The 117,525-nt window shown below is 49.5% G+C and overlaps 5 protein-coding genes and 2 long non-coding RNA genes across 14 annotated transcripts; 3 read left to right on the forward strand and 4 right to left on the reverse strand.

Annotated features, from left to right (window-relative positions):
• Positions 1-941: 941 nt before the first annotated feature.
• RHOF (ras homolog family member F, filopodia associated) lies at positions 942-11,520 on the reverse strand. Of its 2 annotated transcripts, none has more exons than XM_086761105.1 (5): positions 11,285-11,520; positions 11,066-11,153; positions 4,210-4,319; positions 3,333-3,467; positions 942-1,178 (listed from the first exon to the last, which is right to left on the reverse strand). In XM_086761105.1, the coding sequence occupies exons 1-5, from the start codon at positions 11,447-11,449 to the stop codon at positions 1,014-1,016; spliced, it is 663 nt and encodes a 220-aa protein (XP_086617231.1). In that variant the 5' UTR covers positions 11,450-11,520; the 3' UTR covers positions 942-1,013. The 2 variants fall into 2 exon arrangements, with proteins under 2 accessions (XP_086617231.1, XP_086617232.1); XM_086761106.1 differs by lacking the exon at positions 942-1,178 and adding an exon at positions 1,807-2,127.
• Positions 11,521-21,262: 9,742 nt separating this feature from the next.
• On the reverse strand, positions 21,263-24,016 carry LOC147598533 (uncharacterized). Of its 3 annotated transcripts, XR_015260381.1 has the most exons (3): positions 22,769-24,016; positions 22,371-22,596; positions 21,263-22,114 (listed from the first exon to the last, which is right to left on the reverse strand). It is a non-coding gene; the product is annotated as an uncharacterized LOC147598533 (long non-coding RNA). The 3 variants fall into 3 exon arrangements; XR_015260380.1 differs by having other exon boundaries at positions 21,263-22,111; positions 22,371-24,016; XR_015260379.1 differs by having other exon boundaries at positions 22,371-24,016.
• A 900-nt stretch (positions 24,017-24,916) lies between these two features.
• On the reverse strand, positions 24,917-28,256 carry LOC147598534 (uncharacterized). Its single transcript, XR_015260382.1, has 3 exons — positions 28,129-28,256; positions 26,984-27,610; positions 24,917-25,571 (listed from the first exon to the last, which is right to left on the reverse strand). It is a non-coding gene; the product is annotated as an uncharacterized LOC147598534 (long non-coding RNA).
• Positions 28,257-29,458: 1,202 nt separating this feature from the next.
• Positions 29,459-81,849, forward strand: SETD1B (SET domain containing 1B, histone lysine methyltransferase). Of its 5 annotated transcripts, XR_015260377.1 has the most exons (20): positions 29,459-29,588; positions 29,906-30,060; positions 30,500-30,598; positions 31,101-31,371; positions 34,503-34,615; positions 37,327-38,502; positions 60,822-61,592; positions 66,047-66,217; positions 67,184-67,271; positions 68,156-68,373; positions 68,627-68,771; positions 69,257-69,727; positions 71,520-73,076; positions 75,420-75,586; positions 75,874-76,005; positions 76,605-76,724; positions 77,071-77,208; positions 77,959-78,433; positions 78,586-78,695; positions 78,847-81,849. XR_015260377.1 is itself a non-coding variant. In XM_086761102.1 (18 exons), exons 1-18 carry the CDS (start codon positions 29,516-29,518, stop codon positions 78,130-78,132), a joined length of 6,039 nt encoding a protein of 2,012 aa, XP_086617228.1. In that variant the 5' UTR covers positions 29,459-29,515; the 3' UTR covers positions 78,133-81,849. The 5 variants fall into 5 exon arrangements, 1 of the variants encoding a protein (XP_086617228.1); XR_015260375.1 differs by having other exon boundaries at positions 77,959-78,695; XR_015260376.1 differs by having other exon boundaries at positions 78,586-81,849.
• A 2,315-nt stretch (positions 81,850-84,164) lies between these two features.
• HPD (4-hydroxyphenylpyruvate dioxygenase) lies at positions 84,165-90,087 on the reverse strand. The gene is made up of 14 exons (XM_086761103.1): positions 90,029-90,087; positions 89,792-89,818; positions 88,866-88,928; positions 87,952-88,056; positions 87,740-87,782; positions 87,556-87,638; positions 87,336-87,425; positions 87,106-87,209; positions 86,889-86,966; positions 86,561-86,723; positions 86,144-86,215; positions 85,467-85,589; positions 85,216-85,332; positions 84,165-85,059 (listed from the first exon to the last, which is right to left on the reverse strand). Exons 1-14 carry the CDS (start codon positions 90,029-90,031, stop codon positions 84,949-84,951), a joined length of 1,182 nt encoding a protein of 393 aa, XP_086617229.1. The 5' UTR covers positions 90,032-90,087; the 3' UTR covers positions 84,165-84,948.
• A 905-nt stretch (positions 90,088-90,992) lies between these two features.
• Positions 90,993-94,882, forward strand: PSMD9 (proteasome 26S subunit, non-ATPase 9). Its single transcript, XM_086761804.1, has 6 exons — positions 90,993-91,175; positions 91,250-91,352; positions 92,064-92,257; positions 92,805-92,906; positions 93,420-93,508; positions 93,864-94,882. Exons 1-6 carry the CDS (start codon positions 91,062-91,064, stop codon positions 93,889-93,891), a joined length of 630 nt encoding a protein of 209 aa, XP_086617930.1. The 5' UTR covers positions 90,993-91,061; the 3' UTR covers positions 93,892-94,882.
• Positions 94,883-99,486: 4,604 nt separating this feature from the next.
• On the forward strand, positions 99,487-116,596 carry CFAP251 (cilia and flagella associated protein 251). The gene is made up of 20 exons (XM_086761438.1): positions 99,487-99,656; positions 99,803-99,943; positions 100,125-100,234; positions 100,687-100,795; positions 101,229-101,309; positions 101,752-101,829; positions 102,220-102,264; positions 102,593-102,810; positions 103,232-103,426; positions 105,194-105,441; positions 105,534-105,682; positions 106,446-106,619; positions 106,907-107,091; positions 107,594-107,708; positions 107,901-108,064; positions 110,789-110,879; positions 111,117-111,260; positions 113,895-114,123; positions 115,313-115,414; positions 116,348-116,596. Exons 1-20 carry the CDS (start codon positions 99,615-99,617, stop codon positions 116,467-116,469), a joined length of 2,742 nt encoding a protein of 913 aa, XP_086617564.1. The 5' UTR covers positions 99,487-99,614; the 3' UTR covers positions 116,470-116,596.
• Positions 116,597-117,525: the final 929 nt, after the last annotated feature.

The following is a 117,525-nucleotide window of genomic DNA, read 5'->3' on the forward strand; positions in this document are numbered from 1 at the left end:
GCTGAAGGTAAACGCAGTAACTTCCTGCACATTGATGTTTCAGTTTCCTACTGGGTAAGGTGATGGGTGGTTCTGTGTCTTTTAATGACAAATGTCTTCTCACAGAGAAAGGGTTGCACAATTCTTCAGCATTTTTCTGTAGTGAAAGTTGTGCACAAACCTGTAATTTTTTTTTTTTTAATTTTTCCATTTTAAGCGTATAGGGATTCACAAACCTTAATTAAATCAAAACAAGTTGGGGAAAGAAAGAAAAGAAAAATTGGTATCTCAACAGAGTTTTTGACCAGCTGGTCATGTACCCAGCAGAGGATAAAGTTGCATGAAATCTGTGGGATGGACAGTTACCAGGCTCTATGTGCAATGTTTGTCTAATAGTAGACTCCTGGCATGCACCGCCTAAACTTTTTGGCAAAAGGTTGTGTCTTGTTACCGTTACATAAGTCCTATGGATTCTCCCTTAGGACGGGCTGTAGTTTGCCTTACACAGAAAGCTTTCAGCAGGACCTGTACTGCAGAAACCTCCTTCCCCCTCATGGGTTTGGTTTAGACGATGGCTAGTGATCGCTCCTGAAATGCGAGATCTCGCTGCATGAGGTGTGCAAAACAACTAGGAGAGCTGAGGCACGTGTACTAGGTTATGCAGCGCATCCCTCGTCCTTAAACAGACAACTGACACCTTCAGCACAAAAGGGAAAACTTTAATTTATAGCAGTAGAGATGGTTTCATTCATGGCTGAAATTTAAGTAATGACTCCAAGACCTGACTGGTGGTTTGCAGTCAGGAGCAAAAGCCAGGTGGACAAAGGCATGCAGCATCAGTCAACCCTGATAAAGAGCTTTGAAAACTGAGACCAGTGGAACAAAAGTGCAAAAGTACTAAAAATAATTAAAATTTTAAAATAAAAATTGTTCTAGGAATACAAACATGTAATGAAAAAGTCTTTGAAGTTACACTGTTTTTAAAAACTGAATCACTTGGCTGTCGTGCAGTCGATGCTCTCTGGCAGTCCAGATCATAACACTGAGCACACTGTCCGTTTCTTTTGGCGCCTGGCTTTTTTCATGGCATTCAGTGCAATGGTTGTTGCTTCCTTAAAAACATTTTCTATATTTTCACGACACTTTGCTGAGCACTCCAGATAAACTTGTGCATTAATCTGCTGACAAGCTGCTTCACCCTGGAAAGAACAAAAGGTAGCTATGATGGGATGTAAACCCAATGTATGAGAGAAGGAAGGCGAGATGGGAAAGACGGAATTATTTTGTACATTTTCGTCTCATGAGGTCAGGAAGAAAGAAGCTGCCTCTGAGTGTAAGTGACACTGGTAGTAAACTGAGGCACTGTTAAGCTATTTTTCCCCTTTGTTGATCTAAAGCCTGGCCTTAGAGACTAGCCTGCATTAGAGACTTAAGATGCAGACTGCTGATGGTGTAAAAATATTCTCAGTAATAAATTTATTTAAAAGAAATGCTGAGGTAGATGCTTAAGTGAGGATAAGATGTCTACAAAATGATATTTTTTTCAGGCATGACCTTAACTATTATGTGATGTCAGCTTTAGTAACACGTCACATGCAAGAGCAGAATCTGGACCAAAGTCTTCCCTTGTTTTGCTGGAGCACATGCAGGAACCCTGACTCTTGCTTTGGAGCATGACAAGGGCTCAGCCAAAATCCGCACATATGGGTGCCTGCATTTCTCAGCCTCACCCAAATGCATGCAAAGGGAACACAGGAACATCTAAAACGTCTGCATGCAATCCCAGCTGCGTGAAATCACTACAGACAACACACACTGATTTCTTACTTTGCTTGTGATCCTGATCCTTTTATTGTCATTGCAGAGTCAGCCCCCAGCTCTGAATGCTTGTGAGCCTTGGACTGTAAATTCCAGATTTGCAACCCACAGCTCACAAACTCTGCGTTTATTCATTATAAGCCCTGGGAGTGGGGGTCACCTGAGCACTCAGGCTCCTATAGGGGAATTTTTCTTCAGCACATTTAAGTGAAGTTTGTCTCCTTCCAGCTGATTGCAAGCTGCAGTGCTGGCAGATACTGTTCAGCTCCTCTGTGCCCGGCACCAGAAGCATCATGTCGCGTGACTCAAGATGCCATCAGCTGTAAAAGACTGAGGTAGTGTATATTTAAGGGGAGAAAACCAAGTGGGGGGGCTCACACAGGAGAGAAAGTTTGTACATCATGTGGGCCCTGGAGTTTAATGCTTGAGGCCTCAGCAGACTTGCTAAAAGTGTCTGTTCCTTGCCCTGAACCTGACAAGTGAGGGTGATGACGGGAGTTATCAATGCAAATGAAGGACAATCTGCAGCTGTTCACCCAGAGACAGGATGAGCATCTCATCTTGTGCACAAGGAACACAAGCTAAAAGTCCCAGCTTGGTTTAGTGGTGATGCAGTTGCAGTTTCTTTTCATGCTGTTTAGAAAAAGGAGTGATTCATTCAAGGTCTTGGTGCACTTAACCTTGTTCCCTGGACTTGTGTCTCAGACAGTTCGAAAGCTGCTGTTCTTGCTCTGAGATGAGAGGAGAAGGACGGCTTTGTATTTAAAAAAAGAAAAAAAAAAAAAGTGGGAGACCAGAGCAGAAAGGTCGTGTGACATGGCACAAGCTGTTCCACCACTGATTGTTCCTCCTGTACCTAGGACAGCTATACCAGTTGTAAGTCTCGCTGCTTTGTAATACTTAAATTGAAAACATTTGGTAATATGTAGATTTTTTTTTTAAGATTAGAGACTTCAAACAAAAATCTCTTATGTTAGAGAAGGCTTACAGATGTTTTTGCTATTGTCCTTGAAAGGATTTATTTTTAAACAGGGTTTGCAAAACACTTTATTTTCCAGAACAGTATTTTTAATCTGGTAGTGTGTATCCTAGCATCTCCAGTCTTTCTCACAATCCTGATCAAAGTACCAGTGATGGGAGCAATGTAACCTAATACAAATTACGAAGGAAGTCCAACAAACTTGTCAAAGCTTACAAATTTGTCACAGTATAACCCAGCTGTGAAAGGAAACAATGAGATGTAATGAGCCTAGAAGGCATAGCTAGTAGTTTCCTTTCAGATGCCCGAGATAGGCAAAACGCTCTTCAAATTTCTCTTTACTTTGGTACTGAAAACGGGTGGTGATTTGGCTGCTTCCAAAAAGGACTTACAGAAACCCCTGTCAGTGCTGACTGTCCATAATTTATTTATGTGGGCACTGTGATCACCTCATTTCGGAGTATCTGTGATTGCACTTGTGAGCAATGACCCCACTGAAGTAAGTGGGCTTTATCTCTTGCAAAGAGGACACCGCTTTAAATGCACCTGTACTTACCTGGTTGTACGTAATGGGCTCCTGCTTAGAAGCTCTGAGCTGGCGCAGCTGTTCTTTGTCTTTCCGAAGGTCTGTCTTGCAGCCGATCAGTACGAGCGGAACACCGCGGCAGAAGTGATTCACTTCAGGATACCACTGATGGTAGAAAAACAAAACTTTTACGTATGGCTTTATTTTTTTCTGAAATCAAAACAATAAAGCCAAGGAATAGAATGAGCATTTAATATATGTTGCAGTTTCAGAGTTTTGAAGGTTATTAATCTAGTGGTAAGGGCCCAATGAGCACTACTGACATTACAGAAACATTTACAAGTCCTACTCAAAGTCTGGAACTTCATAAAAACACAGCTGGCAGCTGTCGCTATGCCAAAATGCTTATTTAACATCTGTTTGAATTCAGAAGGGCTCCTCTGAAGTCGTATTTAAGAGCAGAATTGGGACCAAATTTTGCTTTGTTTTGCTCGTGCTACGTAAAGAATGCTAACTTCTGCCTCGGAGCGTTACAGAATTCCTGGGACAGAGAGGTGGTTGCTTACCTCTCTCCCCTCTAGCTAAATATGCGTGTGATGGAAGTGGCTTGAATCTGAAATGGTTGTGTGACGTTGCTACAGATAAAGCTGCGATTTCACAGCTGGCTTGTGATCTTTTTGGTGTACTGCAGAGTCAGCCCCAGTTCTGAGCACCTGCGTACGGTGGAGAGGGGAGCTCCGGGTCTAAGTTCTGCGAGCCGCAGCTCAGCGCGCAATGAGCGATGCGTGCATCTACACGCCCGGGGTACAGGACACTAACAGCATCGTCTGTTTAACCCCACATCTTGTCACACATCAGCCGTATGTAATCCATTTAAAGGGTTGAAGCAATTACAGAAGCCTTTTACCTTAGCTGCTATGTTATCATAGCTAGTGGGGTTCATGACATCGTAACAAATCAACACGACGTTTGTGTTCTGGTAAGAAAGTGGTCGTAGCCGATCATAGTCCTCCTGACCTGAAACACAGAGAATGTTTTGGATAAAAGGAATCTGTCCTTACCAATCGGTGTGATGGGAATATGTGAGGATACATACTTGGGATCAAGAACACCTGTACTATACTTGCATAGACTGAAAGTTTTCCATACTTGTAAAATTCCTTCCCTTAAATGCAGGAGATTCCTCTTCGCTGACAAAACTGATGCTTTAGAATATAGAATGTGTCCTCAGCAGGTTTTAATAAAAAGCCTGCTGTGTCCAACTGCTAAGTACTTAGAAGCAGTTCTGATCGCTGATTGCCAAGTTGCTGCCCACAAGCAAAATCAGCAAGAGGAACTGACAGTTACTGATTAAAACATTTGCAATTTGGTAGTGGCTCCGTTCTCCCAAATACGTTTGCACGTGTGATGCTGTGAGGAGAAACACCGCTGTATTTGCTAGATTCGAATGCTAAAGTAAAAATTATAGTGGCAAACTTGCTTTTCCCAGCCCAGTGAGCTGCGGAAGCAGTGATCAGCACACTGCCTTCAGCACCGCTGCTCGCTGTAGCAGCACGCGCGTGATTTTACAAGACGTGCTGCAACGTTAGCCAGGCTTAAGTGGTCTTTGAAGCAGGACTACACAGCAGATCCTAGGGATGCTGCTGAATTCTGGAGAAGCAGGGGATTTGTCATACTTCTGATGAGGGATATTCTAGCACATGATCTGACAAGAGGAAGCTGATTTGCTTCAGACCGGTACTCTTCCCCTTGCTGTACATGTGACTTAGCAGTAATCACCGTGCTGGGGTTTGAAAGTGTCTTGCTTTGAGAGATTAAGTTCAAGAAAGCAGTACTTACCAGATGTAGTTGGCAGCTTGGGGAAAAAAACCCAGTCTTTCTCATTTGAGATTCTTTTCAGAGACTTAATAAGGAAGAAACTATGATTTAAGCAGCCTGTAGAAGACCTATTTGCCACCTGAGTGCTGCCCTGGAATCAGGTATGTCTCTGTGATGTACTGAATTTCCGAAACGAGAACTGGGAATGCCACTCCTTCCCACAATCACCACAATGTACACACAGCCCAAAAACTGCCCCACAGGGACGTTACACACCTCAAATCTTTGTATTGATACTGTACATTGATGCTGAAAACTTCAGTGTGCTCCAACTTTATACCAGTTATTCCTGCCCTGGCACGTGGCTCAGTCCCAAGTCACATACTCATCACTCCAGCCAACGCGCGTCTCTCCAGCTGCAGTCTGAAGAACTGCAGATACCAGAAGGTCAATAATTCTACAACACTTTGCCCCCTCCTTAATTTAAACAATGGATGGAGATACAGGTTACTACCAGCAATCCCTACTGGGTAAGCCGTTATTCGCTTTGCCCGAGATATTTGTAAAACGGGAGTCTTAGATTTGGACCACTCTCTGTGTTTGAGGTCCCACAAGAGCAGCATGCAAGTTGCAGAACAAAGAAGGATTGATCCTTCAGTGTTTAATCCAGAAATAATAGACAATTGACAAAGTTATGCATGTTGTATAAACATTCAGAGCAAAGAGTGTACTGCTTAGCCCTTCTTACTCTCCCAAATCCACCTACTTGTTTGCAGCCGATTTACCATTTTGTTCCTGAGATAATCCTCTAAATGCACTAATCACATCAGGTACCAAACTTTTTTTTTTTCCTTCTCCTAACTTCCTCTAGTGTTATGTGCTGTGTATGATTTTCCCTGTTCAAGTTCAGGAGCCTCTGCCAACATAGCTTGTAAAATCAAAAGGTCCTCCAAGTTATTGCTGGTAATTTGTGAGATGGACAGGACTGTCCCCCTGCAAGAAACACATTAGTTTGTTTGGAATTGGAACATACAGCTAAAACCATACTCTCCTGGATGGGATAACAGAAGAGGTGTCTTCAGTGATGTGACGCAAATATGCTGTATTGCAAGTCAAAACCTATCAATGTGCCCCAGTGAACTGCACCTTCCTCTTCAACACCACCTGTACACTTGTGGATTTTTAAGCAACATGAGAAAATGCTGCTGTGTAAAACGCATATTTGGAATTTCAAACACAAACACAGAACAAGGTGTAATGCAAGACCACAGGGGGAAGGTTAGATGGCAATTGCTTAACTTGTATTCTGGTCGGATGATTGCAGCGCTTGGAAGAGGAGGAAGCTATTCTTTCAGAGCTCAGATGCAGTCTTTCAGTTGCTAAGGGTGTAACAGGACCCAGACCAAGATGTAAGTGTCTAAACATTGACTTCCCTCTCACTGAAAACAATTCCCTTCACTGCCTGTCCTTAAGTGCTTCTGATGAAATGCAAGAAAAGGGCCTGGGAGACTTTTTCTCTGTAAAGCTGCTCAGTCTGTGGTCAGAGCTCATTTGGCACAGATTTAGGTCTTCTAGTAGAAGAGTGTTTAAATGAAGGAACAGGGCTGAACCTAAGCACTGACTGAATGTACATGCAAAGCCTCTGTGTGCTTCCTCGAGCACAGGCAGCTGTGGAAGAATCGGTGAAATGTACACCTACAACTGAGCACATCTGTGACTCCTGCCTTCCTCAGTTCATTGTAGCATCAGAAACTGGGTTTTTTTAAAGAAAAAACTCCATCCAGCTGAATTCACCTAAAATTTGCTAACTCTTTGCAAAATCCCACTCCTGCATGCCTCTGAGATGTGCTGCGTAACACCCCTCTCTGCAGTCGGGCCCTACGGCGAGGTGGGACCTCAGGTGATGGTTGAGGGTGAGGGGGGGGAAATGAAACCACAGGTCTCGGTCTCACATACACATTCACTTGTCTGCTCTTCCTCGCCCGTTGCCAGTTCACCACCGATGAAGCGCCAGCCCGTGCGTTGCTCAGTCCATAAAGGAGCTCAGCACCTTTAGAGTCAAGGCTTGCCAGCCTAGGAGGCTACCAGTATGTGCTGCCCTAACGTTCAGCGGCACTGTCCATCGCCACCAACGGGCAGGGAAGAAAGTAATATCCTGACACCCACTCCAGACCAGCCAACCACTTCCTACGCACGGTCACGTTGTCTGTAATACTCCACCGTTGTGGTTTGGGATCGACATGCAACCGCGCCATGGTGAGCCCTCACAGGGGCACAGAAATGCACCCAGTTCTCTTTGATTTGTTATTCTGCAGGCTCCATGGCAATACCATGGTTATTAGCTTGGCAGCTATATTTTTTTACCACTCAGTTTAAAAAAAAAAAAGTGGGAAACAGGCATTCTCGGCAGGAATAAAGCCAGTGGAAGAGGACACTTTGGCAGGAGGGGCATACTTCAGTTAAAAAGTTGGGGGGTTTTGTCTTCCTCGGGCACGCCCTCCCTTTCCAAGCTGTGAAAAACTACTCTTGCATATACTAGCTTTTAAAATTTCTCTTACTCTAATTTCTTAGATGGCCGTGCATCTGTCATTACAGACCTGAAAAGCCCCACTGCAGGCTTGGTGTGTGCTTCCTGCCAGTCAGAGTGAGCCCGCAAGGATGAGGCGTTACATTACTTCCTCCCCAGCCCAGCAGAGCTCTTGTCTTCGGTCTGAGAAAGCCCCGCACAGAACAGCATCAGAAACTGAACCTCGTGTCTGAACTGCAGCTGAAGCGTCAACGCTGTTCCCTTCGTATGTAAAAAAAATAAGAGTTAATTTACTTGTCAATGCCTTTGCCTCTATCAAGCACAGCCAGAAATGGAAACTTTTGAGTAAGTAGCTGCAAAGCCTGTTTGCAGACAAAACAAGTGATATTACAAAGCCTTTACACATTGCGTATGTATACCACCAACTTCCTGCAGCAGCAAGAGGTATCTCTGGTGAGGGAGATAGAGTAGCGTAGTGCAAAAGTCTCACAAAAAAATGTCCCTCTAACGTATTTTAGACTAACTTGTTAGCTCCATTTGTTACTAAAATTCTTGTCAAGAGAAAAAACACCTGTTGTAGCTTGAAATGTTTGATTCTTAGGCACTTTGTTTGTGTCCTCCTTCACTAAGTCAGAGAAGCTCAAAGTCTCAAGCTGCACAGGATTTCACAATACAAAGAATCCTTCTAACTTTGAACAGCCCACAGAGCTGAACCTGTCCTTTACCTGCCCATGATGCTGAAGTATGTGCAGCTCTACTTAGTGTTGCTCTTAGCAAGATCCTAAAAATATCGAAGTCCTTTCTGCAGTGGGTGCCTCATGAAGATGCAGTGACACTTCTGAGAACAGCTTTGCCTTCTCCTCCCCTACCCTGCTGTGTGGCACTTAGCTGAAGCCCTTCACCTCAGAAACGGTTTTACATCCCTCTCATCCCTTTTAAATCATTCTGTGATAATCTGAATCATTTGGGAACCTTTCGGACTGAGAAGCAAAACAAAAGCGTAAAGCTGGCTTAGGATTTTAGAGGAGAGCAAGACCAAACTCAAGCAGTTCAGTCAGAACACCCACCCCAGAGCAACATCACCCAGCTGAGAGAGGAATCTAATGAGGAGCTGCTGCTGCACGACATAACAGAAGCAAGTGAACATAGTGACACACCGATTCCAAAACTGCCTCTCTCACGCTGCATTCACATGGCAGAGGGACAGAAGCTCTCATCTCCTGAACTGGACACTGCTCTTGCTCTTCTCTTACTGTAGTATGGGAACTTCCAGGACAGGACACAACCCTGAGTTCTAGTCTAAACCTTAAGGAAGCCAACATCGGTTGTGTATTATAAAAACAGGATGGGATTAAAATGTGTGCTCAAGTGAGTCCTTCCTCTAGCATAACTTCCAGCTTCAGAAACAGGATGAAAAGCTGCTTGAATTACAGATCTGTAACCTAAAACTATATAAGCAGCTTTGAAATAGAAGCAAAACTCGAGTCTTTCCCCTCCCAAGCAAATGCCTTAACCAAGGTAGCAATGTCCCCCCCTTTTTTTGCACCTAATAATCTTGATGTGCCTCCTGCAAAGCAAAAAGAAATTTAACAGGAAGGCAGGAGACAAGTGTCAGCAGCCTCTAGCGACTCGTAGCTTGGTGGCCACGACACTATTTTGGGAGGTGAAACATGCTGGATTTCAAGGTTTCCAGATGAGAGATGGAAAGCAATTGCTCTTTCATGGCAAAGAGCTCTGGCTGCTAGGCAACAATGGCATCTCTGCTTCCCGAAGCGTCTAATGAAACACAAAATACGCCAACTCTGCTCTTCAACGGGGCGCTGCTTTGGTCCAAGATAGTGTTTATAGCTGTGAACTAAATGTGGAAGGGTAGAGGCATTCTGCCTAAACAAGGAAAGAGGGTAAGACAAGCCACCAGCACCGTGTTCAGTGTTCTCCTGGCTGCTGGTGGCTGTAAGTCCTGTGCAGAGGTGACGCAAGGAGCTGGGCACTTACGTCACGCTTGCGAGAGTTTAGTGCTGCAATACTGAGCTTGCCCTACCTACCGCCGTTTCTGGATCCAGCCCGTGTTCCTTAAAGCCTGGAGGAGACTCCAAAGGTAAAGACTGGAAGCTGCGGCTTGATTTTAAATGAGTCAGTCAAGTATCAGGAACTGTGTGACAGGTAAAAATTCCACACTGACAGCAAACAAACATAAAAACTTAACAAGTTCACTGTGGCAAGTTCTCCGTGCCAACACACTGAGTTAAGGAAATCCCTCTTTCGCATGAGATTTCAGCCCTGCTCTTTTCCTTTGAGACTTAACACAAAAGCCTCGCCATTCAGTAGAAGCTACGTTATCCAAATCGCTGGACTCAAGAACAGTAACACTGACACAAGAAATAGATTAGCAAATTGGGTGTTTAGGATCTTACTATACTGCAGTGAAGACTAGCAATAAAATTCACTTTTAGATTAAAAACCTTTAAAATTATCTATTCTGATATCATGTACAGTAAGCAAGAAGGTAAGCATGTTTTACTAGGATTAAAAATTAATATGGAGTGCATTTGGTTCTTGTTTGTCTTGGTGTAAATTTGGAACAACTCCACAGGCTTGAACTGAAACAGATGATTTACACTGAGCTGAAACAGAGCACATTTTAGGGTTTGTTTAGGAACGCAGCTGGATAACAGCATCTAGGAACTTTGAATTAAGTTGAACACAAACCATTTCACAAATTCCTGAAATGAACCTGAACAAACTACCATCATTTTCAAATAACTTTTACTGCTATGGCCTTTTGATTTTGAACACCAACCAGCCCTTTTCTCCTTCACTGTTCAATCACACATGGCAGCAGATTAAAATATTTTCCTGGTTGACTGTATTATACTTTGCATCTGGGAACGGAGTTTTAATACCTCTAGATATGTTAGCTATTTGATGTGATTTTCTTAATAAACTGAATTGTTAACATAATGAACAAGCCTACAGCTAGAACTGCGATTACATGAGTGACTTTTTTTTCTGGAAGGCACATTTATGCATGCAACAGGTGACAGTCGTTGTTTTGTTTGTACTTTAATCTCTAGCAGTCCTAGCTGCGATATTAGGCTAAAAGTACGTTAGGAGAAAAGCAATCTGAAAGGACGTCCAGCTTTACAGTCTTCAAGTATCAGTCAGGTTTAAGTTGACACAGCAAGAGCTGCTGGAACAGAAATGTGGGCACCTTCACAGAAGCAGCATTTTACACCGGCAAAAGCAGTTTCTGCTTATTTTGTCTGAAATTCCGAAAACCCAGGGGCTGGGTTTGGGCTCAGTCCCAGGCTGGTGCCCCAGCACCGGTGTCAGCACACAAACCGCCTCTCGCAGCCTGATACTGTTGGGATTGGGAAAGTCGAAAACATGATGTGGAAAAAAAACCCCAAACCCTTACCTGCAGTATCGTACAAATTCAGGATCACCTCCTTTTTGCCCACCGTAACGCTGGTAGTATATTTCTCGAAGACGGACGGGGCGTATTGCTGGAAAGGGAAGAGAAGCAGGTTTGGGGAGGGACAAGCAGCCCACAGCCCGCACCAGCCGCTCTGCCGGGCAGCCCCCAGCCCCTTCCCGCCCAGGGAGGCCGGGCCCGGCGGCGGGACAGCGGGCTCACCTCGGGGAAGGAGCCCTTGGCGTACACCATCAGCAGCGAGGTCTTCCCGCAGCCGCCGTCCCCCACGATCACCACCTTCACCTCCTTCTTGCGCGACGGGGCGGCCGCGCTGCCGCGGGAACCCCTGGCCGTGCCCTCGGGCAGGGCCCCGTTGGCCGCCTCCATGGTGCGGAGCGGGGCCGGGCGAGGCGCGGCGCAGCCGGAACCCAACTTCCCCTCCGCCGCCGCCACCGCACTCCGCGCTCCCCGGGGCGGGCAGGCACCGCCCGCGCCCCGCCGGGGATTGGCCGCGCCGCGGGCGCCGGCGCCTCAGGTGCCTGAGGGCCCCGCCCGGGGCCACGCCGCCGCCTCACCCCGCGTAACCCCCGGGGCGGCGGGAAGTGCCGCTCCCCGAAGCCATCACGGGCCCGGGACGTCCGCGGCGTCGGCTCCTCATCCGCGGGGCCCCGGCGCTGAGGTGGAGGCAGCCCCGTGGGCACGGCAGGAACCGCTTCTGCAGGCCTTCTCCCCCCAGAATCCCCGGGGGCTGCGCACCCTGCCCTACCGCTGAGCCTCCATGGCCTCCAACGGCTGGGGCCGTTGGGCTCGCTCCCCTTTGCTCTTCCCGTCGGCCCGCCATGTTGCCCGCGCTCGGGTGGCTCATCCCCGTCCAGCAACTGTGGCCCCAGCGTTCTCAGGGAGCCCCGTTGGGCCTCCAGCGCCATGTTGGTTCCGCTGAGGTCGCAGGCGGCGGAGGGGATGGTTTCCAGTTCAACCTCAGTGTCTGTACCGATGGATCCCAGTCCCGGCGGCCGAGGGGAGAGTGTACAGCGGGTGCAGTGTTAGCCATGACGAGGGGGAGGCAGAGACCCCTGAGGTACCCCCCAAAACGTGTCTTGTTGCCCGCACTGGGAGCGGCGGTGACTTGCTGCTTGTTCTCTACTGTGTTTACCACTCGAGTAAGAACCACCAGCTCTACTCGCTGCTCATCCACCCCGTCCCAGCCATCCAAGGTGAGCTGCGATTAAAATATTCCGGAATTTTACATTTTAATTGCAGAGATGTGATACCTGGCATTGTTTTGTACTGTGGAAGGCAGGGGATGGCAGCAGCCCGATGTTTGTCCACGATAGACAGGTCAGGGGAGCGACCTGTGACAGACCTGCCTGGCTGCCAATCTGCCACCGTTCTGCACAAAAAATTGTGGTTTTTTTCTTAGCAGGGATTAACAGTGTGCTCCATCTCAAATAAACCCCATCAGTTCTTAAGAAATCAAAACTGACTCTAAAATTTTTTGAAATGCCACTTGTGGGAATAGAAACAAACCCCCGAGGGCATGCTTGAGTGTAGCAAGATCATTTCATTCAACTAAGGAAAAAAAAAAAAAAAAATCACGACTCAAACAGGGTTTTGCATTTTCTGCTGCACGGTTGTGTCACTAGATGGCCTTCCAGACCGAAGGCAAACACCACTGCACTTCTGTGCAAGGAAAACCCTGCTTTGTGCAGAGGGCAGACAAAAAGCTAGAAAAGGATAATTCGGCGATAGGGAGGAGGAAGGACATGTAAATACCCCAAAAATGTCATGTAATTCAAATAATAATAATAATAAAGCAGGCAAATTCACACCAATTTAAAGCTAACCATTTTACTGAGGAAAAAGTTGATGCAAGCACAGAGAATACACAGGCTGTCATAAAGATGCTTTACGAACTGCAATCTTACATCTCATATCTGGAACGCAGTAAAAGCCATCCACTCCTGTCAGCTGTGATGGCTGAGGGCATTCCAGTATCGCACGGCAATGAATGGTCCAGGAAAGAATTGTTTTACCCTGAAACAACTTATTTGGACCTGGCTCAAAACCAGCATCATGCTGTGTGTGATAGGACCAGCAGATAGGCTTAGTAGTCTTCCTGTAACTGCGTACTGTAATTCCTTTTTTTTTTTTTTCAAGTCAATTATTGCCATATAAGTTTTCTGGGGGCTAAAAGCATTTTGTGGGTCATGGTTAGGTTGGGTTTTTTTTTTTTACTATTTTTGCTTTTCTTGCAAGTCTCGTGAAACAATCTTTAAATTTCTCACAGCTTTGTCTCCTTTTACATTTTATAGTTAAGGAAACTTTTTAGATTTGTACATCTTTGGATTTGGGATGAAATAACAGAAAATAAGTGGATGATAAAATCAGCTGTAAACACTCCAAAGACTGTTTTTAAGTCATGGATGTTCTATTTGTAGTGAGTCAACTTAGTCTTGACGAAATACAGCATTTCAGTGTCTCAGTTAGTTATTTTTAATTAACGGGTCCGCAGTGCTTTAGGCATAGAAAGCCTTATGCAAAAGCTAAGTGTATTTTGCTGACTCCAAAAAAAAGTAAAATCTAATACAGAATTCTGCAATGATTTAAATGGAAGAAGATTCAACCCTCTATTAGTAAAATTCAAATCTAAGAATTATTAATTGCAACTGTCCTTCTCCTATTCTGTTTTGGCCTGTATATTGATTTTGGCACAAGTTCTGTTTCATCAAAAGCTGCTGCAGCTCAAGAGTCGATATGTGCATAGAGATTTACAGTGAGTGTGCCAAAATCAGGACTTTATTGGGGTATGGTAAATGTCTGTGTTCCAATAATGTTACCAGTTTGTCACTTTGTGATTGCCAAGGAAAATAGTAGAAAGGAGTGAAAGGTTAGCAGACTGCCTAGGAAAACTGCTGGAAGCGTACGATTTTTAAAAGATACTTTAACGCTTTAGAAGTTAGTGATGGGTGATTCAGGTTAGTTATCAGGACACCCCAAAAAGACTCACAGATTAGGTTTATTACTGAAGCGATGGCCTTTTTACAATACAAGGTGATTAAATACGCTGATATTCCCATTTCTCAAAATACCAAGGAAAAGTGCTTGCAAGCTCTGAACAGTTCTGGTACAAGGGAAGAACCTGAAGACACATCCTTAGACTGACCTCCTGAGGAAACAACACCAACATGCGTGCTGCCTCTCTGTGCCCTGTGATGTGCTTGGAAAAGACAAGGAAACTGAGATTTAACAATATTAAAAGCCCATGAGTTTTGTGACTATAGACAGTTAAGTGGGGAAGAGAAGCATAATTGTAATTTTTTCTGCTAAGAAAATACAGTTTTAAATAGTAAATATAGCAACAGATTTGACAAAATATTCTGGTCAGCTATGTTCTTCCATTTGGAGGAACTCTGAATGCTGGCAAAGTTTTATGTTTCCAGTCACTTAAGCTCTATCACAGTGCATGCCCTTAGGCTAACAAGCATGGCTTGCAATAATATTTCTAATGGAAAATACAACTATTTTAGCTAACCAGCAAGGGCTCAGACTCCTGGCACTTCCTCGCAGCCACAACTGCAGAGAGGAGTAACAGCACACACCATCTGCTGCATACTCCTGTTATTAGTCTATGTGGTAATAGAGACCAGACAAGGATGGGGATATGTTATTCCTAAATGTGTTTAGAACTACATTTTTGAAATACACTTAAGAATTTCCTTCCGGATAACACAGACCCCAGCTTTACAAAGACTTAAACATAAAATAAGTAAGAACAAGTAGCCCCATGTATGTCAAAGAAAGTTCTCATAAACGTAGTTGAATGTGCGTAACAAGACAGAGCCTTAAATATTTATTTTTGAACATTACCAGTGATATTAATTATTTGTGTTTTCAGCCATGAATTCCCACTACAGCATGTACGTACAGAGCAAGAGACAACGCCCTGAAGAGTTTACAATAGGAAGGACCGAGCCTAAAGAACGGGACAGAACGGGACTTACCGTGTAAGTAGAGGGAATTTCCGATAAATTTCAGATGTGACACAAAGGCGACAATTGTTTGTCATGCGCACAGACCCTTACTGAAGAACGATCTCTGCCCCATGGAATTTACTGTGAGCTGACAGGGCAGACAGGGAAGGGGAAACGGTAACATAGGAGAGCTGAACATACCCTGCACACACAGGGAAGTTATGGATGACGATCTCAGTGTAAGAGGAGAGGCCTGTGACAAAGCTAGCTATACGCTCAAGGTAATTCAATTTATTTACAGAACTACTGTACCATTTTCTTTTTGCAGTTTTGTTTTTGCTCACAATCCCAAGCCTCTTTCAGCCCTCGCTCAACCCTGGAAATATCTTTTTGCAAAATGAAAGCTCGGTCTCCTTGACTCTCAGCTGCTTCTCAGGACCCGTTTCTGTAGTGTTTCTTGCTGTTTCTCTTGCACATGCAGGGCTCCACCATCTGGTCCTCATGGCCTGATATTTTACACACATGCCCCCACCCCTAAAAATCCCTTGGGCCACATGATTCACCGTCTATTCAGACCTTGCCATGTGCCTGTTTTTTTGTGTCGTAGCCCCTACTGATGTAAATCCCTTGTTTCATAAGGGCTCTCAATTGCCTTTTTCACCGAAGGCAAGGTGGCTGTGACACCTGCCAGTTTCCAAGACATTTAACGCAACCTAAAACATTATTACATTGTTGTTTGGCTGAGTAGGAACTGTATTTTTGTTTCCCAGTGAGAAGTGCTGCCAAAAAGGTATAAACTTTCTAGACTATTAAGTAATGTGGAAAAATTATATTTCAATAAGAAAATTTCCTTTCTGCCTTTTCATGCCTTAGGAATACAGTTCCTGTTTCACTTGGCTCAAGTAGCCCACGCACTAAATCAGTGCAAAAATCTTTCAATAAGCTCTACAGAAAAATCTGTCCAAATGCTACCATGGAGTTCAGAGGGCTGTGAAAGAAAACAGGACAACACTCTGCAACAGGAGGTGTTAGCCCAATCTGACACACAACTCAGCAAAACCAGGCAGTGAACTTTGATGTCGTTTGGACAGATTATGTCCATAAACCACACACTGACTACTACCTAGAGAGCAGCTATTTATAGGGAACACATACTGTTTCTTGGGTTATTTTCTCTGGTGTGTTTTAAATCAGAGGTGCCAACTACGTGGGCCAAAATGGCCTACCTGATGGATGCATGGCCAACGTGCTGTATTTTGAATCTCACCTTTCATTAGAAACATGTTCTTGGCTTTGCAGTTGTGGGGGTAAAAAAAGCCCTCTACTTTACAAATTTAAGAGTGTGTAAATCAACACGGTAACATCTCAGCCCGATACAGTAGGTGTTTACGGGCAGTTTCAAGTTTCTGGTCCTCGCTGAGGTGTGAATTCTCAAGCCAAGTTCTGTTGTAAAAAATGGGTAACACAAAGTTAAGATCATCCTATGCTTTTCTGGAACATCAAACACAATGACTGATCTCTGAAAAGCATGAAATGATCAAGCAGGTGTCTGCCAACACCGCCGTAACTCTGCTCCCACGGATCTGGGCGATATGTGCGTCCCCCAGATGTGCTGGCACGGCTTCACTGAGCGCTGGGGAGGAATTTGTCAACGCAGGCTGGCAGAGCTGTCACAGCAATACTGGATCTCATCCTCTGCCTCGGTGCTGAGAAGTGAATCTGGAGGTTCACGGGAGAGGGAGAGATTCAAAATGCCTTGCTTCAGGCGAGATCTGCAGGTTGTATTTGCGCTGGGGGCTGTAGTTGTCTTTACCATGGGAACAGTCAGAAGCAGTGGGTTCAGCAGCAATGCACAGGCTTGCTCATGGCTGAGCGAGAGCACAGGGCTCTGCTACAGAACTGCATGGAATTAAACAGTATCAGATACTTTTCTGTGTCCAGATCTGCAGCAGAGAATAAATCCCATCAGGAAGCAGTTCTGGGAAATTTAGGGAAAGGGGCTGTAGTTTTCCTTGTAACACAATGTGTTTTTACCCAATATCCAACTCCTCTCTTCAGCATACACCCCTAAAATCTCTCTGGCTTATGCCTTCCTGTCTTTTCATTACCCAACACTCCACCTGACCCAGCAAGCGTAGAGATGTTGTTATTTTCAAAATCAGAGCACTCTGATTTTGAAAATAACAACATGTAAGAAAGCATCTGCTTTCTTACATTACTTTTCCCTTCTTCTCCCATTCCCTACATATCAGTATGTAATTCCTGACAGAGAGATTTTCTTTTAATGTACTTGCTGGTTTAGAGACATGGGAGGACTGAAACCAACAGGAGTGTCTGTTAATTAGGATGAGCACAGCACCAGAGCAGGAGTTGCATTCAGCTTCTTTACTTTACGCAGCTGGGATAAGTACGGAGTAGGTGAGCCCACTGTGGATGGCCAAATCTGTGTCACGCTCCCCAAAAGCTGGGTGGTAGATTCCACCAAACTTGAAAGGTGTGGAGTTGTACTTTTTTCGTGATGCTTTTGAGAACCTCAAGTTTAAACGATCCCAAGTTTGGCTTGCGGAATATGCTTTCCATTGTGTGAGCTACAAGGCAGCCTGAACAGGCGTGTGTTTTTCAGAGCCGTTAGAAGAGCCAGGCTTTGATCAACACTTCATTGCTGCCTTGGCTCTGCAATAGTCGTCACTCTTGCACCTGGCCCAGGCAGGAAGCTCTCAAACCTTTTGGACAAGAATGTGGGGAAATTGGGAGAGTTTCTCTTCCTCTCACAGGAGGAGGAAAAAAAAGATGGCAAAGTAGGGTATAAGAGAACTGTGGATGAAATAGGGACAGGCTTTTGCTGAGTAACGTATGGCACCGACATTAAAGGGCAGTTAATGTGTGAAGTTTGCGTCCTCCCCTCTGATATTTGTGCAGACTTCCTACAGGAAGTCAGCAACTGCAGACTGAAGAGATGATAAAATCCCATTTATATCCCTGCAGGAGACTCCATAATTTCTGCCTGCTTTCTGTTGAGTACTTGATGTACAGGGAGAGCTAAGCAGGAAGCACTTGCTCTGTCATTGTCTGGCTGGGAAGAAGCTTATCCATAGGGATGGAGGTTTGGCAAGAGCTAAAGAGGTTTGTGGCTCGTCAGAGCATCGCTAGACATAGGGACAGGCCCAGACTGAGTTCATCTCAGACCTGAGAATAGCCATTAGCCCGGCCAGAGCAAACCCTGCAAAGAAACAGCGACGCTCAGAGCAGGCTAATTAATAACTTGAGGCACCGGGAATAAACCCAGTTGTAATCGTCTCGTGTTTGCTTTAGAGCTGTGACTTTTGGCCTGTGCCACGCTTGTGGGAGCTGGACGGGCTGACGGTGCAGGGTGGCCTGGCTAGAGGTCCTCGCTTGTGAGCCACCCGAGCAGGCTGGGAAGGCGTTTGAGCAATCGCGGCGGTGGCGTGGTCTGGGGTGCGCAGGCACGTAGAGAGCAGCAACCTGCCAGCGCTGCTGCAGCCCATGGGTTATCGCCAAACTGGGACTGGCGCGGTGCCCTGTGTGAGCTCGACACCGCTGTCCTTGATCGCATGTTTCCTGTGCGTTTCTCCCTTCCTACACACGTTTCACCCTTCCTGACTCTTGTTGTAACAACAGGCGTGCTGTCAAGTTCCCAGTTGCTTACTGGGATTAACGTAGTAGCTCTGAATTCTTAAGGCGGGGAGATTTCCTGGTTAAAACCATTCTAATTAAACTTACAGCTCTCATAATGCTAAAAATGCCCCTGTGTGAAAGGCAGCCGAAGCTCCTTGTAAAAGGTCAGTGCCCCTAGAACTTTAATGGTCTTAGGAGTCTAACAGTGGTACAGACAGTGCCTGTTCAAAGGCACAGGACTCCAGACAAATGGAAGAATGAAGCAAACATAACAGCTTGCTGAATCAGACATCTCAGACAAAAGTCTTCCAAGCACAAAACACATCTGGCAGCATATTTGTCAAGTTTTTTTTTATTGGCTTTAAATACAGACACACACAGAGCCCATAGTAAATCCTTTCCACTGTAGATCTGGGTAGGTACCTCTCGTTTTCCTTTTAGGACTCAGTCTTGGGCCTGGGGAAAAGTGTTCTCAGCCACCAGGCCTCCAAGCAAGCCAGGGCTGGCCACAAAGGGCAACAGCTGCGCGAGCTTTAATTCCTCTCCCCACCCTCCCGTACAAACATGCCCCTCAATCCTCCGACTGGAGGAGCCAGAGGGAGGAACGTATCGTTCCCCCGCTTCCCTGCCAGCTCTCCTGGCATTTCCTCTTACGCAGCCAATTGCACATTAGGCGCTGGGACCATAAAGTATTTTTTCATGTGGGCAGCTGAGCAGCGGTGGAACTAGAATCTTTCGGTCACAACCCCCTCGCAGATGTTTGTGACACTTCTTTACCCTCCCTTATGCAACACATCAGGCGTTTGTGATAATTTACTGCGACAGGAACCACTTCCTGCACACTGCTAGCAGCAAGTCTTCCCAGACTGCTGGCAGGCATTACATGAGGAAAAAGAAAGACAACGTGCAGGGGAAGGTCTTGGGAGGTAAAGAGAACCCTGTTCTCCATCAGCAACTCCCGAAAGAGAGAGGGGGAGAAAACCAGCGATGGCTTTGCAGATTTAGTGGAAGCCAACTTCAGTTAGGAATTGGCAATGGCCTGCCCACTTGAAGCTGAAAACAATCAAAGTATCTGGAAAAGGTATTTTAATTTAAGACTTACCTCAAAAAATAATAATAAAAAAAAGCTAAAGCAAGTAGGAAAATAAATTAGCAAAGATAAGAACAGAGCCTGCAGGAATCAAGTCTAAACAAAAGGCAGAGGCTATGCAGTGAGAAAACCACAAATGGCAGAGGTTGAAATGCAAAACCTACAGCTCACTGCGAAACATGAAAGATGCTGTTGTACTCCACACCTCCTCTTCCCGGGTGTAGCCGTCTCCACAAGGTGAAGGGCAGTAATGAATCAAGCTCCTTCCCTCTCTTCCTGTATTTTCTATTCCATTATTTGCAGGCTGTGCAAGTTCTGCTTTATTTCCCCTCTCCATATGCCGCACTCTCCTCCTGGGGTTTTTTTTTATTCTGAACTGTGCATTTGGCCTCTCTCCCATTTCTTTCTCCTCGGTGCGTGCCCCCTGCTCTGCTAAGATCTGCTGTCTTTGTAACCTTCGCTGTGCACATATGCTGGCTCTCCCTCTCCCCTCCTGCCACCCCCTGCCTCTGGGCCATCAAGTGTCCCTTCCCTTCACTCCAGCATTTTTGCCGGGGGGCCCAGCGGCCAGCCAGAAAAGGAACAATTCTGCCATGGCCACTGCTCCCGTTTTCATGCTGTCGGCTCCTCTCCACCGATCAAGGGGAACCCATGTTGCTCCCCTAGTACAGCCGATTGGTAGTGAAGGCAAAGACGGCTCTGCAGCTGCTTAGCAACTGGGAGCTGCTGTTATGCGGCAGCGTAGAAAGGCAAGGGATGGCACAGCATTCGATAATCCTGCGTGTTCTGGCCCACTCGGCTGAAAACTGTGGCTCGGTGGAGCAGCTGGGGCACTCCCAACTGTCCTGTCGGAAAATAAATCAGGATGGGGATCCTTAACTGCAGATTTGCGAGCAACGGTGACAACGTCAAGGGCAAAACTGCCTTGGTCTTGTGTTGTATGTGCAATCACACCAGTTAGAAGAAACGGCTCCAATTTCTAAGCTAAACTCACTCCATTTGATCTTGTTACCACTTTTCTGGCTGCAGCATTTTATACACCATTACTTATATTCACAATGTTCCCTGTATGCGCTACATTTGTTAAAAAGGCTCGCAGGTCGCCAGCTCCCGTGGCATCTAGCCTGTTTAATGATGGGTGTCCAGATACACGAGTGTTTTAAGGCATAAATATCCCGTTAGATTACTTATCTGTATCTTCATTTCCTTTTGATGCAAGCTCTGTGAGTGCCCAAATTCTTTAAAGGGTACATTCTTTTCATTCGTTATTTTTTTTTGTAAAACTGTACTGTTTAGGCCATGAAGCACTGAACGGAAATGTTGAGTAATCTGATGGCTTTAGAATGTTCATTACAATTGCCAACCTTCTTATTTCATTTAATTATTTTTATAAGCTCTAAAGTATTCTAGAAAAATAACCAGTTGTACATTCTGGTGGGATCATAGCACTTCAATAGCAGCTGCATTTCAACAGAAAAGAAACACCACAAAACATTCTGCAAATCAGGTGCTGAAACAGCTTCTTTATTCCTTTATAGCTCAAGGATGATTAGATCTCTGAAAGCACTCACTGCCTATCTCACAGAGGAGGCTTTGTCGTAATACTAGCAGAAATAAAATGAACAGATACAGTAAAAAGAAACCAAAAACCCCAGCCCTGGCAAATATCCAACACAACCATCACAACTTGTATGGATCTTAAACAAAATAAATGTTTGTTCCACTATTGGGTATCACCACACATCTCTCTGCACCCAGGCAGCCAAAGAGCAGAGCAGACCAGCGATTCCCTGTCATTGTTCAGTGCTGACATCCCATGCATCCTCAGAGCACGCTGGGACACAGGTGGAACCTGTCAGGAGGCTGCTTGTTTTGGCTGAGAAATTCCCTAGACAGATCATCTGCTCTTCTGAGGAAGAAATGAAAAATTTCATTGCAAAAAGCTGAACAGGCAAATACCCAGTCCATATTCCCGCTCAGTATTCCTTTGGTATTCTTAGCCTGGTTTCCTAAAAATAAAACAGTCTAATGTGACTGTGTTGTTCCATGTCATTTTTCCTCTCTTTCCTCCAATCTCAGTCAAATTTGGCAGTGGGGAGTAAGCTGCAAATGTATTTAGGTCTTGAATGAACGGCTGAGTAGTAAAGGCACCACCTTGGCCTCCGGGAAAGGCAGGCAGCCCTCAGCCCTTGCCCACAGCAAGGGGCAGCACCGCCGCCCTCGGAGCTCCCAGCCAGCACAGGTCCCCCTCCTCAGCCAAACAGGGCAAGCAAGATTGGGAAAAACCTGGAAGACTTGTCAGGGGACATTTCTGAACACAAATCCATGGGAGACAAAGCTTCAGGAGTTTAGCTGCTGAGAGAGAAAGTGTTTTAAGAAACTGTAAGGTTCGGTGGTAAACGGTAACAGCACTAGTAGGATATCTGCAAGAAGGCCGATGTGCCATAGTTCAACCCCTGTGAGGCGTTTACGTGATTACGAGTAGGAGAATGTAAGAGCAAGAAGGCAAAATCAAATGGATCAGAATCCATCTAACAGGAAGGTCTCAAAATGCAGTTGTAACCCCTGGGTTCTAGAGCTGGCACTTTTCTTCTATGGGTCCTGCAATTACCTGGTTTGCGCCCGCATTATTTAATGGCACCAGAGCAGGCAAATGCTGCAGTGTGCCTCCTGGCTCCCTTCCACCTCTTAAACTGGGCTCTCTTCCCATGAAACTGGGGTGTGGCAAGAGGATGGTGTACATCCAGACCTCCTCCTGAAACAATATTGACGCGGCCGAGGCGCACACGCACCCGGAACCAGGAAATGCTACAGTGGAGACAGAAGCAGTTGTTTATCTGGAAGAAAATATAAAAATCATTACCAATCAAGATTGCAGGTGACACTCCACAGTAACAGGAAGGGGGTATTAAAAAAAAAAGGCCACTGCAAGCAACAATGCTCTCTACGGACTGTCCTTTTCAAGAGCGCCAAGCGTAAAGGCATATATGCAGAACAAAAAGTACAAACCAACGGGACAGGGATGCCGTCCCAAAAAGGAGCAGATCTGAGCGTATTTTAGGAGCCGTGCTGGGAAACCAGCTGAGCATGGGCTGCTGTAATCCCTGGATGCCTAACAGAGACTCTCAGCCGGGAAGGCTGCTGGCACAGGTATCATCACTGCTGATTGCTCTGTCCTGTTCTGCCCGGATCAAAATGGTGAAAAACTGGAGTGTTCACAGAACTACGCGAGAGGAACGGTTACAGGATTAGTAAAGATGGACCCGAGGGGGAGCTCCGCAAGTCTGCAACGCGAGTGTTAAATGCTCCGTTGATCAGCCTGTACACAGCTACAGGGGGATGGAAACCTGGTAATGGAGCATTCCTCGGTCAAGCAAACCAAGATACAGCAACATCCAGAAACTGAAAGCACAAACCAGACAAGTTTAAAAAGGTATTTTGATTTCTAGTGTCAGGTAGAGTTTGATGGAAACAGTTTACTCTCTCTCACAGCCCGTTTTAGAATTAAAATCTGATGTTTTTCTAAGGTGCAGGTAGGCTGTAGTTAAAATTTTTCAAACAAGAAAAAGCAAACAATACTGCATAATGCAGGAAGCCAAACCAGATGAACCTAGGTCTCTTTTGTCCTTTATAATCTATTAGCCTAGTTTCCTTGCACAAGCAGTGGATTGTGACATGAAAACCTTCAATATAAAGGATTCTGTGTACTAGCCAGTCTAAAACAAAATGTTGTAAACAGTCATGATCATTGTTTGGCAGAACAGCTGCATATTTTTATTTCACTTTGCCTCTCAATCTAATTTGCTGTTGTTGCAACACTTTGCCAAAGAAATTAAATCAGTTCTTATTGATAACAGACAGTGAAATAATTAGCATAAGAGTTTTCCACTCAACAACACAGGGAAGGGACGCCGTGGGCAAGAACAAACCCCTTTGCTTAAAGAATGTGTGTAGAGTCACCACAAGCCGTTCAGAGAAAAAAAAAAAAAACAACTTGTTTCCTTTCCCCTGAAAGATCTCTTTCTTTCTCTGAAGAGCCTCATGCAGTAAACCAGGGTCAATCTAACTCAAGAATGAAAGTCTGGTTTGACCTTTCTGGGATTTAAACACCCTGTACCAGAGCTTTTCAGATACGAGGTTCAGCCTGAAACCACCCACTCCGAGAGTACAACCGGTCTTAACTGCCTTGGTGACTTTTAAACTACACTGAACACCACAGTCATTTAGAAACTCTAAAAACAGAAAGAAATGTTCAGCTCAGACTTACAAAAACAATTTCCAGAAGTGCTGAGGACCCACACAATTCACTGGGTCCGTGCGGCGGGCTCGCTGTACAACGCCTGCTGCCCCAGCAGTTTCTGGCCCTGGTTCGCACGTACGCAGCGCCAGGCACACGCGGTAGGACCTCTCCCAGCTGGAGCAGCAGTTCATGGATCCTACCATCGGGGACGGCCATCCTGAGCAATGATTAATTGCAGACAAAGATCATAGTCCTGGAAAAATGCGCAGAGAGGTGCAAGTACAGACAAAGCTGTCTAAGCTCCCACAGTATTATGGTCTGGCTGAACCGTTTCAAAGCCTGGGCTGTGTTAGGCAGAGCTAGTTTGCTTCAGGGTTAAACAGACCAATGTTAAGGTTTAAATGCAGATACTGCTAATATCCAATTATCTATTTAAACATAAATTTAAAATCCTGGGAAAGTTAATAGCCGATGCTATTTAAATCGGCTCTTTTTTTAAATTGCTTTGCATGCTGATTTAACTCATCGTGATGCAAGCTGCAGAAACGTTTTCATTACAGTTCAGAAAACCCCTGCAAGACCAACAACAGATCCATACCGTACTTTGATCTGCACGTCCCCGTTTCGGCCATTTCGTCCTATTCCAGGAAGCTACAATGCTTTTCACCTCTTGAGAAACAGCAGAGGAGCACTTTAATGGTGTTTAGCTAAGAATAACGTCACAGTTTCTTCCAAGTTTGCTAGCAGATTATTATTTAAAGCAATTGTAAACCAAGAAGTGTTGCAGTACTGGCACGAGCAAGGGCCAGGGTTTTAAAGATGGTCTGTCCGGACAAGACGCGTCTCGCAGGGAAAGAGCAGAGGGTCAGGCGGCCCCGGACCACCATGGCTCCAAGCGCCACAGCCCCAGAGCGCAGAGGTAGCGTTTTAAAGCCAGCCTGGCAGTGCGGAGACATTTTTTTTTTTAATCCCCTCCATGGAAACGTGTTATGTTTTGTGCGGACGGTTTTGTCGCTTGTTCTCGACAGAGCCTGACCCATGGAGGACCGAGGAGGGGGAAACAAGAAACGAAGAGATGAGCACAAGCCCTCGCGTCGTTGCGAAAGGCGCAGGCTGCGGTGCCTCCTTCGCGGCAGCACCCTGCTCCCTCGCAGGAACGCAGCCCTGAGCCTCGGCACGTACCGCAGCGCAGGTTTTACAAACCCACGGAGCGGCTGGTGCTGAGCCGCAGGAACTGGCGGGCAGGGCGCTCCCAGCCCGGCACATGCCGCTCCCGCGGGCAGCCTCTGCCAAGCAGCCACTTACCTTCTCCCTCCCACAGGGTCCGCAGGACGGTCCTGCTCTAGCCTTACCAGGGAGGCCACCTCTCTACCAGTGTTTGCTTTTCCTCCCTGTCCTGCCCTCTGAAGTGGTTGCTCAAGCCAGGCTTTTTTTTTTTTTTTTTCCCCCCTAGCTCACCTAATTTGTGTCTGCAGTGGAGCACAAGGTGCAACTCCCCGCAGAGAACAGCCCGGCTTTGTGAAGCTCCGAGACAACCCCCACGCCTCCACCCAAAGCGAGCTGCAGGAAAATCTGCTCGGGGAAAAAAAAAATAAAAAAAAATAAAAAAAAAAAGGAAGAAGAAGAAGAAAAGAAAAGAAAAAAAAAAAAAACACATGTAACACCTCGGGCGGCCATGGCGGCTCGCACTGCAGCACGGCAGCCGGCTCCGCGCCAGCCCAGCCCCGGCTGCGGGCCCGGGGAGCTCGGCGCTGCAGGCCGGCCTGGCCGGGCCGGGCCATCCCACCCCGGCTGCGGGCGGGAGGAGGCAGGGCACCGGCTGCCCCGGCGGAGCGGCTGGGCAATGGCGGAGCTGTAGCGGGGGGGGCCGAAAGCCCAGGAGGGGCAGAAGGAAAACAACAAAGAGCCATGTGACGAGCGGCGGCCCGCTCCAGGCGGGGAGGCTGGCGACGCCGCCCTGCTCCTCCCGCGGCCAGCGCTGCCTGCTCATTTGCCTGGCTTCCCCCCCCGCCGTCCTCCCCCAACCGCCTGGGTTTTTTTTTTTGGACGGGGAGGGGGGCTGTTGTTTGTTCCTCTTAATTTTTTTTTTTTCCTCTCCTCTGCATTAGGCTACTTTTATCTTCTGGTATTTATAAAAGCAAGCGAGCGGGAGGCTGCAGCTGGGGGAAGGGAGGAAGGCGAGGGGAGGGCGGTGTGTGTTATTTATAGGCACCCAGGCTGCGCCTGCATTATGCGAGCTGCCTTTGTCCTCCCTGCCCGGCTGCCCCCCCGTCCCCGGGCCAGGCTGGAGCCCCGCCAGCCCCGCCGCCTGCTGCTGCTGCCGCAGGGCGCTTCCCGGCGCGGCCATGTTGTGAGCGGCAGCCACGGGGAGAAAAAGCCGCCAGGCGCCCCGCTCCCTCCTCAGCTTCGCCTTCCACAAGCCCTGACAAAGCGGTGGGGGAAGGGGGGGCGGGAAAGGGGAGAGAGGGGGAGGAAAAAAAAAAAAGACAAAAAAAAAAGAAAGGCCATTTCCCTCCAGTGATCGGGACGCGAAGCGCCGCCAGGCAGTGGGGGAGAGCCCGCCTCGCCGCCGCCCCAGCCCTGAGGAGAACGCGGCGCCGAAGGAGAAGCCATGATGGCGGCTACCCTCACACAACATGGAGCGCGACCGGCAGCGCCCTGCCCGCCGCCAGCCGCCCTTCCCGGCGCCCGGGACACGGTGCTTCCGCAGGCTTTCACATAATAAAACTACCAGACTTCGGCGGGGAGGCCATTTCATGGGCTGGGTGGCTGCACTAAAGCACAACCGCTGTGAATTATCAACTGCGTCACGGCTCTCCAACTGTAAAACTCAGGCTGCAAAGGGTCCCTCACTTGGAAAGAAACTCCCTCATTTTGGATTTACTTCCAGACCTCCTTTTTTACCCCCTCTCTCCAAGTCACTACCTCTCGGTATGAAGGATTTTACAGTGCTTTTTAGTGAGACATCCGCCATTAAGACTCACCGTCTTGAAAAACAGCCCCTCCATTTTGTTGCTTTTTTTTGGTCGAGCTTCTGTAATTAGACGGATAAAACACATAAGGGATCCCTACCACCACCATCACCGCCGCCTTTTTGCCTTTTTAAAAATCAACAGTAACATCTTACTGTTTGCAGGCAGATTATTTTTTTTTTTTTTTGCGTTCAACTTAACAGCCACGTAATGCCTGCAATGGATTCACGGCGTCTCTCCGCAAAAAAAAAAAAAAAAAAAATCAACCAAGGCTGTGGACAACCAAGCGCTTTGTGCAGAAAGAGAAATCCCTCCCTGAAAATAGACGTTTCAGAGACGCTGTTAGATGTATCTGAGGAGAAGGAGATCGCCACCGCTTCTGAGGACGACCATTAGGATCTTTCCGCCCAGGACAATAACATTAGCCACACAGGCCTGGTCTATATGTTTCTCTGCAAGGGCAAAAGGGTTTACTTACCCACGCACCATAGTTGAATGCAGCTCTGAAGGTGAAGTTGTTATGCTTTTTAAAAATAACGGCTATAAATATATATCATCTGGTATCACCACTTCTCTCGTAAGTTTGCAAGTCAAAGCGGATCTTGTTAAGATAGTTACGGATCTTTGTATGGCAGTGGTCTAGCACCAGAAAAAAAAAAAAAAGGGAAAAAAGTCTATAGAAAAAGTTGTCCAGCTATGTTGGCTGACTACGCAGCGAGGACTCCTACTCGAGGCTTAAATCTACCTTCCTGTTGCAGATTTACTCTGTACATAAAAAGGACATTCAGTGTTTTTCCACAGAGCACGCAGACACTAAAAATGTTCTCCTAAATAGTTTTAGGCTGCACATGTTAGTATGAAAACACCTGATTAACATGTACTGTATCTCTTAGCCAGATATTTTGCTTTATAACTAAAGTATTTTAAAAAGCATAAATTGTTTTAGATAAACAGACAAAAGACATGCAAATGAAGGCTTAGCAATAAGGACCACTTCAGTAACATTAACATGAAAACTACACTTAGCAGCAAGGACAGAATGGATTGGGTACTTACAACATAAGAGGAAAGAAAGAAAAAAGCTTAGCATAGTAAAAAGCTTTTTTTTTTTTTTTTGCCAGAATTCACTATTCCTATGCCTATATTTAAAACATTACCTTTTAAGCACCAAAGGAGTTAATAAAAATGGCCAGGAATCAAGTGTTTAATACATGAAGTACTCTCTAGAATGTATTGTTCGGTCATCAGAGAGCTCTGTAAAGCTTAAAAACCCCCAAAACAACAAAATAATTGAAAAATAATGTATTTACTCTTTCTTTTTTGGCATTCGAAATTGTTAACTGCTGACATAGGGTGTGCCATGACCTAGTTACACAAGACAAAGATGGATTCCGAATCATAAGGGAAAAAAAAAATCCGCTTTTTTGTTATTTTTTTTTTTAAATCTTCCTTCTTCAGTGAGTCCTCTAGCATGGTGCCAAGACATTAACACCACCCCGAGCGCTCCCCGCAAAGTGGACGGTGTGGATTCACATGGCGGATCCCCCTTTATGGAACAAAGAAAAAGCCCAGTTGGCCATTTCGCTCCATTGCAGAAAAATGGCTGCCTGATCTGTTGGCCTCTCCTTAGCTGTCTGCTGAAGGATGTTTTTACACCGCCGTCTAATAACTCAAGCCCCATGGAAGCTGCTCGCCCATTGGCTGCGGCCGCCCCGCTGCCTTTAACCAGCCAATTGCCCGGCCGCGGCCGAGCCGCCGCGGCCCCGGGGCCCCCGCTGAGCCGCGCCATCAGCCCGCCGCGCTCCGCCCGGCTCTGCGCCCCGGCGAGCGGCGGGGGGACCGCGCCGCCCGGCCTTTAATACCTAAAACAAAATGGAAGCTCCCCGCTGATTGGCTGCCGCCGGCTCCGGACCTTTAATAAGCAAAACTGCTCCCTGCTCTCAGCTCCCCCCCTCTCCGGCCGGGTGTTGCTAACGGCGACACCCCCCCACCTCCCGCCGCTTCAGCCCCCCCCGTCGCAGCAGGGCGGCGGGCTCTGCGCTCCGCCCGGTCCGGGCTCGCCGAAGTCTTCCCTTGAAAAAAAAAAAAAAAAAAAAAAAAAATCCAACTTGTCCCACCTATAGGTCCATCTTGTTTAGAAACAGTTTGCGCTAAGGTAAATGCAGCGGGCAGATTCCACTCGCCCCCCCGCATGCCGTTAACCCCGGGGCGGGGAGAGAAAAAAAAAAAATCCAACCCCCCCCGGCGGCGGCCCATGCGGCGGCGCTCGGCGGCGGCGGGGCGGCGGCGGGCGGCCGCGGGCCGGGGGCTGCGCGGCGCGGCCGCCGTGAATGTGCAGGCGGCGGAGGGCGGTTAGGCGTTCGCGGCGCTCGCAGCGGTGTATTGTGGGAGGCCGCCGCCGCCAGCAGCGAGCACACACACAATATGTGGTGGCTCGCAAAAACGGGAGGCAGGAGCCTGGCGGCCAGCCCGCGCCGGTAACCGGCCCCATGTGAGACGGGAGCTCGCCTTTCGCCGCCCGGAGACGATCGGCTGCCGAGCGCGATGTCTTTCCGAGAGATCAAGGCGGGGGAAAAAGCCAAGCACCCTGAAGATCATGGCAAAAAGCAGAGTTCAAGTGAGATTGGGTCTTTTTTTTTTTTTTCCTCCTCTTCTCCTCCTCCTCCCTCTCTGCCTCTTGTCTGGCTGGGGTGGAGGGGGGACCCGGCTGGCAATTCCCCCATTTTAGGGCTCGGTTCGCGGTGGATTTCCTCCCTTGCCTGGGTGTGTAGAGCGGGCGGCTCGTTTGAAAAAAAAAAAAAAAAAAACCAACCAGAAAACAAAAACCGAAGAGGTCTTTGTTGAATATTTTTTTTAACTTTATGGTTTTCCGTGTGGTTTTTTTTTTTTTTTCCCTTTCTCCTTCCCCCTTCCTTCCCCCCTCTCTCGGTCCAGGTTGGATCAACGGAATGGAGAACAGCACGCAAGCCAGCACTTCTGTCGAGAAAAGGAATCACCATTGGAGAAGTTACAAGTTGATTATTGACCCGGCTCTGAAAAAAGGACAGCACAAACTCTACCGTTACGATGGGCAACATTTCAGCATGCCTGTGAGTGGGGGGGTCGTGGGTTTACCCCTTTGTGTTGTGCCCCCCCCCCCTCCTCCGTGTCTTACCGGCGTTTTAGGGGCTGGGGGTCCCTCCGGGTCGGGGTAATCCCCACCGTAGTGCATGTGGGTGGGAGGGGGGTCTAGGGGGGACACAGACAGCCACCGAAGTTACTGCCACCTGACACTGTGTATTCAACTGTCAGGAGCCTGAGAAGGAGCCCAAACCTGCGGCTTTATTTCTATATTTCCAATCTGTGTGCATTTCCCAGCAGTATTGCAATCTGACACGTGTGTGTATGTGTGTGTGTGTGCGCTTTCCTCTTCCCTTAAGACAGCTCATGCTTCCTTGGGGTTTATTTTTTCTTTTATTTGTATCTTAAATTTCAAGCCATGTTATTGCTGGTTTTGTCTTTTTCTCCTTCTCCTCCTCCTCTTCCCAGAACTCGGGAATTGCTCCTGTGGATTGTGTCAGGGATCCCAGAATAGGGCGAATATGGACCAAAACTAAGGAGTTGGAGCTGTCTGTCCCCAAATTCAAGGTACTGCCCCTGACTTTTGGGTTTAGCTCTGTATTCTTGTTTATCCGGGAGTGAAGCTTCACTTCCAAGTAGTTTAATGGACTGTTTAAATGACGGTCATATTCCTGTTAACATTATTATTTGGCAAACTGTTTAACAATAATCCTCTTCTGTAAAGATAATGAGAAATCAATGCATCTGTCTAACGAGATCACTTGAAGGTTCTGGAGCTGTGTCTTTGGGGCTCCTCGGGTGGGGGGCGGCTGAGGGGGGCTCTCTGCTGACAATACTGCTCAAAATGCATATTTGTAGCCCGGAAAGGAACCGGTTTCAATGAATGGCTGCAGCGGCAGAGGTTCTGCTCGGCTCCGGGGTTCACCCCAGACCCTCTGAGGCAGTTTTCTTTCCCCAGAGTTTGCTGAATGCTTTAACCCTCTCCTTCCCGTGCCATCCTTATGCCCTACCCCGCAGTCATTAACGATGGTGATTATTTTATCACCCCTTGCCTTGTCCCCGTTTCCAGATTGATGAATTTTACGTGGGGCCAGTGCCTCCCAAGCAGGTCACCTTTGCCAAGCTGAACGACAACATCCGTGAAAACTTTTTGACCGACATGTGCAAGAAATACGGCGAAGTGGAAGAGGTGGAGATTCTCTACAACCCCAAGAACAAGAAGCACCTGGGCATTGCCAAAGTGATCTTTGCCACTGTCAAGGGTGCCCGGGAGGCCGTCCAGCACCTTCACAACACCTCCGTCATGGGCAACATCATCCACGTGGAGCTGGATACGAAAGGTGAGCGGGCACGTTCCAGCCTCACGGGTTTGTGGTTGTGCCTGTCCCTCTCCTCAAACGAGAGGCTGTTGCAGAGCGCAAAGGCCCCGGCGATTAAAAAATATGAAGGCAGTGCTCCTGTCCCCCTGCGAGCGGGACTGGTTTCTGGGGCCTTTGCGAGTCACGTGGAGCCAAATGTGTTGTCTGTTGCTAGGAGACAGCCCTGTAATTTGCAAAATGCTGCCATCCTGCCCCTCCCCTGCCTGTCCTCTGCCCCATCCCCTGCCCTCGGAGGCCTCCGGTGCCCCCCATCTCCGTGTCCCAGGCTGGGACCCCGCTCGGCCACCTCCCGGGGCTGCCGGAGCCCCTGGCACCCGGCTTCTGCAAACTGGGGCCAAACCTTGGGGCTTGCTGGGACCCAAACCTCTGGGATTCTGGCGGCGGCAGCGGGGCTGGGTGCTGTCCTCTGCGTGCCTGGCATTTCATTGATATTTAGCGGCAAAGCGGAGGCTGGCAGCAAAAGACTGCACACGCAGCACTTGTCGGTGTGTGCGAGTGTGTAAGTGTGAGACCGTCTCTTAAAGCGACAGGAGCCCCCAGTCCTGGAGGGACCCGACTCGCAGCCCCTGGGGAGCCCAGTAAAGTTTCTGGAAGTATGAAAGCATTGCATTTCACCGCTTTGTCTTTTCTCTTTCCTCCAAGCGTGTTAGTGAAGGGCTTTGCTAAAATGTGCTCGAATTTTAGAAAATGTCTAAAGCTGAGGAGGTGTAGATCAGCTGCCACTTGTACTTCTTGGTTCCAAACGTGGCATTTCGAGTTTAAAACTGACTTCTTGCACTCTTTCTTGGGAAAAGGACATGGTTAACACTGTTTTCTTAAAAATGGTATTTTTGTTCTGTGTTGGAATGTTTCAACAATGTAGTGCACAACCTGTACAGCAGTTGGTGTGCCACACGTGGTGAGAGAGCGTAGTAGGACATTTGTTGACATACTGATCACTGTTAGAAGAAAAGTCACAGTAGTGGTATAATATTTTCTGTTGTGGGCTAAGCTTGACCTTACATATTTATACTATCGTATTCTGGCATAATTATTTTTTACAGATAGGCTCCTTCCCCTGCTTAGTTTGAAATTTGAAGGTAAAAATTACATTTAAGAACAAATTAGCCATTTGTCGATTTAATAATGTAAGGTAAAGCAGGCTCATAAGTGGTGGACGTCTTAATGAGGGGCATTTTGAACAGGCTGATTGTGCTGCATTCCTCCTTGTTCTCTTCTGTTTATAAACTGCTCTGCAAGTCTTGAACAGACAGCTGTTCAAGAAAGTTAGCTGCGCGTCAGGGAAATGAGGAGGTTTTATGCTTTTGTTTCTTGGGAGAAAACATTGAAGTCTTAGTCTCAGATTGCATTTTTTGCTTTGTTTGCCAGCTGTATGCTTCTAATGTATTTTTTTCCTACAATTGCATCTCTTTAATTCTAAAAGAGTAATAAGACTGTTGATGTGCTATAGTCTGTCAGAATCAAGTAAAAATGTCTTTTCTAAAATAGCATTAGCAGGTTAGGACATTCTTAAAATACATATGTATAGTTTTCAACATTTCTTTCTAGTATTCAGCTTTTCAAGAGAATGGTAGTTAATGTGTTTTTCATAGTCTAGCAAAATACATATTAGGAGCAAAAGTGTCGTCTTATCTGTCTGGCCAGAGCACAGGCCTGGGAATCTGGAACGAATAAATACAGCCCCCTTGTCTAAGACAGGGTAGTTTAAAGCAACTTCTCTGCCTCAGTTTAACCAGAGTGGACACACTTAATAATTACCTGTCCTTAGAGAAATAGATAGGAATCATTTCACATTTGTAAAACTCTTTGAAAATGAAATTGGAACTTTTATTGCATTACATTGGAGATCTAGGAGAATTATGAAACTTTCTAACAATTACTTTGTATTTATTTAAATACAAGTTTGTGCCTAACACTTCCACATGCGTGGTGTTGCAGTCTTGTGCAGGGGACTGTGTGTGTTAATATTTCAAGCATAATATTTCAGACATCTCTTCAAGCCCTTGTCTTGAAGAGATCTATTTTGTCCGGACTTTAGTTGAACTAAAGCAGTTTGCAGAGTGGAGGATGTGGCTCAAGACTTTGTGAAATGAGATTTGATATCCAAATAACCTCATCTGCAGCATTTATTCCAGATAAATGAGTCTTTTCCAGTATGCAGAATCATGTTAAAGGGTGCTTTGCTTTCAAGTTGCATGACGCACGGGGAGTTTGGGGTTTGATCCTTCAGGACTTCCTCATGAAAGCAGTCCTGTTCCAGGGGAGATCTTGCTTGAATTAATTTTCTCAGCTCAGGTTCTGGGTCTGTCCATTTTTCTATGTATTCTTTATCTTTCAGAACAAAATTCAGAAAGTTTCGGGATCTGATTCTATTGTCTTTGAAGCTGATGACAGATTTCTTACAGGCTGCAAAATAAGTAGGATTGGGTTTCTGTAGTAATGAAAAATCCAATATTAAGAAACGAGGTCTTTGTAGAATTTAGGAATGAAAAGGCTCAATGACATTATATGGACAGTTTACTTCTGTGGCTTTTATTCTTGGAAGGATACCACTGAACGATCTTAAACTAGGGGGGGATAAAAAAAAAGCATTAGTCGATGTCTTTTTGGAAAAGCAGAGTTAACGGTTTTGTCCTCAGCATTCCCATGCATCATATTTGCGTTAATAACAGCCAGTTTCTGCTAGCAAGGTGTGCTGGGAGAGCTTTCTGAAGTGGCTCTGGGTGTTGGCAGAGGCTTGTCCCTTGGGTGAGAACTTCACTTCTTAAATCTGCGAGCTATTTGCTTGGCACTTTGGAGAGGAGGGAAACTGCTGCTCTCCAGAACATGTAGTAAAGAGCAGAGCTGCCAAGCAGGCTGAGAAGAGGAAAAAGGATTTAGAAACCTCCTTGTCTTGGCTGCTGAAGGGAGTGTCTGACTTCACTTGCCCAGCATATGATTTAAAAATGATCCCTGCGAGCCTCAGAGGTGATAGCTGCTCCTCTGTTGCGTGGATGCAGCGGGTTGGGAGTCGTAGCAGAGTCAAGAATATGTATTTTTACGTAGGCTGTGTTATTTCTGTTTAATCAACTCTTCCGTTGTGGTCTGTGCAGGTGAAACCCGCATGCGATTCTATGAACTGCTCGTTAATGGTCTCTACACTCCTCAGACCCTTCCCGTAGGCACCGAACAGGATGCATCGCCGACTGTGAATGAAAACCTCCAGGTATGTTTGCTTGGCTTTTTTTTTTTGAGATTAACTTTCTAGAGAATTCCAAACAAATGTATCATTAATGTTAGTTTTTTAACACTTTAGCTTCTTTTTTTTTGTCTTGCTTCAGTGGATGTTACTAATTCACATTTAAATATAACTTGCTTGCAATTGCCGCTGCAAATGCAGTGCATGTGGCTCATCTGTATGCCGGTGTCTGCATAGTGTGGTACGTGCTTTTTGTCTTTCGGCATGAAAAATACCTACTGAACTGACAGTATGTGCCCTATTAACATTAGAAATTCCTGCAGTTAAGAGGGCTGGATCGGATCTGTCCCTGAGATGAGATTATTCCCTTGAAGTCAGGGGGAATGATTTACAATGGTACATTTGCCCTAGCGTCGGCAGTGTGTAATCCTTAGCGCGTACATTCTTCAGCCTTGCTTAAAGGCTAGAAGATGGAAGGTGTCGGATCTTGAATAGTGGCATAAATTTTCCAGAATCTTAATTAGCCGCTGGAATCAGTTGTTAATGAAAGCAGTGGACAGAATTCCTGAGGCTTCCAGAGGTCACTCGGTATTTAGAGTACGATTCTCTAAATAACTTTGTACACTTACCTGCCCCGCTGCGAACCCCACTGGGATGAGGGGAAGTGAAGCCTGTTTGTGTGAAGTCGTCAGTCCCCTTGGCTTTTCTGAAGGTACGTTGGCTCCTGGTTGTGGCTTAGGAACCCACTTTAAGGCATCAAACTTGAAAGAGATTTGGCAGAGTTTCGTTTTGCTTTTTTTTTCTGCTCTCTACTTCTCTGCACTCTTATGGTGTCTTAAAATGCCATAATTTCATTAATTCTGTGATCAGATGTTTTCAGGACAGGGAAGAGCTGTCACATTGAACGTGAAAATCCTGTTGATCTGAAAAAATGAAATTTTCCCACCAACCACCCCAAGAGCAACAAGGGAAAACCCCAGCATCCTCTTAAAAAAATCATAAAGAGGCTGATTCTTCCTTACTTCCCAGCAAGCTGTCTTTAAAGGCAGGAGGGAGGCAAATAATGATTTTGCTGGGAATCTGCTATGAGCAGCACCTGGCTTTTAATTTCTGCTGGTAAGAGCAGTCTCAAATAAAAATGAACAGATTTGTTCTTACTCTTTTCTCAGGGTTAACAGCAAAACACTTAATTGATGGTATCCCCCAAAGTAGTCTCTGCTGTAATTATCTTTAAGATTGTTTCTCTCAATATTGCGTTCATGTGTTATATTATTATCCTGAATTGATTTTTTTTTCCCAATTGCCACCAAAATTCTTGCTTTATGGGTAACTTTAACTGTTTGTGTCATGTTCTTGTCACTAGAATCTGCCAGCAAGCTTGTTTGCTGTTGTAGTTTAGTAAAATACTGACATTTGCTTTCCCCCTTATGCAGAGCAGCAAAGACCTGACAGTTCTGCGAGCCACAATCCCTGCCTCCAGGCCATATCCAAACCCCACTGGAAAACAATCCACATCTCATCTGCACCAGAGGTGCAGAGATGTGGATTTTAGCAGGAAGCACGTGGCTGGTTCCTGACCCTTTCTGTAGGTTTTAGGACAGATGAGGAAGAAACTTTCCTGATGCCCATGTGGTCATGGTCTCTAGGGGGTCACAGCAAGAGCAAGTCCACACTGTTGAGTAGGTGAGGTGTGTGTGAGTGTAGCAGACAGGTGAGAAATGAGCTTGAGTTTGATGGTGCTGGCGTGTTACAAACAGTTAATTTTAAGGGTCTCTACCTACCTGTGCTTGGGAGAGGAGCAGCCAGCCTGTAGTTTCACCGGTTCGCTTCCTGATGTGCTTTTGGGGAGCTGGAGCCTCTTTAGCTACCAGGAGGATTCTCACTGAGCTCCTGGTTTGCGTTATGGAAAATTGATTCTGGCGCTGATGATTAGCGTGACGCTGCTATGACTCAGCAGAGTCGAAGTTGGAGCAGGGTTGCTCCTAGAAACCCCCTGAAAGTACCTGTGAAGTGAGTTGGAGAGCAGTTACTTGGCTGCTCTGTAGGCTTATAGGGTTTCAGTTTCAAATGCTGTAATCTGTCGTGCTCTACCTGAGCATTTGTCTTTGGGGAGGGGGATTAAAATGTGTTTGTAGCAGTTGAGAACTTTTTGTGTCTTTTACACCTGTAGCCTTCTCCCTTGTTAGACAGATGAGCGTTGCATAGAGCGGGTGGAGGGTCAGCTCCCTCGGTTGGAGAAACACAAAGCCCTGCTGCGTAGGTTTGGTTGCAGGCTGGCAGTTTGCTGATTTGTATGTTTTGATTTGTTCACAAAAAAAGTTAAATTGATAATTCATGTCTCAGAATTTTCTTACTTATCTTTCCTATTTGTAATTTAGACAAGCCTTACATAGTTGATAGAAATTGAAACTCTGTTAGTAAACGGTATGGTGCAAGTCTCCCGTTCACCTAATGCTCTTGGGTGTAGCTTAGAAGGAACACTGTTGTGTCTGCTTTCTTCTTCCTCTTCTTACAGACAAGTTCCTCTTTGCTTGCCTTTTTCTTTCAAATCAAAGGGAACACGGATAACAGTTTGTGTTTTCAGGGATGCTGTAACCTTTTTTTTTTTTCCTTTTTTTTTTTCTGTGGAAATCAGTGCAAACTCCTGGGTACTAAACTCCTCTGAAAACCAAATGGACTGGGCAAATATATTTTTTAAAGTGTGTGTTTAGGTGCTTTTCCCTCTTCTGTTTTTATAGTTGGCGGATTCCCTGAAGCGCCTGAAAGACAGTAACCTTTCTTCTGCGGGATCATCTGTTACCCCAAACAGTAGCACACCGTTTTCCCATGACACAGCCTACTCCAGCTGTCGGCAAGACACCCCAAACTCCTACAGCCAATTTACCCCGCAGTCCCAAGGAACACCTCACACCCCGCGATTAGGGACGCCATTTTCCCAGGATTCCACTTATTCTAGTCGTCAGACAACACCTGTGTACCATTTTGGGCAGGACAGTGCGTACAAATCCAGGAGACATGAAACAAAATTTACAGATGCCTACAACCGTCGACCGGGACATCACTATGTTCATAACTCGGCTGGTGTTTTCCGAGGGACGGAGCATCAATTCAGTGCATACAAATCCCATCAGCAGGAGCCAGTTCAGTTCTCTCACACTCCTCCCCTGAGCCACTCTAGTTCTTCGAGCTACAAATCTGCCTTCTCTCCCTACCAAGCACCAGCTGTATTTCCCCAGTCCGATGAGCAGCAGTTCCCCCAAACTTCCAGGGAAACAGAGTACCGAAGACCTGCGCCACCTCCCACCGAGATGGTTGTGGAAAGCAGTGCTGCCACTAACGTTGATTTTGTCCCCGTGAAGGAGAAACAGGAGGAGCCTCCGCCCTTGCCCGATTCAAACTCTGTTCCTGAACCGAGCACAGCATCCTTCTCTCAGACTCCAGAGAGAAGTGAGACCCCTGGCACCCCCACCATGGAGTCAGAAATGCAGCATAATAGTTTAGACTCAAGGATTGAGATGCTCTTAAAAGAGCAGAGAACAAAGTTACCCTTTCTTAATGAGCATGACTCAGATAACGAGATCCGAATGGAAGGTAGCCCTATTTCCTCTTCTTCTTCCCAGCTTTCTCCCATCCCAATGTACGGTTCGAACTCCCAGCCTGGTTACAGAGGTCAGACGCCTTCCTCGCGGCCTTCCAGCACAGGCTTGGAGGACATCAGCCCAACACCGTTACCTGACTCTGACGACGACGAGCCCATCCCTGGGACGGCTTCTCTGAGTCAGAATTCCCGGGGGACATCAGAGGCCAGCATGACTCCCATCGATCAGCTGAGCAGGACCTCCAAAGTTGAGACTTCGGAGGCTAAAGAGATGGTGCCTGGTGACCAGACTCCAACGTCAGAAAAAATGGACGAGGTAAGTGAGCTGGGACTGAGTTGCGAAGCTCCGTGTGTATCTCCAGAGCTGGACAGAGCAGGGAGTCGCTCTTTGCTTTTAGTGTTGTTAGAGCATAGGGTTTCTGGTGGCTTTTTCTTTTATTCAGGGCAGCTGGAAGTGAGCTAGATGTGACACAAAGTGATGGTCTTAATCAACTTGCCAGTTTCCAGCTTTCCTTTTTTATAATAGCAGCCTGCTGCAATTTATAGCTTCGGGAGAGCTCAAGGACTGCACAAGCCACGGAAGTTTGGCCAGTGCTTACGCAGCGTGACTGTCCTGAGTGTCGACAGACACTTAAGCCACTAGAGGAGTTAATCGAGCACTTTCCGCCATCGCTTTGGTCCCTGAGCGTGGGGGTGTGTGTGTGCACACACTTGCTTAACGGGGCTTTCATGTTACGCTGAAGTATTGGATGTATACTTTGTTTGATAGCTCTCCAGCTATTTATGCCATCTGGTTTGAATGGGAGACAGTTGCTGGGTTTCATACTCGCTTTGCTCAGTTGCAAGGGGGAGGTAGTTGGCTTGTGGGGGCTGTGCTCCACCGAGTCTTCCAATAATAGAGCGGAGCTTGCTGCCGCTGCTGGGGCATTTGTGGCTGAAGAGAGAGCCAGAGCTTAACAGCGTGGAAAGGTGCCAGCAGACAGAGAAATTACGTTGCGTGGCATGTCTGTTTGGGAGGTCTGTTGCAACAAATGCGAGTATCGCTGCAGTGGACGTGTCGGTCCTGTTCTGCTGTGTCAAGGAATGGTCAAAATACAGATCTTTGCAAATGCCAGAGCCTTTCTTCTCAGTGTTTACAACAGTCATGCAAGCAAACAAAATTGCTGTCCCTGGTGTGCGAGAACTCTGCGGTAAGGCCACCTCAGTGGTCTGAGAGGGCTGGTCTTGTGTAAATATCCCGAGTGTGGTAGATTAATTTATTTCACTCATGAGAGTTTGCTGGGCTTAAGCTGACAGGGAACTCCCATGGTCTGCAGTTGTGAGTTTTTCACCTGAGAAGTGTCTGCATTTCAGGAGAAGAGGAGCTGCTCCCTTAGGTACAGGCTTTGCAGAGCGCTGAACTGGAGGAAAAGTGCTGCAGCAGTAACGTAGCGCAGTTCTCAGTGCTAAATAAAAAAAAAATGGTAACTGTACTGGATATTTTGTTTCTTGTACATGCCTTTCCAGACCTTCCTGTCCTTGCGGTTGCCAGTTTAGCCTTTGAAACAATTCAGCTGCTTGAGGTCTCTCATTCATCGTCTAGGCTGGCCCAGGCTCCCCTCTCGGGAGGCAAGTCCCTGGCCGGTGGGACCTGATGAGGTCCTAATTAGGAATGGAGTTTTGATTCCTTGAGCTCGGTCTGGCCGGCTTAAGAGGGGATGCTCTTAGTTTGTTTAAAAAAAAAAAACTGAGGAAGGGATCCCTCATCTCCTTGCTGTTCTGGGTTTGTGTCTGCTGTCCTTGCTCTGGTGCAAGTGGGTTGCAGCCAATTTTGAGCACATTTAGGAAGACGGATGAAGGCCAGCATGGTATGTGCGGTCAGACACTTTCTGTGGCTGAGATCAGTGTTGGGGGACTGGCTGGGGTGTTGTGTTTGTAGGTTGTGACACGGGGCAGCAGCATGCTGACGCTAAAGCCTGTGCTAAGTCTTTGTCTCCCTTTAATGAGATGCTGGTGTCAGACGTTCACGTTGATGGTTCTGTGATACAAAATAATAAAAATGCCTCGGTCTTCTGCAGAAGGCAGAAAGGTGGTAGCAGGATCTCCATGCAGGGCATTGCTGCCTTAATTGTGTCCTCCTCCCCCAAAAAGTTTTGATGTTTGTTCTTAGAGCTGTTGATTCAACCTTCCTCTTGGTTACAAATCACACTAAGCTATTCTGGCTTGTTTGAAAAGTTGCCTGTGCCTTTCGTTGCTCCTTCTGATGCACAAAAAAAAACGATCTCCATGTGTTTTTGCTTCCTTCCTCCTGTCTTTCTCCTCCCCCAGTTTTTTTTTGCTTTAGAAGAAGGCTCTCCTGGCTTCCCTCTCTTTTGCTGAAGGAGTGGAGCTGAACAGTGACTTAACATAGGCTGAAATTTGAGCTGCCGCTTTCCAACTGAGTTAGAGAGGGGCATTGAGTCTGTCTGAGGGCTGGAAAGCTGAACCTCTGGCTTCAGCCTATTGTGATACCGCTATTCAACTTCCAGTCCTTCAGAGGATCCTCCAGCGAAACAGAGGGAAGGCAGACCCGAATATTTCTAGTGACTGTGTGGTATGGGAAGCAGAAATGATACATTAGCGTAGGGAGGGCTCATTAAGTATCATAAGGAAGCAATAAAAGAGTTTGAACTTGTTGTTTACTTCATGTTTGGCTCTTCAAGGGTCGGAGCAGCCCCAGGCCCGTTCTCTTTGGGCGGGTGCTCTAGCTGGGAAACTCTCAGGATTCATAAGGATGCCAACAAAGTTGCAGGGAAGTTCTTCCTGAGACAATAGGTGCTTTTCAAGGACCTACTCCTGTTTCCCATCAAAATAAGCACGATTTTTGTCAATGATTGCTAATATGGTGACATTTGTTCTATAGGTGAAGCGCTGTCAATCGTCAGGCAAGTTAACCACCTCAAATTTGCCATATGTAAAGAAGGTACAACCAAGCCCTGGCAGTTGCTCTGATTTATCATGCAAGACCCTGGAGTTTGATTTCAAGATCCAGTACGATACTCCTAAGCCAGAGCTTGGCAGGCAGTTTGGGTGTGGGAGAGGAAGGGCTGTGCGTCTGTCTGTGACACCTAACTCCAACTGATCTCAGAGTAGTGATTATGGTCTGCAGAGAAAGTCCTGCTAAGCTTAGCTGAGGGACGCGCGCTGAGAAGTGAACGGAGCAGGATGTGGGCAGTACAAGGTAAGAGGAGAAAAGAGATCCTTTACAAAGAGCACAACCTGCCATCCAGAAAGACAAGGCAGATAAGGGTTTTTAAAGAAACTAGAAGATGGCAAGGAAAGAAAACAGCTGAGCTGCATTGTTATTTTAGGAAAATTTTTGAGGGTAGCAATGTACAAACTTTGCTTCCTATGTTCCTGAGAGATAACAAGGAAAGAATTGTCATAATTTCTTCTTCACAGGATCTTTGCTGTTTCAGAAGTGGAAAGGTTAAATAAGTACAGTTTGCTGTTTTGACATGCCATCTAAGCCAGGTCTTTTTTTTCACTTGGCTTGTACAGGAAGAGGCCCTGCCTGTGTGTCCTGGGGAGGGTGACAGGATTATAACGAGTGACTTTGTCGTATATTGCTGATGCCTTTCATGTTTCAGCTTATGAACGTATTCGTTCGTGTGCATAGCCAATGTGTAATAGGAAGTCCATCTGATTGACAATGGTATTTTTCCAGATTTATAAGTACAAAAGCACTTTTTAACTGAGGGATCAACAGACTCCTGTCTTCCTGGTAGTTTGGCTAAGCACCTTGTTACTGTTACAGAAGGGGTGCCTTAAAAATGCCAAAGATAATAATGAAAATAAAGATCCTGAAACATGAATGAGGTGAGAGCAGCTCTCCTGCTGCTTGCTCTGAATTTTAGCAAATGATTTGGGAAGCAAACTGAAAGTCACACAGTGCACAGCAGCCCTAGAGACCCCGAAAGCCACCACAGCCACCAGCACCCCTCAGTGCCTCAATCGGCTGTTGTGTAGTGCCGTACTGGATGCTGAGGTACCTCTTACAGGTCAGCATCGACATCCCTGTGACAAGCTGTGTGTATGGGCAGATCCTCTCACAGTTACCCGGGGAGAATTTCTGAGCTGCGCTTACACACAGATGAGGTGGGTCAGGCACAGCCCTACAGTGAGCACGGCTGAAGTCCCTGAGGTTACATCTGGGCTGAATTTGCGCTTTGCATTGAAGTATCTTCGGGTTCTTGTGTGGTCGCAGCCAGAACTGGAAGAAATTTATGTTGAAGTGTCACATTGCCCCTCTGGAGCCTTTGCAGGATGTGATGACATTCTCCTCAAGACACTGCATCGTGTCTTGCGCTGCTCTGCGCTGCTGCAACCCCATCCAGACCGGGCTGTGTTTCAGTAGCTGGTGAATGATTCCCCTTTCCTACAGAGCCAAGTTCAACCTTTAGTTGTCACTAGGACATCTGAGAGCGAGCAGTGCCCCGATGCTGTCCAGGCAGCGAGAGGAGCTGCAGGGGCTTTCCCTGCTGGCAGTACCTGCAGCAGTTGCTCCAGGGATGCTCGGTGCCCGTTGGAGCTGTGCTGTGCAGGAGTGAATCGGTCTCTGCCTGCAGAAGGATGCTCTCTCCTCGTGTACCCTGCTCCCATCCGCGGGCCGTGCAGGGTCGGAGGCAGCGCTGTGTTCCTGGGATGGTGACCGCGGGTTAGATGGAGCCAAACGCAGTCTGCTGGGAGATGTTTCTGGGCTGGAGAGCGCAGAAGTGATTTATTCAAGGTAAATGCACATTAAGGTTGAGAAGGTAGAGTCTTAAGAGCTGGGAAATTTGATACCTTGGTTTCCACAGTAACTGTGCAAGAGCCCTTATGCCCATAAGTAGCTGTTATGTATGTATAATATATATGGGTACACCTGGGATCCAATTTACAGCTAGAGTGGGATTCATCATTTCTGGAGGGAGATGGGGGGAGTAGATGTAGGGAATGGCTGCTCTGAATGTATTTTTTTAATTGAAGAAGGGAGAAAAACCTGAGAGCTGTGATTTATACCCAATCTCATTTCAAATTTTCCTGCCTCCTGAGCTCTTGCAAATGCGATCATGCCTGACAGAACCGGTTCCTAATGGAAACTCGAAAAATAGGTATATGTTATGACCACGAATTTCCAGAAATGCAGCCAGCCAATGCCCAGGCAGCAAAGCTTTGGATGACTGCTGTGGTATTACATGTGAATTACACTAGCCGTGCTAAACCTGTGAAATTAAAATGAGAGCAAGCTGCTTAAACTGTGGATTCAGTCCTGCCCTTCCTGACCCAGGCACAGCGGCAGCGAGAAGCCACAGGGACTTGAGGGGATCTTGCAGAGCTTGAGCTTGTTCAGAAAAGAAAAGCAGCACACAAATCCCTCAGAAGGTGATTTATGTGTAATGCTACACCGGACACTTTTGAGACCTTGGAGATCTGTTTGGTCTGTGTGCCCGGAGGAGGGAGCGTGCTGGGGCAGGACTGCAGCCCTGCATCCTCCCAGGGGTGTTGGGGGCTGGGGATCCGGGCAAGGATGCCCTGGCTCCCGAAGCAGTGCACGTGCAGGTACCGTTATCTTCTTTTTCAGAGCTGATACTGGAAGACCACAGGCAGGGACTGTTTCCTTGTACATCTGATTAATTTACCACGTGACAACCTGCTGCTCCTACAAGAGTTAATACAAAGTAGAGAAGTCTGTTCGTATTTGCTGAGTTTTGTTTCACTTTTGACTTTTTGTATTTGGCTCCAGTTTGATTCTTGGAGTGCTTGCAAGGCTGGCGGTTAGCAGAGCAGAGGGCTTGACCAGCCAGATGTGTTCAATAGAGGAAGCAGCGAGAGGTAACAAGCCCAGTGTGAGGTTTTATACTTTTTCAGAGCAGAATTGTGTAGGATTCACCTGGTGTTCCTGGAAATGCACCCCCTCATACCTGTATGCTCACGAGAGGGGGAAAAACTAAATGGAGAAATACTTGACTGTTCATGGTTTGGGTTTTTTTGGATAGCTAAAAACTTCAGTAGAACGAGAGAACACGTCTCTTATTGGTAAAAGAGCTAAAAATGGTGAAATGCTCTGGAGTGTAGCTGAAAATTAGAAAGCAGGCTGTGGTTGGGAGGCTGAGTGGTTCTTTCACTCTCTCATGCCAGGCCAAGACTTTGAGGCTTTTTCATTTTGCATACCTGATAGAAATGACATCGCCATCTCTTTTTATAAATCGCTGTCGCTGTTTATGCTCCTGCCACTCGCTCAGTTCAGTCTCTGTTTTGCCACCAGTGACTTTCTGTAGATCTTCAGTTCCTGGTGGACTGGGTATGTATAGTTGAATTGCTTGTTAATAGGGAGAGCACTGCTCATTGAGTGTGTCTGTAACCTGCAGATGCTCTGCTGCGCTGGAGACTGAGATCCAAACTACAATGTTGAACCGTAGCCTATAGCTTATGGCGGAATAATATTTGCAAGCTTGAGCTCTGCAGACCATTTACAGTTAGCGAGCCCTTGGCACCTTCCTTTCACTGCGTACAGAGTTCTTCCCATTCTTTTCAACACTCAGGTTTCAGCAGTGGCAATATTGAATGTTCAGATGTTGTAAACGCGGGCTGGGAAGCCTCACGTTGAAGTGACACATCTTCCTTGCGGTTTCTCCAACCCATTCCCATTCTAGGTGCGTTTCCAATCTGATTGTTGTGAGAAGTGACCAAGGGAATGCAGACAAGTTACTGGATGGCAGTGTGGGTTGCAACATGCAGTGACACTCAGAAAACATGCTAGCGTGTTAGGTAATCAGTAGAAATATTGAGACAATAATTGCTGTTAACATATTGTGCTGGCAGCCGCCGGAACAGCACTAATTTCTGGGTCTGATTTTGAAGAAGATGGAGCAGCCGCTGTGTTCTGTATGTGTCTGTGTCTGACACAGAGCAGTGAACAGACAAGCGCTTATTCAAATTTCTGCTGGCTGTTGCCTTTTCTGGAGTCCTCTAAATAGATACAGTTCATCAGTAGAACGTTTTTTCCGTTTGCATCGATTTTGAGTCCCCTGGCTTTGCCACCTCCCTTCTATTAGTTTTAATTTTCAGTTTGGGGTACTTGTTTGTGCCTAGTGAAGACGAAGCAAAATTCAAAATGAAACCCGTGAGTTCGTTAACTCTGCGTGTCACATACCTGCCCACGAGATCTCCTTTGACCCAGACGTGTTATTGCTGCCTCAGGATTTGTTATGAAAGTGCGGTGGTTGCTTTTGGAAATGCCCAATCATCATGAAAAAAAAGATTGCTCAAGTTTTTCGGCTCCTAAAAACAAAATATTAAAAAAAAAAAAGATAAGAAATAAAATGGAAAAAAAAAGTCTTCTAAAATGTTTTCTAATTTGCTTAGTGCTAAAATAAAGCCAGTGGCTGCTTTCACAAGTTTCCGGCGGTGCAGGCAGGCCAGATGAGTTCGAGATGTGTATAAAATAACGAGACGGCAGATTGGGGTTTCTAATTTGTGCCTGGGTTGGAATAGGTTCTCTCCTCCGGGTGTTGCAGAAGTGTTGCTTCAGGAGCAGTTTGAGTAAAGGAAGTTGTTCGCGGCTTGGGCTTCGGCAATCGCTCTTTGCGTAGAGGGCACTGTGAGCACTGCGCAGGCGGGGCGCGGGGAGGAAGCGAAACTGCTGCGTGAACTTGAAGCTGGCAGCAGTTCTTAGGGTTTGGAGGTTTGGTTGCAAAAGGGTCAGGCAGCTGTAGCAGAGCTTCCAGTTCTCACTCAGGACTGGGGTGTTTGGACTTGGGCACTTTTTGGCGGTATTTGGATTTGCTGGCTGCTCCAAATATGTGTCTTGTGGAGTATGTATTTGTGCGGAGTTGGTAACTGTGTACTAAGGGCAATTTATCGCACACCTTTGACCAGCTTGCCTGTGTTTTGCCCAATCTCTGTCTCTCTCTCCGTATCGGGCAGTCAGGGAGATCATTAGGAAAAATGCTCTGAGGATGGTGAGGAGGGGAGGAAGAAAAGAAGCAGAGACGATCTTACGAGGGTCCAGTCCTTCCCATCTTTTCTCCTTGCCTGCTGTCCTGGTTTTGGCTGAGATAGGGATAATTTTCTTCCTAGTAGCTGGTGTTGTGCTGTGTTTTGGGTTTAGGATAAGAATAGTGTTGATAACACACTGGTGTTTTAATTGTTGCTGAGCAGTGCTTACACCAAGTCAAGGACTTCTCAGCTTCCTGTACTGCCCTGCCAGCGAGGAGGCTTGGAGGGGCACAAGCAGCTGGGAGGGGACACAGCCAGGACAGGTGACCCAAACTGGTCAAAGGGATATTCCATACCATATCATGTCCTGCTGGACATACAAACTGGGGGGAGTTGCCTGGGGGACAGCCAGTGCTACTCGGGGACTGATTGGGCATCGGTCAGCAGTTGCATGGTGCATCAATTGTTTTGTTGTTGTTATTATTATTCTTCCTTCTTTTTCTGTCCTATTAAGCTGTCTTTATCTCAACCCATGAGTTTTACCTTTCTTTCCAGTTCCCTCCCCCATCCCACTGAGGGGGAGTGAGCGAGCGGCTGTCTGGTGTTTAGCTGCTTGCCAGGTTAAACCACGACACGTGCACCTTCAAGCATTCGAGGTGGGATGTCCTCAGGCTCACCGCTGCCCAAATCCCCTGTATCAGTGACTGCAATGGTGTGGAGCCTTAGGAAGAAGAGGGCTGAGGATGATGCAGGTTGGGTGACATGAAGGAAGGACTGGGTTTTGTTTTTCCAGGGAGTGAAACAGCCCTTTGCTGGCCAGATCAAGGAATCAGCTGTCCACTGCTTTTGTGGATGATGTGGAGTGAGAGTTGCTTTCTTATATCCAGATTTTTCCAAAAAGAGCTGTGTGTCACAGTGAGCAGTGTAGTTTTGTGCTTATGTCTAAGTGGTGTCTCCTCCTCCTGCTGTGCAGGATTGACATGCGTTGCGCACGTAGGGGAGAAATTCCCTCTGGAGCCTGGGGAGAGGTTGCTGAAGTGGGTGGCTTCCTTCCAGGTTTCCCTTCTCCCAAAGGAGCTTGTTATTTCTGGTGTCTTGCGTGTCCCAGGCAAAACAAAATACATCAATTTTAGGCGACGGCAGTGTTGGTGGAAGCAGGAGCTGGTTGAATGTTGGCACACGGCTCTGGGGACAGTTTTCCAATCCAGTCCCTGTTGCTAAGCGGTTACCAAACATGGTGTTTTGGTCAGCAGATGTGAGAAACGGAGAGTTTGCAGTGCGGATAGCAGAAATATTATTTTTGAAGGATGCAGATAAATGTGAGCAACTGTTATCATGGTGCTACAAGCATTTTGCTAATGTCCAAGAAAAAAAAAGACTTGGAAAATATGAAAATCCTTAGTATTGCATAAAATTATCCAGATTACGGTAAAACATAAAGGGCAGTGTACTGGTTGGTTTTACGCCATGGAGATGCGTGCAAAAGGATGCATTTTGACAAGGGAATCTCAAACAATTTATTTGCTTGTTAATACAATGACAGGTGGGATTTGTCTCCCAAATTGCATCAGAAAAGTGGTAACAGCAGATGGCTTTGCAAACCTGAGGCGTGTTCCAGGTCAATGAGAAGCAGGCAGGAAGGTGGTGTGGGCCCCAGCAGAACCCTGATGGAGGATGGAGACCTGATGCTAGGATTGCTTTTAAATTTCTTGGGAGCTGGCACTGTGCAGGGAGCGCCCAGCCTGGCTGTGGGACACCAGGAGTAAGCTGTGATCCCTGCTGGGCTGGATGCTCAGGCTTCAGCTTGAGGAAATCTTGTCGCGTTACTCTGCCTTGTCTCGTTGCTGGGATGCACGTGCTACAGAAGGGCTGTGGCGCAAGGCTGCGGTTGGGGAGGTGCTTTTGGCACGGCTGCTGTGGGCGTGCGGTCCTTTGAGGGGATCCCATGCATCTTTTGCAGCCCAGCTCAGCTGGCTCTGTATCTCCAGGGGGTTATGGAGAGGGGGAAAGCAGACAAGGGAGGCATGAGGAACCGTGCAGGTGGGTTTGCACTGGTTTTTTGGGGGTCATCGGCTCTGCAGTAGGTGCAGCTTCCACATGGCCTCTGTCTTTGCTCTGAAAGGGTTTGTGTGGATTTGCTTTAATTGTTCAAGATGGAGAAAACATGAGCTTTAGATAGTACCATGCCTTTAAAAAAAGAAAACACCACCAAAAAAAACCCCAACAAAACAAATCAGAAGGCAGCTCATAGTAATCTCTAGACTTCTAAACTGGGGTGGAGATTGTGTTAGGACTGGGTTCTGTAGTAAGTGAATTTGGGGCTAAATGTACAAACTGTGTGGTGAGAACGAGTGGTGGACCCTTGTTATGACCCTGTTGTTGCAGCATTTTTACTGTTTTAACTGAGCTCTGGTACCGAGAGCGTTGCACAGTGCAACTCTGTTCTAGGGAGGCACAACCTTCCTTCCACATCCAGTGAGTGAGGTGGATTGATTATAGTATGTGGTGCTCTGGTGCTTCAAAAAAAAACCCAACCTATGCCTTCCACTGCTCACCTGAATCGGTGAGCAACGCATGGGGTACATGGGCACAGAGCTGTGAAAAATATAAATAAGAACTGTGTGATTGAGAGTGGTTTAGATACATCTGCTCAAGTTTGTGCTGTAGAGATGCTGTACTGCTGTGTACTTCTGCAGGGCTTTGCACTCATCTTCATAATTTTAGCAAAGCTCTTTAAAGAAAGTGTTAAGGAAGTGAGAAAAATAAACGTCACCAACATGGGGAATCCTGAAAGAGCCCGAGGGCTGGGGTGGTTGGTCTGAGGAGCAGAGCACGGGTCGCAGGGCACTGACTGCTGCTGAGCAGCTCTGCCCGTGTGCACACAGCCCTTCCTCTTGAGCAGTCATCTGTGGTGGCGCTTGATTATGGCTTTGTTGCAAGAGAGAACAGAAAGAGACTTTGGACTAACTCATGAATAAGCAAGGAAAAGGCACATCTTTACCTTTCTTTGGCTGTCGGTGTTGTTGGGGTTATTTCCTCTGGGTTGCGGAAGGACCTGCAGTGGGAGATCGGAGCAGTTCGTGCCGTGCAAAGCCGCGTCGGCAGCAGGGCTGCGTGCAGTGCTGCTCCCTTGGGGTCCCTCAGCTGCTCACGACCAGCACATCGGGATGGGATCTTGTTCAGTAGCTGCTGGTGGACCCGTCTTCCATGAACGTCTAATCCATTTCTAAACCCAGCCACACTTCTGAGCCTTCACAGTATCCTGTGGCGATGCGGTGCACAGCCGAGTTTTGCTCTAGGTGAAAAGCGTTTCCATGTGTTTGTTTTAAACCTCCGCTTGCTAATTAGAGCACAGGTGGGGAAATCGGCATACTTTACCTCTTGTCTCTTTTTTGAATATTTTATGCCTGCACAAATGGCGGTGGGAATGCAGCCCAGCTGGGGGGTATTTCCACTCTGGTAATTTAGAACCGTTGCGGTTACACAATTTGTTTTGCATATAGCGGGGACAGTTTAATAGCAAAAGTTTGGTATCTTCTAGAAGGCCGTGAGAAACGTCATGTCCTGCAGAGAGATTATTTTTGTTAAGGGATCCGTCAGCAGTTGGCAGCCACAAGGGTTGTGTTTCCATCACCCAAGAGGAGTGGTATGGGGAAAAAGTTGCCTTTCCCTCACTGAGCAGGTTTTGGAAAGGGACAACTTGAAGGTATTTCTGGCTGGATATTGCTTTAGGCTTTCTCTTAGAATGAGGTTGATTCTTAATGTTTTGGTGAATATGTTACGTTCATCAGCTGATCTGCTTGATTCCCTCCTCTCTGACTGCACTTAGTTAAATTGAGTACAGGAGAAGGAAAATCCAGGCAGGAAATAAAGCAGTGAAAAATTCAAGATGCCTCCAGAGAGAAGATCTGTAAGAGAAGAGAAATGTTACCAAAGGGGAACTGTTTCTTGCTGGCCTCACCCTTACTTTTGAGGAAGAACATCTCTGCTCAGCCTCTTTAGCCACTCGAAATAGGCTCCTTGGAGTGAAGTCTAGCTGAGTTCTAATGCATCGATGGCACTTTGCTGGGAGGGACTTGTTAGCTCATGTTGTAATGCTCAGAAAATGAGCGGAGCCTGCTAAGCTCATTAGGGTGCCAGTCATCATTTGTGCAAAGGGCTCGCAGTCTGGCCACACCAAGTTCGAGAGAAGTTTTTGTCTCGGGAGTCTCTTGTTTCGCGGGGTCATTCTCTGCTGCGACGTCCCAGCAGACCTGGAGCACTTACACCGTCTGCAGCTGGGGCTGTGTCCAAAGTGGTTTTAAATGCTTTTTGTTGAGATCAGGTGGACTGGCTGAACGGTCTTGTCTGCTGCAGTTTTGTTGGGAATTTCAGAAACGCAGCAGATATCCTGTTTGCCTTGTCTTGGGATGATGGCAGTGTCTGCCTCCAGAGCAGAAGGCCACAAGTTTTCTTATTTTAAACCATAGTGTGTTGCCACTGTGACTGCAGTCAAGATGATAACAAGGTCCTAAAGACCTTATTAACAGTATGTTCCCTCTTTCATACTTCATTTCTTCTGAAATAGTTGGTACTGGCAAAGAAGACAGCTGCTGGGAGGAGAGGAGTGCTAAGCCTGTGTGATCTCCCAGACCAGCAGTGGAGGGCTCATGAAATTTCAGGAAAGGGAAAGGTCCACGTAAAAATCTGGACTTCAACTCTTTCTCCTTGCTTGTTCCACTCTTTTTGGAGAATAAAAGCTGTGCTTGTTTGGAAAGGGCTGTTCTGGGCTACTTCCATCAGCTGTGGGCTACATGCTCCAGGCTGCATGAACAGATCAGGACTGCACCTTAGAAATTCAGGGCAAGAACAGCTCTAGCTCTTGGAGAGGGGAGGGAGAAGCCAGGCTCATCACTTGGGGTGCCTCTTGAGAAGGCAGGCAAGTGTCTGATCTGCTGCCTCAGGATATACTAATGCAGCTGGGTCTGAGAGCAGGCGGCAGCGAGCAGAAGAGCGTTAAAAGATGATACTGATGAATGATCTAACAAAATCTCTTCTTTTTTTTCTTTCACCCATTGTCCTTCAAGGCCTCGATTCCTTTGTTTCTGCTCTCCCTTCTGAGGAGACTCAACGCTGCACAGGTTGCGTTGCGGATGTCCAGGTCTTGCAGATGAAACTGCTGTTGCTGCTAGCGCTGGTAATGCAGAGAGCGCTGAACAGAGCGCTGAAAATGCTGCTCTAACAGTAACAGCCATGTGATTGCACATACTTGAGGGCATAGTAGTAGTACGTAAAAGGGGAAGAATATATTGGCCTAGTTCTGCTGATTAGAACTTGTTTAAATACACTGTGTGTACAACCTGTTCTTCAATAGGCTGGTATCAGCTGGGGAGCTAGACTGTTTTCCAAGCTTATCTGCTTTCTTATCGCTCTCTTGGTAGGGAGATCTGAATTCGTGGCTCCGTTTGACCTCAGGTTTAAGGGTAGGCTTAGGGGATGGCATGTGAGCTCCTGCCTGGCACTGGACTGTAAGGTATCTGTGTACTCTGCACACTTGGTTATTGCACCTTTTTTTTTAACTTATAGATGAACTCTGATCTGATGTTGCCAATTCCCTTCTTTATCTTGGATTGTAAAGTACCTCCTGCTCTCTAGAGATGTGGCTGCGTTTCTGCACACCGCTGCGAAGAACAAAACAGAGCATTTCAGAATCATTTGGGAAATGAGTTCTCCGTATACCATGTGGTTTCTCCTAAATTCCTTGCTTTTCCTTGCATCTTCAGAGAGGGAGATGCTGCCTCAAACTCTGCATCTTTTGTGTGTGGACAAACCTTACAGTAAAATGTACTGATACTAGCTGAGGTGGCAGAAAATGAGGGAGAAGCCCATTGCGTGCTTTCTGCCGCCTCTCTCTTTTTCAGAGAGACTGTTCAGTTCCTCTGTTGGATTCGGCTGGTTTGTTCCCAGGACTCTGCATCACTGAACCTCGTGTCTGAAAAGGGCTTTACCTGGGTAAAGCCAGTCTGGCTGTATGAAAGTCTTTGGGAGAAGCAGAGAACATTCCCTGACTAATTTACCTGTAGGGGGTATTTTCTTGCCACTCTACCATCCTTTTATGCATGACTTAGCTTCCCAGCCGACTAAAGCCTTTGAAGTTAGATTGCAAATAGCTCTTCAGCTGTCCCTTCCCCCATCTAAAATAGGGAAACCAGAACAACCATTGCTATGGAAAGAGCCAGCCTTGTGACATGGCTCCCCAATGTTAACACCCCTCTCTCTTTTCCTCCTTCCATTTCCCTACCTCCTCCTCCCCCCCATAAAGAAACCTTTTTTTTCCCCTTAATAAGATCTACTTAAGACTTGAGGGAAAAGGCCATGGTTCCATGAGATGGTAAATCCAATTTTAGGGTGTTTCATATGTGATGAAAAACACTATGGCCGCATGACGCAGCCCCTGAATTGGCACACATTCGCCCTGCCAGTTCCGATTTGCTCACATAATGCAGAAGGGGCGACTGTCCAGGCAAGCTTCGCATCGGGGCATGCACGGGCTGCCCAGGCAGCCCTGATCTCGGGCTGGGGCCCGGTGACTCTCTGTCTCCTACTCACTGTATTTTGTCATCTGCCCAGTTGTGCGTTCATGTTTGTCTTGGCTGAAGTCTGTGTAGTCCGGGGCTCTGGAAGTTTCCAGTCTCAGCGTTGGTGAATGTGGACCCAAAGGATATTACGTTAGCCTGCACTCTTCCTAGAGCTGTCCCTGCAGACACCAGTGAGCCTCTTGTGCGTGCTGGAAGCCCAGGGGCAATGTCTGGCTTCTCAAAATATCCCTTCTCTGGTGATCTTGCCCACAGGAACGGTATAAGCACATCATGTGCCGTGAAGCTTGCACGTCAGAGCCTCCATTCCCTTTTGGAAGGGAGAAAGACCTGGATTAAACCACCCCTTTTGTGGAAGGTAGTGCACTTGCTAACAAACAGAGCAAGCCCCTCAGCGAGTTATTGCCCTCTTTGCCAATTCATCTCTTCAGGCTTTCTGCTGAGGCAAATCTGGCCATTGTTTTCTCCCTGGGTTAATTTATGGCTCTGAGGCTTGCTATCCTAGAAAGCTCTTGCAGCGGGCTCTTGAAAGTTGTGTTAAAAACTGAAGTGTGGTGCTCTCTTGCCAAGAGAATGGATTTTTGAAAGTACTCAGTGCTGGTTGAGTCTTCTCTTGGGAAACTCCCTCTGGAGTCTGAAGTGGTGCCTCAAAGTGTCGAGACCCGTCTCAGATGCTCGATGCATGAGGGCCTGCAGGAAACTGGAGGAGCAGATTTGCCTGAGTCTGGGATACTGTCTTTGGCGCTTCTGCCCATTGTACAGGGATCATTTTAGCTCATTTTATCATCTTAATTCACTAGATTTTCTAATGATGGTGTGGACCATTAGACAATCTTCCAGCTCTCCCGCTGTCCTTAAACACAAGTCGATTTGCTTATGTTCCTCGTGGCAGAAAACACTGCAACGAGGAGACCTTTTCCCTTTGTAAGCACTAGCTCCATGTGCCTCCCCCTCCCAAGAGCCGTTCCTGCCGTGCACAGAAAGCCCAGGTGAGCTCCTTCCTCGCGTGCTTCCAAATCCACCTTGTGGCATCTCCCCGTGTGCAGGACATCTAATTAGGGACGACACCTGCGGCAGCACATTGCGAGACACAAACAAGCACCGCGGTGGCTTTTCCTCACCCCTGTCCCCCTGCTCTGGGACCAACGTGGACTTCTGGGGAATTCTCCCTCTGTCCTTCTGTGGTTTTGCGGTATCGACTTAAAATTCCGTCTTGACGTTAGAAGCAAAAAAAGAAAGTGGTGAAAGTTATGCTGGAGTTTACAGTCCTGTTTGTTTACAAGGAGCACCTGAATATTCTTGTCACTTGTCTGACCCGTTGTGCAGCCCTGTAGGTGTGGGGAGGATGGTCTGTGCCAAAAAGCACTGCAAATAAGTACCAGACCGAAACACAAGCTGAGCCAAGCCATTGTATGTGTCAGGTAGGATATTGTCGTCTCATAGAGCTTGAATTCTCCTTCTCAAGCAGTGAGAGAGACTTTTGCAATCAAGAATAAAGAAACCGAGTAACTTCTCTCCTCCTGCAAGAAATCCCTGGTCTGTTGCAGCCTTTTTGGTGCCCGTTTTTTGTAGGACGTGGCGATGAGTCCGTAGCCCTGATCTGACTGTGTTGGGCTCTGCCTCATTTGCGGCCTTTGCCTGGGAGTTAGATTTGCGAAGTGCTGTATGAACACATAGCTATATAAAAATCCTGCAATCTTCTGTTCTTGGGATGGAAATACATGTTGCTGAATATATCTACAGTCACTAATCTATAATGTGTTAATCTTTCCATTTGCCTGTTCCTGAGCTGGGCACGTTATTGTAGTGCAAGAACACCTGAAAGCTACCTTTGTCCCACTTAAAAGCTGCCGTGATTGCAGTCGCGCGCTCTGACAGCAGCGGGAGGACGAGCGCTCTCTTACTGCCCGAAGGAGATGGAAAGACGTCACTAACCAAGCCGGGGCGTCCGGAGGAGGCAGTAAACAAACCTCGGCGTAGGTCTGGGCTGCAGTGGCAGTGCTGGCAGGTGTGAGCCGCCACGGAGGCCGATGGTGGCACGGGTACCTGAGCAGGCTCGAGAGCTCACCCGAGAAGATGCAGGCAGCGGTTTGCTCCGTGTTTTTTGCTGCTGTAGCTAAACTGCTGGCAAACCACCTTGGGTAGCTCTGCCCTCCTGTGCTCCACTTGTGCAACACCAGCAAAGTACCACCCTTGTGTGTGTTCTTTCAGAGGGAGAGCTGTAATTATAGCTAGCAAAGTCAAAATGCTGGTTTGTATTGTAAATATGGTACCGAGCCTGCCTCGTTCACGCCTGACACCGTGAGGTGTGAATGCTTGGCACGGCCCCTCTGCCCTGTCATCGTGCCCGAGCGTTGCACTCCCAGTAAGCAAGGAGGGCAGTTCGGAGGCACAGCTCCTCTTTACGTGCACTGCCAAGAACGTGGGGAACTTGCAAGCTCTTCTCTAGCTAAAAGCAGATTAAAAATGAACAAAGCAATAGTCTCTGAAGGCCTCATGGCGTTCCGCTGTGTAGGTTTTGGACAGCGAGAGGTATTTCACTCTGTTAGCAAAGTGGATGGTGGGATTCTCTGGGCCAAACTTGAATGGGCTTGTATTTTTTTAAAGGAGTTTTTAATTGAAATTGTGTCTTTGAGGAAAAGTTGCAGGTGGCTGGTTTGCTTCCTTTTTGTTCTGGATGATGTAAGAAGTGTGGTAGGTTTGAAACATCTCGTTCTCTGTAATGTGTTCTGCTGAAGGAGTCTGGGAAGAGAGGGTTGTGTTTTCAAGAACACGGGCTGTTTTCCTCCTGGGATTGCAGTGTGTTGCACTAGGGCTGTGTCCCGTGTCAAACGCAGAGCTCGGGCACCGAGGGGCATGGCGCGAGCTGACGCAGGGGTGCAGCCGGAGCAGGGGAACAGGGAGTTGGAGGGACATGGAGTCTGTTCTCGAGTGTCGGTGACTTGCTGTGTAACCTCGTTCAGTCAATCGTCCTCTCTCCCTCACCTCTGGAGGTTTTTGTTTCCCTACTTCTTTGTAAGGATGAAGGGTGAGACTTGCTCACTTGTGAATCTTTTAGACTCTTGGATGGACTTAATCAAAAAACAAGTGGTGACTGACTGACCAGGTTATGAAAACTTTTTTTTCCAAGAGCCACTTCTGATTTGAATTCTAGCTTTATTGAAGAAGTGCTTCTTAGCATTTTAAATGGCAAAGATTTTCAGCATTTAAATACAGAGGTTTTGAGTTTTTATGGCTTAGAGTGAATTTTTTTGTTCTGTTTGTTTTCTGTGAGTACAAGTTGCAGCAGGTTTAAAGGTTTGCCACTTCTTGCAAGCATGGGATGCTTCACTTCATTAAAGCTAATGACCTTGCATTGTGCTGAATGCCATTGATTCTGCATTTCATTATTTTGATGCACCAGAGCTCAGCCAGGCTATGTCAGAGTAGTTGCTCCGTTCAGTGATACAAGTTCCTTATCTCAAATATAAGTAACTTGACACCCAGCAGAACATTTAAGTGAAATTAGCTGTAAGTTGACAGTATTCAAAATGCATTCTGAAATTCTGAGTAAATTCTTTATCAGATGGCCTTTTTAAAAGGAAATGAAAGCATGTGAAGTTCCTCTGCCCCTAGGAAAGGTACTGAACAGCACGTACGAGGAAGCTCCCGACTGCTGCCGCAGTGTCAGTGCTCCCCTGGGTCGGGGAGAGGACGGCCTCTTCACATCTGGAAACTGCCAGTTCTGCATGCAAGTATTAGGATGTAGTTGCTTTTTTCTGCAGGTATGAACATTCGCTGGCTAAATGCTGGGTATTGCTTTCAGACCGATACCCCGCATTCAGCAGCTCTCCACCCTCTCACTGTTCAGGCTGATCCAGGAGTAACATCTCAGGATGTTCCCTTCGCTTAGCTCAAGAGGCTCTGCCTGTGCTGAAACGTGCGGTAGCAGTGTGAAAGGTGGCAGTTAGTGTTTTGGGTGAACAGTGGAGCAGGCCGTTTGTCACTAGCTACCCTGACATGAATCTTTCCCAAAAAATTTGCATCATTAAAACACCTTTGGAAAAATGTATCATGCGTTTAATTAAATACCTGTTATGCTAACCTTTAATTTAATTAATGCAGAGTAAAGATGGCAGCACAAATTAGTTTAGCTGGAAATGGCTTTTCTCTCAGTGGGCTCAAGGGAGGTTGTACCAGATGCCCTCAGAAATGTGCAGGTGAGCTTCGGGACTGATTGACGTGGTATTTTGACAGTGATGGCCGTGACATCCTCGAAGCAGTACATATGCCACATAGCAGCTCACTTTTTTTCCCCTTATGAGAGCAAAGAGGGAGGCCAGCAAGAAGATGGTTTGTTTGGAAGGACGGTTTAGCTACTTTTCAGGTCTACCCTGAGTGGTATTTGGTAGAAACCACAGTAAATTCAGGTTCAGGCAGGGGAATGAAAAGAAATTAATGTAACAGATTGTTCTATGTCTCCCCTTGGTTTTTCCTTCTGTAGCTTGATCTCTTTCACTTAGTTGATGCGTGTTTTCCCTCCTTGGATAATAACTTTCCTGTAACTGCTCATTCACTTTAAATATTCCCCTTAACTTTCTTTAAAGACTTCCTTGTGGATGATCTTCTTTTGGTTTGACCTCTTTCCTAACCTTGTGTAATCTTTTATTCTTTTTTTTTTCCCCTGCCTTTTTGATCTGTTTCTCCCTGCCACTTAATCTTTTTCTCTTTCCCTTTCCCTCTTGCTTGGGTTAAAACTGAAGCACAGACTCTATTCACTGTGCAGGTGCAGGTGAGTTGTCAGCCCGACATTGTAGGAAGCAGGGAATCTGTAGTTGCTTCCTGCAGACCCATGTGAGCACCAGAAGAATTTGAAAAAAAAAAAATTCTTTCAGTCTTCCAAAAATGCCAATTATTGCTTTAGCAATTCTCATTTCAGCTTCAGTAAAAATAAATGCATGTATGAATGAAGAAAGCTACTGTGCGCTACAACGTGGAGTCTGGCTAGTCCTGCCAGACTCTGCAATTTCAGGATTGGCTTTTTTTTTAATCTTCTATTTCATTCAAGAGCGAAAACCAGCCTCACTTATCAGACAGGATTCTTTGGTGCTGAGTCTGAGTAAAGGGCTGGCGCAGGTCTCGTGCAGCAGGACGGGTTGAGGTGGGCTGCCTGGGCCAGTGGTGCTCCAGGAGGGGAGGATGCGTTGGCTCGGGCAGGCACTCTGGGACTGGTGGTGTGTGCTCAGCAGAGACCGATCTCGAGCGGTGGACTCAGACTGGTGTTGGGTGGCACTGGGAGATGCAGGATCCTGCAGGAGGGACTGGAGATCAGAGAGAATTTGTGGCTTGGGGACACAAGAGCTCCCCATGGCACTGCCTGGTGCTGGTGCTCCACTGGGGCTTCATGGGGTGACTTTCCTCCATACCCATCAGATGAGATGAATGTGGATATGAAGCTGATTTTGTCAGTCTTTGGTAGGCTGGACACTCCTGGCTTCCTATCCAGCACTGGCCTTTAGCATCTTCCAGCTTTTGCCAGCGCTTGTAGCAGTGCCTTTTGTGTTTACTTACTGAAAAACAGGGTCTGTTTCGCAGGAAACGTGTTTACACCTGCCACAGTCATGGTCTTTGTTCTTCCCTTGCCCCTTTCACTGGAGCTGCAGTAGTTGAAACTGCAGAGTGTCTTTCCCTTCCCCGGCATCCCCGGCGTGGGACGTGGCTGCAATAGAGCAGCTGGGGAGAGAATGCAGGGCGTGACACCCGCTTAGAAATGTGAGCCAGATGTGGACAGCTCAAGGAGATGGTATAATTCTCCTCTGGAAAGACTCAAGTAAGAGGGGTTATTATTTCTCTTTCTCCTTTTTGAACTGTTCATTTTAGGGTTTACAAAACAGCCCTCAGAGTACCTCCCTGCACGTCCAGATGCACGAAAGCAACTTGGCAGCTGTGGGAGAGTCCCCTCTCCGTTCCCGTTAGCAGGGGGTCGATAGCACTCGCCGCTGGGTTTGCCAGGCTCACGCTTTCAGCCCCTCTGCAGGGGTAAATGGTCTCTCCTTGTTGAGCTGAGGGGCTGGGCGTCTTCAGACCACTAGACCTGCGAGTGGCTTTTTGGGAGTGACCCATGTGGCACGTGAGCCGATGGGTTCACGCTGCAGCAGAGGAACGCGGGGAAGCTGGGGCGAGGGGAGGTGCTAGGAGAGGAAGGTTTGCACAGCTGCTGTTGGAATCGTTGTGCTCAGCCTGCTCTCTGGTGGTAGCTGCTGTAGCAGGGATGACCTCTGGTGAAGCGGGAAGCGTTTGGTTTGGTTTGGATAGTTGTGGTTGCTCAGCTTCGTACAGCTACAGTTCACAGCAGAGTCGTCAACTCAACTGGTTCTTGCTTTTCTTCCCTTACCTCTTTGCAAAATCGACAGGTTAAAAATCAAATCACAGCAACTTTGGGATGAGAATTACTTCCCAGCAGCTCTCCCCAGTGCAGGTTCTCCAGTGTCTGATAAGGGAGGAGCTCTGTTGCTCTTTGCTTTCAGGCTGGGGAGGCTAGTAGGAGAGCAGACAGAAGAGGCACCTGCTGGCACAAAACATGGAAGAAATAAACATCTTTGGAATCTTCAGTCAAATTTGGCTGAAAACAGCCAGAGGGTTCCAAAACTTTCCAGGACTGAGATACAGAGAGGCACTTAAAGACCACTTGATCACGATCTCTTCCTGCCTCAGATGGGCTGGAGCTGCAGCATCCAGGCCAGTCAGGAGAGCTGTGGTGGAGGTGGAGCATCGCTGCTCTGCATTCTGCACTGGTGACCGTGGGGCTGCTCTTATATTGAGATCAACTGGTGGCAGCGTGCAAGCTGTTTGGCTGTTTTGTACCAAGCTGTTGTGAGGAAGGAAGTGCTTGGTAGGTCATTTGAAGGAGACAGTCCAGTCATACTTGTGCAGAGCCTGGGAGAGAAGGTCATGACGAGCGCTTCTGCTTCTCACTCCTCAAAATAGCTGAGGGATGTTTGCTGTCACAGGAGTGGTGGGTTTTGACGATCTTAGCTGGAAAAAAAGGAAGAATGAGAGAAATAGTTTTGGAGAAGGTAGTTGAGGCCCTGTCCTGTCTTTGCTGACACCCCGTTAGTAAAAGGTCAACCCCATTCGCGTTTCCTAGATAAACTATCACTCTGTTGGATATGTCTTCCAGCAATATTTGGTCACTGTATTTCTTCTCAGGATTTGTTTTAACAATACCTGAGGGATGAGACAGTCCTACCTGTGGTTTCTTTGTGCTGGAGACACCTTCAGGCCTGAAGTGCCTGCAGGACATAGCGTGCGGGTGTGAGAATTTGCTGTTGAGGATGGAACTAGCTGGTGAGGCCGTTCTGTTGTACGAGACCTAACCAGGCAGCTTTGAGACTTCACCCTCTGTTTTAATCCAGATTTAATCTTTTTGACAGCGGAGCTGAGATGTCATTTTAGCATTTTATATAATTCTGTATTTCTTGTGGCTGGTATGGTATTCCCTTTGCCCGAGAACATGACACGTGCTATGTCTTTGAATCCCAGCATTTGTGACTCTGATGTTTAAAGGGAATTCAAGCAGATTTGTGTTCCTTTTTTTCCATGTGAATTGCTGTGGTCTAGTCAAGACAACTTCTAGTAGCAGCAACCATGTGGAACTGTTGTCTTCCCACAATTAGAGGCAAGAGTTGACAGCAAATGAGCCAGGGATTGTAATTAAAACCCAGGATAGTTCTTTGTGCGTGGTGAAAACTAAGGAATAAAAGCTTGTGGTGTAATGTACCTGTCAGTATTAGATGCAAATAAGAGCCAATGTATCCTGCAATGAAAGGCTTCTGGGCTGTGTGTGTTTTGCTGAGCACAGGAGCAATTCCTCCCATTCCACAGAAGCGGAGGTTTTTGTTCTGTTGGTACTGTTGCTCTTTTAGAAAGCTTTTACCTCTCTGCTTCCCAAGGTCTGACATGGAAGAGAAAAGCTTCAATAGGCACCAGCTGCTCGGTGGGCCCTGGCTCTTAGAGCATTGCTCGCTTTCTCCATTCCCAATTAAAATGTGTGTTAAACTTAGCTTTTGTTTGAAACAATCAGCGGTGTGGTATTTAACGTAAAGGAACGTGTTCCTCACCTTTTTTCTCTCCTTTGTTGCAGGGTCAGCATTCTTCCGGGGAGGATATGGAAATCTCTGACGACGAGACCAACCCTGCGCCCATCACCAGTGCAGAATGTGCCAAAACCATCGTGGTGAACTCCTCTGTCAGCAACACAGCTGTGATGGCCCCGTCGATCCCCCCCATGCCGCCACCCGGATTCCCTCCTCTTCCTCCGCCGCCGCCTCCACAGCCAGGCTTCCCGATGCCTCCACCACTACCTCCGCCGCCTCCACCCACTCATCCTGCAGTCACTGTCCCCCCGCCTCCTCTCCCTGCCCCTCCTGGGGTCCCTCCACCTCATATTTTGCCTCCGCTTCCTCCGTTCCATCCTGGCATGTTCCCCGTCATGCAAGTGGATATGATAAGTGTCTTGGGTAACCACTGGGGTGGCATGCCAATGTCCTTCCAGATGCAAACTCAGATGCTGAGCCGCATGATGCAGGCACAAAACACGTACCAGTATCCACCTTTCATGACGGGTCGGATGCAGTTTGTGAATCTTCCGCCCTACCGCCCTTTCTCAATGGGAGCAGCTCTTGGTCGTGGACAGCAGTGGCCACCACTGCCCAAGTTTGACCCCTCGGTTCCGCCACCGGGTTATGAGCCGAAGAAGGAAGATCCCCACAAAGCCACTGTGGATGGAGTCCTCCTGGTCATAGTGAAGGAACTAAAGGCTATCATGAAAAGGGACCTGAACCGGAAGATGGTTGAAGTGGTAGCATTTCGGGCATTTGATGACTGGTGGGACAAGAAGGAGCGTCTGGCAAAGGTAGGCTTTCACATACTCTGCTGGATCCTGTTCTTGGTGCTTGTGGATTGGGCTTGGGTAAACAGGGATCTGGAACTGACTTGAAAAAAAACTGCAGCACCCTAAAATTTTATGGTAGCTAAAACCGAAGCAAAAAATAAAGCAAAAAATAGCTTTGCTGTGAGAAACCACGTTGCTTGAGGCTGCTGAAATTAAATGGGAGGCATGCATGTCTCTGTCCCTCACCTGCCTCCACGCCTCCCCACGGGACTGGGGATTTTGCTCCTTCCTAGTCAGTGCTGGAGGTACCCTGTGCAGAGTGGTCTCTGAATGTGTGTGGAGCCATAACTGCTCACCTAGAAGTGAGCTGCTGCTCCGTCTCACACCGTCCTGGTGACCTGAACGTGGGCCTGAGGAAGAAGTGTTTAGTTCTCAGTGTCATCCCTCTGCTTTGGGGTGGACCTCTTCCTCCTCATCCCCTCCAGCTTTGGGGCAACCTCGGGGCCGCCCTTCCTGTGCAAGGGACGAAGCGCAGCTTGTGCCTTGCTGGGCTCTTGGAGAGCGTGTTCATCTTTGGCAGCGCGTTGACCGAGCCAGCCTGCGCGGCTACTCCGCTCCTCTTGGCAGGATACACTGGCCACGCTGGGGCGTGATCCAGGAGGGATCTGCAAACGAACTGTTCTTCCAGCTGTGGTTCGGAGGGCTGTAGTGTCCTTTGACAGGCGTCACTGCAGCCGATGCCGCCCCAGCACGGGGCCAGGGACTAGGTGACCTCCTGAGCGTCACAGCAGCACTGTGGCGGATCTTTGCAGACTTTCCCTGCCAGGGAGGGCTTGCACGCTCCCGCTAAAGCTGGATTCCATTGAGCAGTAGTCATAGGACAAGGCTAGCTGCTCCTACGGACGGAGCATGTGCACTTGGGAGAGCCTGCTCCCCTGTGCTCCTTTTGGGAAGGCCTTCAAGAATGCCCCAAAATGCCTGACGCCCCAAAAGCCCAGGGTTACTCACTTCCCCCCCAGTTCCTTTCCCTTTTTCGACTCAGTAATTTCAGGGCCTGAAATTTGAAAAGTTTAGCTGGGATTTTTTTTTTTAATGGTCTGTTGCACTGCTGACGGCCTCCAGGAAGGGGTTTGCAAGAGGAAATGACCCCGAGATCAGGAGGCAAATGTGCAAGGGCTTATTGTGTCTAAGAGAAAGCTGAACTTCAGCTCCAAAAAACTCAAGTCAGATGGAACAGGAGTGTTGAAACCGTCGACCCCGCTATTTTGTGTTCCCTGCTTTGTGTGATGGGGTCTGTGGGTATTTCCAGTTCTCTGCGCTCCTCCTGCCTCCCCAGTGCGTGTATGCAGCAGCAATTAACTCAAGAGCTGAACACTGGCCAAATACACGAGGAGTTCCAGGGATTAGTTGAGAAAACAGCTTTGCGTGAATCGTCTGATCCTTTCTCAGCCAATTTAAAGCGTACCTCAGCCAGCAAACAGCTCTCTGATCTAATATGTGGTGAATTTGTCTCTTTCAAAAAAAAATCTTCACACCATAGAAAGGTTCATGCAAGCCTCAAAAAACCCAACCAACCAAGACCAACAGCAGAACCTGCAGATACATCTTCTGTTTCAGATGCCAGTTTTCAGAGCACCGCCTGCATTCGTAAGCCAGTTGCGTGTTAACTCTGGTGCCTGGGAGAGCTCCTTGGCTTGGCAGAGCAGTTGGTGATGCTGCTGCTTAGCAGCTGATTTATGAGACTGTAATTTGCTGTAGCTTAGAGCTGGCTGCTGTGACGTGCCTTGAGAAACCCGGTCCCTCTCCTCCTGACTGGTGCTCGGAGCTTTTGCTCCCAGCCAGCGAGCCTGTGCTGACAATTTTGGAAGAGGCCCCTGAGTTTCCAGGGCAGTGAGGGACACAGATCCAGCAAATAGTTGCAAAAGCAGCAACTAGAGTACCTGAGAAGTTGTTTTAAACCAGACATCCGCAGTGAAGAAGCAGAAGCAAGTTGAGGCAGTTCAGCGGCTGTCGGGCTCTCTTGTATCCCAAACTGTGGTTGGATTTAGCATATTCCTCCCTCACCTGGAATTTGCAACCCACTTTGGGAAGGGAAACTGCCTCCACCGCAGCAACTTGCCACAGTCCTTGCCACAGGTTGTGTTGGATGTGAGCGGCCTAATTGAAAATAGGAAATTGTTGCTTGGAGTAACACTTGGTCAGGAACAGAAATGGCAGGAGCATTGCTGCTTCAGGGCACCGCCTGGAGAAGCCTTTGCCAGGGCGTGTGTTGCTGTCGCATGGAGAAAAATCACACAGATTTCAGAGCCTCTTTTTGCTAGGACTGAGCACCCCCTGACGCTGATGCAGGAGAGGATTCCTCCTCAGTCATAAGCTGCCTGCTTTTGCCAAAGGAAAACAAAATATGAGTATTCAGCTTAAAATGTACGTTGCTATTGCTGATGTCTTTATGCACATGTGAGGATGAGCCGTCTGGGATTCCTGGTGGCAACTGGAGATCGGTTCCTGATGTACTTTGCCGTCACACTGATTTTTCTAGGATGGACTGAGACTTCCAGGCACTGTTTGAGCTGAAATGGTCCTCAAGAACAGGCTCTGCCATCCCCTTTTCCTCCCTCCTAATGGTTTTAATTTTTAATTTAATTTATCACGTCCTGTGCCTCAGTTTCTCTCTTTTCTCTCTGTTTTTTGGCTGCTATATTCCATCAAAGGAATCTACTGATTGCCAAGAAGTACCGTGCCATAGGTAAAAGCTCAAGGATGAAGCTGGTGTCCTAGGTCAGGCAGGATGGAAAACTTTCGGGGTGAAAGCCGCTGAGAAGCGTGTTGCTAGGTGAGGCAGCGCATGCCATGGACCTTGTCTGCCTGAGCGAGGGGAAAGCTTTTCCCTGTTCCCAAATCTGGTCGTGAGTTTAGGTCTGAAAGCCTGAGTAAGATGCGTTAAGCAGGGTGCCAGGAATAACCAGCCATCCCTGGCCACGGAGTGCCACTGCCTGGATTCCCTCCTTGATATTCCCATTAGTCTTGTCCCTCATTAGCAGGAGAGCTGAGCTGAAGCTGCCTCTTCAGTGATTACAGCCACCTTTGGCAAATTAGCTCTGTTAATGTCCATAAGAGAAAACAACTTTTAGACGGTGTTACACCTGGCTGGTGCGAGTGAACGTTACGTCCCATGCCCTTCGCTCAAAAAGAGCGTGGCACGCCGCTGTGCACGCCGCTCTCCCCAGCTCACCTGCCTCTCCAAGGCTGCAGAGGTTTGAATTCCTGTTCTTCCTTCACACCTCGGCTCTGGTGAAGCGGGGCTTGTTGTGGCTGAGCAGCGATGAGGCTGTGTGTCTAGTTAACAAGTTCTGTAGACCCTTAGGTGTTTTACCTAAATATTTTGATTTTCCTGTATCTCAGGGCTGAAGTCTTCTGACAGTTTTTCTGGACTCGGGCTGTTGCTAAACAAACACAGGGGGATGTGTGATTTTTTACTTGCTATATCGTAAAAAGAAGAAAGGTCTTCTCAGCTAGAAGGTCTGAAGTTGCTCTCAGTTATGTGGGTTAGCAGATGAAGGTAGATCACACAGCGTTAGGCTGACTTGCCTGCAGCATGCTTGAGTTATTTCTAAGACATACATCAGTATTTCTGAAGTAGCTGTGACCAGACCAGATGGGCTCCTGCAGCGTTTGGGACTTCAGGGTGGTGGTGCATGAAGATGGTGTGGTGTATCCCAGCTCCATGGCTTCCCTTCAGAGTTCAGGACCATTGTAGAGTAGCTGCTCCTTGGCCCTTGGCAGCTCCTGCCTAGGTGGAGGAATGTGTTCCTTGGGCTGTTGAGTCCTGGGTTCATGTCTGCACCTTTTCTTCCCCTTTCATCTCTCCCTTTTACAACCTTTGCTTCTGGCATCCATGATGGATTCTAGTCATTCTGAAGGTGGTCACTGCGGTCCTCTCACCAGGGACAGGGGAGACCTGAAATGAGTTATGGGGGCTAATGGGTCTGTTCATTTCCCTTGTCCTCCCTTGTGAAGTACTTTTGCCTATGTTAAGCTGCATGTAAAGGAAATTGAGATCATGTTTTAAAACACTCCATGAAGAAGGTAAGAGTGTCTGTTCTGCTGCCTGCCAGCATGATGGCTCCAAACGCAACATCACTTGGTGTCCTGTGCCAAGCCACTGCTCCGAGAGTCCCAGCAGGTTCGTTTCCAGCAGTTTTGGTGCCCTGTGCAAGGAAAATAACTTTTTAAAATGCAAAGGGGAAAAGGCTTCACAGAAATGGAAAGGTCTTGCTATCAAGAAGAGCTCCAACACCTTTTCCCTTTCAAGTGTACATGGTTATATGGTGCATCTTCAGATGCCCTTGCCTTCAGAGAAACTGATTTCTGGGCAAGGCAGTGATATTTCACAAACCTCAACTGTCTCAATTGTTTCCAGAGTTTGTGTGCTCTCCAGGAATCTTACAGTCTCAAGTATGCTTTCTCTGTTGCAGGCGTCTCTCACTCCAGTGAAGGCTGGAGGAGAACTGGAGGAAAAGCCAAAGCCAAAGGATCGAATCGCATCTTGTCTTTTGGAGAACTGGAACAAAGGAGAAGGCCTGGGATATGAGGGGATCGGCTTGGGCATTGGGTTACGAGGGGCCATCCGGTTGCCATCCTTCAAGGTAAAACCACTTTTCACTATGCTAACATTCCCCAAAGGAGCTCTGGGAAAGCAGACCTCTAGGTTTGTGCCCCAGAGCCCTACGCTGTTAGCCCCACGCTGTGTTCACTTGTGGAGTAGCTTCTGACAGCATGACTCCTAACCCACCCCTACGCTATAAGAGCAAGGATCCTCTTTTCCAGTCTTAGCTTTTCATCTGTCAGTTGTGTGAATTGTCTTTGAAGGATCTCCCTGCTCTGCAAGATAAACAGGACATTTGTTTGTGTTTCGGACACAGCGTTCCAGCATGGTTGTAAAAATACGCCGGTGCGCACAGTCCTTTACGCAGTTGGTTTTTTGCTTAGAATGTCTTGCAGTTGGGCAGCTGAGTCTCAGCTGGTTTGGTTAAGTGTTCTCTGCCTTGTGTTGAGTTTACAGAATCAGACCTGCAAGCATAGAGTCACCTATTTTAAAGAGCATTTGCTTAAAAAATGACAAGTATCTTAAAAAAAAAATGGGAGCATGGGGGAGGAAGGCAGGGGGTAAGGTAGAGGGATTCCCTGAAATCAGGGTTTTGAATGCACAAAAGGTACAAGTAGAGGTTTGGGATGAGAGATTCTGCAGTCGTCATTTAGAGTAAAACTTGCTTTGAGGTTCTGTAAGATGTGGTGGGCTCGGGCTGGCTTTCTGTTTTGCTGTGTCTCAGAGACATGACTTTGTCAAGAGTTTTCTCTGTCATCTTCCAAGTACCTGGTGATGACATGCACCATGCTGGTACCCAGGGTGTTTTCATGCAAATTGAAGGGGTAGAGTTTCATTCACAGTGAATTTCTGTTTGCAAGGAAATAAAGAGATCAAGAGCTGGGGAAGCGCCCTTGGTTTCTGGGTGTAAGTCACCATAGCAAAGTAAAGCAGTAGCAGTTTGCTTAAGAAGTTGATTTCTGCTGCTTCTAAACTTTTAGAAATGCTAATTGTGTCTTTTGTTCAGGTGAAAAGAAAGGAGCCACCTGAAGCTGCCTCAGCAGGAGATCAGAAGAGAATCCGGCCTTCTACTTCTGTCGATGATGAAGATGAAGGTTTGCAAAGCACATTTGTTTGAAACACAAGAGCACATGCAAACCACATGCAAGCTAAATTCTTTTAAACTTCACAGCAGCGTGCTTGCTTACAGTCAGACACAGAGTCGAGCATCCGAGCCAAAACCCTGCTTCTCACAAAACTCTGATCAGCTGGGAGATGTCTCCTCTGGGTTCAGTTATCTTAAATTCACTGGCGGGAACTTTAAGCCCCACGTTTTATGAATAACTCGTAACCTGCTTTAGTTCTGCTGATGCAGAGCTGGTCACCCAGCAGAGGGAGCTCAGATGAGTTCGTGGGCTGTTCCAGAGGCATGCTTGCAGCTCACTGACAGTTTGTCCTGCATTTGATTTTTAAAAACAAAACAAAGTTACTTGCCAGAAAAATAAATTTGAAAATATTTTAATATTTTTTTCCTCGAAGCAAAAGAGAGAGAAAACAAAGCTTTGAATACCATTTGTTTTGCATAGAAAAGTGAATTCAAGTTTGTTGTGCCATTAAGTTGATTCAGACTGACAGCTGGTTTTGAAGCCAAGGTACAGAAGCAGGGTTGTGTAAAGCACCTAAACAAAACAAAAAGGCATCAAACTGGGCTTACCTCAGTCATGTCATGTCCCCTAGCTGTTCTGCCTGTAGCTTGTCAGCTTTGGCCAACCGCATTTTGCCATCCTTGGCCTTTCAACACCCTGCACCCAGTCCCGCCCTCGCTTGCACTGTGAAACGGATGAACGCCTGTGAGCCTGGGGACTCACACACCACGTGGGCACGTTGGTCCTAACTTTGATCTTCCCAGATAAAAAGTTTCCGTTATGTGGTCAACTCTTTCCCTCCCTTGCAAGGTGTTTGATTGCAATTTCCATCTTTTTTTTTTCTTGCTCACCAGAGTCGGAGCGGGACAGGGACACTTCTGATACAACATCTGACCTGTCAAAGAAGGATGCAGAAGCAGTGGGGCTGAGGCGGCGACCTGCAAGGCCGCTGGAGCTCGACAGCGAGGGAGAAGAGGGAGATGAGACGTCAGAGAAAGAGGAAGAGTCCTCCTCAGAGAAGGAAGAGGAGCAGGAAGAAGAGGGAGGCTTGGTGAAAGCAGCACCTGGCAAGGTGTGTTGGTTTGTGATTGCAGTTTTGAATGCTGTCTGTCATTAAAAGGGGGCCTCGTAATTCCAGGTGCCAAAGTTACGTTCTCTAGAGGATGAGCGCTCCTACTAGGGTCTGTCCTAAGAGAACCTCTGTAGGGTTATTCCCTCTTCAGGTTTTCTGATCAGCATCCTTGAGAGTCACTGGTGGTTACCACAGTGACAGCCAGGTCTCCTAGTCAGGCACTGTTCATTTTTGGCAATACTTTCTTGCAAAGGAGGAAGAGGAGGATGAGGAGGAGGATGAAGATGATGATGAGGATGAAGATGATGATGAAGAGGATGATGAGGCTGAAGATGATGAGGAGGAGGAGACAGGTGTAGACACAAGTGACAAGGAGGAGGAGCAGGACTCCGAGGAGGGTAAGCAGTTCCAGCGGAAGCAGCAAGCGTAGTCTTTGGATCAGGTGTGATCTCCCTTTTGTACTTGGGAGCTGATTTTTTTATTTGTGCACCTTCTTTCACTGAGGGGTGGTTTTATACAAGATAATGCATACAGGTATTTCAGTCAGTTCCTGCTCTGGAAGGTGGTAGTTTCCACATTTTAAAGCTGTGTGTGAAGAGAGCAGAAAATCTTAGTACCACTCCAGAAAAGGTGCGATCCACCAAGAGACCACGTGGGCAAGGTGCCAGGCAGCGCTGGCTCTGCTGCCTAGGGAACTGCTGTGATTGTTGTAAGCATCCGTGTACATATTTCAGAAGTGACTGCAAAAATAAATAAATTGGGAGGTAACTCCTTCAAGCTCACTCACTGCTGTTGGTGCTATTTCCGTGCTGTTACAGGTTGGAAGTGATATTGTTTAACAAAGTCAGAAAGCAGAACTAATGGTAATTTGTTCTTCTTGTAGATGTAGCAAGTCCCTCGTCTTCCAAGGCTGAAGTTGAGTCATCCGATGAAAGTGAGGACTCCTCTGAATACGAGTCGAGTTCAGACTCAGATGATGATGATGAGGATGATGATGATGAAGAGGAGGAGGAGGAGGAGGAGGAAGAAGAGGAGGAAGAGGTGGTTGAAGATCAAGACAGAGAAGCCATGGTTGCTGAGACAGGGCATGAAGCTGCTGGTCATGAGCTTCCTGATGATGAGAGGGAGACTATTTTGGAGCTGTATCCTGTGGATGACTACATGGATGCAACAGGCTTGGGACTCGCAGAGCCAGCTTTAGCAGTGAAAGACGAAGGCATGGAAGAAACCAAGGCGGTGGAAAGCGAATGCGGTGAAGTCCCAGAGGCATCTATTGCTGCTGAAACACTGAAACATTTGGTTATGGAAAGAGACCAGGAAACAAAACTTGCGCTGTCTCCCATCTGTAGGCCAGGTATGCCCTTCCATCTGGTTTGGCATTTTTTACCACATTTCCAAATACAGTGTTCTCACAGCATCCAATACGTATGGGTTTGTATTTCTCTTGTTCTCTTTCTTCCTCCAGTCTTGGCTCTAGGCTAGGGGTTATCTGTGCAGGGAAAGAGATCTGTGCTGAGCTTTCCTTCCTGGTAAGGAGCTCTACACGAGCCCTCTGCTAGTAAAAATACTGTGGTTATTGTATCCAGAATCTTATCCTGGGCCAGTTTAGTTAGTGTCCTACAGGAACGGAACAGTTGTCATTGTCCAAGGATGAGTGATAGGGTGGTGTGGTGGCTGAAGCTCAAGATAGAAAAGCCATGGCTACTAAAACAGGACAGGAATCTGTGCTTAATGAGTCACTGCTGGCTCTTTTTGATGTTAATACCAAAGCAGTATGTGGCTGGGAAGCTGTATGGGGCAGGTGCGTGGAGGCTCAGAATTATATCTGGTTCCTGATGTTATTATTTGTGGGGTTTTTTTTCACTTAGTCCTTTTAAATGAGTGATACTTCCTGGTTTTCTGGAAGGAAATTGTCTTCATTCAATACAGAGTTGTATTTAACCCAAGGAAATTAGAAACCTTTTGCTAGAACAGGAGTGAGATGCATAAAGCCTGACAAACTGCAGCAGGGAGGGAATTAAAAAGTTAAAAACTGGAGCCAGCAGGGAGAACGTGTCCAGTGTGGCCTGCAGCGTGAGCCTTGGGCAGGACTGGTGTCTGAGGACTGGGCAGCATTTTGCCAGTTGGAAATCTGGAAATCCAGTCCCTGCAGAAGCTCTCACTCCTTGGCTGCCATAAAATCTGAAAGCTGTAAAGAGGCAAAGTGCTAAACTGGGCAGGGCAAAGAGGAACCTGTTTTGCACAGATCCCTTCTAGAACAGGTCAGTGTGCAGAAAGGACATAAATTCCAGGAAACGTGCATTTGGGCACCTTGTGGTGTGGAATGAGCTGTACAGGTAAGCTGTGGGAAGAAGCTCAAACGGCAGCATTCTTCCTGTGCAGCCCAGCCCGCTCGTACGGGAGTTACAGGGACTGGACCCTTCCCCAGTGACTCTCAGTTCGTTCAGCACAAATGGGAAGTGTTTCCCTTCCAACTCCCCGGGCATTTTCACCTCCTTTTGCTCTCCCACTTGAAAATGTTATTTTGAGCTGCCTAACAAGATTCACTGTTGATTCCTTTTGGCCCAGGCCCTAAGGGGGTAAATACATTCCCGACAAATGAGCCTGCTGCAGAGAGCAGCATATAAATTGCCTCGTTGATACCGTCTGAGTGTCTCCTCATTTGTTACAAGGGCTTCCTGTTTCCTCGTTACGCTCCTCCCTTCGCTGCTCCCTCCGTGGAGAACTGAGGGTGCTTCTTGGCCTTGCAATTAGTTTACCTTCCCACATTAAAAAAGCTGATAGCTTGGGGCTCTGACAGCTCTCCTCTGAAGTCCTCGCCCCACAATCCACTAATTCTTTTTTTCTGTCTGTGCAAACGATGGTCAGGGGTTTTGAAAGCAGAAAACCTTTGTTCTGGCCTGTGTGGTAGCTAATCCTCAAATTAATAGTGCGTTTTTTTAATGGTCCATTAGGGATGTCTGTGGTAGTGTCTAATTACTCCACACTCTGTGCCTCCAAAATGTAAAGCATTGGAGTTTTTAAAGCCTCCCCGTGGGATTGAGCTGTTCTGTAATTGCAGCATCTTAAACACGCCTTCGCTAGTGAGCGGCGAGTAACCAAATGGAAGCAAAGCTCCTGATTCTCCTCTCTTTTCCCCCTTTCAGTGGAAGAGTCCGAAGCCGCTGCCATGCTGCTGGAGCCAGAGGTACAGGAAGGTCCAAAGCCTGAATCTCAAGACGAGGAGGTGGCGCTTGGTCTCTCGACTACAGTGGGAGTCTTCGGAGAACCTCTGCCCAGTAAAAGCAGCTTCTTCAGCAAGTCTGAGGACAGCAGCTTAGAAGCTCGCGTTAAAACAAAACTGCCCTCTGCAGTGGAGGAAGACGACCGGCTGCCTCGCACGCCCGGGCGGGAGGTGATGGTCCATTCAGAGACTGATGCTCTCTTACTTCCAGCCCACAAGGTGCCATCCTCCATGCTTCCCTTACCGTCGACTCCTGGTAAAGAGGAACCTTTAGTCCCTCCAGAAAAGTTCCCTGAACAATTATTGGTGACCAAAACGTCGGTGGAAGAGGAGATTCCTAGGACTCCTGGGCGGGACATTTTGGCCAAGTCTTCACACCCCCTTGCGAAGTCACAGAGCACGGACACTGTTCCAGCCACGCCAGGAAGTGATGCTCCCCTTACTGGGAGCAGCTTGACCCTCAGTTCCCCTCAAGTCCCAGGGAGCCCCTTTTCCTACCCATCCCAATCTCCTGGCATTAACAGCGGCATTCCTCGGACTCCTGGGAGAGATTTCAATTTCACGCCTACTTTCCCAGAGGCTGGTGCTACCATTCCTTGCCTTCTGTCTGGCAAGAAACAGTCAGAGGATGAGCTAGACGAGAAACCCTTTAAAGAGCCTCTTGGTGCTTCCCTTACGATCAGCATGAACAGCGTTCCTTCCCCCATCCCCTTTGCCAGCCCCCCGCAAGCAGATTTCCACACGGACATGGGTTTGCCACCTGATGAGCCACTACCTGTAGCAGCCCTGCCATGCATGCATGGAGATGGAAGAGTGCCCATTGAGGAATGCAAGGCAGAAGTAAAATCTGTTTTGCTTTCACCAGAAGTACCCACTGGTGCTTCTATTCTTCCTCCCCCCCCACCACCTTCTGTTCTTCCCAAAAGGAGGCCAGGTCGGCCAAAACGGTCGCCGCCTTCTGTCCTCTCGTTGGATGTGTACTCGGGCAAAACCCTAGAACCTCCTCCTGTGCCAGTGGCCTTGGTGGAAAGTGCTGTGGGCAAAGAGCTGTTGAGTGGACATCCTGATGCTTTCTATGGACCGAAAGACCCTGAAGCTGTCACCCTAGACTTCAGGAATGACACTTTCCACGAGAAAATGGCAGCTGAGACAGTTACAGAAAAACTGCCATTTAAGGAACTGGAGAACCAGTGGAATGAAGACTTCAAGGAAGAGGAAGCTCACGTAAAACCTAAAAGACAGTGGCGAAGGCAGAAGAAGACTGAGGACCTCCCAGTTATTCCTTCCCCTGAGTATTCCCCACCCCAGCCTCAGTTCAGGCCACGCTCCGAGTTTGAGGAGATGACTATTTTGTACGATATTTGGAACGGAGGCATAGATGAGGAAGATATCAAATTTATGTGTATCACATACGACCGCTTGTTACAGCAGGACAATGGTATGGACTGGCTCAATGACACCCTGTGGGTTTTCCATCCTTATATCCTTTCTCGCTGGCGCTCTGTCTTACACAACACGTGTAGGATGCACTGGGTGGTCACTGTGTAGGATTTACACGCAAGAGGCTAAGTTTGGTGGTGGAAGGAGCTTTTACTTCCTAGAACAGCAATTGCTTGGATCAGCAGGGAATTTCAGGTTGTTTTATTCCATGGAGCTGCAATACAAAAATGCTGCAGAAATGCCTGTTCTTGCTACATTTTCAGTCTAGGACTGCAGAGAAAATCTGTATGCACCTCTTCTGTGGAGATCTCCTCGCTAGTTTGAGAAGCTTCTGTCTGCCTTTAAACCAGACTTTTTTTTTCAGCTTGCCTGTGGAATTGGTAGTCTGCACATAGGAGCCTTTAACTTGGGGCGAAAGCTTGCTGTAAAAATAATCTCGCCATCTGTGCCCAAAATGATGGGTTGGTGGTGCCAGCGGCTTTAACTGCCTTTGAGTTTGAACTACCGATAAAAGCGATGGTTTCCAAACGGCGCGTTGGGGACAGACCCAGCCCCGGGCTGGGTGGGGGAACGCAGCGGGGAGCGCGTGTAGCGCTGGCTGGGGCTGGCGGAGCAGAGCCTGACCCCATCCCCTCCCTCCCTGCCCGTGACCTGCTAATCGACAGTGTAGGCCGGCGCTTTGAGTCTTCGGGAGTGTTTTTGGGATGCACGAGGTGTCTCAGAGCAAGGCTCTACATGTGTGCAGCCATCAGTAGTGATCTCCAGAGCAGAGCCTAAAAGGCTGTGCTCATCTCTCTCTAGTAATGTTTTTAGGAAAGATACACAGATTTGTGCGTTAAAGAAGACAAATGCACCACCTCGTGTGTTGCTAGAGGTTGTGTGGAGTTAAAATACCTCATCCCTGCCTCCCTGCAAGACACAGAAGGAACAGCAAAAAAGCCCAAACCACTTAAAATAGTCAGCGATGTGATACTAACAAAAAGCAGGTGGGTTCAGTGCTGAGCTGTGCCCTCTCAAAGGGCAATGTATAAAATTATAAATATATATTTTTCTGGCTTTTCATACCAGTGCAATAGTCTTGAAATAGATGTATTTAATTGTTTAAAGGAAATATTCTAAAGGGAAGATGAAAAGCGTCATCCCCAGCAGTTCTCGGTCCGTGTCTGCCCCATTTGGAGAAGCAGTTCCCAAACCAAACCCGTTTCAAGGCCCTGCAGTGGTGGGGGACCACAGCCAGCGACCAGCAGAGTCGGGGTCAGCCGAGGGTAGGGCTTGCTTGTGGCCATGGGCTTAAATGTGTTGGTGTTTGGCAGCTTACACAGTGGAAATATTTAAAATTTGTTTCCCTGTTGATGAGGGTTATTGTAACAGCAAATTTACAGTCACTTTTTAAACCATTTAAAAATCATCTGCAGCTAGATGCCGGTTCATCCTGTGCCACGCCACGCGCTAGGTGTGAACGTACCCGCAGGGTTCACCTGCTTCGCAGAGCTCGCACCTCGGCACTCTTATTTCAAGGCCATCACTTCTTGCTTTTTGTGGTCCTTCTGCTTCAGTTTTCTGGTGTTAAGGATGTGTTCTGTCTCATGGGGAGCACTTCGGGGTAGATCTCAGTCATTGTAGGCTTTGTGGCTGTGTTTTTGGGGTGAGCTGCCAGTAGTACAGCTCTGCTGTCCTTCCAGGAGCCGCAAAACTGGAATTGCCTTCTGCCTGGTCAATGCGGTGAGTCCTTGCCAGGCCAGCTGCAGATCTTCTTGCCTGATCAGGACAGTGGAGTTTGAAACATCTGCACGGGGTCTTACCCTGCCCGTCGGGGTTTGAAGTAGCGGATTTACCGAGGCTGGCGAGAGCAGTGTCTCTCCCCGAGCGCTTTGGGCTGAGTGTCTCTTGCCTATCTGCGCTACCTCCAGCCCTCGCCAGTGGGGATGGCGGCTGCTGTGAGACCAGTGCGGTGCCTTCAGGGCTTGGGGTGGCTGCAGGGAGTTCCTGGAGGTAGGACAAAAGCACATTGCTCAGCACAGAGAAAATGGTGCGTCCAGATGGCTGCACAGCTGCTGTCTGCCAACGGAGTGGGTGCTGTAGGGAAATCCTTTCTCAAACAGGTTTCTCCTGACAACTTAACCTTTTGTGTTTAAATTTTCATTGTCTCTTTACTTTAGTTTCCCAAAGCACGCAGCTAAGAATGAAAGGCCGTGCTTGGCTTTCCTGTAGGCATGTGGGCTTCAGTGATGTTTTTATATTTTTCAATAGTATTGTTATTTTTTTGCAGCCACCTCAAAACCTTCCTCGTTTTCCAAGCTCTCCCGGTGTTAGCTCCATGTACCTATAGCAAGTTTTGTCTGATATCCACCGGTCGCTGTGTTTCTCCTTAACTTCTTTCCACCTACTAGCTTGTCTACCCCCAAGAAAAAGAAACGGGATGATGGGATGCGGGAGCACGTGACAGGCTGTGCACGAAGTGAAGGCTATTACAAAATCGATAAGAAGGACAAACTTAAATACCTCAACAATAGCCGAGCTTTTGCGGAGGAGCCTCCAGCTGATACACAGGTGAGGACGTGTCCTCTGCTGACCGCTGGGGTGTCAATGGGATTTGGTTTTATACGGTGCCACGTGCCATGGATGCTTCCTGCCTTTTGGCAAGGAAATGTGCAAAGCTGTTGCTACGCCTGTGTCAAGCTGGCCATCTGGGAGCTGCTAGGGAGGTGTTAGTGTTTGATGTGGGATGTTTTAGGAGGCCACGCATTCTGCAGTGATGTGTTGTAGCACAAGGGATTGCTCACAAGTAGGGTGCTGGGTTTGTTGGGTCGGCTTTGATCACCCATTTGTCCCCTCAGGGTATGAGCATCCCTGCCCAACCTCACGCTTCCACCCGGGCTGGCTCCGAGAGGCGATCAGAGCAACGCAGGCTCCTCTCCTCCTTCACTGGTAGCTGTGACAGTGACCTGCTCAAGTTCAACCAGCTCAAGGTAGGTCGCCCCGCAGATTGCTGCTTTGCACAGGGGCCTGGCTGAGGCCAGGGCAGGGGACCTCCCACCAGTTTGGTCCCAGTTCAGTGACGGCCATCTCAGTGCTGGGCACCCAGAAGAGGATTGAATGGTACCTGGCTCTACTGTACTTCATGTAATACGATTGTACAACGTCTAATACAAATAATTTACCTAAAGAAAGAGGAGCAGAGCAGTCACAGGGAAAACATGCTCGCTTTTGAGAAGCAGAGACGTGAGCTGGCTGATAGGCGGCTGTAAATATGATGATTGCAGAGCCTGAGCCCTGGTCAGAACCCCCAGGGTCATGCAGAGCAGAGACCGATGGCCTTAAAGGATCTGTTCTCCCCAGCATGTGGTCAGTGGTAAAAACTCAAGTACTGTAAAGTCTTTGGGCCCTTTGTGACCTCTGTTCTGCCTTCCTGGCACTGCAAGACAGAAGGAAAGTAAATCAGGTTGAAGTACCCCTGCACTGCTTGTGGCTTGGAGCGTGCTGCAGATGCTGGACCCAGGGACAGCCTTTCCCTTTCTGTGCTGAGGCTAACTCAGGTTTGGGGTTTTGGGGTGTTTTCTTCATGCAGTTCCGGAAGAAAAAATTAAAATTCTGCAAGAGCCACATTCATGACTGGGGCCTTTTTGCTATGGAGCCCATCGCAGCTGATGAGATGGTGATTGAATACGTGGGGCAGAACATCAGGCAGGTAAGCTGGACTGTGGGTGACATCTGAGCAAAAACGAGCCCTGAAAGCAGTGCTCAAGCATGATAGCGGGGATTGGGGTTGCTGCTGTAAGGCATCAGCTACGTGAGCTAGGCAGAGGTTGACGCATTTTGAGGCACAGGGGTGCGATTTTCAATAACCGATGGAAACCAAGCACTCAGATCCTTCAGAGATAAGCCCTTGAGAAGCCCATCCTGAACTTCTGTATTCTCAGTTAAGTCTGTGTTCTCTTGGGGTGTTTGGGATCACGTATCTCTTGAGCAGCAAAAGCACAGCTCAGGTGAGCGTTGTGTAGATCTCTGCTCACAACACGTGGGGTTTTCTGTAGGTCATTGCTGACATGCGTGAGAAGCGATACGAGGATGAAGGCATTGGAAGCAGTTACATGTTCAGAGTCGATCATGACACCATCATTGACGCCACGAAATGCGGAAACTTCGCCAGGTTTATTAATCACAGCTGCAATGTAAGTATCGTGGTTTTTTCAAGTAATTGTACTCTGACATACTGATAAACCTGTTGAGTTCTTGCTGACTTTGATTTGGGCCGTGTTCAGAAGTAGCAGGGGATCACAGGGTTATGATTAAATGTTAATGAGCTGCAGCAGATCAAAGCAGAATCTAAGCTAGCATGAAGGGATTTGAGAGACCTGAGAGATGAAACACGCAGTGAGACAGACTGCACTCAGAATCCTCCTGATCGTGCTGGGCGACCCTAACAGACACTATTCAACCATATCTAACAAATATTTCCTTAAAACAAACCAAATTTTAGCACTGTTACTCTGTGGGAGCAGTTTCATGCTAGTGTCCTCTTGGGAAAAGTATTCTCTGCCCCAGCAGGTGGAGAAGCTGCTTTCCCGGCTGCTCTGTGCCACAGGCTGCACTGCGGGCTTGGCTGCCCGACCAAATCATTGAGCATTAGCTGAGCTGCTCTTAGCCTGTGACAAACTTGGTGGAGCATCGTCCACGCGCTTTGGCACCACAGAACGTGGATATTTTGGAGGAGCACAAAGAGGGCCACTCTGTTTTCTGGCTTCATGCCTGCTCCTCTCAGCTTCCCACTGAATCCCCTGGGTCCGATCTCTGGAAGCGTGGCTGAGGCTGTCTAGGGACAGGGCTGCCCTGCTCTGTTTCAGCTCGGAATAATTGTGTGGGGACTGGGAAGCCGTGGCCATCGGGAGCCTAAATCATTGCCTGTTCTGTCACCCTTGCAGCCAAATTGTTACGCTAAAGTGATCACGGTGGAGTCCCAAAAGAAGATTGTCATCTACTCCAAGCAGCACATCAATGTGAATGAGGAGATTACCTATGACTACAAGTTTCCAATTGAGGATGTGAAAATCCCGTGTCTATGTGGCTCTGAGAACTGCAGGGGAACCCTGAACTGAACTCGAGGTTTCTCGTCACACTTGCACCTTCGGCCATGTCAAAACTGTGGTAACCAGCTGTGGTTGCACTTTGCCAAAAAAAAGAGGAAAAAAAAAAAAAAAGAAAAAAAGGAAGAAAAAAAATTAAAAAGGAAAAAATATTTAAAAAAAAAAAAGAGAGGAAAAAAAGAGAAGAAAAAAATCAAGCAAGTTTCGCACTTCTGCCAGGATCACGAATGAAAGCAAAAAGCGCACACGCTTACGAGGACTGTTCATGTTTCAGGTGCTCTTTCCTTTCCAGATCCAACACGCACACAAAAAGGTGACTACCGTTTTGTGGCATGGTCTACCCAAACACTAGCTTCTCTGTTCAGTCCCTACAGTAATGCTCCATAACGGGATAATGGTACCTTTTTTAAATTGTTGTTGTAAACCTTCATCGTTTCATACGTGCTGCTACCTTTTTCTCATCAGTTTTGTTGGTTGAAAAAGACATTCAACGTTTAAATGTGAAGCAGAGACTGAAAACGCCATATAGGGTTTGTTGGGAGCTTGACCGGCTGAAATTGCACAGATTTCTCAGAGTAAGCTGTAAATAAATGTAAGGTTGATGTTGCAGAGCAAGCCAGAGGCTTGAGGGTGCGTGAATGCGCGTGTGCGTGCGCTTGGGTGTGTGTGTGCGTGGAGATGTGCCCGCTGTGAGGCTGTAGGTGAACTGTCCTGCCTTTTCCTTAGGGATGAGCCTGAACAAGCCCCCTCAGCCAGACACCCCGGGGAGCAGTCGGCTCAGCCGCAGACCTCAGCTTAGCGCCTTGGGCTCGTCTCTGATTTTCGTACGCCATGCTGGTGTGCCGGGGGATCAAAACCTCTGCGCCTGGACGTGGGAAAGATTTGGAAACTGCGATCTGCGAGTAAGGAGTGGAGTCAGTGGTGGAGCTGTAGCGTGGTGACGTGGCGTGTGGCCTTTGGGGAAGCCCTTTTCTTGGGGATCGGTTTGCCTTGCGTGCAAAAGAGGCTGAGATTAAGTGGACAATTCAGCCCACGTTTACGCTGTAGAAATCTCACCCTCCTTGTAGGCGTACACTACGGCCCACGTTTCTAACAGGATTTTTCCTCCTGTAGATGGGAAACAGGCTGGTTGTGTCTCGTATTAATTTTTGTCACTTTTGTCTGCATTTCCCTGCCCTTCCAGCATTTTACGTGGAGTATTTGCTCTGTCCTTGAATGTGGGAGATGCCTCCTGTGATAGGAGCGCGCCGTGCTGTGCCGCTCTCCTCCCTCAGTTACTCAGTAACTTGCCCTGGGGTGGTCCTGTCCCCCCAGTGAGAACATGGTAAATCGTCCCCGGGAGCAGCCTGCGGGAGCAATCCTGTCCTTCCCCACCTACAGCATGAAAATTAACGCTGCTTTAAATTTGGAAGGCGTATTTTGAAATTATTTCTCGACACATTTTGTCCTTGTAGATACGCTGAGGTGAAGGTTGCAGTTCTTTGAGAGGTTCCATGTAAGAAATCCTTTGGGTGTCATCTGGGAACGCTACACGGCTGTTCAGGTCCAGACAGGATTAGTTTTTCAGCTTGCATTGAATTTCTCCTGCTTTAAAAGTAGAGATTAGTTGTACTAAAGCCTCTTTAATTGGCTGGTAAGGGGAAGTTGCAATGTAATTATGAAATGGGAAGATTATCTGCGTAACTAAACATCCTCTACCCGCAGAACAAATCGCACGGCTGTGTTCTCGTAGCCTGTAACAGCGATAATTGCTGTGTGACCACAGCTCCACCATCAGAGGTTACAGCCTTGCAAAAGAGCTTTCTGGAAGTTTTTTCAGCTGTTCCTTGGAGTTGCCAGCCCTGCGGTGCAGAGCGGAGCTTGTGCTGTGGGTTAGACCTCTGCGTCTGAATTTCTTCTCAGACAAAAGGCTTGAAAGAACAGGAGCACACAGCCTGCGACAAGCTGCCTTAATACCACCCGAATTTCTGTCTGAGGGTGAGGAAATGGTCCCTGAGATCGGACAGTGTAGTCTCGTCTCTGTTCTGGTTTTGGTTTTGTTTTGTTGCTTCCTCCCCTTTTTATAAGTCTGTCCAGCAATGGGGTAATGGTGACCCACCACCTAAAATTAGGAGAAGCACGACTGGTTTCTGTCGTTGAACGCTGGTTGTAACTGCAGCGATGGCAGGAGCGTTTGGGAGTTAAACCAGCTGCTCGATTTATTTAATTTTTTAACAAGTAAGGTTCATCTTGTTGTGTTGATGCTCCAGTTGGCATCTCTACAGCTTGGCCTTTTGCTTTCAAAGCTTTGGAAATGCATGGAAGTCTCCTGTGTCTCAGAACTGAAGCCCCTGCCCGCGGCAGTTCTGCCCGTGTCCTCGGCCGCCTTCCTCTCAGTCTGTCAAACCAGTGCGTTAATGGTGATTTTGTGGGGGTGGGGACACCCCAAATGGCCCAGCCCCTGAGTACCTGCTGAGCGTTTTGTATTTCCCAGCGTGTCTGTGTGCTCTGGATGGGATTAGCCCCTGCAGCTTGCCTTAATCTGTGTTGAGGAGAGGCAGGGAGCCAGGTCGTGGTCTTCTGAAACGAGACTTACAGGTTGGGTTCCTTCACCACGGTTTTAGGGGCACAGGAAGGATTTGGGTGCCAAAGACCATGAGCACCTAAATCCCTTGGGTACTTCTGGAACTGCCCACAACCCATCCCTTTTTGTGATCTCAGACAAATAATGTGAGTTTTTGGAAGAGCTGAGCTCCCCGGTTGCCCTCCCAGGAGGAAACAGAGATGTTAGATCTGCAGCACTTCTGAAAAATCATATTGGTCTGGTCTCAAAGCCAAACCTGAGGCTTCTGTTTTCTTCCCCATAAGTTTTTGTTTGAACAATCCTCCTCGTGCAGCTTCTGCCTCAGACTGCGGAGCAGCTCTGTGCCGCAAACCAGCGTTTGATGGTGAGGGTTTTAAGTCTGGTTTAGTGATTTCCATGAGCTGCCGCAGTGGCCTGTGACCGCCCCGTCCCTGCAAGCCGGTGGGGTCCCACCAGGGCAGGGGGGCCCTGACCCACAGACGTGGTTTCGGAGGGCAACCCCGTGGAGATGCCTTTGTAATCCCTCCCGGGTGCTTTGGCTCGTACTTGCAAAGGGGAGAGGTGAGAGGAGAACGGCAGAAGGTGCGCGATTCAGTGCCAGCCTGGGTCCCACCCAGCCTTCGCCTCCCGCGGTCACCACAGGCGCCCCGGCACCCCATGGAAATGGTGGCAGGGACTGAAAAGAAACCTCGCCAGCACGCGCTGCTTTACGGAGAGACTCACTGAAGTTGATTTGTTCACTGAAAAGCCTGTCCCCAGTTTATTTTCACTTAAATTGAAACCTAGGACAAAAAAGAGAGACGTTGACCGTGCTTCCTGCAGAATCCTATCTCAGTGGGTGAAGTGACCCAAGAGAACAGCGCAAAAGTTTGGGAAATAAAAGTTAAATCTTCAGTTTCCCCACGCGAAGCTGGCTGGAGCTCAGCGTGCAGATGCCGGCACGGTCGGTGTTTCTAGGAAGCGCCTTGCATGCTCGCCCATCCCGCCTGCCCTGCCCAACACCTTCGTTCGTCCGTTCGGCTCCCGCCCCGTTTGCCGTGCGGGTTGGTCCCAGTGAGTGTTCTGTGGCTCGTGGGGGCCGGGAGGGAAGGGGCTCATCTTGCAGATATTTATATTCTGTAGAGCAGCTCATTTCTACAAGGAAAAAAAAAAAAAAGAAACAAAAACATTTTTAAACCCCAGCAAAGTATACCGTAGTTTCAGTTCCGGTTTTTGTGACCTTTTTCAGGGATCATTTCAGTGCATTTCTGTATAAAATAAAAACTTAAGGAAAAAAAGGATTTTGAAGTATAAAAAATGCATCTTCTGTACATAGGCAAACTCAAGAATCTTCTCTTCGAACACTGTTTCTTGTAGAAACATGTTGAAATTTTTTTGCTGATTTCTTTGTACTTCGAGAGCATGTAAATAATTTATTAAAAGTGACTATTGTAATTTGGAGGTCTTTTTAAACAGATCCCAGCTCTAAATCATGTCAAAGAGACGGGGAGGACGAAGGACTCGGTATAGCAGAGGAGCTGGTGGCATTTTCAGCTTGTGTCAAGCTTTGTATAATGTAAATTCTGTATAAATATGGGTTTGTCAAATAAATAGATGGAATTAGAAGCATTAAGAAACTGAAGACGAAATTGCCAAGTCGAGGCGGCTTCTTTTTTCCCCCCCCTCAGTCTGAAACCTGATGTGCAAAATCTATTTATTTCAAGCGAAGAAATGTGTACAGTCTAATAGACAGCCTAAAGCCTATTTAAGCGAGTATGCAACTGGATTTTTTTCAATTTAATATTTGTTTTGTTTTTCTGAGTTTCCTCCTTAATTGCCACTGTAGTGTTTGTCCAAGTGAGAAGAAACGCGTCGTAACGAACGCTCTGAAACAAACGGGCAGTTTTAAAAGCAAAACGGAAGAACACCCGGCTCCCCATCCTCGCGGCTTTCTGGTTCTATGAACAGGTTGTTTTAATTCCCAGTGTGAAATAAAGGGCCTCCTTTAAAAGGGGGCAGATTAAATGGTTTGCAATAAATGAAAAAAAAAAAATCTTATTTTTTTTTAAGTTCCTTAAAAAAAAAACAAAACCAAACCTCTGCTTTGAAGATTTAGGATTTCTGCTTTTTCTTTCATTAAGCAAATTGATAAATTAGGGATGTTTTGTGCATATAGAATCTGTCACCAGTATGTATCTTGTTTTGAAGAAAGTGTTTTTGTTGTGGATGTGTCATGCTGTATATATTTGTTCATATTTTTGTGAATTGAATACTATGTACCATTGTATTATAGTAACTTTTATAAAGCAAACCATAAATATACTGACTTTTCTTACAGAAAAATGCTCTTGTGCTTCATGTATAGCCAGGGCAGCTGTTTGCTCTCAGACTCGTGCTGGGAGCTGCGAGAGCTCGAGGAACCAGACAAAGAACGGTCCGAAGAGTGGATTTTCAGCAAAGTTTATTGAAAATATTAATTCTGGTGAGCAGGAAATGACTTTGAGCAATGTTACATTGCGTGAAAGGAACATGTCAGTGTTTTAAGTTTAGAAACGTAAAAGAAAATTTCTTATTATTAAAAATTCTTACAGCCCTTAAGAGCTGGAGCACAGCCGGGTGCTGGGTGTCCCCAGCCCGGCCCGTCTTGGTGGCGCTGCCTGGGCAGGTGAGGGCTCCCTGCTCCTGCAGCCTCCCCCCGGGTTTTTCTGAGTTTATTTTTAAACTTTATGGAGGTTATAGCCCTTAACCTGTGCAGCGAGGTGTTCGTGTTGCTGGTTCAGGTGATGCTGTAAGGCTGTTGGGGCCAGAGGCTCTTTGGTTTCTTTCTTTTGAATCGGTTTATTCAAATCTGAAATTAATTACCTGTGCTTTGCAGGAGCGGGGAGCCGGGGCAGCTGCTGAGTTTGAAAGCCCAGCCTGGAGCTGGCCGGGTGCCCCCCACCCTCCCTCCATCCTGCACTGGATGTGGTGGTGGTCAAAGCGGCTTCTCCGAGCTTTAAAAAAGAGAGACCGGGGGCAGAGATGAGTGGGGAGGCGGATGGAGGAGGAAAGGGAGGAGGCGGGAGAGAGCCTGGGCTGTAGGTGACTCCCCAGCTCGGTTCTCAGCTTTAGCTGACCACGGCGGGTGAAGGGGTGGCGATGTGGGACAGCCGAACCTCGCAGGGCTCAGCCTGGAGCAGGGCCGGAGGGGGCAGGGGCTTGGGCTGGTGGGAGGACGCGTGTCCCAGGAGCCTGCCCCGAGCCAAGCGCTTGGCAGGGGCTTTGGCCGCTCAGACTTTGGGCAGCTTCCATGCTTGGGGAGCAGCGGTGGGTGCACCGGGGCTTTGGAGGGCAGCTGTGCAGCAGCAGGGAGAGCTGCGGGCACCACAGGCCCCGCGATGCTCTTCAGCAGTTGTGTACCCGGGTCTGCGGGCTCCGGGGGAGCGTTCACCCTGTGTCCGCAGCGAACACGGGGTAGGGGGGCTCCAGCCCCGACACAGGAACTCGCCAGGCACTCACACTGTGACAGAGAAGGGTTTTATTGTGCCGCTGAGGAAAGCCCCCTTGCAAAGGACAGTGACAACCCCAGAGCGATGCCCAGAGCGGACTTTGCGCAGGCAGCCGGGATCTGAGCCACGGAATCGCTGCCAATGCCAGCAATTACTTCTTGAATCACAGGAGAAACCCCAGCTCTTCATTAATTCAGGAGTTTACAGGTATCGGAGCAAGACTGCATTGCCCTGGGAAGGCTGAAATGTGTAAATTGGATTAAGTCTCATCCCAGAGTGTTGTAGCTACCCTAAACCCATGTGTTTAACCTCAGCAAATTCAAATTCAAGATTGAGTCTAAAAGCAATTAAAATAAACTCTTACAAAATGAGACACAGAGAGGCAAACGCCTCCGTGCCTTCCTCTCCCAGCTTCCCGCACAGGTAAAATTAACAGAAAACTTGGGACAGACTGAATTTAAGCACTCCCCGTTTCTTCTGTCTTGCTCTGTAGCTGCGTGTCTAAGGCATGTGCCTTAAATCTGCACTTTGTTAAGAGTCTGGTGGTTTGGATCAGACTGAACTGCTTTTGAAGGGCTTGTTTGCTATTTCCTGGGCTCTCTCTGCCAAGGAGTCACCGGAGGGCAGCGCCGGGGCTGGGTCGGGGTGGGTGTTGAGTCCTTTTCCATCTTCGGCTTGGCAGCGACTTCCCTGGCTTTGAGACGCTTCAATCTGGGCTGTGTACCAAAACATCGGCTGCTTTCCGGTTTGTTTGTGAATCAGCTCGTTCGGGGCGAGGGCGGCGTTTGCTGCTGTCCTCTAGATGCGCTTGGTCTCCCCGTTGGGCTCCAGGACCGTCAGGTTTCCTCTTGCGTCTTGATCTATTTCTATCGCTTCAAAGAGAGACTTGAAGTTCCCGGCGCCGAAGCCCTGCAGGGACGACACGGTTACGGCCTGCGGGGATGGGCGGCAGGCTCGTCGGCTCAGAAGCAGCCGGAGAGAGCGGCACTGAGCGCTGGCTGGGGGACCGTACTTGATGGCCCTGAGGTCTCGAAACCAAGATCATCATAAAACCCTCAGACCAACCTGGTGGTTGTGCCGCTGGATGACCTCCAGAAAGACCGTGGGTCTGTCTTGAAGTGGTTTGGTGAAGATCTGGAGCAAGTAGCCTTTCTCATCAAAATCCACCAGGATTTTCAGTTCCTGGAGAAAAGAAACAGGGCGACAGTTTGAAGACCCAGAGAGGAGCAAGGGGCTCGCTCTGCATCACTCTCAGCCCTGGAAAACCACTTTGGGAAGCCAGTCCAGCCCTGGCCAACCAGGCCGGTGGGACTCACCGCCAGCTTGTCGATGTTCTCCTTCACTTTGATTTTGGCAGTTTTCAGCCTGTCCTGCAGCATCTGGTAGTAGCTGGACGGCACATCCATGAACTGCATGCCCCGCTGCTTCAGGTTGGTGATCTGCAAGGCAGGGGAGACCCCGGCGCGGGTCGGGCTTGGGGCTCGTTTGTGGAGCGGTTTGTGCCGAGAGGGTGGCCCGGGATGGACAGCGTCGGGAGGCAGAGTGATGCTTCCCCATGGCATTGGCCAACCTCGTGCGTGGGGACCTGTCCCACCCTCTCAAGATGCCCTCTCCAGGGAAGCTGGCCGCTGTGCAAGAATGCTTCATCCCACCCTGACCCCCAATGCCTCTGGAGGCCCTTTGGTCTGAAGAGGAGTCCAAAACCAAGTGCTCAACACAGGCTCAGTCCCTGCAGGCCTCAGTAGCTTTAAGCTGGAGGGACGGGCATCTGCCAGCTGCGCGCAGGGGCAGGCAGGTCCCCTCCCAGCGACTCGCTGGGTAGTTAACCCTGGCTGTAAGGCAACCGTGGCACAAAGCCCGCCCAGCTTGCCTGCATCCCCGAACCCCGCGGGGGTCATAGTCCACTGGCGCCCTGCGGTGAGGACCGTGCCTGGTGGGACGGGGCGGAGGTGGCACGGTGCCGGGGCAGGGAGCTGCCCGGGGCTGCACTCACCGCCGAGATGATGTCGGAGGTGTTCAGTGCGATGTGCTGGACACCGGCCCCTCCATAGTAGTCGATGTATTCCTACAGGGAAGAAATGTCACCGCGCTAGTGCCAGCGCAGCCACAGCGTGCAAAGGGCTGGGCACAGGTTTCAAAACATGGAAGCAAAATTGGCTGAAGGACCAAAAATAAAAAAGACTGCAGAATTGGTGAAATCAGGGGTAAACCAGCTGCGTCCTGGCTGCTCCGCAGGGTTTGGCAGCCCTTGGTGGACCTGAGCAGAGCCAGCGCTGCTTTCTAGAGAGCCACCTTCGAACAGCACATCTGTGCTGGCCCTGGATCACTGCCCCCATGGTCCCTCTTCCTTCCCCAAAGCCCTGCTTGAGGCGCTGGCAGCCTGATGGATCAACCGCCAGCGCCCGCTCACCTGAATCTGGGATTTCTTCTTGCCGAGCGCCGGCTCGTTGATGGGCATCTTAATGGTCTCTTCGTAGTTGGTGACCACGATGGAGCGCAGGGCGCTGAACTCGGTGTGCAGCTGCTTGTCGTCCACTGACCAGAAGCGGTGGAAGAGCAGGTTCTTCTGATACCTGCCCAGGTCGCAAAGGGCACCATCAAGCCCCTCGCCCCATCCCTGTGCTAATGAAGCTCTGCTCTGCCTTAATTAGCCTCAGCCACCACCGTCGGAAGCAGTAAGACCGGCAGAGCAGTGCTGCTGCTCCATCCCGCCTCCCGCCAGCCCTCCCCACTCTTACCAGTCCGCCACTGGGACCATCTGCAGGTCGGGCTGGTTCCCCACGATGTGGTCGATGAAGTTGAGCTTGGCGCTCGGTCTGTGAGGGGGGAGCCGGGGGTGGCTCTCAGCTGGGCTCGAGGCCACCCCACAACGCGGGGGGCTCCCACTTCTCGGTGGGACATCCCACCAGCACGTGGTGGAGAAGAGCTGGGCAGGACCCTCTGGAGAATACTCACAACTTGGGCAGCAGGGGGTCCCTGAAGAGGGGCGGGTGGTACCCGGGCAGGAAGAGCCCCTTGTAGTTGAGCTTTTCGATCAAGGTGTGGGTGGTGTCACCGTACTGCGAGAGTGGAGAACATGGATGCATGGTGGCCCCATTTTTTCGGGGACCTCCCAGGTCCAGCCTGCTCCCACAGACCCCGCTCTGGCCTGGGGGCTCAGCCTCCACAGCTGCCCTGCCGCTTACCGTCTGGATCACCGCGAACTTCACCTTCCCAAATTTGTCTTCCTCCACCCAGGGCTCCTTCACCACCACGGCTCCACGCTCCTTGGCTTTCTGGGCAGAAGGAGAGAGACCCCGTCCTGCCACAGCTCCCCCGGCCTGAGGGGAGACAGCCCCAGGCCCTTCCCCGCCTCCCCTCGCCGTTTCGGGGTGCCGTGCGGGAGGGAGCCCAGGCGCTGCCTACCTGCACGATGAAGTCGCAGTCTTCCACTTCGAAGGCGATGTCCTTCACCCCGTCACCGTGCTTCACCAGGTGCTCCCCCATCTCTGCCCAGAGCGAGAGCAGCCACGCGCGTAAGCAGAGGTGCTCTGCTCTGCCACGGCCCTGTCCCGTTCTGTCTCTCCCCACCGACCCCCATGGCACCTACCCTCATTCCCGGGGTTGAGAGCGGACGAGAGAACAAACACGATCTGGGGAGGAAGAGGAGGGCAGGTGAGGGACGGAGACCTGGCGGTGCCCCTGGGCTGGGGCAGATGCACCGCGGGAGCGGGGTTTAATGGTGCAAACGGGTTTCGGCGGCGCCCGACACCCGTCTCCATGGCAGCAGTGGCACCTCTGCAAGGTGTGTCAGCCCCTCACCTTGTCCTGCTTGATGGCGTGCGAGACCACCTCCCTGCTGCCGGTCTCCAGCCCGCGGTACGCCAGCTCCTCGAACCCCATCTTGTTGCAGTAGTAGGACGCAGCCTGCGGCAGGCGAGAGCCGCCCCGGGTGAAGCTGCAGCGTCGGCAGCCCCCACTTCCCACGGGGTTCCCCCCGGCCAGGGCAGCACCGACAGCACGTGGGGAACGGCCACCATGGCGTGTGCAAGTCACGCGTGTGCAAGTCATACATGTACATGTGTGTGTATGCAGGGAGCAGCTGAGTTTTTCTGCTTCCCTCCCGCAGCCCAGGAGGAGCAAGCAGAGGCAAAAACGGGCCCATTTTGGGGGAAAAACCCCAAATTCAGTGGGAAGTGCTGCCTCCAGAGCCTTCCTGTGCCTGCTGCTGGCCGAGGGCAGGCACGGCACAGCGGACGCAGGGCTGGTGAGCGACTGTGGGTGGGCAGGGAGCCAAGGGGGAAATGTTTCTGCCTGTCTCCTGCTCATCTGCCAGCTTGGGCAAAAAGCAGCTCAGGTTTGAAGCAGAGGGATTTTTAAATCGCCAGGGGCCTTTTAGCAGCGAGTGATGGAGAGCAGCTGCCGTGAGGCCTTATTGCTCTACGGGCTGGTGACCGCGGCTTGAGCTGTGCCACGTGTGCCAGTTTGTGTTTTTTGGGCCCCTCCCACGCACACCCCCGGGCAGCCGCCCCCTCGCCTTGCGCAAGGGTCCCAAGGCCGTCGGCCGAGGCCGTGCCGGCGGGCGCTGAGCCAGGGACGGGCTTTGGGACGCCGATGCGGCCCCAAGCCGGTGGGCTGCCGGGACAAACCGCCCCCCCGGCAGCCAATAACCGGAGCGGCCGCTCCGGCGGCAGGCACCCACCGTTACACGTGCCGAGCTGGCCACAGCCTCTCACCTGCTTGGCGTTGCCGACCCAGAAGGTGATGGAGTGGAAATGGATGAAGCGGCCTCGCAGGTGCTAAAGGGAAGGGGAAACAGGGCTGAGAGCCGCCGCTGCCTTTCCCGCAGCGCTGCTCATCTGCGGAGCAGGGAGACATGACGACCGTGGCCCTGCAAACACCTCTCCTGCGAATGCATCCGAATTAACCAGGTGGAACACCGGCTGCTGCCCTGAAACAGCCATTTTGCCAAAGTGCTTAAAGTCAGGTGCCGCAGGATCCTGCTCTGCGGGGTGGAAGGTGCAAAGCCCCGGTTTGCCTGGGGCTGGGTCGGTCCCAGTGCTCCCAGTGCTCCCTGTGAGCAGCCCCCCAGCACTGGGGCTGCCCAGGCACCCCGGCCAAGGCATGACAGTCGCCCGCAAACCTTGGTGTGTTAAAGATTAATTCTTCCCCTGGATGCTCTTACGCAAGCGGCAGCGCCGGGACAAATCCCCCATCGCTCTGTTCCCCAGCACTGTCCCGCTGGGGCTGGCCGGGCCCGGGCACCCACCCAGCCTGCGGCACCGGGCTCCGGGCATGATGTGACCCGGCAGCTTTGAGAGCACTTTATGGGGCAAAGAGGTGGTGAATAGGTGCTGCATTTGGAAATCAACGTTGCAACAAACGAGGATCCCGCTTAGGCATCGGGGCTGGCTGGGAAATACCGTCGTCTCCCATTTGTCACTCTCCTCCCAAACCAGAAAGGAAAAGGAAACAAAAGCATTTCCACTGCTGGTGGCGATTTACAACAAGGAACCACGTCCTGTGTGGTCCGGCCAAGAAGAGTTTTACTTCTGATTTTACCAGGTAACCGAGGAGTAGGGGACGGACATCACCGGCAGTAACGCGCTGATGTCTCGCAGCAGGCAACGGGGCAGCAGTGCGGACACGAGACGGCTCTTACCTTTTCTCCCTTGTCTGTGTAAGACGTCTGAAAGAGAGAATGAAAAAAGAGAGACGTTAGCGGCTGTGGAAGGTACCTCGGCCCCCAAAGAGCTGGAATCCAAAGGTCAGCAGCTCTTCTGCCCAACGTCCAGCACAGTCACTGAAAAGTCCAAATTCAAGCTGAGATTAAACCCGGTAAAGCTCCCGAGACGTCCCGCGCTGCCCAGTTATTGAATTCCCATCCACTGCCCCTCACCATTTTTGTGACCTCGAGATGTGACAGCTGCAAGGAGAGCAAGAGCCCGCGAGGGCATTTAATGTGGCGCTGGGGCGGGGGAAGCTCCTCCTCCGCTCCACCTTCTCCCAGTCCAGCCCAGCGACGTGCTGGGTTTGGGCTGGGAAGTGCCGTGTCCCTGGGCAGGGGGCTCAGCGCCCCGTTCAGGTTTAGGGAGCCGAACGTGGGGTGATTTAACGGAGGGGTGAGACGTGACGTCAGCTGCGGGACTGGGTGTCCCACGGGACGAGCGCAGGCAGTGGCGGTGGGGTGCCGGTGTCCCCCTTTGCCGAGGCTGTGCCGCAGCGTCATTTGCATTCCTGCTAAACGTGGAGGGTGAACGTGCAAGCGCGCGAGGCCGTGCGGTGCGGGAGCCTGCAAACCCCGCCGCAACACCTCCCCAGCCCCACGCGCGCTGGGGGGGCCATGCTGGGGTGATGCAACCATGGCGGCACACCCCCCCAGCCCGCCCGCGGGGACGTTCACCCCTTTCCGGGCACACATCCCACCCTGCGCCCACCGGCCCTCCCGGCAAACGCGGAGCCGGGACAATTTGGCTGCACGCAGGGCGCGGCCGCACACACGATGTCCGGACCCGGGGCCACGCGGTGCCACCTTGGGCTCCGCTGAGCCCAGCGCCGCAGGGCTCCCCAAAATGTGGGAGCAGCGGGAGGAGCGGGCCGCGGGGCGAGGGGGAACGGGCGGTGAGGCCGGGGGGGGGACGACGAGCACGGGGGGGGCTCGGGTGGGAGCCAGCGGCACGGGGGGCTGGGCAGCGGCGGGGACGGGGCGGCCCCACGGCACCATCGCAGCCGCGACAGCCGCCGGCACCGGCCGCGGTGCGCTCCGCCACCGCCGCTGGCCCCGCCCCTGGATAAGACCACGCCCCCACAGCAATGACCACGCCCCACCACTGACCACGCCCCAAAAACCGCGGCCCCGCCCCGCCGTCGCTGACGCCTTTTGTCTGCTCTCGGCAGCCGTAGTGGCCCTTACGGCGCGGCCGGCGGCGGCCATGGCGGAGCCGGGAGAGGGTCGCCCCATCACCATCAGCGACGTGCAGCGGCTGGTGGAGCGGAAGGACGAGCTGGAGGCGCAGATCAAGGCCTGCTACGAGCTGCTGGAGGGGGTCAGTGCGTCGGGGGGCGCGGGGGCGGCCGGCGGGGCCTGTTCGGAGCCTCACGGGCGCCTCTTCCCTCGCAGCAAAAGGGCGTGGGGATGAACGAGCCTCTGGTCGACGCCGAGGGCTTTCCCCGCGACGACATCGACCTCTACCAAGTGCGCACCGCCCGGCACAACATCATCTGTGAGTGGGGCTGCGCGGCGGGCGGGCCCCTGCGGGGCAGCGAGCCGGGTAAAACCGGCGGTGCGGGAGCTCACGGCTTCTGCTGCGGGAATCGACACCCGGTTAAGGGCGGTACAGCCGGCCAAGCGTCTCGGAGCCCCTATCCTTCAGCCCTTTTGTGGCAGTTCGTCAGAACCAGGGTGGCTCGGAGTTTGTGGTTCCGTTGTTTCGCTCTGTGCCCGCAGCCGACGGAGGCCGGTTTAGTCGGTGAAGCGCTTTGTTGTTCCGCTTCGGCCGCGGAGCCCTTCGGGATTTGCGATGTACAGTGCAGTGGTTTTGTGGCTCTTGTAGGATCAGCTTGGGGTTAAAAAATAGCTTGGCGTTTATTTCTTCCCAGGCTTACCCTGCGCCCTGTCTTTGGGGATGGCTTTTGCTCTAGAGATGGGAAAAACACTTCAGCTGCTCAGTGATCCCGGGGTGACCGGGGGCCTCAGCACCCTGCTTCCTTCTGTGTTCACCAGTATGTGCAGGGTGGATGTCTCTGTCTCTAACCGCCACTGATAAACATCTGCAGGGCTGGCACCAGGACCAGCGGATCCACTGGCAGAAGCTGAAACCTAAGACATGGAGAATATAATTCTCTGTGCAGTTGCAGAGGAGAGCACATGCTGAGAAAGAACCCTTAGGTGGAACTCGCTGCTGCTCCCTTTGTGCTGATGGTGTCACCCACAGGTTTGCAGAATGATCACAAGGCCCTGATGAAGCAGGTGGAGGAAGCTCTTCACCAGCTGCACGCCCGGGAGAAGGAGAAGCACGCCAAGGACGAGGCGGAGGCACTGGCGGAGGCGATGAGCCAGAACCAGAGCCTGCCACAGGCGTTTGCCAAAGTGAGCGTGGTGACTCCAGGATCTCCTGCCAGTGTCTCAGTAAGTTAGTGGGGTCTCACAGCCCTTGGGGAAGGCTTCTTGCAGAGGGGTTGGACTAGATGACCTTTGAAGGTCCCTTCCAAACCTAACCATTCTATGATTCTTCTGGAGCTACAGAGAAAGCATAGCAGATGGCTTTCTCTGTCTCGTGGAATAAGTTGGGAGTTTGATTAGGGTTTTCCCTTCTCCCCTGCCCTTTTTTCTTTTGTCTTGTCACACTGGGATGTCCTGTGAATAGACTAGTCACCGTATGGGAACGAGATGAGTCCTCTCTTCTCAGCTGTATCGTTGCACCACAGAGCTCCTGCGAGGCCTCACTGACCATTCTAGCCTCAATATTTCCCTTTCTTAAAGCAGGACAGAGGAATGAGTGCTTACTTATTTTAAGGACATGGAGAGAGCGTAAAGTAGTTCAGTTGCCTGACTGGGGAGAAGAGTAGTGTCACAGCACACCTCTCCCCGCGTGGCTGGGTGAAGGGTGGTGCCCCTGTGATGTTCCCTGTCTTTGGAGAAGGCAGATGCTCATGTCTTTTCTATCTCTGCCCAGGGACTTCAGGTCGATGATGAGATTGTGGAGTTTGGTTCTGTCAACGTCAACAACTTCCAGAACCTGCAGAACATCGCCACGGTGGTGCAGCACAGCAAAGGGGTGAGCTCATGTCTGCTGTAACTGCCTGTCTCTGCTGCTTCTGTGGATCTTATATCTCTGGGATCATCATTTCCATGTCAGAAACAGTGTCAGATTCAGTCTGTGCTGTTGTGGCCTTGTTCTCTCACAGCGCTGAGCTAATTTCTGCTGGATAGAAGAGAGCCAAGAGGTGTGTGCCTTTTGCTGTGAGCATTGTATTTTCCGTTCTCCCCTGGGGACTCCCTGCAGCAGCAGGCTGCGTTGCTGTGCCACCCTCATGGACTGGCCAAAGAAGCTGCCACGGTCATCAGGCACTTCAGAGTGGAAGTGAGAGGTCACCTGGAGATGTCTCCCCACCAAATGCGCTCTTCTTTCAGACGTAGCTGCAGGGATGGGAACGGGAGCTGCTGAAGAATGGCTCCTCTGGGCCTGCTGTTCTTCTGGTGCTTCAGCAAAAGAAGGAAGAAGAGGGTTGACTTGGTGATGGAAAGTTGCCATCTCTTTTTCTTCTATTTTTTTTTCCCTCCCTTTCAGAGACCTCTGAGTGTGACTGTGATCCGCAGCGGCAAAAAAGTGCACGTGGGGTTGACGCCGAAGCGCTGGGCCGGGAAGGGCCTCCTGGGGTAAGCTGCCATTTCATTTACTAGAACGGATGAGGCTTTCAGCCAGCTCAGAGCACGTTTCCTGCAGCGGGGCCAGCTCTCTGCTTTGCTCTCGGTGTGTGTTGCTGCCCGCTCTGACAGATTTCACTGGCGGGTACCAGCGGAGAGCTGGAAGCTGATCGTCTTGCACAGTGGTACGGGGAGGCGAGTTGTATCAAACGTGAGGACAGGGAGGAAGATCTCAGTGGCTAGTTTCCTCGGTAGAGGACACCAATGGAGGAGGGTTGTGGTGGGTCTGATTCGTGCTGTGTCCGATCTTCTGTGCCTGTTTGAGAACTGAGACGTCAATGTTTCCTTCTGCCCTCTTCTTTTTCAGCTGCAGTATCATTCCCTTGCAAAGATGACCATTGCTTGGAAAACAATAAAGCTGAAGTTTGTGCCTGCTTTCTGGACTCTCATCTGGTTTGAAAACTTCCCTACGTATTTGTGCTGAAACAAATGTTTGAGAGGCTGTGACTTCTGGATGCCTGACTTAGAGTCTGAAGAGGTTCTGATGGAGCAGGGCCTGCCTGCAATTCAGAATCGCACTGTTTGTCAGGAGTAGCTTGCAGAGTTGCAAGGTGTGGCTTCTCATCTCTTAACACCTTGTGTCAGTTCGGAATGAGGGTATAGAGAGACCCAGCTTCACTTGATACAGACTCTAAAGAGCATGAAATGCTCTTACTTGAGGATAACAGAGCATTCCTTTTATTTTTTTCTTGTAAAATTCATAAAATCACAGAGCGGTTTGGGTTGGAAGGGACCATTAAAGCCCACCCAGTCCAACCCCTCTACAAGGAGCAGGGACATCTCCAACCAGATCAGGTTGCTCAGAGCCCAGGCCAACCTGGCCTGGAATGTTTCCAGGGATGGGGCATCCACCGCCTCTCCGGGCAACCTGTGCTGGCGTTCCACCACCCTCACTGTAAATTCCTTACCGAACACCTTGTAACGTATGCTAAGAAGTCCCAGAGCACTTTCTGGTGTCTTTAATAGTAGATCCCAGACAAGGAATATGCAAGTTTGGTACTTCATCTTCCCCATGCTACCGCGACTTTTGAAGTCACTAAAGATAAAGAAAGAATCTTTGGAATGCTGAAATATTTTGAGTTAATAAGATAAGGAATAGGGGTTATAATTCTACTTTAATTTACTTCTAGTAGTTCATATAGTTGTGATAATCTGGCTTCTCTCTATTTTTTTAATTTAATTTTATTTTATTTCTTTGCAGTAGTTGGTTTTAGGGTGTATAAATTCTTTGAGGAGATTTTGGGGATGGTTGCTTTGTTTTAAGCTTGTTTCCACTTGAACTTCAAAATACTCTCCCAAAACAATAAAACTGAGTAACGCCTCTCACCGTGCTTGTAGAAATTGTTATTTTGGGCGATAATTGTTGCCCGGGCTGTGTGGGTTAAATGCAAATCTGCACAGACACGAAGTCATGACCTCCTGACCTTCCAGAGTGGAATCCCAGGTAAGGCGCAAGTCTTGCGTTAGCGCTTCATTGACAGGTTGTGGCATGAGTAACACATCATGCATAATGAGCAATTTTGTTATAATTGTTATTAACCAGACCTGAAACAGACTGAAAAGGTGAACTAAACCCCAGAATTTTAAATCGCTCACCCAGGGTTCTATGTTAAATTGAGTAGGTTTGCTCTTTTGACATTTAAGCTTCTGTGTTTCAACATAAGTCCAACAGAGCGGATTCTCACTGAAATGGGAAAGCTCCAAAGCAAAGCTCCTTGCGCGGTGGCTCCTGCAGGCTTCACGGCGCTAGGGGGGAAGCGTCGCTGCAGCAGCCCATGGCAGTGCTCCTTGGAGGAGACTGTATCTAGCTAATCCCCATCAAACGCTGTCTTGCCCTGGTTTTTCAAGGAATTTTTAAAGGGCTGAAATGTGCTGTTTTGCTGCATTTCTTGAAGAATAACAAATGGGAGGGGTTGTGGGACCCTCTACGTGTGCGTCCTGCCTCACTGCACCGGGCGCTGTGGCCCACACAGGCTGCTGCAGCTCCTAAATCCTCTGTGAAATCCCGCTGGGAAGCAGCATGGTGTCCCTGTCTGTAGCAGCAAGGTAAGTACCTCCGTGGGGTTGTTCTGGAGGAGGGCTGGGTCTCTGCGTGGGGCCACAGTGCCAAAAGACTTGCGTAAAACACGGATTTTTCAATGCGTGTTGTATCAGGTTTGGGAGTCTTGGTTTTTTTTGCAAAAGAGGTTTTCGTATTTGTAGGTGCTGCTGCAGTTTCTAAAGGTGTTTTTGCCTGCAAGCTGCCCCTATCTTCTGTCCATACAAAATGGAATGCAGGTGTAAGTATGTGGGTAAATTTGGTATCAAGTGGCAGCTGAAATGTCAGACCATCAAGGGGGGCTGGCCATGGCCATGTGTACCCGGGATAGGTGTTCAGGTATCTCAGCTGTGGCTGGCTTTTACCCAAGCTGCTGATGAATCTGGGACTAGATGCTGGTCTGGGAGAAGGAAAGCTCACAGGACGCACCCTTCCAGGCCTTTCACGTGTGCCTCCTGGGACAAAATGATCTAGAAAATCCTGGCTTTCTGTACCACTCTTGAAATGAGGTTAGGGGGCCAGTCCGGCCCCGTCAGCCAGGGTAATTCCGGCTCTCGGGGAGCTCATTTCCCTTTCACCGTGGAGGGTGTCTGCACGCTTCAGACGGCTCTCAGCTCTACGAGGCTTTTGGAGAAATGCGTCCCCTAACCCTGTGTCTGAACTGCTGTGTTCCCAGCCCCTCTTGTTGTGTGTCCTGACTAGAGCGGGTTGAACAACCTCAAGAAGTGTCATAAGCAGAGATCATGTTGCAAAACCTGCTGTGGGTAGGGCGAGGTCTGAGCTACCTTAGACCACACTCAAACCTGTGCTGTAGGACCAGGGCAGAAGAGGAGCAGCTCTCGGTCTGTTTTACCTCTGGGAATAAACAGGATTTTCATACCGGAGAGTGGAGATGACTCCTCGTATCCAATATGATCAGGGAACATGGACTGGATGTTGTTGGCTGGGAAGAAAAGCGCCATTACTGAACAAGTTTGATGTGAAGGTGCTGATCCTCTGAACAAGCCTGGGGGGCTTAAGGACCAAATCCCTGCTCCTGAAGCCACAAAACTCCCCCCGTTTTGAGCAGCTGGTTGTGCTGCAGCGGAGGAGTTGAGAGCAGCGGTGTTTTGACAAGCAGCCTCTGCGCGGCAGCCTCTTCAGGTCGAGGGGATAATTCGAGCTGATAACAAAACTCCTTTCCTCTCGCAGCGGGGTGCGAGGCTCTTGCTGGGCAGAAGGAAAAACAAATTAGATTTAGAAATTGTTATTGTTTGAGCTTAAGAGCAAGGCTGGATTCAGCAGCTGGGAGCGCCTGGAGCTGATTATCTGCGGTGGGGAAGGCGTTGGCTCGGAGCGATGGCTGGGAACGGGGTCCCCTGTGCAAGTCCCATCCTGGCAGAGCTGGGGACGGTGGGGCACCTGGCTGTGGTTAGAGGCTGATTTTTCTTGCTTTCGCTCTGCTTGTCCTGCTCAGGGGTGGCAAGGGAGCAGAAGCTGTCCGTGACCCACTCCGGGGGAGGGGGCATTTGGTAAAGACCCCTCATCCCGTTCCCCGGGAAGGGGGAGGGTTTGGTCCCAAAGGGGTCTGGCGATGTCGAGGGGGCTTCGTCACAGCCAAGAGCAGGATTTAGGCTTGGGCAGGGCTGAGGGCTGAATGTCCCCCCCCCACGCCACCAGGTTCCTGCTTTGGGCAGGGGGTCGGTGCCTCCTGTCCACAGCAGCCGGTGGGGATGAGGAGGGTCCCCCCTTCTCTCCCTGCACAGCCCCCCTCTCTCCCCCGGCACTTTCCGGGCTGTCGCTGGTGGCAGCCGTTGGTGTGGCTGTTGGTGCGGCCGTTGCTTGGGAACGGCAGTTGGACGCAAACAGGAGCGGGGATCGGCGTGACGGTGAGCGGTGTGGTCCCTGGGGGGGTCTCTCGGGGCAGTGGGAGGGTGGGAGAGTTGGGGAGGCACCAAGGCCTGGGGGGGGCTTGGGAACGGCTCTGAGGTGACCATGGTGGGACCCATGGGGCCTCGGCTGTCCCCAAGCAGCCATCCCGCCCGCCGTGGGCGAGAGAGAGGGCTTCTCCTGGGGCTCCCTATGAATGGTCTCCACGCACGAGGCTCAGCACTGGCTCAGCTCCGACCTGGGAAGCTGGAGATGAACCAGCTGCTGCCCAGGAGTAGCCCTGCGGCTTATGGGGAGGGTGGCAAAACCCCATCTGAGGGGAAATGTCTGTGCCCGGTGTGCGGTGGAGGGAGCCCAATGGCAGCTGGGGTGACGGGGGTTGTGCTGGGCCGGCTTGCGCTGGGTGGGAGCGTTACTGGAGCTGAAAAGGGGCTCTGAGCCCTGTTCCCCAGCTCCGCAGGCGCCCTTTCTTCCCGCTGGGGAGGGAGCATTTCAGAGCTGCTCTGCGCTCCAGCTCCCTGGAAGGAGGGCAAAGGCGCAGATGGATGGTTCACCTGAAGTTACGCCGGAGAGGCCAACCGGGGAAGAGCAGGAGTAAGCGGCGAGCCCGTGGAGACATCCTAGGCCGGACAGACAGCTCGGGAGACGGCCATGCTGCCCAGGCAGGTGAGGGCAGCGCCATGGCAAACCCTGCCCGACACAGGGTCTGCAGGCGGATTCCTGACGGAAGCAGAGCCCTCAAGCCAGGACCAGGGGCTCTCCTGAGACCAGTGTCTCCCAGCTGTGGTTTCTCCCGGGATGTCCCTGGGGAGGCAGAGCAGGGGCTTGGCAGATGCAGCATCTCTGCGCGGTCTCGGTTCAGCCATCGATATTCGCTGAGCATTTGAGCTGCCTGAGAAGGACACGAGCTGGAGGGAACCCAGCCTTGTCCCTGCCCTGGATGAAATGTTATCTTCCCTCCCTCGGAAACAGAAACGGTGTCCAAACAAGGTTCATACCTCGCGTGAGAGATTGCTATGGAAAACCAAGTAGCCCCGTGGGGAGAGGCAAAAGCTGATGCGGATCCCAAGAACAAGATTAAGTGGCCAGTGCTCAGAATGGGGGAAGTCTGTCCAAGGGCTGCTGCGGGCTCTGCTACCCCAGGGCTATTTCAAATATTTAACAGGCTGGCGAGGGGCCAGGGAAGGTGGTGGTGGGTTTTTCTTACCTTCATTCTCCATCTGCTCACTGGGCAGCATGGCAGGAGATGCTGGCAGCAGAGCTGGGATTGCTGCAGAGCCCTTTGCAGCCATCTCAGCCCCAGTTCCAGGACCTGATTCTCCCGTTTTTAACCCCAGTTTGCCGTCACTCCCTCATCAGCCTGTGACTGTGTGCCCTGCTGCAGCAATCCATAACTGCTGCATGGGAAATGGTGGGGGGATGGACAGCAGAAGGGCTCAAGCATCTTAGCCCAAGCGATAGGAGCTGCCTGGAAGATGTTCTGGTGTGAGAGGCAGGATGCTGTGAAGGTGCAAAGAGGACAAGATTAGACGTGCAGAAAAAAGGTGTCTTGTGGGGAAATTTCCCATGGTATTTTTTTCCCCTGGTACAAATCCAAAGGCAGTCTGGACAGGAGCAAAGGAGTGTCTTGATACTGGAGCCTGCCACGAGAGCGATGTAGGTTGGATCCGAGGCGTGCTGGGGTGTTCCGATTAGCTGTAGGGCAGCCCTTGGCCAGAGCAGCCCAGGAGCCGGCATCCACTAAAACCTCTCTCCCTTTCCAAGGACCCCCTCGCTCCTGCCAAGGAGAGGGAAGGCTTACCGGAGGATGCTGCCAAGGAGAGGGAAGGAGCACTGGAGGATGCTGGAGCAGATGCACCGTTGGGTCCCCTGTGGCCTCCTTCAGGGGTGGGGATCCCAGGCACCCCGCCCAGCACCCAGGCTGGCAGGCAGGACACAGCCATCTCAAGGACCGCTCTGGAGGAAGATGCTGCTGGGGCATCACGCCTGGAGGGCGCTGGTCCCCCTAGACCGCTCCCAGCACTGCCTGAGCCCAAGGGAGCCATTTCCAGCCCTCGCTCAGGCCGCAGGGAGCAGGAAACACAGCAGGGGTGCGGGGAGGACAACCAGCGCGATGCCTCTGCCAGCTTGGTGTGGACGGCCACGCCGGGGATGCTCTTCCAGAAGGACAGGCAGACCAGCTTTCACCCCCTCGTGAGTACCAACGGGCATGGGGTCACCATGCTGGTCCGCAGTGCACCCGGTGCTCCTGCTTAGCTCTCTCCCATCACCCCACGGACCTTTTGTGCCTTTTTTTTTGTCCTGGCTGCTAAGAACCAGCAGCTACCTCTTCCCCACAGAGCCTGTCCTGGGTGCTGGGCTACAACAGCAACCTGGCGGTGCACAGCATGATGGATGGGGAGGACCGGGTGCTCCTGTACGTCTCCTCACACACGGCGGTCATCCACGACGTCCTGGGGAACAGGCAGTACCGCCTGCAGGTCTGGCACGCAGCCCGTGCATCTCTCTCCTCCTCCTCCCCTTCTCCTGGACTCTCTGTCCATCTCATCTGGAGGACTCTTGAGAGACGGGACAAGGGGAGCTCATGAGCAAAGCAGTTTTTCGAATGCTTTAAATAATTGTTGGGTCTGGAGCCTCCGCGCTTTGCTTCTCTTTCCCCAGGGCCACATGAATGTCATTTCTTGCCTGTGTGTGAGTGAAGACAGGCGCTGGGTTGCAACCGCTGACCGCGGGCCGGATGCTCTGATCATCGTCTGGGACTCCTACTCTGGGTAAGCTCCCAGGAACCTCCTCTTTGGAAACCTCCTGTGTCCGGTAAAGTGCTTGGGATTGAGTCCAGCCTCAGCCGAGAGTGAAATGGGAGAAACACAGGGACGGAGTAAGCAGCAAAGGAGGCAAAACCGAGCCAAAGCCTCCATCACCCACAGCCATGGGACACTGGGATGGGGCCGAGCTCCCCCAGACTAAGTACATCATGTCTCCAAGCTCTACTGTTTTCCTAAAAGATCACTGGTGAGTTGTTTCCCAGAGCCATTTACTTGCAAGGAAGGGATGGAGAGCACGCTGAGCATCAGCCGTGGTGCTGGCTGCTCCTGCTTCACGTCCAGCAATGGTGTTTGCAGATTCCACACAGACCGGGGTGGGCTGTGCCACAGATTTTGTTAAACAATAGCTGCGACCCCCCTGTGCTGCCACGAGCGCCCACGAGGACTTTGCTCTGTAGGATACCGGTGCGCACCATCTTTGAGAGCCATCCGGAGGAGGGGGTCAGTGCCGTTGCTCTTTCCCAAGATGCGAAGTATTTGGCAACCATTAGTGCTGGTGCGGTGCAGGTAAAGAAAAAAAAAAAAAAAATCTCATTTTCCGCAGCTTTGTGGGATAGCTCGTTGGAAGTTTTTCCTGGTTGCAGCCAAGGGGACAGGGGCATTTGGATGGGGAGAGCAAGAGAGAGGTGGAGTGGGTTTGCAGAGTGATGGCTGGGTTTGCTAAGCCCTTGGAAGACAGACCTGGAATTCATTAAAGCGAATGCTGTGGTGTTGAGAAAACAGATCTGAAGTTGGGATAAAAGCTTCTGACTCCAACGCACCTTCATTGAAGCAAATTCCAGCATTATTTCCTAAAATTAAGCTCCTGCTGTCAGGCCATGCTAGGTTTTTCTGCTCTAGTATTTTATACGCCCCCCCCATCCCCTGCAGCTGGAGGGAATGGGGTTCCCCTGGCTCCCAGAAAGCCACAAATGTCCCTTGGTTTTCCCTTCTCTGCCAGAGAGTTTGTGTTTGGAAGTGGACTTTGCCCACAGAGAAACCCGTGTGCAGCACGGAGCTGAGGCCTGAGTTTGGGTACCAGGTGAGTGACGGCAGTGGTGGGGTGCAGAGGAGTGTGACTGGGCTGGACTGGGCAGCCCCGTCCTCACCAGCTCCCTCCTGCACCCCCGTGCCCACACCCAGTACGGGGCTGCTGGTGAGTTCTGGCTGGGGATGGGAGGCAGGATCACACCCCGTCCCTGTGGAGCATCTCAGGGACGTTATTGATGCTGCTCTGCTGCCCACCAGCCCACAGGGTGTGGAGGACACTGGTGGGACATCCTCTACCGCAGGGCTGGCACCGGCCAGGGCTCATGGTGGGGAAAGAGCACAGTGCTGGTGTTTCACAGGGAATTTGGCCTCCGCTTTCAATCCAGTGCAGGTGGTGAATTTGGTTTTGGATAAAAGCAGATGTTTTGCATGAAAGAATAAGCAGGAAGGCATTGCTCGGCTTGGTGTTAATGCAATTCTTGCCTTTCTTTCAGGAGTATTTAATTTTTAACCCCCAAAATCCCTACGAGCTTGTCAGCAACAGCAAAACCCAGGTGATATTTTACCTGTGGGTAAGTAGGGACATGGGAAGTTGTGTTTCTGGTGCCAGATGTGCTCCCAGAGGGTTGAGAGGTGGCTGGGGTTCGCACGCTAGCGAGGCGGCGTGGGCTGTGGGGTCAGTCCCGGCCACGGCAGCGATGCTCTCCACCACCTCTCCCGCCCCCTTCCCCGCGGGCCCTTTGCGTGCCTTGTGCCGGTCGGCAGCTTTTGGGAAAGGAGCGGGTGGAAGGAGAAGGGGGTTTTGTGCCCTCTGGAAGGTCTTGAAGGCTTTCTTTCCCAGGAGCCCTGCTGTGGTCACCACGGCGCACGGCCAGTGTCCAGATGATGGGGAGGGCACCTGCTGGCACTGCAGAGCACGGTTTCGAAACGCTTGTCCTGGACGTTTTCTCTGCTTTCCCCAGGGCGACGCCGGTTTGCAGTACGAAGCGCCGCCCCTGAGCAGCCAGGTGAGCGCAGGGGGGCTCACAGCACAGCACCCTCTTGGCTTTCCCCATGGCAGCAGCACTGTCCCCATCCCCTTAAGCAAAGCCATGGCCATGTCCCCATCTTGTCCCCCCCGGTTTCCTGAAGGGACAAGCCTGAGCTGAGGTTGAGAGGGGCTCTCTCTCCCAGAGAAGCCCCGTCGTGTCTTCTCCTGAGGCTGTTGCCTCTGATGGTCCTGCCGTGGGACAGGGAGGGAATGTCACATGGAGGGACCAAGCAGGAACATCTCTGCTTGAGGAGGGAAGACCCAGTGCCCAGTACGAACACACGGCTTTGCTGCTCTCTCCGCAGACCTTCAAGAGCGTGGTGGGACACTTCAGCCAGTCGGTTTTCCATTTTAACAACTCGCAAGCCCTGACAGGCACCTCGGCCGGGAAGCTGGTGGTGTGGGACGCAGTCAGTCGCCACACCCCTTCCAAGGAACTGCAGGTCAAGCTGCACAGCATGAAGGCTGCCAAGCTGGTGCCTATGGAGAAGGACAGCCTGACCGTGCTCACGGTGTTTGAGAGGTAACGGCATGACGGTTTTCAGTAGCTGTAGGGATATTGCTCTGGCTTTTTTCAGCAATGAATTTGGCTGGGGGGAAAAAAAAGGTTGAGAACTTCTGGCAATGTGATTCCAGCTGTGCTGGGGTAGCGCAGACGCTGGGCTGGCCACGGTTACAGAGGGTGGTGGCTGGGTCTTGCTCAGCCTCCTGGCCTCCTTTGCCGGCAGAGGGAGCAGACAGCCACCAAAAGCCTTGGGGACAGGGCAGGGACACTGCAGGGTCACAGCAGAGCCTGGTGGTTTCCGCACATCTGTGCGGGGCTCTTCTCGTGCACCTGCGTAGAGAAAAGGGGAGGAGATCTGGTTCTGCCCAAGGATGCTATCCAAGAAGTATTTGGGAGTTCTCAGTCAGTGTGTTGATTAAAAGCTTTCCCCTCCTCGCAGCTGCATAGTGACAGGTGATGTGAAAGGCCAGGTTAAATTCTACAACGGAGAGCTGCAGCTCCTTGTCTGCCTCAGCCACAGCACCGTGGGTCCCATCCGGTCCATCTCCTTCTCCAAAACTCCTCCTGCTCCTCCCAGTGCCTCCCTGGCCTGCTCCCCCTCCTGCACCGCCAGCGGCCAGCCCTTCGTTGTCAGGTGAGTGCCCCTTTATAAACCCAGGTCTTCTCCTGAATTTGCCCTGCAGCTTGAAATCTGGGAAGATAGTCAGCTGAAAGCTGTCCCGTGGGCTACTGCTTTGGCTGGAGCAGGTTTCAACCCCGTACCCGGGCTTCTGGGCAGGGCTGGGAGGGAACATGACCCTTTATTCCCCTTCTCCGCAGATTTTCAGTTTGGGTACTCGTCCCACCTGCCCACCAGAGAGAAGCAGAGGGGTGTCCTCCTGGGCAGCCCCTCTCTGTCCTCCAAAACCCAGGTGGGCTCCAGCACATCCTAATTTCTGAACTGGATGGGATGCCCTGGCGAAGGAGAGAGAAGTGTTAACGCAGGCGTGGAGATGACCCCGGGGCGCGCGGCTCCTCTGTTGCGCACCCGGCACACCAGGCAGTGCTAATGCCCAGCCTCCGGCTCCCACCGGGCCCCTTAATCCCCCCAAACCCCTCCCGTGGATGGCTATTTCCAGTCAGAGCTTTATCACAGCTGGGCGAGCTCATCAGGGCAGCGGCAGGGCAGAGTGCCCCGGCAGCGATGGCACCGGCGCGGGGTGGCCCCGCGTGGACTCGGGGTCTCGGGACAGCCCCAGCCAGGTCACTGGCCCCTCTCCGCCCCTCTGCGTGACACAGCTGTGCCTGGGGATTTACGGGGAGTCTGCAGGCCAGATGAAGCTGCTGTGTGGCTCGATCCAGCCTGCAAACCGTATGTCTGTCACTCCTGTTAAGGCTCTCCTGGCAACGTCTGTCCCTGGCTGCAGCATTTTCCAAAGAGCCATGTGGGACAGATTCCTCTCCAGCCTGGAGCAGCGCCCTGGGGAACGGTTTGGTTTTCCCTATCGCTCTCTGTCTCGTCCCTCTTCCCGGGCTGCTGCAGCTTGCTGCTCCCGCTGCTTTCAGCTGCTCTGGGCAGGACAAGAGGCAGGAAACCAAAGGGGGAAGCCTTCAGCCTGCTCGTCTCAGCAGGCTGGTGGGATCATGTACAGCTGAAGAGCCCAGTGAGGCCTGCCAGAGGCGCAGCATCCCTCGGCGCCCGGGCCAGATGTGCATAAACCGACGGCTGGCGGGGGTCAGCTCACGGAAGAGGCTGCCGTTTCCCCACTCGTGCTGCCCGCGTGATGCAGCCATGCACGTCGGCCTGCGCAGCTCTCTGATCTCCGTGTGGTCCTCTCCGACCCCCGGCTCTCAGTCCAGACTCTCAGCCCTCAGGCAGGCTGATGACTGTACATATTTGTTCTGTAACGTGCGTAATTATTCAGGCGTCCACTTTATACCTCACCAATTATGCAGCGGGACCATTTGGCGCAGCTGAGTGAACAGCCAGGCTCTGCCTGCGGCGCGGGTCTGAAACTGTCCCCTGACCTTGTCCGTGTGGCGCGGTCAACGCGGAGCCACCGACAACGGCGGCACGGAGACATGTGAAAAGACCATTCAGAGTATCTTCGATTGCTCATTTGTCCGTCTCACACACTAGTGACTTGCAAACGGCAAAAGCCACACAGATGTCATTCAGCTCCTGGCTTGCCTGCCCAAGTAGAAAATGGAACCCGCTCCAGTGTTTTCCCCTGGAGATCTCCCAGGTGATGAATAAAAAGTGCCACGTGCCTTCCAGGTCAAGAAGTGTTTGTCTATTGCATATTGAAAAATATAAGTGATCGCCCAAGTTGCCAAAAAGAGAGTAATGTGTAACATAGCTCGGAGGGACATGAGCCAGCGGGTCTGATTCATCAAATTCTGTTTCTCTCACACTAAACAGGAACTTTATCCTTTCAACCTCTGATGCAACCGTGCTCCATGTTGCAACAGACAAGATGAACTTTGAAAAAGTCATGGAAGAGGCGAAGAAGGCTGTGAACGCCGTCGCCTGTCACCCCCGGCAGGCACTCGTGGCCGTAGGGAGTCACTGCGGGTTGCTGAAGGTGTGGGACTACCAGGAGGCCAAGTACCTCGTCAGCAGGATATTCACCGAGGCCAGCATCCGGTGCTTGTCCTACGACCCTGAAGGTACCCTGCTCTCCTGGCCTCCCCACATGCCACGCGCTGGGCTTCCCGGGAGGAGCAATTGTGTCACGAGAGATTCCTGGTGTGCGTTTCAGGTTATTTTCTGGCCGCTGGTTTTACTGATGGAAGCGTTTACATCCTTGATGCCATTTCCCTCCAGTCCAGCTGCAAAGAGTTCAAGTTCTCCCGAGGCCCTGTGACACATATTAGCTTCTCTCATGATTCAGAGTACCTCGCAACTGCTGTAAGCTTGGTTTTTTCTGTCAGTGATTCACACATGCTGCTCGTGGGGCAGCTTTCGGTGGGACTGGGAATCGCCGGCCATCCTGCGAGGTATGGCTGGGGGAGCAGTGCGGAAGGCTGTGGCTCCCCAGGGGCTCCGTGACTCTGAAATGTTTTTCCTGGCTTGAAGAGTTGCTCTGCAAAAACGTCACCGATCACAGCCCCTCCACAGACCTGCTGCTGGCAGCGTCCCATCCTAACTTTAGTGACAAGTCTCAGCTCTGCATCCATCTGCCAAAGGGGCTGGAGCAGGGATTTCCTCCTGGCTGGTGCCTCCCTTGGTCCCACGTTTTGGTGCAGAAGCATTGAGGCAGTATTGAAGCAGTTTGGCACAGGGGTTGTAGCAACTGGTGATGAGCTGTACTCCCTCTTCACACAGATGCCACTTCATGCAGCTTCCTTGTGATTTCTAGTGAGTCACTGAACTTGATTTACTGTCCCTTTGCTAGGAGAGCGTGGCAGGGAATGCCCTCCAGCCAGCTAGGATGCTCCAGCCAGGCTGAGGAACCTCTGGCCAGGCTGAGGAACGCTGTGGTGCCGCCCTTGGGAGCGGCTTCTTAAATGTGGCTGACCTGGTGCTTCATCCTGGTTCTAACCCTCCTGCTGGGCCTCACCAAACTGGAAGGGCCGAGCTAAGCCCAGAGGGGACGTGCAAAGCTGCCTGCTGCCAGCCAGGGAACATGCATGGGGATCGTGGCTTGTTGACTCTTGTGCTGTTGTTCCAGGATGAGAAATACTCAGTGACTGTTTACAAGAGAGCCCTGCAAAACGGGGGAAGATGCTGGGAACACCTAGCAGGGCTGCACTCCCACTACAAATCCATCCGGAGCATCCTCTTTGGGGTCCAGCTAGACAGCAACCAGCCCAGGCTACTGAGCCTTGGGGAGGACAGGCAGCTGGTAAGTCCATGCGAAATTTTAGAGGGTAGGGGTTGGACAAGAGCATCAAAGGAGACTCAAATCTTTTGTTCTGCAGCTCCTAACCCTCTCCCCACCAGCTCTGTTGCAGGGGGTTGTTTCTCAGCCTGCTTTCAGGGAAGATCTGCCCAGGGTTCAGGGCTGAGGCTCTGCTACTGTGGGATGCTCGCCCCAGCTGCTGCAAGAGATGCTAGATCCTGTTAACCTGCAAGGTCCAGGGTGCTGGCAGACCACAGGGGGGTTGCTGTGTTTCTTTGTCTTCCTTCCAGGTTGAATATGACCTGAAGAGCAGCAGCAAGGACCACTTGGTGGTCTTGCACAGGGACCGCATAGAGCAGGTTGCTGTGCCCCTGTGCTTGGCCTGGTACCCACAGCTCAGTACTGAGTCCTTTATCCTCACTGCCAACAACTGCTACAAAATGAAGCTCTACAACACGACGATCAAAATGTGCAGGTAGAGGAGAGATTCATGCCTATCACTGCCTGGGAGCCCCATCCCGGCTCTATGTTCTCCCCTGTCTAATGTCTGCTCTACTCCCACCCATGAGGAGGTGTTTGCCCTTCCATGCAGATCTTGGAATGACTATAGGACTCTCAGGTTGCTTCATCCTTGTGTCCACTCTGCTGTTCACTAATGTGTCATCTAGTAAGGTTGGGTCTTAATCTGCCCAGTGTGTTGGACTTGAGATGCAGCAGTTGGACACCAGACAAAGAGACAGGAGCCCACACGAGCAAAGCACAAGGACTGAATGATGCCTGAGCATTAAATTCCTCTCTTAGCCCCAATGTGGTCCCTTCTAGCAACAGACTCTGTCCTATTCTGCCCTCTCAGCCAGCAGTACAAGGCCTTTGCACCCACCACACCCCCCCCATATCTACCCATCCTCGTGCACAACAGTGCAGAGAGGGGAAAATATTTTGTGAGCCCTAGAATGGATGAAAATGTTTGCTTTTAGAAAGACCCTTTTGGGACCAACCTATGGCTCCCCGTTGGAGAAGATACAAATCCTCCCCACAACAAGCACTGTGGACCCCCAGAAACGCTATCTGGCATACATCACAAAGGACAAGGTATGGACCCCATCCGTCCCAGCAGTACAAGAGCCTGTACCCGTACAGGTGGTGGTCCATGGTGGAATTTCACTGCAGACAAAACCATGTGTAGGCTGGTCCCGAGCTCCTGGGAGAAGGATGCAGCACCGCTCCGGTGTGCAGCCCTCCCACGGGACCCCCAGCCTTCCCATTCCCCCTCTTTCCTTACAGGTGGGTTTGCAGATTTTGCCTGCCGATGGCAACCCCCACAAGTCCTCAGCTTTCATTTGCCACCCAGATGGTGCCTCTGACCTTGCTAGCTCCTACGACGGACGCTACATCTTTACAGCAGGAGGGGACGACTGCACTTTTATGAAATGGGAGGTCAACCTAAAGTGAGTACCACAGGAAGGAGAAAGGGGTCTTGTTACAGCTTTACGCAGCTGCTCGGCCAACACAGCTGAAGTAAACGTTCTCCAGCGTTTACACTGAGAATGGGGCTTTTGTCCTAAAAGGTCTCTCTTTGTGTCCAATGGACATCAGGTCTCCCAACTATTCCCGCACTTATCCCGGTGTATGGGGCGGTGCTGCACAGCGAGCGTTTATTTGCAGGGCTCTCTCAAGTGCAAGTCCTTCTGGGGCAGGTGACAAACCCTGTGGCTTTGCTCTCTTTCTACAACACCGTGCTCAAGACCAGGCCGACAAACCGCATCTGGCGGCGGGGTTGTGGGGTGGAGGACGTGTCCCAGCACCTGTGTGAGCAGGAGACCCACCGCTGGCCTGAGACCAGGTTTATGAACAGTGGAGCCTCACGCCCTGCATTCAAGCAGGCTCCCCAAAAGCCCTACAGCGCCTGCAGACAGTTCGGAATGGTGGGCACGTGCCGTGCTGGGGACGGTGGCTCAGCCTGGATCGCAATGACCCGTCAGGTCTCCAGTAGCTGTGTGAGGTGCCAGCGGAAACAGGAGGGATACACTTTTGTGGGGGGCTTTGCTCCCCTCCATGTGACGTAGCCGTATCCTCCATAGTGGGAATTAAACCAGCAGGCCTTGTAAGCGGTGGCTGTAGGCCCTAAACCACACTCCAGTTTGGGAATCGATACCCAAAGGGTAAGAAGTTGAGCAGAGGATGTTCTGGTCCCTGTGAGGGCCCAGCGGGTGCAATGGGGTGTTGTCGGGGTTAGGCAGGGGAACTGGAGGGGTGTCACTGGTTGCAGGAGGAGCGTGTGGGGTGGCTGCTGATACAGAAGTGTCTGCTCTCCAAATGGGATAGGCCAGCATTTGCTAGGAAATCCCCGCTGTGTTTGAAGGCTGGATTTAGGACAAGCCACCTTAATCCTATCAAGCTTTGCTTACACGAGTAAATGGACTGCAGTAAATGGGGTCGTGGGAGGAGTGAAGGCTGCTTTTGCAAACAAGGATTTCCAGGCTTTGGCCCAGAGTGTCAGCGCTAAACCCTGCCAGGTTCCTTCTGCCGTTCTCTGGAAATCTGCCACTTCCCGCTGCCAGCTCCCTTGGGCAGCTCCGCCAGACGTGTGCTCCCGTGTGGCAGGCGGGTAACGCGGCAAAGGCAGGGGATATATTTTGGCTTCTTTGCGTGTCAGGGACCAAAGCTGCTCGTCGCAATGTGCGTGCCAGGCAGAAAGAGCTCTCCCCTTGCGAGCGGAGCGGCAGACACCCGGTAGACACAACTGCACGTCGGAAGAGAGCAGGCAGCGGTTGAGTGAGCTAAAAACTGCCAGGCCAGCGCCGAGCGACTTCACGCTTTGAGGACGGGAAAGGGAGCTTAGCCTGTGTCGGAGCTAGAAAAGACAGATAGCGTAGCATGTTCCCTGTTGTTCTGTGGCTGGACTTTATCTACCAGCACAGAACACGTCTTCTGGTTTCTGGCAAATCGACCCCTCAGGAGCTGGCTTTTAGCCCTCACTCCTATTTTTGCTTTTTGGAGTGAAACACCGCTGCCCCTCGCCGCCCTAGGACAAAGGCTCCATGGTTAAGACACGTGCTGGTCCTGTGTAAAACAGTTCTTGCAGGTACTGCTCGCTCACAGGAAAGCCCAAAGGGTGCTGAGCCAGCTCACCTTCATGTGCCAGAAGAAAGGAAACCTGGCTGGGAAGGCAATGGGCTTATTTATTTTCTTTTCCACTTTGTGTGGCTTAAGCAGTTGGAGGTCAGAATAAGCGACATTTTAAGGAAGGCAATAGAATATAAATGATCCTTCTTGATAATGGTTGGCCAAGGTCCAGGCAACATTGAATTTCTGTGTAATTTGTTTTCGGAGCGAAGCTCTTGATGAGCTAATTATCATTTTATTGCTGCTTCTGGCATCTTGTGCATCTCCACTGTGTTTAATACCCAGATAACTTAATTATGAAAAAAAAGCGTGAAGCTTGCAAAGAAAAAAAAAAAAAAACAGTGGAAGCAGCGCGACAGAGGTGTGCGTGAAAGTTGCAGCCCTGCTCCGGGGCGTGGGGTATTATGTGGCAACACTACGCCACGATTGCGCTACCAGGCTTGGTTTCCTCTTTCATCTGCACAAGCTGAATGGATTTTTTTTGGCTCCATCCACCTATGAAATTGAAACAAAGAGGTGGCACTCGGATGCTTTCAGTTTAACGTAGACTGCACCTGCGACTCAGTCGCCCGTTACGGTGGAGGAAGGAGCGTAATGGATTGCGCTGAGTTATTGGGGAGGAACATGTTAGGTCAGGGAACGGGGAGCTTAGGTCTGTGCGGTGTATTGCGAACACCAAGCCCTAGCCCTCTCCGCGTGTTCAAAATGCTGATCTAGCTAATTCACCTCCCTCCATGTCTCTATAAGGAAGCAGAAAAGCTAAATGCCAGACACCAAGCTGAAGCCCATGGAAAAGCTCCTGGCTCCCAGCCCTGTGCTCATTCCGCTAAACAAGAGGACCATTCAGTAATAATTAATTCCTACACTGTGCTATTGTATGTAAAACCTGGGTACAGAATACGCTGTGGAAGTGCAGGCTGATGATGAAATAGCACACGTTCAAGGCAATGCTTTTCTCTCCTGAATTCTGAGGCCCAGAGATTTTACTTATTTATTGAAAGTGTCTGTGAACCCTTCCTGTGCCTTCTTTCCTCTGCTTTTGCCAGTGCCTTGGATGCTGCTGCTTCCCTGGGCGGGGAGGACTTGATCCCATTCTACAGCCTTCTGGATGGCGGCAGAGAAGGCAAATTCTTCAGGGTAATTATGCTCACCGTGAACGCTGCCTGGCAACATCTGGCTGGAGTTTAAGATTCACTTATACAGGCCTGACATTTGTTTTTGTGGTTTTTTTTTGTCCAGCTCACCTTTAATTCTATGATTCCATGATTTAACAGCAATCTCGTTGATATGCCTGTTAGTAAATCTTAAAAGAAGTTTATCTTCCAAGTCTGTTGGTAACCAAACTTCATAGTACCTTGTTTGAATCCCTCGCAGGAACTGGAAGACTATTTTTATTATGCACAGCTGCGCAGCCATGGTACAGACACACTGGAGACCAGACAAGTGTCAACACACATTCCCTTGGAGGAAACTCCTTCTGTAATGAGAGCAATGGGATTTTATCCATCAGAGGAAAAGGTCAGTCAGTTGTTTGCATTGTTGCGGTTAAAAGAAAAAAGAGCAAGACTGATTGCATTTACCAAGCGTCCTGAGGGCCAGATTCTGACCATCGTCATGCTGGATGGCTCCAGAGTGTAATTTGCTGGCTTCCAATGTATTGAACCCAGTTTGCATCAATATAGTAGCGGTCAGAATCTAGCAGCGAATTCCTCAAAAAGTAATGATTCCCCACTAGAGAACTGGACAACCACAGGGGCAGGCTGAGCAAACCTGGAGCCTGATGGCTCAGAAGTGTTCAATGAAAGATGACCTTAGGGTCTTCTGGAGGTTGAGTGCTCTGCCATCGCTACGGAGGTGGGTTTCTTCAGAGGGTGAACGAGTGACTTCCTTTGGCTCCCAAGGGCAGCAGCCTCCAACTTTCCACAGTTCATGGGCTAAAGCACCTGGAGCTGCTCTACATGCAGCATGTGGTTGGTAGGCCATAGGCTGAGCTCCTCCAGGTCAGATGGAGACTCAGCCAGAGCATCCTCTATGTGTTACCAGTGCAGAAGGGAATGTCCAGCTCCATGCAATCACTGATCTGGACATTGACAGAGCCTTTTTTTATCGTTCTGCCTGGGACTGATGAAAGAATCATTTTAGATAGAGAGAGCAGCTTTTTTTCCCCACAGAACTTAAAGCTCTTTCACAACTGATAAACTCTGCAGAAGCTCTCTCTGAGCTTCCCTTTCAGGTTGCAGCACTGAAGCTTCCTATCAAACATTTCTCAAGAGCTTTCTACTTTCTAGCTTCAAATTTTACAGCAGACAAAGACAACTGGTTTAATAAGGGTGCTGCTTCTTCCCCTTTTGTGGCTGTTTCTACAAAGCAGTTTGTATTGTAAACAAACCTCATCTGTAATGTTGTAGCCTGCAAAAGGGTAATTAAAGCGCATATAAAAAAAAAATTACTGAATCTGACGCAAGGAGATTTAAATAACGACCTCTTTGCACCAGCTACAGCCCTTCAACGCGGGAGGGGTTCTCCCAAGGGAAGTGGTACATCGCTGCGCTGCCTTCATCTTTCTGCGGGGGAGGCTGTGTTCATCTCCCCCATTGCACAGGAACCCCACAGGCTGCGAGTCAGTGCCACCCCATCTGCCCAGCTGTACCTGGTGCCAGGAAAGCCAGCAGATGGGAGGCAGGACCTTTGCCACAGCCACCACCTAACAGACTTGCCTTGGAAGTCCCACAACCAGCAAATGTTCGTCTGAGCCGGGACTGCTTTGCCCCTGTGACAAGCTGTTGTGCTACCGCCTCATACTTGGTTAGATATTTTTTTTTTTTTTTTCCTTGGCTCGTTATATTTTTGCCTCTTGGGGACAGAGAGAACATATTCCCTGGGAAATGGCTCTGGAAGAATAACTGTTAACCCCCCCCTCGCCCCCAATCAAAATGAAAACAGCATTTCAGCCTTGGAAACAGAGGTGCTGAGCTGCTGTGAAACCAGGCAGCTTACAGACTGCTTCCCAAAGTGGGCAGGACAGTACTAAAATCCAGAGAGAAAGTTCATCTCTCTCTAGAGAGTTTTAATAAAGGAAAAGCAGGAGAGAGAAGGCAGCTTGGGCTGACTACCAAAGCTTTGGGGAATTGATGTTTTTCTTTTTAGTTCAGTGGGGCTGATATGAAACCTAATCCCAGCTCAGGCAGAGCTAAGTGAAAATGACTGTTCTTGCCTGGCGTGACATTTGCTACGGGGAAAAATACAAGGCTGAGATTTCCCTCTTCCCTGGGCTTAATTCAGTGGAAAACCTTGTGGCACAAGGACAAAGGCCCAAGGCTGAATGCAAAGTCCTCCCCAGGGAGATCTTGCATCAGCTTCCTTTCCTGAGGAGTAACAGCCTTGGTACGTGTTGGCCCGGGGAATTCTCCTGGCGTTTCTCTGCTGCCCGTGAATCTCCAAAGGGGCTGCCTCTTGGAGCTAAAGTACAATGCAGGCACAGAGCAGATCCTGCCGTTCGGACACATCTGCACCGCTGCCAACTGGGCTGACTCACAGCAGCAGACTTCAGGAAACCGCCAGTATCCAGCACGGCCAGTGCTCACCCGTTTACCCGAGAGAAGCGTGAGCCATCCAGCTGTGCAGGATGTCAGCCCCACTGAGCAAATGTCAGACTGGGCTTGTGTGGTGGCAGGACGCATGTCTGATCGGGGCGGAGGGGAAAGATTGCTTGTGCTGGCCAGGGTGTGTGTATACTGTGTGCAGGCTGGCTATGTGGGGACGTTCACGTGTGTACTCTTGCAGCAGAGTGGTGCGTCCACTGGTTTGTGGTTTGCCTGCCCACTCTCCCCAGAGTGGAGACACAGCTGTGGCAAAGGTACCGGTAACAGCTGCAAAGTCACCAAGTGCCTATCATAACAAAAAAGAGGAAATCCAAAATGGCTACGTATCTGCTACCCCCATCTTTACCTAATATCGTCACAGCAGCAAGCGTGTAATTGTTGGCCGTGTCCATCCTCTGTGGAGGGCCAGCTTGCTACTGGGATGTGGTCGTGGCATCTGTGGTACCAGTACCTGCCCAATTACAGCACACCGGCATTCATGAGATCAGAAACTGGCCCGATGCTCTTCAAAAAGAAAACACGTAACAGTCTGTCTTGCCTTGATCTTTAGCTTGAAGAAATGATACATGAAGTACAATTCAGCAAGTATGTGGATACTGGAGAAGAAGTGACAAAAATCAATTTAGGGGATTTTATCAAACTTTATATAAATCATCGACCTGCGTTTGGCTTGTCAATGAAAGAAATACGACGAGCGTTTCAGGTTCTTGGTTATGATAATGAGAATGGAGACAAAGTTATTGACAGAGGAGACTTACTGTCGCTGCTTCAGTGCAGAGGTGAGTTATTTCTTTTCTAATATCAGTTTTATGCTTGCTAGTTCTGCCTTCAATTTCACCATGTATGCAATGCAGCAAAAAATTAATCTGGAACTACAGCTCGGTAACCAGGGCAGGCGTGGGGAGCCACCTGTCTTAAGATTTTTAAATTGAATAATCACATCTATTGTCTCCGCTGCACTTCTACTGCTCTGGGAATCTCTGGTGGCCTGAAGTATCTTCTGGTGGCCTGAAGTATCTGTCAAATGATGAGCATAGATCTTGGCAAACTGTATCCTTCTTTCAGTATACCTTTATGTGAATCATTGTTCTCTCTTCCAGTCACACAGTCTCAAAAAAAGCAGTATAAAACTGAAAAAGAGGGGGACAAGTAAGAAGGGATGACATCAGTCAGTCCTGGACTGAATCTGTGTGTGAAAGACTGCAAGTGGATGGTTTAGTTCAGCTGAACCAGTTGGCAAATAACCAACTTCTATTGTCTTCTTCTGTTGTAAAAGCAGGGAGCGTTTAGTGCAGCGAAGTGTTAAAACAGGTAAAGGGAAACGCTGCTTTAATCAATACACCACCTGCTAAAACCTCTTGCCACAAAGATCCTTGGAAACCAAGGATTCAATAAGTGTGAGAAAGGTTAGTTATTTATATGGATGGTGTGAACGTCCGTGAATAGATACATGAGATAGAACAGTTTCATAACAGATCTATAACCTTACGCTTCAGGGCACGAGCCAACCACTAACCAGGAACACGTGCTATGCTCAGGTTATTCCAGGATACTAGATCAAGACTTTCCTGCACCTTCCTCTTCCTCCTCTGTGTGGAAATGGCTACAGCCACGGATATGGGGTGACACCAACTGTGGTCTGCCCTGTGCCAGGAGTTCTTCAGTGGGAATAGAAACCCAAGCCCCTGCAAGTGCAATGTAGCATAAAGAGCTGTCTGTGTCAGAACTTCTCCTTTTGACAAACACTTCTGCCCAAAACGCAATATGCAAGAACAATTTTCCTTAGGATCGACATTTTCCCGTGCTGGGATCATGTGTTTCCATTGGTGATGTGTATCTCTCTCAGAGAAGCCGAATCTTCTTTCAAACTGCCCTGTTTTGTTTGTATGCTGTTCTTTGAATTGCCTTCTCATTTTTGTGCTAACGACGCCATAACCCAAGAGGCTGCTGTTGCTTTGTTGTGTACAGGAGAGCCTATGAGCGAGGACGAGCTGGCGCAGTGTCTGACCATCTTGCTGAGCAAGCGTCCCGGGGCAGGAGGATCCGAACTGGACACCTACGATCCCTCAGGTACAGGATTAGCATTCCGCACAGCACAGAAGCAGGATCGCTTCAGTTCCCAAACAGAATAATTTAAGTTGCAAACCAATTACCCTGCTAGGCCAAGAGCTGTCAAAAACAGGACTACAAAAATAGTCATAGATCTACAGATTGCCTTTCATCCATGCAGCAATTGCATGGGGGTATCTAAAAAAAAAAAATTAAAAAAAAAGGAATGAAATATAACTGGGACCTGACAAGACTACATTGTTGTTTATCTGCTGGCTTGGAACTGGAATTAGAAACACACAGTGGAAGGTTTACATGCCAAAGTCCACAGGCAAAAAGGAATCCTACAACACGCAAAGCAGCATTGATTTCATCCAGGTGCCAGTGCCCGTTGTAAGGGAGCCGTTGATAACTACCGCGTTTCTCTGCAATTTATGTCCCAGTCCACGCTGGTGTAGAGCAGCAAATGCCAGCGCTGATTTCAGCCGCGTGGCGTTGCCCATTGTAATCAGAACCGCTGTTAAGCGTTTTTTTTTCACAATTCATGTCCCAGTCCACACCAGTCCAGAACAGCCTCTGGTTAGGGCCATTGGCAATGGGTCGCATGTAGCAAAGGTGCAGTTCCGGAACGGAGCTGTCTAGCACTGCAGACTTTGAAATCCTCGGATTCCTTGGGTTCCTATAAATCGCATCAAATCGCCAGAGTGTACAAGTTGGCCCCTGGACCCTTCTGAGGCACAGACCTACTGCAAGGCGCAAGACTCTCAGCCTCACAAATTCAACAGATTCGATCCCTGATAGGAACACATAAAGTACGAAGCAAGTAAACCAATACTTTTTCACGATTACTTTGTACATCTTTAAAAGCAGTTACTGCTGCTTATAAATTTTACTGCTGCTGGAAAGCCATTTTTACGTGGCTGTTGTGTGTTTCGTGTTGTTACTGCTCTCCAGGTGCAGCAGCTTTGACTGAAGAAGACATTCCAGAGGAAATCACAGCAGAGATATTCGCTGCTGACATTCTTGGCTTACCTATTGCTGAACCAGAAAAAAAGAACAGAAAAAAAGAGAGATGAAGCTTTGGTCTACAAAGACACAGAAGCACAGCTGCCACAAAGTTTTCTACTCATTCCTACTTTCCAGTCTCCTTCCATCAAATATCTTCACAATGTATATTTTGTGTTTATTGAAAAATAAAGATTGCATAGTTTCATGTTAATCAAACTCTAGCATAAGCCCTAGTTTAGCACATGACACAAACCTGTGGGCTGAAACCTGTGTAGGGAAACACAGGGGTGGCTGTAAAGAGGGAAGCAGTAGTTGCCATGTTGTCTTCTTGCATTGGCCACCCCATCCTTGGCTGGAACCTTTCTAGAATTCATTTCAGGTGGGTTTATGCCAGATGCAGTCTATTTTCATTACATTAAGGCAGTATTTATGTGTGAAACTTGACAGCAAAAGAGCAATGTAAAAGTATTGTATTGATTAAATACCTTGATAAATGTAGTGTGCAAAATGCTTGGATAGGTTAGAATGGATTTGTAATTATAAATCCAATGGACCTCAGTAAAGAAAGGAATGCTGTGATGCACATGAAGACCAGGTCTCCCTTTCGGTCTTTAAAACTTACTTTTTCTTTCTGAAAGTAAGTAGTTCCAATTAGCAGTGCAATACCAATGGGACAGCATCTTACCATGTTTGTATAAACAGCGTAATGAGGCTGATATAAGTTGCTGTAGAAAGATCAGTGAAGTGCTGTACGCTTCCTTCTTTACATCATCCTCGGCATCAATTTGAATAATAATGTGGGCCCTTGCGAAGCGCTCCTTTCAGCGGCAGTGTTTTTTAAACAGAGGCCGCTGTTATGTACTCGGAAACTATCTCTGATTGTACAATTAGCACAAACAGTGAGGCGTGCACTTGGTGCAGGTCAATGGAGCTCAGCAGCACCACGACCACAGTAATGGGTACACGACAGTGGAGATTTTCTGCAGAGCACTGTAACACTCAGCCCGTTTGCTGACAGGTTCACGTAATTCCATAAATCCGTGTCCAAGCAGATCCTCTGCTACTTAAAACCAGCCTGATTCCATTGCACCGACTGGAATTATTTTAGGCGGCTGAATAACTTT

The sequence above is a fragment of the Chlamydotis macqueenii genome, chromosome 17 (genome assembly GCF_036417535.1).
Source record: "Chlamydotis macqueenii isolate bChlMac1 chromosome 17, bChlMac1.mat, whole genome shotgun sequence".
NCBI lineage: Eukaryota > Metazoa > Chordata > Aves > Otidiformes > Otididae > Chlamydotis > Chlamydotis macqueenii.

What these genes read in the sequence shown, in the direction of transcription:
- SETD1B (XM_086761102.1), top strand. Translation starts at nt 29,516, where the DNA reads ATGTCTTTCCGAGAGATCAAGGCGGGGGAAAAAGCCAAGCACCCTGAA. An exon ending in CGTCAGAAAAAATGGACGAG is followed by an intron (nt 38,503 to 60,821) that starts GTAAGTGAGCTG and finishes CCTTTGTTGCAG; the next exon opens with GGTCAGCATTCTTCCGGGGA. An exon ending in GTCTCCCATCTGTAGGCCAG is followed by an intron (nt 69,728 to 71,519) that starts GTATGCCCTTCC and finishes TCCCCCTTTCAG; the next exon opens with TGGAAGAGTCCGAAGCCGCT.
- RHOF (XM_086761105.1), bottom strand. Translation starts at nt 11,449, where the DNA reads ATGGAGGCGGCCAACGGGGCCCTGCCCGAGGGCACGGCCAGGGGTTCC. An exon ending in CCAAGGGCTCCTTCCCCGAG is followed by an intron (nt 11,154 to 11,284) that starts GTGAGCCCGCTG and finishes TTCCCTTTCCAG; the next exon opens with CAATACGCCCCGTCCGTCTT. An exon ending in AGCCCATTACGTACAACCAG is followed by an intron (nt 1,179 to 3,332) that starts GTAAGTACAGGT and finishes TGTTCTTTCCAG; the next exon opens with GGTGAAGCAGCTTGTCAGCA.
- PSMD9 (XM_086761804.1), top strand. Translation starts at nt 91,062, where the DNA reads ATGGCGGAGCCGGGAGAGGGTCGCCCCATCACCATCAGCGACGTGCAG. An exon ending in GCTACGAGCTGCTGGAGGGG is followed by an intron (nt 91,176 to 91,249) that starts GTCAGTGCGTCG and finishes CTTCCCTCGCAG; the next exon opens with CAAAAGGGCGTGGGGATGAA. An exon ending in GATCTCCTGCCAGTGTCTCA is followed by an intron (nt 92,258 to 92,804) that starts GTAAGTTAGTGG and finishes ATCTCTGCCCAG; the next exon opens with GGACTTCAGGTCGATGATGA.
- HPD (XM_086761103.1), bottom strand. An exon ending in AGAAGAAATCCCAGATTCAG is followed by an intron (nt 86,216 to 86,560) that starts GTGAGCGGGCGC and finishes TCTTCCCTGTAG; the next exon opens with GAATACATCGACTACTATGG. An exon ending in AGAACATCGACAAGCTGGCG is followed by an intron (nt 85,333 to 85,466) that starts GTGAGTCCCACC and finishes TCTTTTCTCCAG; the next exon opens with GAACTGAAAATCCTGGTGGA.
- CFAP251 (XM_086761438.1), top strand. Translation starts at nt 99,615, where the DNA reads ATGCTCTTCCAGAAGGACAGGCAGACCAGCTTTCACCCCCTC. An exon ending in GGCCTGAGTTTGGGTACCAG is followed by an intron (nt 101,310 to 101,751) that starts GTGAGTGACGGC and finishes CCTTTCTTTCAG; the next exon opens with GAGTATTTAATTTTTAACCC. An exon ending in AAATGGGAGGTCAACCTAAA is followed by an intron (nt 108,065 to 110,788) that starts GTGAGTACCACA and finishes TGCTTTTGCCAG; the next exon opens with TGCCTTGGATGCTGCTGCTT.